Below are 144,179 nucleotides of genomic sequence, written 5' to 3' on the forward strand. Positions count from 1 at the left end.
AATAATTAGAAAATGGGCTATAAATTATTAGAAATAATGGCAGATGGGCTGTATACTGTTTTCCAAAGATTTGAGGCTTTCCTAAAAAAAGGTTGATGCACAAGCAGTGGCTGTTGGATGGCCATCCAACGGCCGTCATGCTTCTTCAATCTCTGCTCTTCCTGCTCCAGCCGCTCAAACAGGCGCCGGCGGGACTGCCTGCTCCCTCCTCCCCGCGGCCGGCTCTGCTGCCGCGCACGCCTCACCGCCCCACCGTACTCCCATCGCTGGCCTAGCCATCCCTCTACTCACCCACACCTACTGTTATTCTCCGGCGACGGCAGACGAACCAATAAACCCTTGTACAGTCGTACTCCCCTCCGCGTGGGAAACAACTGCCGAGTCTTCCCTGCCTCCATGTCGTTCCCTTCCTAGGCCTCGCCGTCGTCCACCGCCCTGGTGCTCTCGGCGCGGCCTGGTCAATGTGGTCAACGACCGACATGCATCTGAAGTGGACTGTACATGGAGAGGCCGACAGCTGGGTCCACGGCCGCACGCAAGGAAATGCCTCCTTATTACGCGCAAAATACTGATTCCTCCCCTGACATCAGGGACCCACCGAAAGGGCCTCTGTATTTCATGAAAAAAATGTTACCGCCGCTGACAGCTCGGACCCACCAGCTATATCTTCGCACGCAAGGAAGTGCCTCCTTATTACGCTCAAAAAAATGAATACCCCCCTGCTAGCTGGGACCCACCTTGGTGGGAGGCTGACTTGTGGGACTACTAAGTTGACGGGGACGGAGGGCTTTGTCAACTTAGTCAATATGCACGATTCTAGCTCCAGTGACCGTACGATGTCCATCCAACGGCCGTAGTGCTTCTTCAACCTCTGGTCTTCTTGCTCCAGCCGCCCAAACCAGCGTTGGTCATGCCTCGTGCTCCTGCCTCCCGTGGCCGGCTGCGATGCAGCGGAGGCCTCACCGCCCCTACTACTCCCATCGCTGGCCAGGCAATCCCTCTACTCACCCACACCCCCTGTTATTCTGCGGCGACGGTAGCCTCACACTGCAGCGAACTAGTGAACCCTTGTACTCCTCTACACGTGGGCATCCCTGCCGCGTCTTCCCCGGCTCCGCGTCGGCCCCTTCCTAGGCCTCGCCGTCGTCCACCGCCCTGGTGCTCTCGGCGCGGCGTGGTCAACGTGGTCAAGGAACGGCTTCCATCGGACATGGACTGTACGTGGAGAGGCTGACAGCTGGGTCCATGGCCGCAACAAGGAAGTGCCTCCTTATTACGTGCAAAATAATTATTCCTCCACCTGACAGCGGGACCCACCGGACGGGCCACCGTATTTCGGCAAAAAAGCGTTTCCCCCTGACTTCTGGGACCCACCAGTTACATCTTCGCACGCAAGGAAGTGCCTCCGGGCAAAAAAACGATTCGCCTCCTGACTGCTAGGACCGACTAGCTACATCTTCGCAGGCAAGGAAGTGCCTGACAGTCGGGACCCACCTGGTCGAAGCGTAGGTAGCGTTGTCATTCTGGTCGGGAACGTGTACGTTCATACTGGTCGATGTATCCGCAACTACTAAAGATCATTAAGGTAAAACCCAACCATAGCATTAAAGTAACAAGTCCTCTTTATCACATACACAAACAACCTACTTACTCGGGTCTGTGCTTCTGTCACTCACGCCACCCACCATAAGCAAATCATGAACATATTGCAAACCCTATCACTAGTGCAGAACCGGGCAATAGCACCGGTTCGTAAGGCCCTTTAGTGCCGGTTCTAAGGCCCTTTAGTGCCGGTTTAGGAACCGGCACTAAAGTTTCGGCACTAAAGCCCCCCCCCCTTTAGTATCGGTTCAGCACGAACCGGTGCTAAAGGGAAACCACGTGGCACGAGCCAGCTCCGGGGACCGGGAGCCCTTTAGTACCGGTTGGTAACACCAACCGATACTAAATGGTTGTGGGTTTTTGTTTTATTTTGTATTTTTCAATTAAATTTGTGTTATCAATTTAATTTAGGATTGTTTTACGTTATAATGAGTTGTAGTCGTCATCATCATCATCATCATCGCATATTAATAAATAAATAAACTCTAGCTAGTTAAAAATCATCATAGTCGTCTAATTACCACTATTTAATCATCATAGTCATTACCGCTAGCTATCTAATCATCATCAACGCTGGCTAGCTTAATGAGGAAACATTCACTTTGTAACAGAAGCAAAGATATCATCAAGTTCAACATAATCATCACCAACATCGAAGTTCAGGACACGGACATGACACAAGTACTAATTAAGAGCCTGAACTAGTAGCTAGTGATCCTGCTGCTCCCTCTCAGGTAGAATAGCATAGAACATGTATAGCTCTCCTAATTCATCATACTGGAGCATGCAGATGAATCTGTCTCCTAATCTTGGGTTGCGCTTCTCTTTGCTGCCCCCTAGTACTTCTCTACGATCATTAACAATTTTGCTCCAATCTTTCACTATTAAGCATTCTTCGCTTTCAGAAATCTTGAATGCACTCATGTGCAATGTAGGAAATCTTGGTCGTAAGCTAACCATTGACATGCGACCTTTTGTCTCGATCCACTGAGGCACAACTGTCATCGGAAGTCCCTGTTGAAGAACATCGTATAGTAATTAATATACTAAGCAATGAAAGTTTAGCTTCAAAAATAATGTATGCAGAAGATGCACTAATTAAGGACAAATATTTAAAAGCTTACCATCTTTCGATTATAGATGTGACCGTAGTTCAATACAATCACCATTGGTCGCATGTTTTGAGTACTAACATTTCTAAGTTCAGGAAATTTTTTTGTCTTGACAGTATTAAGATCCTCAAGCCATGAAACATAATGACTTATCTCCTCGCAGTTTAGATGAGCCCCGGGGCAGTAGTAGGTCCTGTCTACCAAGCGCCGGACATGTTTGCTTGAACCGAAATAAGCTGACAATACAAATTAGTTGTCAACTATTTTTGAATAAACTGTATCAAAGACATAAACACATATGCATGCATGGTTGAGAAAAACTCACCAAATGGTAGAACTGGAGGCGTTTGCACATTGACCTAGATGTCTATATTACCTTCAATATCATCTTCCAGACGAATATCAAAGGTGATAACCATATCAGGCTCAAATGCATAAGCCTTGCATAGTGCTTGCCAAGTTTTGCATTCAAAATGGGTGTATGTGTCTCCATTATATAATTTGACGTTGAAAGTATACCCATGCTCCGTCTTCAAGTAAACTCTCTTTACCTCCATATCATCTATAGCACTAAAACCTATCTTATCCAAGACAAAAATTCTTGCATGGCAGGGGATGCGCTAGTAGAATAGTGAAAATTTAAAATTATAAGTTGAAACAAATGAAGCATAAGTTTTGCATTCAAATAATAATTGACAAAGTGACTTACTGTATCAACTTCGAATGTCTCATCCAGCTTGATGCTGAAGCGCCTACCATCAACAAGGAAATTTTTGTCGCACAGGCCGCGCTGGTCTTCACAGTGTTCGCACATAATGAAATCTTTTTCGTCGTCAGATGACATTTCCTATGTTCATATAGGTGAAACAGTAAACACCTATATCTAGCCAAATATATATTCATCTAACATCTGACATTAATATATCTAACTATATTCATCTCTAACAATTGACATTACTTTTCTATCTAATTCATCTAACATTCGACAGTAATCTAACATTTATATAAACTCAAATTATATATAAAAAATTAAATAAACAGAAAAACGCATTAACAAATAATATTTTACTTAGATCATCAAATCTCAGATACCTAAATTTTCTTACTAAAAATAAACTAGTTATATTAATTATTGAACTAGTTCAAATATCATATACCTAAATATACTAGTTCGACAATTTTCTTACTAAAAATAAACTAGTTATATTAATTATTCAACTAGTTCAAATCTCATATACCTAAATAAACTAGTTCGACAATTTTCTTACTAAAAATAAACTAGTTATATTAATTATTCAACTAGTTCAAATCTCTAGTTCGACAATTTTCTATCTATAGCTAATTCATCTAACATTCGATCATCTAATTAACTTTTCTAAAAAACAGAAAATAAGTAAAAAAATGTGTGTGTGTATGTGTGTGTACGTATGTATGTGTGTACGTATGTGTGTGTGTGTGTGTGTGTATGTGTGCATGTACGTGTACGTATATATGTGTGTGTATATGTGTGTGTGCCCCCGTACGCCGCCGCACCATACGTACGAGCGGGGGCGCTGACGTACAGGGCGGGGGCGGGTACGTACGGGCGGGGGCGTACGGGGCGGCGGCGTACGTGTGCGACGACGATGGTCGACGGCGGCGGGGAGAGCGCGAGACACGTACCGCGAACGACGACGGACGGTGGCACGAGATGGCGACGATGATGGGCGGCGGCGGGGACGACGACGGACGACGGGCGCGCGCGAGAGGTTGAGACGAAAGAAGTGGAGATCTAACTGAATTTTTGCAAGTGTTGTATATATAGGAGATGCCTTTAGTACCGGTTGGAGCCACCAACCGGTACTAAAGGCCAACTTTGGCCAGGCAAAGAGGCGGGAAGAGCAGGCCTTTAGTACCGGTTGGTGGCTCCAACCGGTACTAAAGGGTAGTCTTTAGTACCGGTTGGAGCCACCAACCGGTACTAAAGGCCTCGCGCTGCCACCCCAAAATTTAGTCCCACCTCGCCCGGCGAAGGGCAGCCGCACTGGTTTATAAACCCAGCCGCGGCTACCTCTTCGAACTCCTCTATATAGCAGGCTTCTGGGCCTAATTAATTAGGGCGCGCTGCCCTGTGAGTCTGCTGGCCCTTCTGGGCCTGCATTTGCACACCCTAGGTCTGGCAGGCCCACTGGGTAGCGCGCCAATAAATTTTTTATATAGTTTTTTCTTTTCTGCATTACTTATTTTCTTCTATTTATTTTTGAGTAGTTTTTTATATAATTTTTTCTTTTCTGCATTATTTATTTTCTTCTGTTTATTTTTGAGTAATTTTTTTGTATAGTTTTTTTATTTTCTGCATTATTTATTTTCTTCTGGAAATTGAATGCTGCATACTGAACAATTAGGTAAATGACCGAAAAACAAAAAATGATGTCAGAACATGTTGGAAATTGATGACATCGCTTTAAATGCTGCATACTGAACACAAAAGAAGTCCGGAGTTCAAATAAGTTTAAAAAACATTGAAGTGGCCATGTAACAGATGAGTTCTCGTCGGAAACCCTGATACTCCGAAAGAGTTTGTCCAGTTTGTACACGAAGTGCGTCCAGTTTTTGCCGTGACCCTCTCTACTCTTTCGCGCATGCTATGCGGGTGATATGATGATACCATGCCAAGTTTCAACATTTTCAGGATTCATTTTGTAGTGATTTTCAATTTCACGGTCATTTAGCTCTCTAAACAATTAGGTAAATGACCGAAAAACAACAAATGATGTCAGAACATGTTGGAAATTGATGACGTCGCTTTAAATGCTGCATACTGAACACAAAAGAAGTCCGGAGTTCAAATAAGTTTAAAAAACATTGAAGTGGCCATGTAACAGATGAGTTCTCGTCCGAAACCCTGATACTCCGAAAGAGTTTGTCCAGTTTGTACACGAAGTGCGTCCAGTTTTTGCCGTGACCCTCTCTACTCTTTCGCGCATGCTATCGGGTGATATGATGATACCATGCCAAGTTTCAACATTTTCAGGATTCATTTTGTAGTGATTTTCAATTTCACGGTCATTTAGCTCTCTAAACAATTAGGTAAATGACCGAAAAATAACAAATGATGTCAGAACATGTTGGAAATTGATGAAGTCGCTTTAAATGCTGCATACTGAACACAAAAGAAGTCCGGAGTTCAAATAAGTTTAAAAAACATTGAAGTGGCCATGTAACAGATGAGTTCTCGTCCGAAACCCTGATACTCGGAAAGAGTTTGTCCAGTTTGTACACGAAGTGCGTCCAGGTTTTGCCATGACCCTCTCTACTCTTTCGCGCATGCTATGTGGGTGATATGATGATACCATGCCAAGTTTCAACATTTTCAGGATTCATTTTGTAGTGATTTTCAATTTCACGGTCATTTAGCTCTCTAAACAATTAGGTAAATGACCGAAAAACAACAAATGATGTCAGAACATGTTGGAAATTGATGATGTCGCTTTGAATGCTGCATACTGAACACAAAAGAAGTCCGGAGTTTAAATAAGTTATTAAAAATAAAAAAGAGGTGCAATGCTGGTTAATTTGCTTCAAGCCATTCGGAATAGTCAGATGAGTTCTCGTCCGAAACCCTGATACTCGGAAAGAGTTTGTCCAGTTTGTACACGAAGTGCGTCCAGTTTTTGCTGTGACCCTCTCTACTCTTTCGCGCATGCTATGCGGGTGATATGATGATACCATGCCAAGTTTCAACATTTTCAGGATTCATTTTGTAGTGATTTTCAATTTCACGGTCATTTAGCTCTCTAAACAATTAGGTAAATGACTGAAAAACAACAAATGATGTCAGAACATGTTGGAAATTGAATGCTGCATACTGAACACAAAAGAAGTCTGGAGTTTAAATAAGTTATTAAAAATAAAAAAGAGGTGCAATGCTGGTTAATTTGCTTCAAGCCATTCGGAATAGTGTAGACTGCACCGCACATAGCTCAGTGCAATCTATGCTATTCCGCAAGGCTTGAAGCTAATCAACATGTAGGTGAGCGTTGCAACTCTTCGTCATTGTCTGTGCACTCACGGCTTATAAACCGCTCATACTGCCTCTCTCTTGGCGAGGTGGGACTAAAAACAGCTTACGTACCGTAACCACATTAGTACCGATTCGTGGTACGAACCGGCACTAAATGGTGATGGTGGGGCCATAGCCTGACCACAGGCTGACACAGCCTCTTTAGTACCGGTTCGTGGCATGAACCGGTACTAAAGGTTCGCCACGAACCGGTACTATTGATCGCCGCCAAGAACCGGCACTAATGTACACATTAGTGCCGGCTCTAATTCAAACCGGCACTAATGTGCTTCACGTTTGACCCTTTTTCTACTAGTGTATAGCGAGGATCCCTCACGCTTGCGCGACATGGAGAGCACCATAGGACAACACGAATAATAAAACATGCAACTCAAACCAATCTTGGTCATCAAATAACCCATAGGACAAAACGGATCTACTCAAACATCATAGGATAGCCATACATCATTGGGAAATAACATATAGCGTTGAGCACCATGTTTAAGTAGAGATTACAGCGGGTAAGAGAGAGGTTACACCGCTGCATAGAGAGGGGAAGAGTTGGTGATGATGACGGTGAAGTTGTTGGTGAAGATTGCGGTGATGATGATGGCCACGACAGCATTCCGGCGCCATCGGAAGAGAAGGGGAGAGGGGGCCCCTTCGTCTTCTTCTTCCTTGACCTCCTCCCTAGATGGGAGAAGGGTTTCCCCTCTGGTCCTTGGCCTCCATGGCATGGGAGGGGCGAGAGCCCCTCAGAGATTGGATCTGTCTCTCTCTATTTCTGCGTTCTAGATTTTACCCTTTCACCGTTTTTTATATTCCCGGAGATCCATAACTCCGATTGGGTCTATCCGGATATTAGGTTTCTTGCGGTGAAAAAGGGGCATCAATCACCTTACGGGGTGGCCACGAGGGTCAGGAGCGCGCCCAGGGGGGTGGGGCACGCCCCCCTGCCTCGTGCCTCCCTCGGGCACCGTCTCACGTGGATTTTTCTTCCCAAAAATCATATATATTCCAAAAAAAATCTCCGTTAGTTTTTATCCCGTTTGGACTCTGTTTGATATGGATATTCTGCAAAACAAAAAACATGCAACAAACAGGAACTTGCACTGGGCACTCGATCAATATGTTAGTCCCCAAAATAGCACTAGTAGAAAACAGGGCTTTGGTCCAGGCCGGGTGGCCATTAGTCCTGGTTCAGTCCAGAACCGAGACCAATGAGGGCATTGGTCCCGGTTCGTGAGCCCAGGGGGCCGGCCGGGCCACGTGGGCCATTGGTCCCGGTTCATCTAGACCTTTTGGTCTCGGTTGGTGGGATGAACCGGGACCAATGGGCCTCGCTCCTGGCCCACAACCATTGGTCCTGGTTCGTGCCTCAAACTAGGACTAAAGATTAGACCTTTAGTCCCGGTTTGAGGCACGAACCGGGACTAATGGGGTTGAGACCTTTAGTCCCGGTTCGTGCCACGAACCGGTACTAAAGATCCAATTTTCAAACTCTACCCCCCCTCCCCCGTGGATCGCTTTTTCAGTTTAAAAAAAAAGAAAATGATGGAAATGTCAAAAAAATAAAAGAAAATAAGTTTCCCATGTGATATGTGGTCTAGTTGTTGGGAAAATTCACAAATGTGAATTTTGACTTTATTTGCAAAATCTCTCTGAAATTTGTAAAAATGGGCATAACTTTTGCATACTAAATCGGATGAAAAAGTTTTTTATATGAAAAATCATCTACTCGAAAAGTTACATCCGAATTTCAAAATCATCAAAAACATTTTCAAAATCCTCAAAAACCTAATAGAAAAAAGTTACGGGACTTTTAAGATCTAGAGTGAAAAGAATCAAAAAAAATTCAAACAGTGGGCAAACTGTGGTCAAACAATGGTCAAACTAATTATTCTAGAATATTAGTGTTACTAAATAATTATTTCTGTTATTTCAATTTTGGTCAAATCTAGTCAAACAATGGTCAAACTGTGGTCAAACAATGGTCAAACTAATTATTCTAGAATATTAGTGTTACTAAATAATTATTTCTGTTATTTCAATTTTGGTCAAATCTAGTCAAACTATGGTCAAACTGTGGTCAAACAATGGTCAAACTAATTATTCAAGAAATATTAGTGTTACTAAATAATTTTTTTTAAAACAATAGTTTCAAAATAAAACTATGAAATGTGTCACTTCATGCTCAAGCAAAATTCCTGAAGGTTAATAGGATTGACATCTTAGTATTGTCAGGAAAACAACAAGTACAGACTTGGAGCGAGGGAGAATAGAACCCGGAAGTTAAGCGTGCTCATGCTGGGGGAGTGGGAGGATGGGTGACCGTTCGGGAAGTTAGATGATTTGAAATGATGAGGGGTGATTAGAGGATAAATTGAGAAGTGATGAGGGGTGGTGATTACAGACTAGAGGTTAAAATAATTCAGAAATTTGAAAATAAAAAAAAATTCAAAAAAAAATTCAAAAAAAAAATCATAAATTTTCCTTTAGTCCCGGTTGGTGTTACCAACCGGGACTAAAGGTGGAGATCCACGTGGCCGCGCCCTTTAGTCCCGGTTCTGGATTGAACCGGGACTAAAGGGATAGGCATTAGTACTAACCCTTTAGTCCCGGTTCCAGAACCGGGACTAAAGGCCCTTATGAACCAGGACTGAAGGCCCTTTTTCTACTAGTGTAGTATAAAAAGTTGCCAAAAGTATATGAAAGTTGTAGAATATTGGCATGGAACAATAAAAAATTATAGATACAACGGAGACGTATCAGCATCCCCAAGCTTAATTCTTGCTCGTCCTCGAGTAGGTAAATGATAAAAAAAGATAATTTTTGATGTGGAATGCTACCTTGCATAATCTTGATCATATATCTAATCATGGCATGAATGTTTAGACACGAGTGATTCAAAGCAATAGTCTATCATTTGACATTAAAAACAATAATACTTCAAGCCTACTAATAAAGCAATCATGTCTTTTCAAAATAACATGGCCAAAGAAAGTTATCCCTACAAAATCATATAGTCTGGCTATGCTCCCTCTTCACCACACAAAATATTCACATCATGCACAACCCCGGTGACAAGCCGAGCAATTGGTTCATACATTTTAACGCGCTTCAGCTTTTTCAACCCTCATGCAATACATGAGCATGAGCCATGGACATAGCACTATAGGTGGAATAGAATAGGATGGTGGAGGTTGTGTGGAGAAGACAAAAGGGAGAAAGTCTCACATCGACGCGGCTAATCAACGGGCTGTGGAGATGCCCATCAATTGATGTCAATTGAGGAGTTGAGATTGCCATGCAACGGATGCACTAGAGATATAAGTGTATGAAAGCTCAAACTGAAACTAAGTGGGTGTGCATCCAACTTGCTTGCTCATGAAGACCTCGGGCATTTGAGGAAGCCCATCATCGGAATGTACAAGCCAAGTTCTATAATGAAAATTTCCACTAGTATATGAAAGTGATAACTCAAGAGACTCTCTATATGAAGAACACACTACTAGGAAAAGGGCTATAGATGGAATTGACACTAATGGCGCATCAGACATGTGGTGCGCCAGTACTATATACTAATGGCACACCATGTGTTGGTGCGTCATTATTGTCCAAATACTAATGGCGCACCATATCCACGGTGTGCCATTAGTAACAAGATTTTTTTTTTCAAAACTAGTAATGGCGCACCAGGGGATAGTGCGTCATTACTAGTTAAACTAGTAATAGCGCACCACATCCACGATGCGCCATTAGTAATTTTTTTTCATTTTTTTCATTTTTTTCAAAACTAGTAATGGCGCACCAGGGGATAGTGCGCCATTACTAGTTAAACTAGTAATGGCGCACCACATCCACGATGCGCCATTAGTAAATTTTTTCATTTTTTTTCAAATTTTTTTTCAAAACTAGTAATGGCGCACCAAGGGATAGTGCGCCATTACTAGTCACCACATCCATGGTGCGCCACTAGTAATTTTTTTTTCAATTTTTTTTAATATTTTTTGAAAACTAGTAATGGCGCACCGTGGGAGTGGTGCGTCATTACTAGTTCAAACTAGTAATGGCGCACCACTCCCACGGTGCACCATCACTAACTTGGCCCAAAAATTCCCTCGCATGCACCCCCCTCCTGTGGACCGCCTTTTCAGTTTAAAAAAATTAAAAGAAAATGATGAAAATGTCAAAAAAATAAAAGAAAATAAGGTTTCCCATGTGATATGTGGTCTAGTTGTTGGGAAAATTTACAAATATGAATTTCGACTTTATTTGCAAAATCTCTGTGCAATTTGTAAAATGGGCATAACTTTTGCATACGAACTCGGATTAAAAAGTTTTCTATATGAAAAATCATCTACTCGAAAAGTTATACCCTGTTAAACACTTTCAAAATCCTCAAAAACCTAACAGAAAAAAGTGACGGGGCTTTTAATATCTGGAGGCAAAAAAAATTTCAAACTTACTAGTGGCGCACCGTATGCTAGGTGCGCCACTAGTAACAGAAAAAAAATAATTTCGATTTTTTTGGGATTTTTTTTCAAAATATGATATGTAATATGAACAGAAGTTTGAAATATTTTTTCTAAATTTCATCACACTCATGAACATGAACAAAGTCCTAAACATCAAGAAGGTTTAATAGGATTGATATGCTAGATATATCAACATGTGCCTGTGAAGTGAGCTGGTGCTGGGGTTGGATAGAACTCTGAAGTTAAGTGTGCTTGGGCTGGAGTAGTGTGAGGATGGATGACCTTTCGGGAAGTTTGACCACGGAGTGCGATTTGACTTGAGATTAAGCATATTGACCCGAGATTAAGCCATAGTGACCTGAGATTAAGAAAAAAATTATTAAAAAGAAATTTTGAATTTTTTTTTGAAAAAAATATTACTAATGGCGCACTTCTATGTGGTGCACCTCTAGGCATACTAATGACGCACTACAGGTGCACCATTAGTATCTGGTATACTAATGTACTGGTGCGCCATTAGTAAAATATACTAGTGGCGTGGTACTAGTGGCGCACTAGTAGTGCGTCATTAGTAGGCAAAACTGGTGCGCCACTAGTAGGCCTTTTCCTAGTAGTGACATGGTGCTACTTTGAAGCACAAGTGTGGTAAAAGGATAATAACATTGCCCCATTTTTTCTTTTTTTTTTCTGGGCTTCTTTGGCCCCCTTTTTTTATTTAGGCTTCTTTGGCCTCTTTTTTTAGCGGGCAATACTCTAATAATGATGATCATCACATTTTTATTTACTTACAACTCAATATTACAACTCAATAGTAGAACAAAGATATGACTCTATATGAATGCCTCCGGCGATGTACCGGGATGTGCAATGATCTAGCGTAGCATTGACATCAAAAAACGGACAAGCCATGAAAACATCATGCTAGCTATCTTACGATCATGCAAAGCAATATGACAATGAATGCTCAAGTCATGTATATGATGATGATGGAAGTTGCATGGCAATATATCTCGGAATGGCTATGGAAATGCCATAATAGGTAGGTATGGTGGCTGTTTTGAGGAAGATATAAGGAGGCTTATGTGTGACAGAGCGTATCATATCACGGGGTTTGGATGCACCGGCGAAGTTTGCACCAACTCTCGATGTGAGAAAGGGCAATGCACGGTACCGAAGAGCCTAGAATGATGGAAGGGTGACAGTGCGTATAATCCATGGACTCAACATTAGTCATAAAGAACTCACATACTTATTGCAAAAGTTTATTAGCCCTCTAAGCAAAGTACTACTACGCATGCCCCTAGGGGGATACATTGGTAGGAAAAGACCACCACTAGTCCCCGACCGCCACTCATAAGGAAGGCAATCAATAAATAAATCATGCTCCGACTTTGTTACATAACGGTTCACCTTACCTGCATGCTTCGGGAATCACAAACCTCAACACAAGTATTTCTACTAATCCACAACTACCCACTAGCATGACTCTAATATCACCATCTTTATATCGCAAAAATATTGCAAGGAATCAAACATATCATATTCAGTGATCTACAAGTTTTATGTAGGATTTTACGACTAACCATGTGAATGACCAGTTCCTGTCATCTCTCTAAATATATATAAGTGAAGCAAGAGAGTTTAAATCTTTCTACAAAAGATATGCCCACGCTCTAACAAATATAAGTGAAGCAAAAGAGCATTCTACAAATGGCGGTTTTCTATGTAAAGAGAAACATGCTATCCAAACTTCAAATGATATAAGCGAAGCACATGAAGCATTCTATAAAGCCATACTCAAAAGATATAAGTGAAGTGCAATGAGCATTCTATAAATCAACCAAGGAATATCTCATACCAGCATGGTGCATAAAAGAAAAATGAAAACTAAATGCAAAAGACGCTCCAAGATTTCACATATCACATGAACGAAACGAATCCAAAAACATACTAATACTTGTTGAAGAAAGAGGGGATGCCTTCCGGGGCATCCCCAAGCTTAGACGCTTGAGTCTCCTTGAATATTTACTTGGGGTGCCTCGGGCATCCCCAAGCTTGAGCTCTTGCCTCTCTTCCTTCTTCTCACATCGAGACCTTCTCGATCATCGAACACTTCATCCACACAAAACTTCAACAGAAAAGTTGGTAAGATCCGTTAGTATAATAAAGCAAATCACTACTCTGAGTACTCTTGAAAAACCAATTCATATTTTGTTTTTGCATTTTTTCTACTGTAATATAGCTTTTTCATGGCTTAATCCACTGATATAAATCGATAGTTTCATCAAAACAAGCAAACTATGCATCAAAAACAGAATCTGTCTAAAACAGAACAGTCTGTAATAATCTGAACATTCAACATACTTCTGGTACTTGAACAATTCTGCCAAAATTATGAGAAATAAAAAATTTGCATAGAAATACAGTGCAAAAGGAATCAGAACCATTTGACGTTCCAGTAAAAAATGTAAAATCGTGCACTACAGCCAAAGTTTCTATCCTGCACCGTACGAACCAACAAGCAATGTAAACATCCTAAAGGCAAACCTTGGCACATTATTTTTGTAATACAATGGAATTGTACAAGGGGATAATTATTTTTATTGAAAAGTTTATGTATTCAAGATCCACAAAGTTTTCGTGAGCATGAACAAAGTTCAAGGCTATCTCCCACTTCAACAATGCTCGTCTTTCTCACTTTCGCTTTCCTTTTTGAAAAAGTTTTGGGTTCCCCTCTTTATTTTTTTGTTTTTAAACTTTATAAAAGCACTCAACAGAAATAAAGACTCTCTAAAACTTCCAGGTTGTCTCCCTGGCAGCGCTTTCTTTAAAGCCATTAAGCTAGGCATATAGTGCTCAAGTAATGAATCCACCCAGATCCCAAGGTATATCAAAGCCAATTTTAATTAATAATGATTTATAATTTAGTAGTGATCACAAAGTAACATATATCATGTAACAACGAAGTCTAACTCTCTTCCTATGCATCGGCATGTCATAAAAGAACAATTCATGCACACAAAGTAAAGGCCAATGCATAGTAGAAACAATTTCTTGCAATTTTATCGTGTGGGAAACATAGAGAGGTGGAGATATAGTTCCTCTCTCACAATAATTGCAAGTAGGAGCAGCAAGCACATGCATATTATATCTATCAAAATCATCATGTGTAATAGTAAAACGCAACCCGTCAATATAATCCTTAATAAGGCTAAACTTCTCCGATATAGTGTAGTTTGGAGAATTCAAAAAGATAATAGGACTATCATGTGTGGGTGCAATAGCAACAATTTCATGTTTAACATAAGGAACCATAGCAAGTTCATCTCCATAAGCATACTTCATATTGGCATCTTGGCCACAAGCATAGCAAGCATCATCAAAAAGGGATATTTCAAAAGAATCAACATGATCATAGCAATTATCATAGCATTCATCCTTCGGTAAGCACGAAGGGAAATTAAACAATGTATGAGTTGAAGAGTTACTCTCATAAGAAGGTGGGCACGGTTAAACAAAACAATGGAAAAGAAAAGTTGATCATTAGATTAATCAGAACATTGGAAAGGAAAATGTGTTTAAACATAAGTATTAGGAGCATATCCTCCACAAGAACAAGCGGAGTAGGATATGCAAGATAGGACAGCATGCAGTTAACCACTATAGTAAAGGGGCGAGGAAATTCATGACGTTACCCATACAATGGTGTTCGGATAATTGATCATGAAACATTTAGCATTGTGCTTGAATGCTCTTGTTCATGATCAGAGTACCATAGTCATGCTTCGGGATAGCATCGACATGGTCATCAGGTAAAGGCCAAACTTTGGATTCACAAAGGGTCCATCGAAAACAACTTATAAATTAAGTCGCACAATTTTAGCAAGAAAAATGATGAGGATAGGGCCCACGGGCTCAATAATAATTCATCGAGGGGGCAAGCATGATATTCCTCATCATGAATTCGATTGATACTGGAAGAGCTCAGAATGTTGATGAGCACAACACAATTGTCGAGAGATTTCAGGAAGATGTAATCGATCGGCGATGACATGAAGTCAAAGGAATGACGAAGCGAAAAGTTATTGCAACCACGGGTACGACACAAACTTGAAAGCAAGCTTGCTGTTCAAGGCGAAATGGTATGACGAGGAAGATCGACATAAGCTTAGCTCATCGTCGAAAATTCTGTTCTGGGAAGAAGGACCATGTAGCACAGTTAAAATTTAGCACGATAGGGATATAGCCAATTAGGCTAGGAATGACTAGAAGGATTATTAAACTCGTAAGCAACGAAAATTAACTTAGAGTTATCGAATCAGGATGCGGAATCGGTTCACTTACCGGTGTTCTCGAGTGAGCAACCACTCAGAACCCAGGGATATTGGAATTGGTGATCAATAGTAGTTCGATGAAGAACTCATAAGAAGTTATGTAGTTCCGGCGATATTCCCAAGATACCAAGGGGTAACACTCAAGGGTAAATCAGAACAGTGGTTGGGCAGGCATATTGGTTTGCAGAAGACAAGTGCTTTAGCTTGTCCGCGAAATGGGATCAAAGAAGAACAATCATGGTCGGGACCACGATTGCAAAGAATCAAAGCAAAATACCTGATGGATTTTAACAAGAGTTTATTATTATTATTTTTACGAGCAGCTTCCATGATAAGTTCTACATCGGGTCCATGGGCATGAACAGAAAGGTTCAAGGTCGACTCCCACTCTTCAATGCATAACCTCTCATTCACTTCTTGCTTTCGATGGAAAAATTCTGCCAAAATTATGAGAAATAAAAAATTTGCATAGAAAGACAGTGCAAAAGGAATCAGAACCGTTCCAGTAAAAAATGTAAAATCGCGCACTACAACCAAAGTTTCTATCCTACACCGTACAAACCAACAAGCAATGTAAACATCCTAAAGGCAAACCTTGGCACATTATTTTTATAATACAATGGAATTGTACAAGGGGATAATTATTTTTATTGAAAAGTTTATGTATTCAAGATCCACAAAGTTTCCGTGAGCATGAACAAAGTTCAAGGCTATCTCCCACTTCAACAATGCTCGTCTTTCTCACTTTCGCTTTCCTTTTTGAAAAAGTTTTGGGTTCCCCTCTTTATTTTTTTGTTTTTAAACTTTATAAAAGCACTCAACAGAAATAAAGACTCTCTAAAACTTCCAGGTTGTCTCCCTGGCAGCGCTTTCTTTAAAGCCATTAAGCTAGGCATATAGTGCTCAAGTAATGAATCCACCCAGATCCCAAGGTATATCAAAGCCAATTTTAATTAATAATGATTTATAATTTAGTAGTGATCACAAAGTAACATATATCATGTAACAACGAAGTCTAACTCTCTTCCTATGCATCGGCATGTCATAAAAGAACAATTCATGCACACAAAGTAAAGGCCAATGCATAGTAGAAACAATTTCTTGCAATTTTATCGTGTGGGAAACATAGAGAGGTGGAGATATAGTTCCTCTCTCACAATAATTGCAAGTAGGAGCAGCAAGCACATGCATATTATATCTATCAAAATCATCATGTGTAATAGTAAAACGCAACCCGTCAATATAATCCTTAATAAGGCTAAACTTCTCCGATATAGTGTAGTTTGGAGAATTCAAAAATATAATAGGACTATCATGTGTGGGTGCAATAGCAACAATTTCATGTTTAACATAAGGAACTATAGCAAGTTCATCTCCATAAGCATAATTCATATTGGCATCTTGGCCACAAGCATAGCAAGCATCATCAAAAAGGGATATTTCAAAAGAATCAACGGGATCATAGCAATTATCATAGCATTGATCCTTCGGTAAGCACGAAGGGAAATTAAACAATGTATGAGTTGAGGAGTTACTCTAATTAGAAGGTGGGCACGGGTGATCAATCCGCTCTTCCTCCTTTTGTTGTTCGCTCTCCTCCTCATCTTTTTCATTGAATGAGTTCATAGTTTCATCAATTTCTACTTCCATTGATTCCTGCAAAATATTAGTCTCTTCTAGGACAAAGGAGACTTTCTCAATAAACGCATCAATATCAGAATTGTATTCATAATTCTCATAACATTATTTAAGGATAGCTAAATTTTCAGGTCTGTAGACAGCATCATAAAGATTTTCATATTCTTTGAACATAGATTCAATCTCATAAGCACTCATAAAAGCAACAAATTCTTCTATTTGTTCCACATCATAGTATTCATATATACCTCTAGCATAAGAAGCCAAAGTTTCATTATCATTAAATTCACATGAAAAGGGAAGGTGTGGAGACTTCATCCTAGAGCAACAAGTATAATCATATCTCAAGCATAGTTGCCTAGCATACCAATACAACATATAAATTTGATCCCATAATAGTTTCCCTTTTTCGGTCAAGCGATAATCCCTAAAGTATTCACGTTGATCCAACGGGTCTCCCATTACCAAATTGAATGGGGTTTTCTTTGGATTATCAAAGTAGTACATAATATCTGTCACATAACGAGCATCGAGGGTTTTAGGAGGTTCCTCATCTCCATGAGCAGCAAGTACACCTAATTTTTTTGGTATTTCGTGTTCCATATCCATAACTATAGATAAAGAACCACTATGAACAGCAAATAAAAATTTACTTAGTGATAAAGCAAACAAGCACACACGAGAATATTCACCCCACGCTATTGCTCCCCGGCAACGGCGCCAGAAAAATGCTTGATAACCCACAAGTATAGGGGATCAATTGTAGCCTCTTTCGATAAGTGAGAGTGTCGAAACCAACAAGGAGCTAAAGGTAGAACAAATATTCCCTCAAGTTCTATCGACCACCGATACAACTCTATACACGCTTGACGTTTGCTTTACCTAGAAAAAGTATGAAACTAGAAGTATTTTGTAGGTGTTGGTGGATAGGTTTGTAAGGTAATAAAGAGCATGTAAATAAAAAGTAGGGGCTGTTTAGATAAAGACACAACTAAGTTAGTTTTAGTAAAGAGCTTGTTGTCACACAAGAAAGTTATTTGTCCCCAGGCAATCGATAACTAGACCGGTAATCATTATTGCAATTTTATTTGAGGGAGAGGCATAAACTAACATACTTTCTCTACTTGAATCATATGCAGTTATGATTGGAACTCTAGCAAGCATCCGCAACTACTAAAGATCATTAAGGTAAAACCCAACCATAGCATTAAAGTATCAAGTCCTCTTTATCCCATACGCAAACAACCTACTTACTCGGGACTGTGCTTCTGTTACTCACGCCACCCACCATAAGAAAATCATGAACATAATGCAAACCCTACAGCGGGGATCCCTCACGCTTGTGCGACACAGAGAGCACCATACGACAGCACCAATAATAAAACATGTAACTCAAACCAATCTTGATCATCAAATAACCCATAGGACAAAACGGATCTACTCAAACATCATAGGATAGCCATACATCATTGGCAAATAATATATAGCATTGAGCACCATGTTTAAGTAGAGATTATAGCGGGTAAGAGAGAGGTTACACCGCTGCATAGAGGGGGGAAGAGTTGGTGATGATGGCGGTGAAGTTGTTGGTGAAGATTGTGGTGATGATGATGGCCACGGCAGCGTTCCGGCGCCACCAGAAGAGAAGGGGAGAGGGGGCCCCTTCGTCTTCTTCTTCCTTGACCTCCTCCCTAGATGGGAGAAGGGTTTCCCCTCTAGTCCTTGGCATCCATGGCGTGGGAGGGGCGAGAGCCCCTCCGAGATTGGATCTGTCTCTCTATCTCTCTCTGTTTCTGCGTTCTAGATTCTACCCTTTCACCGTTTCTTATATTCCCGGAGATCCTTAACTCCGATTGGGCTGAAATTTTAACACGGTCTCTATCCGGATATTAGCTTTCTTGCGGCGAAAGAAGGGCATCAACCTCCTTATGGGGTGGCCACGAGGGTCAGGGGCGCGCCCAGGGGGTGGGGCGCGCCACCTGCCTCGTGCCTCCCTCGGGCACCGTCTCGCGTGGATTTTTCTTCCCAAAAATCATATATATTCCAAAAAATTATCTGTCAATTTTTATCCCGTTTGGACTCGGTTTGATATGGATATTCTGTGAAACAAAAAACATGCAACAAACAGGAACTGGCACTGGATCAATATGTTAGTCCCAAAAATAGTATAAAAAGTTGCCAAAAAATATATTGAAGTTGTAGAATATTGGCATGGAACAATCAAAAATTATAGATACGACGGAGACGTATCACTCCCTCCGACCCTGCCAACATTGTTGCAGTTGCACTCGCAAGCCTTAGCGTAGATGATCATTTACATGATTTGTGTAAAACAAAATATCTGCAAACGAATAGAAGCTAGAACGTACCTTGGCATGCACACACATTGCAAGCATACTAAGCTGATATGTGTTAATAACTTGTACAACATATACAACACTTAAGACAAGTAAAAGCAATTTGATGAATCATGGCCTATCAAAGCAAGCCACATTACTAGTCTAATCCATCTTAACAGGTCACACATGATTACAATCTTGTTTGTGTGCAAGTCAAGCTTGTCTAGTTACAGTAACAACTTGTGGAACATTACAAAATTGATGTTTGCTAATAACTTCTAGAACACTACAACACTTGACATGTATAAGGAATTTGATGAGTCATGGCCTACTAAAGCAAGTTATATTACTACTCTTATCTATCTTAACAGGCCACACAAGATTACAAACTAAGTTCTGTATCAGCCATGCTTATCTAGTTTATGCGTAACAATTTGCAGAACATTACAAACCTAGTTTCGGAAAAATAGGCAATCTAGATTAGTGTTTGAGCTGTAAAGTGAATAAGATGAGTCATGCGTGTTATCACACCTCTTTGGTGGTGGAATGATAGTGAAACAACATGAAACTTTAGTGACTAGTCCAAGAATACACATGTAAGTAGTGCCACCAAACACAACATACCAAATTATGATTTTGGGAAGCATCCAAGCACTTTCCACACAAGAAAATGCCAATTGTGGAAGAGATCATGCCATGGGAGCTATAAAAATCCTTGTAGCATGATCATCATCCTTCCTCACCCATCATTCTCATAAGTAGAGCGCATCATTCAAGCCAAGCAAGCAGTGGTCAATACAAATCCACCATGAAGACCTTTCTCATCCTTGCCCTCCTTGCTATCGTGGCAACCACCGCCACAACTGCAGTTAGAGTTCCAGTGCCACAACCGCAGCCACAAAATCCATCTCAGCCACAGCCACAAGGGCAAGTTCCATTGGTACAACAACAACAATTTCCAGGGAAGCAACAACCATTTCCACCACAACAGCCATATCCGCAGCCGCAACCATTTCCATCACAACAACCATATCTGCAACTGCAACCATTTCCACAACCGCAACCATTTCCGCCACAACTACCATATCCGCAGCCACCACCATTTTCACCACAACAACCATATCCACAACCGCAACCACAGTATCCGCAACCACAACAACCAATTTCATAGCAACAAGCACAACAACAACAACAACAACAACAAATCCTTCAACAAATTTTGCAACAACAACTGATTCCATGTAGGGATGTTGTCTTGCAACAACACAACATAGCGCGTGCAAGATCACAAGTTTTGCAACAAAGCACTTACCAGCCATTGCAACAATTGTGTTGTCAACAGCTGTGGCAGATCCCCGAGCAGTCGCGGTGCCAAGCCATCCACAATGTTGTTCATGCTATTATTCTGCATCAACAACAGCGACAACAACAACCATCGTGTCAGGTCTCCTTCCAACAGCCTCAGCAACAATATCCATCAGGTCAGGGCTCCTTCCAGCCATCTCAGCAAAACCCACAGGCCCAGGGCTCTGTCCAACCCCAACAACTGCCCCAGTTCGAGGAAATAAGGAACCTAGCGCTACAGACACTACCTGGAATGTGCAATGTCTATATCCCTCCATATTGCTCGACCACCATTGCGCCATTTGGCATCTTCGGTACTAACTGAGAAGAGAAACAACATTTTCTTAGTCCCATGGTTTGGTCGTTGTAGCTGTGAAAAAATAAAGTGATATGTTGTCTTTTTCTACTACAAGTGCACTTGTTGGCAAGTTGCATGTGCACGTGTCCGGTTTCATTTTTTTATTGAAAATTATGTTGTACAGCTTTACATTGCCGCTTGAATTATTGTCTTCGTATGTTAATAATTCCTAAATATTGAAATTCAGCATGCACATAACACATTGCTTCCAAGCTTCGTCAGCGACCGCTTGGATTCGTCTGGTATATGCCCGCTGTCTGGTATTGGGCAGGAGAATGTGGATCCATGCGATGCCATGCGTTTCATCTGGACCCATGTCATGCACCGCAACCAATCGGGCCGACATCACTGTTGGGGAACGTAGCAAAATTTTAAAATTTTCTACGCATCACCAAGATCAATCTATGGAGTCATCTAGCAACGAGAGAGAGAGAGAGAGAGGAGTGCATCTACATACCCTTGTAGATCGCGAGAGAAAGCGTTCAAGAGAACAGGGTTGATGGAGTCGTACTCGTCGTGATCCAAATCACGGATGACCGAGCGCCGAACGGACGGCACCTCCGCATTCAACACACGTACGGTTGGGGAAGACGTCTCCTCCTTCTTGATCCAGCAAGGGGGAAGGAGAGGTTGATGGAGATCCAGTAGCACGACGGCGTGGTTTGCTGCCCTCCAAGTCCATTGGGGCGTTGGCAAAGGTGGGGGAAAGAAATCCCATCATTTCCCTTCCCCACTGATTGTTATTCCCCCTTTTTAGGGATCTTGATCTTATCCCTTCCCGGATATGATCTTATTCCTTCTAAGGGGGGATCTTGGTGCACCTTGACCAGGGGTGTGGGGCCTTGCCCCCACTACCCACGTTCATGTGGGTCCCCCATGCAGGTGGGCCCCACTCCGGATCCTTCTAGAACCTTCCCGGTACAATACCGAAAAATCCCAAACATTTTCCGGTGGCCAAAATAGGACTTCCTATATATAAATCTTTACCTCCGGACCATTCCGGAACTCCTCCTGATGTCCAGGATCTCATCCGGGACTCCGAACAACTTTCGGGTTACCGCATACTAATATCTCTACAACCCTAGCGTCACCGAACCTTAAGTGTGTAGACCCTACAGGTTCGGGAGACATGCAAACATGACCGAGACGACTCTCCGGTCAATAACCAACAGCGGGATCTGGATACCCATGTTGGCTCCCACATGTTCCACGACGATCTCATCGGATGAACCATGATGTCGAGGATTCAATCAATCCTGTATTCAATTCCCTTTGTCCAGCGGTATTGTACTTGCCCGAGATTCGATCGTCGGTATCCGATACCTTGTTCAATCTTGTTACCGGCAAGTCTCTTTACTTGTTCCATAACACATCATCGCGTGATCAACTCCTTGGTCACATTGTGCACATTATGATGATGTCCTACCGAGTGGGCCCAGAGATACCTCTCCGTCACACGGAGTGACAAATCCCAGTCTCGATTCGTGCCAACCCAACAGACACTTTTGGAGATACCCGTAGTGCACCTTTATAGCCACCCAGTTACGTTGTGACGTTTGGCACACCCAAAGCATTCCTACGGTATCCGGGAGTTGCACAATCTCATGGTCTGAGGAAATGATACTTGACATTTAGAAAAGCTTTAGCATACGAACTACACGATCTTTTTGCTAGGCTTAGGATTGGGTCTTGTCCATCACATCATTCTCCTAATGATGTGATCCCGTTATCAACGACATCCAATGTCCATGGTCAGGAAACCATAACCATCTATTGATCAACGAGCTAGTTAACTAGAGGCTTACTAGGGACATGGTGTTGTCTATGTATCCACACATGTATCTGAGTTTCCTATCAATACAATTCTAGCATGGATAATAAACGATTATCATGAACAAGGAAATATAATAATAACCAATTTATTATTGTCTCTAGGGCATATTTCCAACAGTCTCCCACTTGCACTAGAGTCAATAATCTAGTTCACATCGCCATGTGATTAACACTCACAGGTCACATCGCCATCTGACCAACATCCAAAGAGTTTACTAGAGTCAATAATCTAGTTCACATCACTATGTGATTAACACTCAATGAGTTCTGGGTTTGATCATGTTATGCTTGTGAGAGAGGTTTTAGTCAACGGGTCTGCAACATTCAGATCCGTATGTACTTCGCAAATCTCTACGCTATATTTGGAGCCATTTCAAATAACTCTTCTACTTGGAGCTATTCTAAATTGTTGCTCCATTATACGTATCCGGTATCTCTACTCAGAGCTATCCGGATAGGTGTTAAGCTTGCATCGATGTAACTCTTTACGTCGTACTCTTTATCACCTCCATAACTGAGAAACATATCCTTATTCCTCTAAGGATAATTTTGACCGCTATCTAGTGATCTACTCCTAGATCACCTTTGTACCCTCTTGCCAGACATGTGGCAAGGCACACATCAGGTGCGGTACTCAGCATGGCATACTGTATAGAGCCTATGACAAAAGCATAGGGGACGACCTTCGTCCTTCCTCTTTCTCCTGCCGTGGTCGAGCTTTAACTTCATAACTTCATACCTTACAACTCAGGCAAGAACTCCTTCTTTGACTGGTCCATCTTGAACACCTTCAAGATCATGTCAAGGTATGTGCTCATTTGAAAGTACCATTAAGCGTTTTGATCTATCCTTATAGATCTTGATGCTCAATGTTCAAGTAGCTTAATCCAGGTTTTCCATTGAAAAACACTTTTCAAATAACCGTATATGCTTTCCAGAAATTCTACATCATTTCTGATCAACAATATGTCAACAACATATACTCATCAAAAATTCTATAGTGCTCCCACTCACTTCTTTGGAAATACAAGTTTCTCATAAACTTTCTATAAACCCAAAAGCTTTGATCATCTCATCAAAGCGTACATTCCAACTCCGAGATGCTTACTCCAGTCCTTAGAAGGATTGCTGGAGCTTTGCATACTTGTTAGCATTTTTCAGGACTGACAAAACCTTCTGGTTGTATCACATACAACCTTTCCTCAAGAAAATCGTCAAGGAAACAATATTTTGACATCGTATCTGCAAGATTTCATAAACAATGCAGTAACTGCTAACATAATTCCAACAGACTCTTAGCATCGCTACGAGTGAGAAAGTCTCATCGTAGTCAACTCCTTGAACTTGTCGGAAAACATCTTAACGACAAGTCGAGCTTTCTTAATGCTGATACTTACCACCATTGTCTGTCTTTCTTTTAAAATCCATATGTACCCAACAGCCTTATGACCATCAAGCAGTTCTTCCAAAGTCTACACTTTGTTTTCATACATGGATCCTCTCTCGGATTTTATGGCCTCGAGCCAATTTTCGGAATCCGGGCCCACCATCGCTTCTCCATAGCTCGTAGGTTCATTGTTGTCTAGCAACATGACTTCCAAGACAGGATTACGTACCACTCTGAAGGTTTGGTAGTGACTTGATCCGAAGTTTCATGATCACTATCATAAGCTTCCACTTCAATTGGTGTAGGTGCCACAGGAACAACTCCCTATGCCCTGCTACACACTGGTTGAAGTGACGGTTCAATAACCTCATCAAGTCTCCACCATCCTCCCACTCAATTCTTTCGAGAGAAACTTTTCCTCGAGAAAGGACCCGATTCTAGAAACAATCCCTATTGCTTTCGGATCTGAGATAGGAGGTACACCCCACTGTTTTGGGTACTCTATGAAGATGCATTTATCCGCTTTGGGTTCGAGCTTATCAGCCTGAAACTTTTTCACATAAGCGTTGCAGCCCCAAACTTTTAAGAAATGACAGCTTAGGTTTCTCTAAACCATAGTTCATACGGTGTCATCTCATCGGAATTACGTGGTGCCCTATTTAAAGTGAATGTGGTTGTCTCTAATGCCTAACCCATAAACTATCGTGGTAATTCGATAAGAGACATCATGGTATGCATCATATCCAATAGGGTGCAGTTATGATGTTCGGACACACCATCACACTATGGTGTTCCAGGCTGTATTAGTTGTGAAACAATTTCCACAATGTCTTAATTTTGTGCCAAACTCGTAATTCAGATATTCATCTCTATGATCATATCATAGATATTTTATCCTCTTATCACAACGATCTTCAACTTCACCCTGAAATTACTTGAACCTTTCAATAATTCAGACTCATGATTCATCAAGTAAATATACTTAGCATCTACTCAAATCATCTGTGAAGTAAGAATATAACGATATCCACTACATGCCTCAGCACTCATTTGACTGCACACATCAAGATGTATTACTTCCAACAAGTTGCTTTCTTGTTCCATCTTACTGAAAACAAGGCCTTTCAGTCATCTTGCTCATGTGGTATGATTTGCATGTCTCAAGTGATTCAAAATCAAGCGAGTCCAAAGATCCATCAACATGGAGCTTCTTCATGTGTTTTATACCATTGTGACTAAAATTGCAGTGCCACAAGTATGTGGTACTATCATTACTATCTTATATCTTTTGGCATGAACATGTGTATCACTATGATCGGGATTCGATAAACCATTCATTTTAGGTGCAAGACCATTGAAGGTATTATTCAAATAAACAGAGTAACCATTATTCTCCTTAAATGAATAACCGTATTGCGATAAACATAATCCAATCATGTCTATGCTCAACGCAAACACCAAATAACACCAATCCCGATGGTAAACGGAGCGTGCGATGCTTGATCACATCAACCTTGGAAACACTTCCAACACATATCATCGTCTCACCTTTGACTAGTCTCCGTTTATTCCGTAGCCTTTCATTTCGAGTTACCAACACTTAGCAACCAAACCGGTATCTAATACCCTGCTGCTACTAGGAGTACCAGTAAAGTACACATTTAATATAATGTATGTCCAATACATACTTCTTTCAACCTTGCCAGCCTTCTCATCTACCAAGTATCTAGGGTGGTTCTGCTTCAGTGACTGTTCCCCTTATTACAGAAGCACTTAGTCTTGGGCTTGGGTTCAACTTTGGGTTTCTTCACTAGAGCAGCAACTGATTTGTCGTTTCATGAAGTATCCCTTTCTTGCCCTTGCCCTTCTTGAAACTAGTGGTTTTACTAACCATCAAAAATTGATGCTCCTATTTGATTTCAACTTTCGCGGTGTCGCGAATAGCTCAAGGATCATCATATCTATCCCTGATATGTTATAGTTCATCACGAAGCTCTAGTAGCTTGGTGGCAGTGACTTTGGAGAACCATCACTATCTCATCTGGAAGATCAACTCCCACTCGATTCAAGCGATTGTAGTACTCATACAATCTGAGCACATGCTCAACGATTGAGCTTTTCTCCTTAGTGTCCAGGCTTAAGAAACTTATCAAAGGTCTCATACCTCTTGACGTGGGCACTAGCCTGAAATCCCAATTTCAGTCCTTGGAACATCTCATATGTTCTGCGATGTTTCAAAAACGTCTTTGGTGCCTCAATTCTAAACCATTTAGCATTACGCACTGAACTATCATGTAGTCATCAAAACGTGTATGTCAGATGTTCGCAACATCCACAACCGATGTTCGAGGTTCAGCTCACTGAGCGGTGCATTAAGGACATAATCCTTCTGCGCAGCAATGAGGACAATCCTCTGTTTACGAACCCAGTCCGCATAATTTCTACTATCAACTTTCAACTAAATTTTCTCTAGGAACATATCTAAAACAGTAGAACTAAAGCGTAAGCTACGACATAATTTGCAAAGTCCTTTTGACTATGTTCATGATAATTAAGTTCATCTGATTATTTAATGACCTCCCACTTAGATAGACATCCCTCTAGTCATCTAAGTGATACATGATCCGAGTCAACTAGGCCGTGTCCGATCATCACGTGAGACGGACTAGTCATCATCGGTGAACATCTTCATGTTGATCGTATCTTCTATACGACTCATGTTCGACCTTTTGGTCTTCCGCGTTCCTAGGCCATGTCTGTACATGCTAGGCTCGTCAAGTCAACCTAAGTGTATTGCGTGTGTAAATCTGGCTTAGACCTGTTGTATTCGAAGGTTAGAATCTATCACACCCGATCATCACGTGGTGCTTCGAAACAATGAACCGTTGCAACGGTGCACAGTTAGGGGGAACACTTTTCTTGAAATTATTGCGAGGGATCATCTTATTTTAGCTACCGTCGTTCTAAGCAAATAAGATGTAAAACATGATAAACATCACATGCAATAAAATAGTGACATGATATGGCCAATATCATTTTTCTCCTTTTGGTCTCCATCTTCGGGGCGCCATGATCATCATCGTCACCGGCATGACAACATGATCTACATCATCGTGTCTTCATGAAGTTGTCTCGTCATCTATTACTTCTACTACTATGGCTAACAGTTTAGCAATAAAGTAAAGTAAATACATGACGTTTATGTTGACATGCAGGTCATAAATAAATTAAGACAACTCCTATGGCTCCTGCCGGTTGTCATACTCATCGACATGCAAGTCATGATTCCTATTACAAGAACATGATCAATCTCATACATCACATATATCAGTCATCACATCCTTTTGGCCATATCACGTCACATGGCATATGCTGCAAAAACAAGTTAGACGTCCTCTAATTGTTGTTGCAAATTTTTACGTGGCTGCTATAGGTTTCTTAGCAAGAACGTTTCTTACCTACGCAAAAACCACAACGTGATATGCCAATTTCTATTTACCCTTCATAAGGACCCTTTTCATCGAATCCGATCCGACTAAAGTGGGAGAGACAGACACCCGCTAGCCACCTTATGCAACTAGTGCATGTCAGTCGGTGGAACCTGTCTCACATAAGTGTACATGTAAGGTCGGTCCGGGCCGCTTCATCCCGCGATGCCGCCGAATCAATATAAGACTAGTAACGGCAAGTAAATTGACAAAATCGACGCCCACAACTACTTTGTGTTCTACTTGTGCATAGAAACTACGCATAGACCTAGATCATGATGCCACTGTTGAGGAACGTAGCAGAATTTTAAAATTTTCTACGCAACACCAAGATCAATCTATGGAGTCATCTAGCAACGAGAGAGAGGAGTGCATCTACATACCCTTGTAGATCGCGAGCGGAAGCGTTCAATAGAACGGGGTTGATGGAGTCGTACTCGTCGTGATCCAAATCACCGATGACCGAGCGCCGAACGGACGGCACCTCCGCGTTCAACACACGTACGGTTGGGGAAGACGTCTCCTCCTTCTTGATCCAGCAAGGGGGAAGGAGAGGTTGATGGAGATCCAGCAGCACGACGGCGTGGTGGTGGAAGCAGCGGGGATCTCGGCAGGGCTTCACCAATCTCAGCGAGAGGGAGAGGTGTTACGAGGGGAGAGGGAGGCGCCAGGGGCTAGGGTGCGGCTCCCATGCGCCTCCCCACTATATATAGGGGTGGAGGGGGCTGGTTTCTTGCCCTCCAAGTCCATTGGGGCGTTGGCAAAGGTGGGGGAAAGAAATTCCATCATTTCCCTTCCCCACCGATTGTTATCCCCCCTTTTTAGGGATCTTGATCTTATCCCTTCGGGATATGATCTTATTCCTTCTAAGGGGGGATCTTGGTGCGCCTTGACCAGGGGTGTGGGGCCTTGCCCCCACTACCCATGTTCATGTGGGTCCCCCCATGCAGGTGGGCCCCACTCTGGATCCTTCTAGAACCTTCCCGGTACAATACCGAAAAATCCCAAACATTTTCCGGTGGCCAAAATAGGACTTCCTATATATAAATCTTTACCTCCAGACCATTCTGGAACTCCTCGTGACGTCTGGGATCTCATTCGGGACTCCGAACAACTTTCGGGTTACCGCATACTAATATCTCTACAACCCTAGCGTCACCCAACCTTAAGTGTGTAGACCCTACGGGTTCGGGAGACATGCAAACATGACCTAGACGACTCTCCGGTCAATAACCAATAGCGGGATCTGGATACCCATGTTCGCTCCCACATGTTCCACGATGATCTCATCGGATGAACCACGATGTCGAGGATTCAATCAATCCCATATTCAATTCCCTTTGTCCAGCGGTATTGTACTTGCCCGAGATTCGATCGTCGGTATCCGATACCTTGTTCAATCTCGTTACCGGCAAGTCTCTTTACTCGTTCCGTAACACATCATCCCGTGATCAACTCCTTGGTCAGATTGTGCACATTATGATGATGTCCTACAGAGTGGGCCTAGAGATACATCTCCGTCACACGGAGTGACAAATCCCAGTCTCGATTCGTGCCAACCCAACAGACACTTTCGGAGATACCCGTAGTGCACCTTTATAGCCACCCAGTTACGTTGTGACATTTGGCACACCCATAGAATTCCTACGGTATCCGGGAGTTGCACAATCTCATGGTCTAAGGAAATGATACTTGACATTTAGAAAAGCTTTAGCATACGAACTACACGATCTTTGTGCTAGGCTTAGGATTGGGTCTTGTCCATCACATCATTCTCCTAATGATGTGATCCCGTTATCAACGACATCCAATGTCCATGGTCAGGAAACCGTAACCATCTATTGATCAACGAGCTAGTTAACTAGAGGCTTACTAGGGACATGGTGTTGTCTATGTATCCACACATGTATCTGAGTTTCCTATCAATACAATTCTAGGATGGATAATAAACGATTATCATGAACAAGGAAATATAAGAATAACCAATTTATTATTGCCTCTAGGGCATATTTCCAACAATCACGTGACACTAGGCTTCTCGATCCTAACCATGCGCTAGTGTCCACCATCGGTAGAGATGCTCAGGTGCACAGGTTTGCTGGCACTAGTGAATGACGTCGTATCTCGGTGTGCAATATGTGTAGTCGCGTGTTGCTTTGACATACCTGGCATGCCGAGGGAAGGGACTCGTGTCGGAGGTCCAACGAACCGAGGTGGGGTCAATAATGCATGGATGGTGTGGGTGAACTTGGCAAATCGTGCACGGTTTGAGTGAAGCTGGCTAGGTGTGCATGGCTGGGGGCTAGATGGCTAATGTATGTGCATGCGTCTTGTGTACATTGTCAAGGTTGACTGGTGAGTGTCTACTTGGCCACGCGTGCATGCATGGTGTGGGTCCAGTTGGCGTGCGGTGCACGGGACGAGCCTTGGTTGCTAGGGTCCGCATCTTGCAGCACGGAGTTCTGAAGCAGATGAAGGGGCAGGCCCCACACACCGTTCATAGGCCAGACTCGTTTCCTCTCAATGGACAATGGCTCCGAGGCGGCCCTTCTCCTTGGTGGCACATGGCCCATATATATGGACCAAAGAGCTTAGCATGTGTTTGTTACCCCATTCCTTGCTATGATTTCATGTGGCCGCGGTATAGATCGTGAATTCCCGATGATACTACCCTAGAAATGCGGCAATTGTCCCGAATATGGCACGCGGGACCCATGAAAGGCCGGGACCTAGCATGCGTGTTTGGATTGTTCTCCGTTGACCCGAGACAAAGCACCGATGAAAATGGAGGAACGGGCCCGCACTCAGTGCGCAAACCGGATGCGTTACCTCAAGGTAGCTAGATCCAAACCATGCACCCCTGCCGTCTAGACTCACGTGGCGCACCACTTACGCAGTAGACCCACACCACTTACACTGGCCCCCAAGCCAAGCATTCCCCCTGAGTAGACTCATATGTCGCACACCACAAAATAGAATTAGCATAAGACTTTCACCCCGATTCACTAGGTTACTACCTTGTGCACCCCTAGCCAGCATGATACACTGCATTCACCTAGAGCCACCTGGGCCCACAACATGCACCACTACACGTACGTGTCCACAAAACGAACTAACCCGTAATCAACTTTTTTTTGCCAAAACAATTTAGTTATTTTTATAATGGCTAGAAAATAGCAAGGTTTATATTAAATAATAATTTCCTTAATTACAATAAGGTCCATTTTGTAACCACACAAAATTCCTACCTTCCCTCGAAAAAAATATTCTTCTCTCACGATCGCGATAGCCTCACCCTATAATCTAGGAGTCGATCCAATCTCCCCACAGGGGCCAAGTTGCACGCAGTAGATATTTTTGGTTGGTTGCAAATTTCCCTCCAAACGGTTTATTATGAGAAAATCACCTTATATTTTTTTACTTCCATAGACATGTGGCGACAAAAGCATGGAACAAAATCGTAGGAGGCACGGTTGGATACGTGCACAAGCTGTCTTTTTCAATTTATCTTCAAAATTATGTTGTACACATTTACATAGGCGATCGAATTGTTGTTTTCATATGTTAATAATCCCTAAATATTTACCACGTGACACATGTGGTAAGCAATCCAAACAATTCAACAAAAATCCCTAAATATTGAATTTAAGCATGCTCCTAGAAATTATCAGTCATAGAACCAACATCTCTTTCGTAGAGATTAATGTACTTCCACATTAAATCTAATACAATAAATTCAAAGGATCAACTTAATACATTAACAGCACATAGGGATGTAGCCCAGGAATCCAACGAGTAGAGAGAAAAGGAGGAACAAAAGCTGGAAGAAGAAGGATTAGCCAGCAGCAGCGCCATCGGCCTCCTAGCCTCACAACTCCAGGTCTCTAGCCTTGTGAGGTCCAGTTTTTTTCCTGCGAAACATGAATGGCAAAGTTGCTGTTACAGGTTAGCACTAATTAGTGAAAATTATAGTTATGTTGAAACAGTTATGATGACAAACAATGTTGACATGATGGTTACAACAAGCAAACAAAACCAAGCTCACAAGTGCAACTTACTTTTAGCATGAAACAATTATATTAACATGGCCATTTTAGAGCAAGATTTTACCATGCAACATAAACTTGTCATAGCAACAAAAGGCATGGCATGAAAGTATTGACAACACAATGCAAATAAATTTGAGGAAGCATTATATTTTTAGTGGCAATCTTCAAGCAAAGTTGCATAGTTTTATAACAGAAAGGGCTGCTATTATTGTTAGAGGCACACTGAGGTTGGCTAGCCATCGAGGATGACCAGTGGGCCAGGGGCCACATGACTGGGAGCATTTGTGTGTGCGTGACTGCCGTGGGACCCGGATGTCAGTGGCTTACTTTGAAAACAAAAGGGGGGTTTATAGTTTAGTGGGAACCATCAAGCAAATTCGCAAAGTTTTATAGCTGACAGATTTGTACTTGCTGAGATGCACAAAGTAAAATGATGGCATGTTGGAGGCAATAAATGAATATGCCACATGTCTTGTCATGGCATCTAATTGCACAGAATGCGTGTACCAATCATGGAGAACAAGACATACAACATGAGCATCTCCATAAGAGCTAGTAGCTCTACGAAAAAAGCAATCAACAACTCAAAAAAAGGTTCAAATATAGTATCAAGCACTTAATAATAGAAAGACACATAACAAATTTTTGGAGTAGAAGTGCGGGTGAACGTCAAATACTACAACTACAATAGTACAAATTTAGCCTAGGGTGCATATACATCATAATCCAGCCCCCAAAAGCATGTACTCAATCACTACCACCACAAGTGTAAGCACGAGCAGTAGGAAGATTAGGAGTGGGTAAGCTTACTCTAAACAATGGTACCACCGCCATTCAGACAAGGGGAGCAGCGAGGGAAGCATGGAGAACGGCGGGGAAGCGATGTTGGGACCACTGTCCTCCTCTTGCGCTTTGGAAGCATCTCCGACTCGGTTGCAGGCTCCACAATCTGCAACAGCACCTCGTGCACCGTGGGTTCTTGATCCAGTGGATGCTCTGCCCTGGATCTGGACGCCCACCACCTCCGCTTGGTCCACGGGCTGGACGAATCGGCCTACTCCATCGCCCAAAGGAGGATCTCGATCTTGTTCTTTGGTTGTGCGGGCGGGGGGAAAAGCTTTGCCTTCTCCATCTTTGACATATCCTTTTAAGTGGCCATTGCCATCTAGTTCGTCTGCCTTATATTGTGAAACCAAGAACGGATCTCCAATAACCTAGCCATCTTGACCTGGTCGCCACCGGTGATCTCCACGAAGTCGGCGTTCTCACCGCCGGCGATCTGCTCCTCCATCGAGGTTCTTGCATGGATGGAAGAAGGGGGTAGGATGTGGAAGAGTAGAGGAGCAAAGTTAGCACCATATACAATGTGAAGAATCTTTTCGCATACTTCTTGCTAAGTACGTAGTTCATGTATAAACATCGACACGAAAAAGCTAGTCGACAACTATTCGCACGACTAGTCAAGACTAGTGGTTAGACTCGTAATCATTGGCAGACATAACCAATTAGGATATTTCAAGGTTACAATTTTGTGAGCTGGACAAGAAAACTTGGTAACCAACCAATTAGTAGCCACGTAAAAATGAACCATGATTGACTGCTCTCATCGAGCAATATGTGAAACTATAACTGATCTGCCTTTGATCACTGCAAATTTCCTGATGGGCTGTTGTGTGGTACCATTAGGTAATAAATATAAAGTCTTTATATTGTCCCAACAAAACAAATAATGCATTTGCTGCTGTACATAACATTTTTAGAGGTAGCTGTGGAGGTTAATTTTCCAATTTCCAGTGAGAATGAGGACATGATAGAATCTCTCAAGCAAGATGACAGCATAGTGAAGGCTATGAGAACGAGCAATGTATGCGGACCAATAGTCACCCTTTTGTATACTTGCTATTTATTTACTCATTACTACCCATACCAACAAGTAAAATCATGATTATGAAGTATAATGGCGGAAAATCCAACAGTGAGGAATTTGTTGAATGTGTACTACTAGCTCACAGGAAATTTTCATTGACCCCAACAAGCCCATACCATATCTTGGAGATAGGCTGACATAATTCAAGTAAGCAGTAACAACAATCAGCAAAAATATGCACCAACCAAAAATATTACATATGTGCACATATCATCAAAAAACATGCACCAATCAAGAGTAGTCTATACTAGACAAATCCTTCAAAATATGCACTAATCATCATACTACCATCGAGTAATACATGAAACTATAACTGATCCTCATTCCATCATTACAAATTTCCTCATGGACTTCTTCTGTGCTCGCCTTTTTAATTTTTAATAACTAAGCATCAGCAAATACATATACACAGTCTTCAAACTATGCCTACAAACCAAAACATGTGTATGCTCGTGTGAATATACTTTTTCTATATCTAGCAGTGGAGGGCCATTTTCCAGGGGAATAAGTACTTGATAGCATCTGTCAAGCAAGATGATAGCATAGTGAAGGCTATGTCGACGAGCAAGGTATGCTGGCCAACACCCACCTTTTTCTCTTACTTGCACGAAAGTGTTTACCCATTACTACCCATACGAACAAGTAAAACTATGATTACGCAGTACATTGTCAGATTATCTTGATGTAAAATTACTTGTTGCAATATGACCTACTAGTTGACAGTAAATCTGCGAATGCCCAAAACATGCACACAAGCAAGTGTCAGATTTTAACATGGGCGGTGCTGCTAGATTGGAAAATTAAGCTCAGATCGACATTCGAAGGGCAGGGAAGATCAATCTTACCTGCGAAGTGGTACCAGATGCGGCTGGAGTAGACTTGTTTGAAACATGCACACAAGCAAGCGTCAGATTTTAAAAATAGCATGCTTATTTTAAAAATATAATGCTCTTTTCAGTATGCTACTTTTAAAATAGCATGCTGATTTCAAAAATAGCATGCTGATTTAAAAAAATCATGTTCTTTTGAATATGTTGTTTTGAAAAATAGAATACTGATTTCAAAATAACAGCCTCATTCTAAAAATATAACACTGTTTAAAAAAATATAATGCTGTTTTTAAAAATATAACGCTGTTTTGAAACTGATTTCAAAAATTACATGCTTTTTTAAATATGCTGTTTTGAAAGCAGCGTGCTGATTTTGAAAACATCATTTTTTTAATTACGCTTTTTAAAAGATAGCATGTTTTTTAGTATATGCTATTTTTCAAATAAAATAAACATCATTTTGAAAATAGCATGCCATCTCGAAAGTAACAGAAACATCATTTTTTGCATTGCATTTCGACCTGCAAGTTTTTGTTTTGCATTGCATTTTTTTGTGCGACACACATAGAAACCACATTTTCAAAATAACTCATACTAGCAAACACAAAAACCTTGTTCAAAAATGAAAGAAGTGTCTAATCCATTTGAAACCCGGTTAGATTTGATTCTAAAAATACTAGCATCACTATGGTAAAAAAAGGAAATATAATTACAGTCCATAAAGGTAATTATATCAAGGAGGGTACCAGGGTGCGTTATATATATAGACTTGCATAGCAAGTACATTACGCCACATAGGGTTCATACTACCACCAAGTTACTGCCAAGTTCCACTTACTGGACGATCTTCATATCCAGTCAGACCCAAAAGTTAAACCACCAAAGTACTAGTTACTACCAAGTACCAATTATTACTAAGTTGCACTTACTAGACCCAAAAGCTGATACTACCAACTTGCAGTTACTGGCTAGTACATACAGATTATAAAACTAGCGTGAAACTACTGCCATGGGTCAACGAATCCTCATGCCACTAACCATGTTCACCCTAAGCCCACCTCCACTCCATTCCATGAACCTGAAGATAGCCATTTAATCTTCTTTCATTCTGGCGCCCTGAACGACTTCTCTCTAGTTCTGCGTCATGATCGCACACCCGTCCTTCTTGCCCATATTGAACAAGACCTTTTTATTACCTTCAAAATGTTCGTTGGTGACACGCACAACCATGGGCTTTCGCAGATAATCTTTGAGGTAGGCCTGACTGTAATACTTTGAGAAGCACCAATTGCACATGGAAATAAATAATGTTACATAAAAATGAAGTATGATTTGCACAAAAAAAAGTAAGTATGATTTGCACAACCACACCCGTCCTCCTCTCTGTCTCTACATGATGGCATTTTCACTAGTGAAATATGATTTGCAAAGAGAAAAGACCAAGTGTTTACCATCTTGCTCTTCCCTCTGATGACTGTCGAGTGAGTGACGGTGCTGACATCGTATGGTATGGGAGGTTGGCACTGCTTTATTATGGATTTGAGACAGTCCCACCGATCCTCGTTTAGCGATACATGGTTGCCGTAGAAGATGCGATCCTCGAAAGTTCCTTTTCTCATAAGGTATCCCGGACTTGTATCAAAAAAGTTAAGATGACAGAGTAGTAAATAATTTCATACGTAAGATCTAGAACATCAGCACTGGGTTAATGATCAATGCCTACTCCAATGATCAAGAAATGAAGGACATAGATAACCCAATCACATCCACCTAGCAATATCCCATAGAAACATGGGCAAATTGAATATTTGATTTATTTAAACTAACAACTAAACACTGCTCTATGTAAGCTCTAGTTCAGTCAATGTTGATTTGGAAAGTCATCTAGAACCCAAACAAAGTAATGTGTGGTAATCAAGTGTCACTCAAACATCAACTTTAGATATTTCACGGTTTATTTAATATCTGACCAGCCAAATAGAACTTTACCCCGTAGTGCCAAGATAGGATTGTGGTCCACATTTCCATCTCCATCAGAACTATCATCAGTGTCATAGTCGCTAGAGGTGTCGTCATCACCGCTATAGTCGTCACTCCTACGTGAAGTGCCATCTGAAGCATCATCTGAGGTGGTCCGGTGATCACTCTCTTAACTGCTAATGAGGATGGTTTCCCTTGCCATTCAAACCTGTTGCATGCATTGCAATGAACAAATGTTAGTTATTGATATATGAAATCAGTCTTCCATTAGGACTTGCTAGCACCAAATACAATGTGAATAATCTTTTCGCATACTTCTTGCTAAGTACGTAGTTCATGTATAAACATCTACACGAAAAAGCTAGTCGACAACTATTCACATGACTAGTCAAGACTAGTGGTTACACTCATAATCATTGGGCAGACATAACCAATTAGGATATTTCAAGGTTACAATTTTGTGAGCTGGACAAGAAAACTTGGTAACCAACCAATTTATAGCCATGTACAAATGAACCATGATTGACTCCTCTCATCGAGCAATACGTGAAACTATAACTAATCTGCCTTTGATCACTTCAAATTTCCTGATGGGCTGTTGTGTGGTACCATCAGGTAATAAATATAAAGTCTTTAAATTGTCCCAACGTAACAAATAATGCATTTCCTGCTGTACATAACATTTTTAGAGGTAGCTGTGGAGGTTAATTTTCCAATTTCCAGTGAGAATAAGGACATGATAGAATTTCTCAAGCAAGATGACAGCATAGTGAAGGCTATGAGAACGAGCAAGGTATGCGGACCAATAGTCACCCTTTTGTATACTTGCTATTTATTTACTCATTGCTACCCATACCAACAAGTAAAATCGTGATTATGAAGTATAATGGCAGAAAATCCAACAGTGAGGAATTTGTTGAATGTGTACTACTAGCTCACAGGAAATTTTCATTGACCCCAACAAGCCCATACCATATCTTGGAGATTGGATGACATAATTCAAGTAAGCAGTAACAACAATCAGCAAAAATATGCACCAACAAAAATATTACATGTGTGCACATATCATCAAAAACATGCACCAATTAAGAGCAGTCTATACTTGACGAATCCTTCAAAATATGCACTAATCATCATACTACCATCGAGTAATACATGAAACTATAATTGATCCTCATTCCATCATTAAAATTTCGTCATGGACTGCTTCTATGCACGCCTTTTTAGTTTCTAATAACTAAGCATTAGCAAATACATATACACAGTCTTCAAACTATCCCAACAAACCAAAACATGTGTATGCTCGTGTGAATATACTTTTTCTATATCTAGCAGTGGAGGGCCATTTTCCAGGGGAATAAGTACTTGATAGCATCTGTCAAGAAAGATGATAGCATAGTGAAGGCTATGTCGACGAGCAAGGTATGCTGGCCAACACCCACCTTTTTCTCTTACTTGCACGAAAGTGTTTACCCATTACTACACATACGAACAAGTAAAACCATGATTACGCAGTACATTGTCAGATTATCTTGCTATATAATTACTTGTTGCAATATGACCTACTAGTTGACAGTAAATCTGTGAATACTCGAAACATGCACACAAGCAATTGTCAGATTTTAACTTGGGCGGTGCTGCTAGATCGCAAAATTAAGGTCAGATCGACATTCGAAGGGCAGGGAAGATCAATCTTACCTACGAAGTGGTACCAGATGGGGCTGGAGTAGACTTGTTCGGAGCTGGCACCACTGGAGCTTCGGGCGGCGCGACCAGGATTGGGGAGAAGAGGTGCCGTTGTCGGACCTTGCTAATACGAAGCAGTGGAGAATCGTGGCCGGAGCAGGGGGGAGTGGGTGGCCTCGTGGGTCCGGCCGATTTGGCGATGACGGGGGCGGCCAAGGTGACGTCTTGGCAAACCCTAGTCGTCGCCCTCTGCGTCGCTTCTATGTTTCTGCAAAGAACGAAGTGTGGTGGGATTGGGAATGGGGGTGGGGTTGGGGTTGGGGCCATCGCTCGCTTTTCTCTCTGCCTCCCACTTGTGTAGGCCCACAAAAGGAACAAAGTGTTGGGCCGGACCAATTGTGGCCAAACAGAAAAGATCAGCATGACCACAGGTGTTCTTTTGAAGAAACCCTAAAAATACATTGTTGTTCATATTGCATGTGGATGAGTCTTTCAGTACACCAATTGATCTTGAAAATTTTTATGCACTCCACAGTATATATATATATATATGAAAATAATGGTTAACCAATAAAATGGTAAACTATTAGATGCAATGTTACAAATATTTGAAAAAATCAATAATTGAATTGTATGCATTTTTTTGATTAAATTTAATAAATGTAACATTTTTGCAAAAACTATGATAATTAAAATATTCATTGGTATTTAAAAAACCCACAAATGACTACTTATGCCAACCAGAACTTCTTTAGGGTTTCGTTTATTCATCTATTATTTAGAATGCTGGTTCTCATAATGCCTTCTTCGGACCATCTCTTTGTCCGACAAATTCCTGAGATATTGGGCTAGCGCCTTGTGTTTCGCCCCCACACCATGCTTCATTTGGTATCCTTTGGCAACTCCTTCAGCGTGCTCAAGAATACTAACGAAAGCCGGGTCCAGATATTTGTCACAGAACGTGCAACGATACGCCATACACTTAAGCACATTGCACTGTCCATTCTGCAATTCTTCAAGGGTTTTCTGAGTGTGTGCATCCATCTCTCCTTCGGAAATGTCCGCATAATCATGAGAATAAGGCTGCAAGTTTAAATTATGTATGATATAAGCTGCACCATTGTTTACAGTACCTAATATTCTCTAAGTTTCATACTGTAGTGCCTATAAATTATTTTTAAAGTAAATATTTATTAACTTTGAAAATTTAAGGAGAAAAAAGCAATATCAAATCCATATGAAAGCATAAATCGTATGATGTACTTTTAAAAAAATTGTCAATAAACATGCACAACCTTTATGATGTCTGACTTTTAGCATAAAACCAAAACGCACTAAATTGTGGAGTGGATGAACCATTAATTTCTCAAAGATTGATTGAATAAATAATGATCATTACATACTGATGATCAACATTATATTTAGAGCTAGATTCCATTATGCCAATTCAACAATGTATTGATGGTTTAATGGTTAACCTCTGACCTTAAACTTGAAGACAGATCTAGGGTTAAAAAAATTAAAATTACCGTAACAGAATTCCAGTCCATGCCGTGCATGTGCTGCTGCTTGTGATCGACGACGAGTACTGCACCTCGTTGACACGATGCTTCTCTGGGTCGGACACAAAGTAGTCCAAAGCTTTCTCGTGGGGATCCTGATCCATGCGATGGACGACGACGTTGGTGGTTAGCCCCACAAGTCGACGATCTGTCACGACGGCGTCCATGACAGGCCCCTCACGTCCATGTTCACGATCTGTCACGACGTCCAATCGACCTCCACGAGTGGATTTCATATCCGACAGAAGGGAGGCGGGCATGTGAGCGGCGGTGATGGTTTTAGAGCGCACCCTAGGGGGAGAGATGCGGGGAGTAATTGGTAGTTACCTACTATAGCGGAAATACTTATGAGAAAAATTGATTGGTCAGCATTGGGCACCTTCAATGCAGCGGCGCTTATTTAGGCGCTTAATTAGAATCCTGGAAAAAAATCACAAGCGTAGGCGCTTGGGGCAGGAGCTAGGAACTGGATTTTGTACATCTACGTGATGCAATCCAAAGATCGTGTCCGGGGTGGATGGGTTGGGGATTGAAAATTGTGTACATAAACCCTAATTCTCAAGACTTGTGAAAACATCAGATCAATTTGTCATCAAGTGATCTAGTATTACTTGGATCGACTTGTGATCATCATGTAGCCATGCCACAAACACGATGGTTCTAGTATTACTTGGATCAACACCTTAGGCAGCAAACTAGTGCATTTCCTTTTTGAGTCACCATCTTCCTTCTTGAAAACCACATGTACACACTCATCATGTATACCATAACACATCAGAATCTATTAACGAGCGCTCACAAGCTTAACTAGCTTCAAACAAACCTAGCCAATCAGGGTTTTATGCTACTTAATCTAAATGAGCTAATGATTAATGAGCACGAGTTTAACAAGCAGAGATGCCAAACCACACACCAATTAACATAGTTCTACCTTAGTTCAACGCTTCCATATATACAAAATCAAGCACCACTTACTAGTACTGGTGCACATAGTTCGACCATAAACGTTCACCAACAAAGTATAGCATAGGGTAGTACCTAGCATAGTTAAAACCAAAAGAGGATCAGTTCTAGCTACGAGGGTGCACACTTCCCTAAAGCCTCAAAGAAGCCTCATCAAGTACTCGGCATACGCGGCGTGCTTCACCCTGAAAGCATAGCCTTTCTTGATGCTACCTTGGGATGCTCCGACAACATGGTTGATGGTACTTCTCAAGTCGCCTTTCATCAGCTTGTTGCAGTAAGGGCATCCGTAGCCCCCCTTTCCGATTCTTGGGCTGACACGTTTCTCGAGAACACCACTGTCTAGCTCCCTCACCTTCTGCCTCCTGTAGATCCTCTGGGTTTCTTGGTCACTGTCGACGTCGTCACTTAGGACCTACATGTAGTACCAAATGTTGCGTAAGTATATCTAATATGAGAATTCAGCAGGCACAGAGTCTATGAAACATAATGTAATTGATGACAGCATAAAATATCTTCAAATTATGTTGAAAAAATAAATGCATAACTTATTAGTTGCTACATAAGCAACTAAATGGGATAGTACCATATAGTAAAAAAATGAAGGATCAACCATACATGTCGAGGAGAGCACTAGCATCGCCACATTTTGCCACACATTTTTCCCAAGCTTGCCTAAGGTTAGTTCATCAAAATGAGAGCCACAAGTTCACAAGCCTAAGGGAACCTTGCCACACTTTTTGTGTGTATGCCATGTGGGACCCAAGTGTGGCTTGCCTAAGGTGTGGCTGGAACCAAACACTCACTTAAGTTGGTCAAACTTGCCTAACCTTAGGTATGGCAATCTTTGGCAAAGTTAGTCACAAACCAAACAGCCCTTTAGTGCAACAAAATTCACTTGTTACGTAAAAATGCATGAACAGATGATGTAACATGGCAGAGCATCATACAGATGTACTAACGCAAAAAAAGACTTATAACTTACATGCATGACTAGATAAAATAACTCGTGAGCTGTATCTATTTAGGGTTAGAATTTTGTGTTCTTATGATGATGGATATTGAAAGTCCACATGTTATCGTCATGGAAGTTGCCCCTGTTGATCGATACCCCACCCATCAATGTTCCTGAAGCATTCAACGTTCTAGGTAAAGTAGTTAATTATTATGAATTATGGCAACAAGTGATCCCAAATGTTGTACTTTCAAAAAAGTGTTTTTATCATTTATGCCACCAGTTATGTCCCACAACTAAGTATCACCACTAGGAATTTCTACTGCTAAAAAAGCCATTGCTTCATTAGACACATGCTCAAAAATGCCACTGCACATCATTATTGTGATACCAAATCTATCTTGACATGCTATAATGGCATCAATACCTATGGACCAACATGCCAGCTCTCCCTCTATCTCACTACAATGAAGTGTGAGCCCACTTGATCCCAACATCGTTCTTATTTTCATGTAAAATTATTCGCTTACTTACTCCTCACAAGTGGGGCCACACTTATCATTGTGAGATAGAGAGAACTGAAATGTGGGCCTGGGCTTTTTTTGTCATATTGGATGGTCAACAAGTTTTACATGAAAATAACAATGTCTAATGGCATTATTGAGCAAACATCTAACGGAACGATGGCATTTTTGATACATCTAATGGGATTTTTGAGTAAGCATCTCACGAATCGATGGCATTTTTGAGCGGCTGTAACTTCTAAGGGAAAAACTGAGTAGTGGGATACAACTGGTGGCATAAATGATAAAAAACTCAAGTAAAACATTGATGATATCCAATTTCTTTCTAAAATAACCATTGCTTAGAGATAATCAATGTTTAAAATCATTGCCACAACCACTTATGGAACATTTAAACCAAAGATCGATCAAGTGAAACAAAACATGTACTCAACATTTTAATACCTTATTTGCCTTGTACTAACCAGAGAAACCTAGGATATTACAAAATAAATAAATAAATAAATAAAGGGGATAGATGACTAACCTCTTCTTCATTCTTGTCGGCGACGACCACAGGTGGGGGTTGGGGAGGCAACAACCGCGGCTGACGAACACCCAACTGAGGCTCAGGAGCCACCACCTGCTCCGCCAGAGAAGCCAGAGGAGCTACATGTTCCGGATTATTAGTAGAATAATTTATATATGTCAAAAACTGAGATATACATGCCTCAATAAATTTAATCTAGCTACACAGCTGCGGATCCAGGATTTCATACTTGGGTGTTCAAAAATTTATATTACAAACTAAAACCATAACAATATTTTTCAAATGGAGGGAGTAATATCTAAAATTTTCATGTGAAAAGATTCTTAGTCCATCGTAATGACAATACTGACATGAATGACAGAAAATGAAGATTATTTACTTCATGACCATACAATATGACATTTTCATAATCATGGCATGGTGTTGTTATCCTTAAGTTGCAGGAAATATTTTCACAATCACCTACGTAGGCAATTCAATTCCAAGGTCAAGCTATGTATTTGTATTAGCACAGTCACCAAACCTAGGTGGATTTATTGCCTATACATGGATCAACACATGTAACCTAGCTAGTTACCTAACACATCTCACTAGTGCAGAACCGGGCAATAGCACCGGTTCGTAAGGCCCTTTAGTGTTGGTTCGGTAACCGGCACTAAAGTGTAGGCACTAAAGGCCCGGTTCAGCACAAACCGGTGCTAAAGGGCAACTACGTGGCACGAGCCAGCTTCGGGGGCAGGGAGCCCTTTAGTACCGGTTGGTGTCACCAACCGGTATTGAAAGGTTGGGGGTTGGGTTTATGATTTTTTTTCATTTAATTTTGTGTTTTCCATTTAATTCTTTTTCGTTTGCTGTTATTGTATGATACTACATATTGTACACGTTATGCATATATATAAATATAATTTCTAGTAGAACCGATCATAATATATATATATATATATATCATTAATTAATTCACACATATATACACACATGTATATATATACAATTTCTCCTAATTGGTGCCTTCGGAGCACGATAACAATTGGAAGTGGTTCATGGGGGCGGTAGCGGGTAATAGTATTCTCCTTTGGGATCTATGACCTGGTCGAGCAAAAATCCTGCTATTTCCTCTTGAATTGCTTCTATGCGGTCCTCGGTTAGGAGCTTCTCCCGCACCTCTTTGAATTGTTAAGAAGGAGATCAATATGCATGTGTATTAGTTGTGTGACTAGATATCGATAATGGTGTAAAAATTGTGAATAGTGTTCTGTTAAACGTACTCACTCCTATCTTTGAGATCTGCTCCTTTCGGATGCCATCATGCGAATGTTCTCGCAAACGTAGTATGCACACAGATTATTCCCCGGCGCCTGCTTCAGGGCCTTTACGAGAATGGAATTTGATCAGATAATAATTAATCAAGCATGATAATTAAAGAGATGGCAGCTAGCTAGTACTACTTAATTACATACCTGGGGTCGATAACATTTCAGATTTTGTTTCCATGGGCCTGGAGTGGCCCTGATGAACTTTGCCCAAGCCCTGCCCTCGACAAAGAAAATGAATAAACGGGTTATTAAATAGTTGTTCTTAGGAAATGAAGAACTAATTAAATAGGCCGAGATATAGTTAATAATGATTGAAATTACCAGTTGACTATCCCCTTCACGATGGTGTAGTCACTTGCTTTCTTAAGTAGTGAGTCTAGTACTTCAATTGTTCCTTCATCAACTTTAATGATTAACAAGATCCAGTGAAATCTGCATGCACACACGTTTGCATGTCTTAATTAAGCGGGCATATGTAAGCAAAAACATGTAGCTAGCTGCTAGGAAAAAACAGAATTTTTAGTACAAGACAGTGTGACTCACTCGAAGTTGTAAGGAAGTAGTATATCTTCATTGTATTTGAGGTGCTTGAAGAACTCTAGCATGCTTTCCTCTACACTTTTTTCGTAATATGGATCTAATTTCCATGTGTATTCATTAATGGTATTTGGGTCAATGAACCCAATGCCATACCGTCCACCTTTTTTCATTTCATAAATCTTCGTCCTGCATAATACCACAGAAAAGAATATAGTGAGGATAAATACAGGTAATGCTTGATCAAAATGATCACTACAGCTAGCTTGAGATTTAAATTACAGAAAGAAATCGCTTACAGACAATAGCAATTGACGATAGATTTGTCGAGTGCGTCTTGATTGTATAGCTGAAATAGTTCTGAATACTCAACGGTCACAGCTTTCTCAACGTAGTAATGATCCTTCTTGACATTTACCATGAGGGACTCTCAATTGGAAATCTTCGTAATGTCCATGTACCATTGATGCAATTCATACATTCTCATTGGGAGCTTCTTGACCTCGTCTGGCTCGACCAAAGGTTGGCCCCGGACATATTTCCGTTTTATTTCCTCCTCTCTAGTCGGAGACATGGGCTCGATATCGAGGAGTTGTCCAATAGTGATCATGAGCGTTTCAGCCTGTTCAATATGCTCCTTTGTTATTACCACATCGCCCAGCCCGGGAACGTTAATGGTTTGCCCACAATAATATTGGGCGTGCCTACTCTCATGTGTTGTTGGCACAACAAGCGAGGGGATTGATTACGCCGCCTGTTCTCATAGCTGAAGAACGGTTTTACCGCTCCTTCTGCCAGCTGATTTGCTCGAGCTCGAGCTCTCCTCTTTCTGTAGACATGCTCGACTTAACTTCTTGATGTGGCGCTCATAATCTGTGTCAACAGGCTTGGGAGCTGGTGCTCTAGCCATACGAATGAAGTGGTCAATCTTTTCCTCAGGCACTTTCTCCCTTGGCGGCGGTGGCGGTTTTGGTGCAACATGGGCTTCCACCTCAGCCTTCGATATGGCTACGTTTTCCTCCTCGGACTTGCCGTAAGGCCTCTGAGGAAGAGGCGCGAGGATTGGACCATATTGAAATCGCTTGCCTCCACCTGTACCTTCAGTACTACCTCGACTTGTACCGCTACGCACCATAGCTGAGGCGGCTCTCTTCCGTGATTGCTAAGGCGGCGAAGACGGCTGACGTGGCTGAGTTGGAGGAGGAGGAGGAGTGGCCTGAAGCTGTGCCGGACTTGGAGGAGGAGTGGCCTGAAGATGTGCCGGACTTGGAGGAGGAGTGGCCTGACGCTTTGCCGGACTTGGAGGAGGAGGAGTGGCCTGAAGCTATGCGTGACTTGGAGGAGGAGTGGCCTGACGCATTGGTGGACCTGGAGGAGCGGGAGTCTGCTGACTCGGTGGCGGACTTCGACAAGGAGTCAGATGACGCGGTGTCGGTTGCCTTCAAAAGGTGATGCAATCCTTTCTCCATAGGATGATACAATGGTTTGCCTCTCCCAGTGTGTGCTCATCGTCACCTCCAGGAATGTCAAGCTCTAGCCCCGAATATTGGTCCCCCACCTCATCAACCAAGACACGAGCATAGCCCGCTGGAATCAGGTTGCAATGGAAGGTTGCGTCAGGGGGATTTGTAAAAGCAAGGGCATACGCCACCTTCATGGATATGTTCTTCATTTTGAAGTGTAGCTCGCAGTTAGTGTTCTCCATGATGTCATCCACTAGGTAGCTATCCAGCAATGCGTTGCCCGGTGCGGAACCCACGCTGCTTCTCGGCATGGATGGGACGGTGCTATCCAATGCTGGATCATCCGCTAGCTGCTGCAGCTGCTGAGACCCCCTTTGCTGGCTAAGTGAGTCGATCTGCTCCTGCTGCCGCTGGAATTTGACTGCCAAGTCTGCGTGTGCTGATTCTAGGCCTTGAAGGCGTTCATAGTCTAGCTTCCTCTGCTCCTCCTCCATCTTCCTCTTCTTCTCCTCCGCAATCTTCTTTCTCGCACGGGTTCTGTAGTCGGCGTTCTAGTCCGAAAACCCCTCATACCACGGAATAGCGCCCATGCCTCGTGTTCTTCCTGGGTGTTCAGGATTTCCCAGGGCACACGTAAGCTCGTCGTTCTCTCTGTTGGGCTGGAACACCCCCGATCGAGCCTCTTCTATTGCAACAAGTAGCTTATCTTCGGCTCCGTCTAGACATGCCTTCTTCGAAACTTTGCTTGCCTTCGGGTCCAACTACCCCCCTACCCATGCGCATAGAACCAAGTCCTGCACCTGGGGGGCCAGCTCAATGTTTCTGGAGTGACACCTGCATCCTCCATCTCTTTCTCAGACTTATCCCACTTAGGCATTCCCACCGCATAGCCACCTGGCCCCAGCTTACGGAACTTATCCTTTTTTGCGGCATTGGCCTTGTTTATTCTCGACCGTTCCTTAGATAATTCCGAATCCTTGAATTTCACGAAATCGTCCCAATGAGCACTTTGCTTCTCTAGTGTTCCCTCGAAAACTGGAGTCTTCCTTCCTCCCTTGACGTACTTGGCCCATTCACGATTCTTGTGGTTTTTGAATGCAACCACCATCTTCCTAAGAGTAGCGTCCTTGACTTTCTCTACATCTGCATCTGTGAAATGATCTGGTAGGGTGAAATGTTCCATGAGCGTTTCCCAAAGCAGAAGTTTTTGTCTGTCATCGACAAAAATAACTCCTGGACGTGGCTTTGCTGGCTCCCTCCATTCTTGAAGGGAGATCGGGAGTTGGTCCTTCACAAGAACTCCGCACTAACGAATGAACTTGTCCGCAATCTTCTTAGGCGCTAATGGTTCTCCATTAGGTTTGATGGCCTCGATATTGTACTTTACGCCCTCCTTCAACTTTTTGTTCGGGCCTCGTTTCCTATTGCCTGAAGATTTGCTCGATCCGGATGGCTGAAAGAAGAAAGATCGATTCGTTAATATATCTTCAAGTCATTTAAAACATGTGATGATCACCAGATGCCTGCTTATATAAATATATATATACCTCGCCAGTCTTTGTTGTTTCAAGATCAACATTTTCTTCCTCATGTTCATAGTTCATGACTTCATCAATTCGGTCGTCGCGATCGAATATCATATCACCCTCCCCGTTGTTGTTTAGATATTCGGAGCCGTCATAATCTTCTTTATTCTGATCATCATCTGGCCCGTGAGGATTGTGTATGATATTGAACAGGGCCTCTTCTCCCTCTCTGCCGGTATTGTCCGCCATAGGTTTTGTTTAACTAATCCAAAAGAAGTATATTCAAATTACAATGCATGGACGCAATCAATTAATAAGGAAAAACTGAATCAATCATAGTACATAATAAGCATCATCGAATATAATCTCGAATACGTCGTCTCGAATAATAGACATAATCTCGAATACATCATCTCGAATAATATATATAATCTCGAATAAATCGTCTCGAATATTATATATCGAATACATCACTAGCTAGCTAGCTAATAAAGATCGAATACTAGAGAGTAATCTAGGCGGTGGACAACCAAAGTGAAGGAACCATCACTGGATCGTAGCTCGGGTGATCTCCCCAAAGAACCTGCCAGGTGTTGGAGAACCTGACGTCCATAGCAGCCATGTAGGGATGGACGTGCTCGTCCTCCTCCCTGACACGGCGACGTACCACCTCCGGCGGGGCCGGCTCCCTCCGCACCGAAAGTGGCCCACGCGAACGCCACCAAAGGAGATGAGGGTCGACGACGGGACCCAGAGCCGGGTTCCTCACCAAGCATCGCGCCCCTGAAGGTAGCACCTCCCAGTGCCAGCCCGGCGGAGCCCAGTCCCGGACATGGATCCTCTAAAGCAGGACATTGTCGCGAACGGGTCAACGGCGAGGATGTGGGCCGGGCATCGTCGACAACAAATACTATATGCCGCAAAAGTAAAGTAACATTTTTTAAATGATGGATTGTGATTTCATATATGCAAATTCTAAATTTTATAACTAAAACTAACATTTCTAATATTTCTATAACTAAAACTAACATTTCTTATATTTCTATAACTAACTAACATTTCTATATAACTAACATTTCTAATATTTCTATATAACTAACATTTGTATAACTAAAACTAACATTTCTAATAATTCTATAACTAAAAAACAGAAAGATTGCTAACAATTCTATAACAATGTGTGTGTGTGTGTGTGGTTGGCGGCCGGGGCAGGAGCTCACCAATGAGGCGCGACAACGGGGGGCGGCGACGGGGACGGAGACGGAGACGGTGACAGGGACGGGGCGGCAACGACGGGGACGGGGCCGGGCCGGGTGGGGACAACGGGAGGACGGGGCGGGGCGCGGTGATGGGGATGGGGACAGGGACGGCGACGGCGACGGCGACGGACGGCGACGGGGGCGGCGACGAGGGGCGGCGGCGACGGGGCAGAGGGAGAGATGAGAAACTGACAAAGTTTTTGAAGTGTTTTCTTATATAGAACCCACCTTTAGTACCGGTTGGAGCCACCAACCAGTACTAAAGGCCTGTTTTGGCCAGGCGAAGCGGCGGGAACTACACCCCCTTTAGTACTGGGTCGTGGCACCAACCTGTACTAAAGGCCCCCCCTTTAGTACCGGTTAGAGCCACGACCCGGTACTAAAGGGTGTGCGCTGCCAGGCGAGGGGCGCAGAAGTTTAATTAGTCCCACCTCGCTAGCCGAGGGGCAGTCGCACCTGCTTATAAGCCCCGCCAGCGCTGCTGTCTTGAGCTCCTCTCTTAAGCAGGCCTTCTGGGCCTACCTCTGCTGCGATGCCCTGTCAGGCCTACTGGTCTAGCGGGCCTGCATCCTGGCCCAACTAGAATTTGGGTTTCTAGTCGTATGCAGGCCGCTGTGGCCCAGTAGGTGGGCTTTTTTTTCTTATTTTTTTGCTTTATTTATTTTTGTTTTATTTATTTCTGAGTTGTTTTTTGTTGTATTTAGAGTTTCTTTGTGAATATTTTTGCTTTAGGTACAAAAAATTACAAACTTTCTGTTAGTACCGGTAGTTTACAAATTTGAATAGTTTAAATTTTGAATTATTTGAAATTTGTGTGAATCACTAGTTTGTGAATAACTTAACTTTGAAAATAGATTTTTCAGTGATTCTTTTTTCTTATGTTTAATATTAGTGTGTTATATCATTATATTCAATTTGGTAATGCTTAGGTTATTTGAAAATGAAATGCCTTTGTAACGGATGAGTTTTTGTCCGAAACCGTGATACTTCGAAAGAGATTGTCCAATTTGTACACGAAGTGCATCCAGATTTTGCGGTAACCCTCTCTACTTTTTTGCACATGCTATGTGGCTGAAATTATGATACCATGCCAACTTTCAACCATTTCTGAGTTCATTTGAAATGCTTTTCAATTTCAGGGTCAATTAGCTGAAAAAATCAGTAAATGCATGAAAGAATTTGCTTGCACATAAAATTTCTTCGCGTTTCAAATGCCAAAACACATAACTAGCTACCCTAACTATTATAAAGATTCCATCCTGGGTGTGAAACATAGAAGATAGTGATGACAGTGAAGGCGATCACATCCCAGATCTTTGGGTGTCAAACTTTTTCTTCGCCTGTGTCCCTTTGCGCCGTAGCCATGGAAAATCTTCATCATTTAACTGGATGCTTGGGTCAATATTCACTGTGAGTGGAGCAATTTCATCAAACTTTTCATAATCTCCTGACATGTCTGTCTTGTCATCCACTCCCATGATGTTTCTCTTCCCAGAAAGAACTATGTGCCGCTTTGGCTCATCGTATGATGCATTCGCTTCCTTATCTTTTCTTTTTCTCGGCTTGGTAGACATGTCCTTCACATAGAAAACCTGTGCCACATCATTGGCTAGGACGAATGGTTCGTCTGCATACGCAAGATTGTTGAGATCCACTGTTGTCATTCCATACTACGGGTCATCCGTTACCCCGCCTCGTGTCATATTGACCCATTTGCACCGAAACAAAGGGACCTTCAAACCACGTCGATAGTCAAGTTCCCATATGTCCTGTATATAACCATAATATGTTTCCTTTCCCGTCTTGGTTTCTGCATCAAAGCGGACACCACTGTTTTGGTTGGTGCTCTTCTTATATTGGGCGATCGTGTAAAATGTATTACCATTTATCTCGTACCCTTTGAAAGTCATTATATTCGAAGATGGTAACTGGGATAGCAAGTACAGGTCATCTTCAATAGAGGCGTCATGCATGGTACATGTCTGCAACCAGCTGGCGAAACTCCTGGTTTGTTCATGTGTAATCCAGTCATCAGACCGCTCCGGGTGTTTGGAGCGTAGCAAATTCTTGTGTTCATCCATATACGGAGCCACCAAGGCGGAATTCTGTAGAACTGTGTAGTGTGCTTCAGTGAGAGAATGTCCGTCCATACATATTATTTGTTCCCCTCCTAGCGTGCCTTTTCCATTTAGTCTGCCCTTATGCCACGATTCAGGAACACCAATCGGCTTAAGGTCAGGAATAAAGTCAATACAAAACTCAATGACCTCCTCATTTTCATGGCCCTTGGAGATGCTTCCTTCTGGCCTAGCACGATTATGAACATATTTCTTTAAGACTCCCATGAACCTCTCAAAGGGGAACATATTGTGTAGAAATACAGGACCCAAAACATTAATCTCTTCACATAGGTAAACTAGGACGTGCGTCATGATGTTGAAGAAGGATGGTGGGAACACCAACTCGAAACTGACAAGACATTGCACCAAATCATTCTCTAACCTTGGTATGATTTCTGCATCGATTACCTTCTTAGAGATTGCATTGAGGAATGCACATAGCTTCACAATGGCTAATCGAACGTTTTCCGGTAGAAGCCCCCTCAATGCAACCTGAAGCAGTTGCGTCATAATCACGTGGCAGTCATGAGACTTTAGGTTCTGGAACTTTTTCTCTGCCATGTTTATTATTCCCTTTATATTCAACGAGAAGCCAGACGGTACCTTAATATTGAGCAGGCATTCAAAGAAGATTTCCTTCTCTTCTTTGCTAAGAGTGTAGCTTGCATGACCTTGATGTATGCCGTCTTTTCCGTGCATGCGTTGCTGGTCCTCCCGTGCCTCAGGTGTATCTTTTGTCTTCCCATACACGCCCAAGAAGCCAAGCAGGGTCACACAAAGATTCTTTGTCAGATGCATCACGTCGATTGCGGAGCGGACCTCTAGGTCTTTCCAATAGGGCAGGTCCCAAAATATAGATTTGTTCTTCCACATGGGTGCGCGTCCGTCAGCGTCATTCGGAACAGGTTGTCCACCAGGACCCTTTCCAAAAACCACCTTCAAATCCTTGACCATATCATGTACATCACACCAGTACGGTGGCGAGGCTTCGTCCGGTGATCCGCCTCACCTTTGAAATGCTTGCTTTTCTTTCTTACGGGATGCCTGCTCGGAAGAAATCGACGATGTCCCAGGTACACATTCTTCTTACAATTAGCCAAATATATACTGTCGGTATCGTCCAAACAGTGCATGCATGCGCGGTATCCCTTGTTTGTCTATCCTGAAATGTTACTGAGAGCAGGAAAATCATTGATGGTCACGAACAGCAGCGCCTTTAGGTCAAATTCTTCCCCCATGTGCTCATCCCATGCACGTACACTTGGTCCATTCCACAGTTGTAAGAGTTCTTCAACTAATGGCCTTAGGTACACATCAATGTCGTTGCCGGGTTGCTTAGGGCCTTGGATGAGCACTGGCATCATAATGAACTTCCGCTTCATGCACAACCAAGGAGGAAGGTTATATAAACATAGAGTCACAGGCCAGGTGCTATGGTTGCTGCTCTGCTCCCCAAAAGGATTAATGCCGTCTGTGCTTAGACCAAACCATACGTTCATTGCGTCATCTGCAAACTCCTTCCTGTACTTTCTTTCGATTTTTCTCCACTTCGACCCGTCAGCGGGTATTCTCAACTTCCCGTCTTTCTTACGGTCTTCTCTGTGCCATCGCATCGCCTTGGCATGCTCTTTGTTTTGGAACAAATGTTTCAACCCTGGTATTATAGGAGCATACCACGTCACCTTGGCAGGAATCTTCTTCTTGGGGCGCTCGCCCTCGACATCACCAGGGTCATCGCGGCTGATCTTATAGCGCAATGCACCGCATACTGGGCAAGCGTTTAAATCCTTGTACTCACCGCAGTAGAGGATGCAATCATTAGGGCATGCATGTATCTTCTGCACCTCTAACCCTAGAGGGCAGACAACCTTCTTTTCTTCGTACATACTCTCGGGCAATTCGTTGTCCTTTGGAAGAATATTCTTTATCATTACCAGCAACTTTCCAAATCCCTTGTCAGATACACCATTCTCTTCCTTCCATTGTAGCAATTCCAGTGTGGTGCCCAGCTTTTTCTTGTCAACTACGCAATTCAGGTACAACAATTTTTTTGTGATCCTCTAACATGCGCTGCAACTTCTTCTTCTCCAAATCACTTGCGCAGTTTCTCTTTGCATCGGCAATGGCCCGACCTAGATCATCAACGGGCTCATCCGATGCCTCTTCTTCAGCTTCTTCCCGCATTGCCGGCTCTGCTTCTTCCCGCATTACTGGCTCAGCTTCTTCCCTCATTGTTGTATCGTCGTATTCAGGGAACCCATGGCCAGGATAGCTGTCGTCGTCCTCTTCTTCTTCATTGTCTTCCATCATAACCCCTCTTTCTCCATGCTTGGTCCAAACATTATAGTGGGGCATGAAACCGGACTCAAACAGGTGGACGTGAATGGTTCTTGACGTAGAGTAATTGTGACCATTCTTATAGCCAGCACATGGACAAGGCATAAAACCATCCGCCCGCTTGTTTGCCTCGGCCGCATCTAGAAAAGTAAGCACACCATTAATGAATTCGGGAGAGCATCGGTCATCGTACATCCATTGCCGGCTCATCTTCAATACACAGCACCGAAAACACCAAATTAATACAATACATAAAGTTCATACATAAAGATAATACAACACTTAAATGCAACAAACAAATAACTCTCTAGCTAAAGAATTTAAATGCAATAACAAATGCGATCAAGATCGCAACTAAGCTAACAATTGATCCAATAGCATAATGATACCAAGCCTCACTATGAATGGCATATTTTCTAATCTTCAAGCGCATTTTCTCCATCTTAATCTTGTGATCATCGATGACATCGGCAACATGCAACTCCAATTCCATCTTCTCCCCCTCAATTCTTTTCAATTTTTCCTTCAAATCCTTGTTTTCTCTTTCAACTAAATTTAACCTCTCGACAATAGGGTCGGTTGGAATTTCTGGTTCAACTACCTCCTACATACAAATATCTATGTCAACTTGATGGGCATAATTTGTCATAAACACGAAATGCAATGAATAGTTTTAAAAGAGAATATACCACATCCAAATCATAACCCGGACGAGGGCCGACGGGGACGGATATCAAAACCATGGCACTATGTATAAGAAACAACGTATGGGTAAGATAATTATACGAGTAATTATATATCCAAATCACACAAACATCAATTTTTTATACAAAACTTCATGAACAAGAGGCTCACCACAAGGTGGTGCCGGCGACGGGACGTTGCGAGCGATCGACGATGGTTATGACGGAGATTTAGAAGGTACTAAGTAAACCACACCTACATATGCAAACTAAGTGTTATTTTTGACCTCAAATTGCATAGAAATCAAATACTAGCACACACATATATAATTCCTCCCAAATTACTAAACTCAAAAATCAATCACTATATAAAGCATTGCACGAGCTAATCTAGCAATGAGATATGAAAGGACAAAGTTGCTAACCTTTGTGATCATTTAAATGGATGGGGGCCTTCAAATCATGACAAATTTTGGGCAAAATGTGTGATGAGCTTGAGAGGAAGAGGGAAAAGAATAGAGAGGAGAGGGGAAAGGGGAAGAACAGAGCAAGCTCGGGTGGACGAAGGGTCTATGTAGGACGACCTTTAGTACCGGTTCGTGATACGACCCTGTACTAAAGGTGCTGGAGGGGCCCCGGACTGACAACATCCTGCCACCACTCACTTTAGTACCGGTTCGTGGCACGAACCGATGCTAAAGGTGAAGGAAATATGCCCTAGAGGCAATAATAAAGTTATTATTTATTTCCTTATATCATGATAAATGTTTACTATTCATGCTAGAATTGTATTAATCGGAAACATAATACATGTGTGAATACATAGACAAACAGTGTCACTAGTATGCCTCTACTTGACTAGCTCGTTAATCAAAGATGGTTATGTTTCCTAAGCATGGACAAATAGTTGTTCTTTGATTAACGGGATCACATCATTAGTTGAATGATCTGATTGACATGACCCATTCCATTAGCTTAGCACCCGATCGTTTAGTATGTTGCTATTGCTTTCTTTATGACTTATACATGTTCCTATGACTATGAGATTATGCAACTCCCGTGTGCCGGAGGAACACTTTGTGTGCTACCAAACGTCACAACGTAACTGGGTGATTATAAAGGTGCTCTACAGGTGTCTCCAAAGGTACATGTTGGGTCGACGTATTTCGAGATTAGGATTTGTCACTCCGATCGTCGGAGAGGTATCTCTGGGACCTCTCGGTAATGCACATCATTTAAGCCTTGCAAGCATTGCAACTAATGAGTTGGTTGCGGGATGATGTATTACAGAACGAGTAAAGAGACTTGCCGGTAACGAGATTGAACTAGGTGTTGGATACCGACGATCGAATCTCGGGCAAGTAACATACCGATGACAAAGGGAACAACGTATGTTGTTATGCGGTCTGACCGATAAAGATCTTCGTAGAATATGTAGGAGCCAATATGGGCATCCAGGTCCCGCTATTGGTTATTGACCGGAGATATGTCTCGGTCATGTCTACATCGTTCTCGAACCCGTAGGGTCCGCACGCTTAAGGTTTCGATGACAGTTATATTATGAGTGTATACGTTTTGATGTATTGAAGGTTGTTCTGAGTCCCGAATGTGATCACGAACATGACGAGGAGTCTCGAAATGGTCGAGACATAAATATTGATATATTCGACGGCTATATTCGGACACCTGAAGTGTTCCGGGTGATTTCGGAGAAAACCGGAAAGCCGGAGGGTTACCGGAACCCCCCGGGAGAAGTAATGGGCCATATGGGCCTTAGTGGAGAGAGAGAGGGGCAGCCAAAGGTGGGCCGCGCGCCTCCTCCCCCCTGGTCCGAATTGGACTAGGAGAGGGAGGGCGGCGCCCCCGTTTCCTTCTCCCTCCCCACTTATTTCCCCCTCCTAGTAGGAGTCCTACTCCTACTAGGAGGAGGACTTCTCCCTGGCGCGCCATAGGGGCCGGTCGGCCTCCTCCTGTCTTGATCCTTTATATACGGAGGCAGGGGTACCCCAGAAACACAGAAGTTGATCCACGTGATCATATTCTTAGCTGTGTGCAGCGCCCCCTGCCACCATAGTCCTCGATAATATTGTAGCGGTGCTTAGGCGAAGCCCTGCGACAGTAGTACATCAAGATCGTCACCACGCCGTCGTGCTGACGGAACTCTTCGCCGACACTTTGCTGGATCGGGGTCCGGGGATCGTCATCGAGCTAAACGTGTGCTAAAACTCGGAGGTGCCATAGTTTCGGTGCTTGATCGGTCGGGCCGTGAAGATGTATGACTACATCAACCGCGTTGTCATAACGCTTCCGCTATCGATCTACAGGGGTACGTAGATCATACTCTCCCCTCTCATTGCTATGCATCACCATGATCTTGCGTGTGCGTAGGAAATTTTTTGAAATTACTGCGTTCCCCAACAGTGGCATCCGAGCCTAGGTTTTATGTGTTGATGTTATATGCACAAGTAGAACACAAGTGAGTTGTGGGCGATATAAGTCATACTGCTTACCAGCATGTCATACTTTGGTTCGGCGGTATTGTTGGATGAAGCGGCCCGGACCGACATTACGCGTGCTTTGCACATAGGTGGCTTGCGGGTGACAGTTTCTCCAACTTTAGTTGAACCGAGTGTGGCTACGCCCGGTCCTTGCGAAGGTTAAAACAGCACCAACTTGACAAACTATCGTTGTGGTTTTGATGCGTAGGTGAGATTGGTTCTTGCTTAAGCCCGTAGCAGCCACGTAAAACTTGCAACAACAAAGTAGAGGACGTCTAACTTGTTTTTGCAGGGCATGTTGTGATGTGATATGGTCAAGACATGATGCTGAATTTTATTGTATGAGATGATCGTGTTTTGTAACCGAGTTATCGGCAACTGGCAGGAGCCATATGGTTGTCGCTTTATTGTATGCAATGCAACCGCACTGTAATGCTTTACTTTATCACTAAGCGGTAGCGATAGTCATGGAAGCATAAGATTGGCGAGACGACAACGATGCTACGATGGAGATCAAGGTGTCGCGCCCGTGACGATGGTGATCATGACGGTGCTTCGGAGATGGAGATCACAGGCACAAGATGATGATGGCCATATCATATCACTTATATTGATTGCATGTGATGTTTATCTTTTATGCATCTTATCTTGCTTTGATTGACGATAGCATTATAAGATGATCTCTCACTAAATTATCAAGAAGTGTTCTCCCTGAGTATGCACCATTGCGAAAGTTCTTCGTGCTGAGACACCACGTGATGATCGGGTGTGATTGGCTCTACGTTCAAATACAACGGGTGCAAAACAGTTGCACACGCGGAATACTCAGGTTATACTTGATGAGCCAAGCATATACAGATATGGCCTCGGAACACAGAGACCGAAAGGTCGAGCGTGAATCATATAGTAGATATGATCAACATAGTGATGTTCACCAATGAAACTACTCCATCTCACATGATGATCGGACATGGTTTAGTTGATTTGGATCACGTGATCACTTAGAGGATTAGAGGGATGTCTATCTAAGTGGGAGTTCTTAAGTAATATGATTAAACTGAACTTAAATTTATCATGAACTTAGTCCTGGTAGTATTTTGCAAATTATGTTGTAGATCAATAGCTCGCGTTGTTGCTTCCCTGTGTTTATTTTGATATGTTCCTAGAGAAAATTGTGTTGAAAGATGTTAGTAGCAATGATGCGGATTGGATCCGTGATCTAAGGTTTATCCTCATTGCTGCATAGAAGAATTATGTCCTTGATGCACCGCTAGGTGACGGGCCTATTGCAGGAGCAGATGCAGACGTTATGAACGTTTGGCTAGCTCAATATGATGACTACTTGATAGTTTAGTGCACCATGCTTAACAGCTTAGAATCGGGACTTCAAAGACATTTTGAACATCATGGACCATATGAGATGTTCTAGGAGTTGAAGTTAATATTTCAAGCAAATACCCGAGTTGAGAGATATGAAGTCTCCAACAAGTTCTATAGCTAAAATATGGAGGAGAATCGCTCAACTAGTGAGCATGTGCTCAGATTGTCTGGGTACTACAATCGCTTGAATCAAGTGGGAGTTAATCTTCCAGATAAAATAGTGATTGACAGAATTCTCTAGTCACCATCACCAAGTTAGTAGAACTTCGTGATGAACTATAATATGCAAGGGATGACAAAAGTAATTCCCAAGCTCTTCGTGATGCTAAAATCGACGAAGGTAGAAATCAAGAAAACATCAAGTGTTGATGGTTAACAAGACCACTAGTTTCAAGAAAAGAGCAAAGGGAAGAAGGGGAACTTCAAGAAGAACAGCAAGCAAGTTGCTGCTCAAGTGAAGAAGCCCAAGTCTGGTCCTAAGCCTGAGACTAAGTGCTTCTACTGCAAAGGGACTGGTCACTGGAAGCAGTACTGCCCCAAGTATTTGGCGGATAAGAAGGATGGCAAAGTAAACATAAGTATATTTGATATACATGTTATTGATGTGTACTTTACTAGTGTTATAGCAACCCCTCAGTATTTGATACTAGTTCAGTTGCTAAGATTAGTAACTTGAAATGGGAGTTGCAGAATAAACAGAGACAAGTTAAGGGTGAAGTGACGATGTGTGTTGGAAGTGGTTCCAAGATTGATATGATCATCATCGCACACTCCCTATAATTTCGGGATTAGTGTTGAACCTAAATAAGTGTTATTTGGTGTTTGCGTTCAGCATGAATATGATTTGATCATGTTTATTGTATTACAGTTATTCATTTAAGTAAGAGAATAATTTGTTGTTCTGTTTACATGAAACCTTATATGGTTACACACCAAATGAAAATAGTTCGTTGGATCTCGATCATAGTGATACACATAATCATAATATTGAAACCAAAAGATGCAAAGTTAATAATGACAGTGCAACTTATTTGTGGCACTGCCGTTTAGGTCATATTGGTGTAAAGCGCATGAAGAAACTCCATACTGATGGACTTTTGGAATCACTTGATTATGAATCAGTTGATGCTTGCGAGCCATGCCTCATGGGCAAGATGACTAAGACTCTGTTCTCCGGAACAATGAAGCAAGCAACAGATTTGTAGGAAATCATACATACTGATGTATGTGGTCCGATGAATATTAAGGCTTGCAGCAGGTATCATTATTTTCTGACCTTCACAGATGATTTGAGCAGATATGGGGATATCTACTTGATGAAACATAAATCTGAAACATTTGAACAGTTCAAAGAATTTCAGAGTGAAGTGGAAAATCATCGTGACAAGAAAATAAAAAAGTTTCTACGATATAATCGCAGAGGTAAAATATTTGAGTTACGAGTTTGGCCTTCAATTAAAACAATGTGAAATAGTTTCACTACTCACGCCACCTGGAACACCATAGTGTAATGGTGTGTCCGAACGTCATAACCGTACTTTATTAGATACAGTGCGATCTATGACGTCTCTTACCGATCTACCACTATCGTTTTGGGGTTATGCATTAGAGACAGCTGCATTCACGTTAAATAGGGCACCATCTAAATCCGTTGAGACGACACCGTGTGAACTATGGTTTGGCAAGAAACCTAAGCTATCGTTTCTTAAAGTTTGGAGTTGCGATGCTTATGTAAAAAAGTTTCATCTCGATAAGCTCAAACTCAAATCGGAGAAATATATGTCTTCATAGGATACCCAAAGGAGACAGTTGGGTACACCTTCTATCACAGATCCGAAGGCAAGACATTCGTTGCTAAGAATGGATCCTTTCTAGAGAAAGAGTTTCTCTTGAAAGAAGTGAGTGGGAGGAAAGTAGAAAACTTGATAAGGTAATTGTACCTTCTCCCTTATTGGAAAATAGTTCATCATAGAAATCTGTTCCTGTGACTACTACACCAATTAGTGAGGAAGCTAATGATGATGATCATGTAACTTCAGATCAAGTTACTACCGAATCTCGTTGGTATACCAGAGTGAGATCCGCATCAGAGTGGTACGGTAATCCTATTCTGGAGGTCATGTTACTTCACCATGACGAACCTACTAACTATGAGGAAGCGATGATGAGCCCAGAATCCGTGAAATGGTTTGAGGCCATGAAATCTGAGATATGATCCATGTATGAGAACAAAGTATGGACTTTGATGAATTTGCCCGATGATCGGCAAGCCATAGAAAATAAATGGATCTTCAAGAGGAAGACGGACATTGATAGTAGTGTTACTATCTACAAAGCTAGAATTGTCGCAAAAGGTTTTCGACAAGTTCAAGGTGTTGACTACGATGAGTGTTTGTCTCTCGTATCTATGCTTAAGTCTGTCCGAATCATGTTAGCAATTGCCGCATTTTATGAAATCTGGCAAATGGATAAACAAAACTGCATTCCTTAATGAATTTATTAAAGAAGAGTTGTATATGATGCAACCAGAAGGTTTTGTCAATCCTAAAGGTGCTAAGAAAATATGAAAACTCCAGCGATCCATCTATGGACTGGTTCAAGCATCTCGGAGTTGGAATATACATTTTGATAAGTTGATCAAAGCATATAGTTTTATACAGACTTGCAGTGAAGCCTGTATTTACAAGAAAGTGAGTGGGAGCACTACAACATTTCTGATAAGTATATGTGAAAGACATATTGTTGATCGGAGATAATGTAGAATTATTCTGCAAAGCATAAAGGAATATTTGAAAGTAGTTTTTCAAAGAAAGACCTCAGTGAAGCTGCTTACATATTGAGCATCAAGATCTATAGAGATAGATCAAGACGCTTGATAAGTTTTTTCAACAAGTACATACCTTGACAAGATTTTGAAGTAGTTCAAAATGGAACAGTCAAAGAAGGAGTTCTTCCCTGTGTTGCAAGGTGTGAAGTTGAGTAAGACTGAAAACCCGACCACGACAGAAGATAGAGAGAGAATGAAAGTCATTCCCTATGCCTCAGCCATAGGCTCTATAAAGTATGCCATGCTGTGTACCAGATCTATTGTATACCCTACACTGATTTTGGCAAGGGAAGTACAATAATGATCTAGAAGTAGATCACTGGACAATAGTCAAAATTATCCTTAGTGGAATAAGGATATGTTTCTCGATTATGGAGGTGACAAAAAAGGTTCGCCGTAAAGGGTTACGTCGATGCAAGTTTTGACACTGATCTGGATGACTCTAAGTCTCAATCTAGATACATATTGAAAGTGGGAGCAATTAGTTAGAGTAGCTCCGTGCAGAGCAATGTTGACATAGAAATTTGCAAAATACTTACTGATCTGAATGTGACAGACCCGTTGACTAAAATTATCTCACAAGAAAAACATGATCACACCTTAGTACTCTTTGGGTGTTAATCACATAGTGATGTGAACTAGATTACTGACTCTAGTAAACCCTTTGGGTATTGATCACATATCGATGTGAACTATGGGTGTTAATCACATGGTGATGTGAACTATTAAATCACATGGCGATGTGAACTAGATTATTGACTCTAGTGCAAGTGGGAGACTGAAGGAAATATGCCCTAGAGGCAATAATAAAGTTATTATTTATTTCCTTATATCATGATAAATGTTTATTATTCATGCTAGAATTGTATTAACCGGAAACATAATACATGTGTGAATACATAGACAAACAGAGTGTCACTAGTATGCCTCTACTTGACTAGCTCGTTAATCAAAGATGGTTATGTTTCCTAACCATGGACAAATAGTTGTTATTTGAATGATCTGATTGACATGACCCATTCCATTAGCTTAGCACCCGATCGTTTAGTATGTTGCTATTGCTTTCTTCATGACTTATACATGTTCCTATGACTATGAGATTATGCAACTCCTGTGTGCCGGAGGAACACTTTGTGTGCTACCAAACGTCACAACGTAACTGGGTGATTATAAAGGTGTTCTACAGGTGTCTCCAAAGGTACATGTTGGGTTGACGTATTTCGAGATTAGGATTTGTCACTCTGATCGTCGGAGAGGTACCTCTGGGCCCTCTCGGTAATGCACATCACTTAAGCCTTGCAAGCATTGCAACTAATGAGTTGGTTGCGCGATGATGTATTACAGAACGAGTAAAGAGACTTGCCGGTAACGAGATTGAACTAGGTATTGGATACCGACGATCGAATCTCGGGCAAGTAACATACCGATGACAAAGGGAACAACGTATGTTGTTATGCGGTCTGACCGATAAAGATCTTCGTAGAATATGTAGGAGCCAATATGGGCATCCAGGTCCCGCTATTGGTTATTGACCGGAGACTTGTCTCGGTCATGTCTACATCGTTCTCGAACCCGTAGGGTCCGCACTCTTAAGGTTTCGATGACAGTTATATTATGAGTTTATACATTTTGATGTACCGAAGGTTGTTCGGAGTCCCGGATGTGATCACGGACATGATGAGGAGTCTCGAAATGGTCGAGACATAAAGGTTGATATATTGGATGGCTATATTCGGACACCGGAAGTGTTCCGGGTGATTTCGGAGAAAACCGGAAAGCCGGAGGGTTACTGGAACCCCCCCGGGAGAAGGAATGGGCCATATGGGCCTTAGTGGAGAGAGAGAGGGGCAGCCAAAGGTGGGCCGCGCGCCTCCTCCCCCCTGGTCCAAATTGGACTAGGGGAGGGAGGGCGGCGCCCCCCTTTCCTTCTCCCTCCCCACTTCTTTCCCCCTCCTAGTAGGAGTCCTACTCCTACTAGGAGGAGGACTCCTCCTTGGCGCGCCATAGGGGCCGACCGGCCTCCTCCTCTCTTGAACCTTTATATACGGAGGCAGGGGCACCCCAGAAACACAGAAGTTGATCCACGTGATCATATTCTTAGCCGTGTGCGGCGTCCCCTGCCACCATAGTCCTCGATAATATTGTAGTGGTGCTGATGGAACTCTTCCCCGACACTTTGCTGGATCGGAGTCCGGGGATCGTCATCGAGCTGAACGTGTGCTAAAATTGGGAGGTGCCGTAGTTTCGGTGCTTGATCGGTCGGGTCGTGAAGACGTACGACTACATCAACCGCGTTGTCATAACGCTTCCGCTATCGATCTACAAGGGTACGTAGATCATACTCTCCCCTCTCGTTGTTATGCATCACCATGATCTTGCATGTGCGTAGGAATTTTTTTGAAATTACTACGTTCCCCAACAAAAGGTTCGCCATGAACTGGTACTAATGAGAGCGGCCGGCTAGCCGTTGGAACCGGCACTAATGCACACATTAGTGCTGGCTCAAATTCAAACCGGCACTAATGTGCTTCACATTTGACCCTTTTTCTACTAGTGTCTACAAAATTTTGATATGGAGTCCATCGATCAAAGATAAAAAGAAACCCTGGCCTTCCCCAAATATAGACAAAAGGACTGACGAGATAGATGACTAACGTCTTCGTTGTTGACATCACCGGCGACCTGGTCCCACATAAATAGCAGAATATTTTATATAGATCAAAAAATGGCATATACATGCCTAAACTAAGGCAACCTAGCAACACTGCTTTGGATCCAGGATTTCAAAGTTGGGTGTTCAAAAATTTATATTGCAAACCAAAACCACAACAATATTTTTCAAACGACTGAGATCAAGTTGGCTTTTGAGTCCAGAAGGCATTCTTCTCACTTTGCTGCTGTTACTCAAGAAATTAAAGAGTTAGGAGTAATATCTAAAATTTTCATGTGAAAATATTATTTTTCCATCATACTGACAGTACAGACATGAATGACAGAAAATGAAGATTATTTAGTACGACATTTTCATAAACAAGGCATGGTGTTGTTATCCTTTACTTGCAGAAAATATTATGCTGAAAATAAGAAACCAAACAATATATTTCAAGTAGGGATGATAACAAGTCTAAAATATTACAGCCTATGGTAATTGGACTCCAGGAATCAAGCAATTGGTGTTGAGCAAATTGAACGACAAAAAATGTGTCTGCTAGATTAAGCGTGAGAGGCTACTTTTATACAAATTGACATGAAGTTTAGTGCATAAACTACACCACTTTTAGTCCATTTAGCAATAAAAGGACCATATATAAGAAATTTCAAGAAAAATAATTCGGGTGGTTGGTAGATCTATCTTAAAATTTGGCATCAACACATTTTGGATGCACGAGAGACATGGATTAGAGTGGTTGGTAGATCTTAAAAACAAGATAACCTATACAATGAGGAGCCGACCCCCACACCCATGCACCCATGTGGATCCGCCCTTGAAACCTACCGGACCTAATGAATCTAGGTACGGATTTCATAGATGGAAGAAAAGTAGAAACCCTAGCCATGCCCAAAAATAGATAAGGGACTGAACAAGGAAACCTAGGATATTTCCTAAAATAGGACTGACCTCTCTGTCGGTGTCAAAACCGGCGGATCTCGGGTAGGGGGTCCCGAACTGTGCGTCTAGGCCGGATGGTAACAGGAGGCAAGGAACACGATGTTTTACCCAGGTTCGGGCCCTCTTGATGGAGGTAAAACCCTACGTCCTGCTTGATTAATATTGATGATATGGGTAGTACAAGAGTAGATCTACCACGATATCAAGGAGGCTAAACCCTAGAAGCTAGCCTATGGTATGATTGTTGTATGATGAAGTTGTCCTACGGACTAAAACCCTCCGGTTTATATAGACACCGGAGAGGGTTAGGTTACACAAAGTCGGTTACAATGGTAGGAGATCTTGAATATCCGCATCGCCAAGCTTGCCTTCCACGCCAAGGAAAGTCCCATTCGGACACGGGACGAAGTCTTCAATCTTATATCTTCATAGTCCTGGAGTCCGGCTGAAGGTATAGTCCTGGAGTCTGGCTGAAGGTATAGTCCGGCTACCCGAACACCCCCTAATCCAGGACTCCCTCAGTAGCCCCCGAACCAGGTTTCAATGACGACGAGTCCGGCACGCAGATTGTCTTCGGCATTGCAAGGCGGGTTATTCTCCAAATTCCGTGTACCTGCTGAATAACGTCCGATTTTTGTAATGTAGCGCACCTTGGCTTCCACGCCCAATAATGGCCGTCTTCCACGTGTCAAACGAATGCGAAAAGTCAGGGTGTTTTTACATTAACACCCCTAGCCGCATAAACGAGCCGCCTATTTAATGGGATGGGGATTCAGATCCAAACCACACCTTCTCCTCCCCGCGAGTAATCATCAGAGCGCCTCCAGCAAAGGTCCATTCCAACATGGCCAGCCGTCACAGCTCCTCTCGCCCTTCCAGTCCTAAACCTGGAGACTGGGAGAGTTGCTCCATCCCGCACAGCAAGCTAGTGTCGCTTCAGGCCAAGGGATTTCTCCCTCGGGCCTATATGGTCCCGGTCCGAGCCGGACTCGCCACCTATAATGGTGGAGAGCAAGCGGAGAGCACCCCCAATCCCTCCAAAGGAGAGCGGGTGTGCCTCGTCCCTTATCTAAAAAGAGGACTTGGATTTCCAATTCATCCATTTCTCTGTGGGCTTCTGGAGTTCTACGGCCTCCAGCTGCACAATCTCACGCCCACCTCTATATTGTATATCGCGAGCTTCGTCGCCCTTTGCGAGCGATTCTTGGGTGTTGAGGCTCATTTCGCGCTGTGGAAGAGGTTACTCTACTTGGTGCCCCGCTCTCAAGAGGGGTCTATATATCAAGTGGGCGGAGCCGAAGTGTAGCGTATCGCCGGGACCGGATATCTATCCGGAACCCCAAAGAAGGCATCCGAGGACTGGCCTTCGGAATGGTTTTATATAGATGATGTCCCGCTGCCGGATCCTATCCGGGTCGGTCTCCCCGAATTCAACAGTGCTCCCTTAAGGAAACGCCTAAGCTAGCATCCGCGGAGCTCCCAGAGAGAAAGCGACATGGACGTCCTTTACCTGATGGGTCGGATAAGACTATTGGCTCATTCCGGACTAACCATGATTGGAGTCATGGCCGCATGCATTATGCGGGGGGTGCAGCCGCTTCAATATAGAGGCCACCCCATGTGGGATTTTAACGGGGAGGATGACGCCACCCGTTACGGTCGTAAGGGGCCAGCCTCAGCTGCCGCTCTAATAAAGACCTTATCCTCCTTGTACAAGGGAGAAGAGGAGGAATTCCTCCGCGTCAACCCGCAGGGCGGATTTACTATGTACAACCCTCCGAGTTGGGTAAGTGGACAATTGTGCTTACCCATCCGTTTTATATTCCCATGATTAAATATGTAGTCTAATGATTTCAACGCAGGATTGCGTCAGGAAGTAAAGGATATAAACAGCCGTCCCCCACAGCCTGAGGATCCAGAATGGTCCCTCGATCCGGACTCTGAAGAGGATCTGGACATATCGGTGGAGCTGATTGACGGGGTGTTTCATCAGCTAAGCAAGGACAATACCTTGGTGGCTATCACGGCTGATTACCCAGGGTTAATCCCGGCCTCCCAGGTAACAGAGAGCGGAGTCTCATCCCCTTGAGATGGAATCCATTCTCACGCATTTCAGTTTTCCTGACAACGACCGTGTTTTGCAGGGGAGGTTTCTGAGGCGGGAGGGCGAACCCGTGGTGGCTAGCCAACGAGGGGCCGCAGGGCCCCGGGGGGTAAAAAGGTATGTAGTCCGGACTGAGACGCCGGCGCAAAGGTATAGCGCACCCTCTTTTTCCCTGGTGTTGTTCCTTCAGGGCATATTAACGTTCGTGCTATCTTCAGGATGAAGAGACCTCGCCGGACTATATCCGGAGAGGTTGCCAATCGCGCCTCCACTAGCCAGGCTCCAACGCCTGGCCCGGAAGCGGAAGCGAACACAAGGCGCGCACCGGACGCTCCTCCGACAGAGGATGCGGACAGGCTGTTTGCCACCAATTCCGAGGTGGAGAGTGCCATGAACCACAGGCGTCGCCGGACAGTTCTTCGCGACGCTTGTTTCTCCCAAGAGGCATTAGATGCCTTCAATTCGGGAGATGCGTACCTCCGTGCCGCTCAAAATGGTTTAGCGAGAGCCACGGAGCAATATGTAAAAGACATACGGGTAAGAAAATTTTGGTAAATATATATATACCAGTAGCCCCCGAGACTTGAAACAGTTAGAGTAACTGATTTAAGGATCATTTGTTATGCATGTTCTTACAAAGAAGAATACCGTACTGTCCCAGGAGCTGGAAGAGTGAAAAGCCCAACTGGAGGCCGCACTAGTCGCGGCAGGGGAGCCCAAAGTGACCCCCTCTGGTAAGATACACTTCGAAAGATTAGTATTTTGCGAAGTGCGGCGTGGGTGTAAATCTGACAAATCATATTGCAGATGGCGCCAGACTGGATCTTGAGAGGCAACAACTCTTACGCCGTCTAAAGGCCGGTGAGAGTATGCTGACAAGGGTGAGGCGGGAGAAGAATGATCTTCAGGATGCCAACACCAAGCTGGATGTTGAACTTAAAGATGCTCGTGGCCAGCTGTCGGACTCTACTAAGGAGAATTAGCGGCTTCGACGCGGCATATTTAGTAAGTGCTTAAGCGAATCTTTGAAATAAAAGAGTTCGGCGAGGAAGTCAACTAACAGAGTAATGTCTGTAGGTATGCTAATGGGTCGTCCTGCAGAGGAGATGCCCGGTTCTACGGGTGACCTTCTTCCCGAGCTCTCGCAACTGCACGGGCGAGTTCGGCAGGCGATGCGAGGCGTTGCCCAAGCCTTATGGCCTTCCCACTCCAAGCCCGAGGGCCTTGGAGAGCTTTCGGAGAAGCTTAAGGGAGCTCGGTGGCGCTTCCGGTTGTGGAAGATATCGGCCTGCCGACAAGGCGCTAGGGAGGCCTAGGCCATGGTGAAGACGCGGTACACGAAGTCTGACCCAAACCACATGGCCGAGGTCGGACCTGTGGGGCCTGACGGGAAGGAGATCCCTGTAAGCTTAGTGTATGGCCAAGTAGAATTGACTGCAAAGTATTCCCAGCAGGACTGTAAGTTAGAAAGCCTGTTAGACGGTATTGAAGAGGAATACAATCAGTCAGAGTGACTATGTAATTTTAATTGACATGTGTAATGCCTTCTAGCCGGATTGTAGATCGTTTGTCGTTTCCGACCTTTTTGCTTCAACCTCAGGACCTGACGGTCCGAAGTGTGTCCGGATACCCTACCGGTTATGTAAGAACCGGGGTATGCGTGGAGACCAGGCGTAGGGGTCATTAGTGCTTTATCAGACAAGTGCCCAACTAGTTATGTTATATTACATGGTTAGTAAGAAACATCTTCCAGAGAGAATAGTTTTGTTAGGGGTTCCTTTATCTGGGAGGCATGCCCTAAAGTGCATGTCCGGACTGCAAACGCAGGAAAATCATCTGGGGGCATATATATAAATAAGTAAAAAAAAGGTCATCTTTTAGTTCACCGACTGAATATTCCCTTAAGAACGCTAGCTTTCGGCTTCACCCAGTCTGAGGTACACATCCGGCTGATCCGGCAGTAACAATCGCAGAGGTGCTCCCTTTACCACCTAGCCGAACAATCGGGAACGTAGGGGTAAGCACAGGAGCCAGGCAACCCAGCTTGGCCAAAACTTAAGTCATATCGATGCATATAATGGTGAAGAAAAGGTACATGCGGAAGTTTGACACATGTGGTGGGCGTGAAGCCAGTGTAAATAGGCTTCTGTTAAAGAAGCCCCCAGGTTTAATGAGCGCGTGTAGCACGTCACTTGAGGAGCCTTTAAGGGCTATAAAAGAAAAAAGGGGAAGGAGAGAAATGTAAGACAGAAAATGTAAAAAATGGACAAAGGAAGGAGACAAACACAGAGTCCGGCGCTAGGCATAGAATCTTCGGAGACGGGCTGCGTTCCATGGGTTCGGCTCGAGTCGGTTATCCGATGCATCTCGCAGGCGGTATGCTCCACCAGTCAGGACTTGGTCGATTATGAAGGGACCTTCCCACTTGGGCTTCAGCTTGTCCTTTTTCTTGTCCGGCAGGCGTAGAACTAATTCGCCAACGTTGTAGTTTTTGGCCCGCACTTCTCTGCTTTGATATCTTCGAGCCTGCTGTTGATAGAATGCGGAACGGGCTTTTGCCACATCACGCTCCTCCTCTAAGGCGTCCAAACTGTCCTGCCGATCGAGCTCGGCTTCCCTTTCTTTGTACATGCGCACTCGAGGTGAGTCATGAATTATGTCACAGGCAAGACTGCCTCTGCGCCGTACACCATAAAAAATGGTGTGTATCCGGTGGTGCGATTCGGCGTGGTCCACAGCCCCAGAGTACAGAGTCGAGCTCCTCTACCCAGTGCGTGTTAGATTCCTTGAGGGACCGCACTAATCTGGGTTTGATGCCGCTCATGATGAGACCATTTGCACGTTCGACCTGACCGTTAGTTTGTGGGTGATAGATGGAAGCATAATCGAGCTTGATGCCCATGTTTTTGCACCAGAGTTTTACCTCATCGGCCGTAAAGTTCGTGCCGTTATCGGTGATGATGCTGTGGGGGACGCCATAACGGTGTACGACCCCGGATATAAAGTCTATCACAGGTCTGGATTCGGCCGTCTTAACTGGCTTGGCTTCTATCCATTTGGTGAACTTATCCACCATGACCAGTAAGTATTTTTTCTTGTGGGTTCCGCCTTTAAGGGGTCCCACCATGTCAAGCCACCAGACCGCGAAAGGCCAAGTGATGGGGATAGTTTGGAGGGTGGTGGGTGGCATATGGCTTTGGTTTGCAAAAAGCTGGCAACCGACGCATCATTGGACAAGGTCCTGAGCGTCCGCCCGGGCCGTCGGCCAATAAAAGCCTGTACGGAAGGCCTTGCTTACAAGGGACCGGGCTGCGGCGTGATGGCCACCGAGTCCGGCATGAATTTCAGCCAGCAGGTTCCGCCCTTCCTCTTCGGAGATGCACCTTTGAAGGACTCTGGTAGTGCGTTTCTTATAAAGTTCTCCCTCATGGACTTTATAGGCTTTAGATCACCGCACTATACAGCATGCCTCGTTTTGGTCCTCTGGGAGTTCCTGCCTAGTAAGGTAGGTTAGGAATGGTTCTGTCCATGGGGCGATAACGGCCATTAGTACGTGGGCTGAGGTTGTGATTTCATTGGCAGAGCCTCCGATTATGTCAGATTGTTCGGCGTCGGACAGTGTGGTTGGGTCCGGGCTAATATTGCCATGTTCCCCTTCCCATACTATGGATGGCTTGAACAGCCTTTCCAGGAAGATGTTGGGGGGGACCGCATCGCGTTTTGCGCCGATGCGTGCCAGGACGTCTGCCGCCTGATTGTTTTCTCGGGCTATATGGTGAAATTCGAGCCCTTCAAACCGAGATGACATTTTGAGGACGGCGTTGCGGTAAGCTGCCATTTTCGGATCCTTGGCATCGAAGCTCCATTTATTTGGGATATCGCGAGGTTAGAATACCCGCGCACCTCTAGGCGTTGAATGCCCATGGATACTGCCATCCGGAGACCATGTAAAAGGGCCTCATATTCGGCTGCATTGTTGGAGTCCGTGTACATAATCTGGAGTACATATTGAACTGAGTCTCCTGTGGGGGACGTCAAAACAACATCAGCCCCTAGTCCGGCCAACATTTTGGAACCGTCGAAGTGCATGATCCAGTTTGAATATGTGCCGTACTCTTTAGGGAGTTCGGCCTCCGTCCATTCTGCGACGAAGTCGGCCAAAACTTGCGAATTGATAGCTCGCCGTGGCCTATAAGTTATGTCAAATGGGAGGAGCTCAATGGCCCATTTTGCAATCCGCCCCGTTGCGTCACGGCTGTTTATAATATCATTTAGTGGTACTTCCGATGCTACTGTGATGGAACACTCTTGAAATTAGTGTCGTAGCTTCCGGGATGCCATGAATACCGCATATGCAATCTTTTGATAATGTGGGTACCGTGATTTGCATGGGGTGAGGACAGTGGACACGTAGTAAACCGGCTTTTGAAGGGGGAATTTGTGTCCGTCCATTTCCCGCTCGACGACGAGTACTGCGCTAACAACTTGATGGGTTGCTGCAATGTACAATAGCATTGGTTCGCCGATGTTTGGCGCGGCCACGACAGGGTTTGTTGCCAATATGGCTTTTATTTCCTCGAGTCCGGCCGTGGCGGCATCCGTCCACTCAAAGTGTTCGGTGCACCGACGGAGGCGATAGAGGGGTAGTGCCTTTTCTCCCAAACGGGAGATAAAGCGGCTTAGAGCCGCCACACATCCGGTTAATTTTTGTATTTGTTTGAGGTCCTTTGGGATATCCAATTGTGACAAAGCTCGGATCTTGGCTGGATTTGCTTCGATTCCTCTACCGGATACAATGAAGCCCAAGAGCATTTCGGCTGGAACATTAAACACTTACTAGTTCTATTAATTCAACTAAATAAACTAGTTCTATTAATTCAACTAAGCATTTACTAAAAATAAACTAGTTCCATTAATTTCTTACTAAAATAAAGTAGGTAGTTCTATATATTAATATTTTGATTAGATCATCAAATCTCATATACCTAAATTTTCTTACTAAAAATAAACTTGTTCTATTAATTTTCATACTAAAAATAAACTATTTATATTAATTCAACTAGTTCAAATGTCATATATATACCTAATTAATATCTAGCTATACTAATTCAACTAGTTCAACTTGTTGTAATTCATGTAAAATATATTTGACATTAACATTAACATTCTAACATTATTATCTACGTAATTCATCTAACATTAACATTCTAACATTATTATCTACGTAATTTATCTAACATTAATCTGAACAACAGAAAATAGAAAATACGTAAAAACAATGTGTGTGTGTATGTGTGTGTGTGTTGTGTGTGTGTGTGTGTGGTGTGTGTGTGTGTCTCTGTGTGTGTGAGTGTGTGTGTTTGTGTGTACGACCGAGGGGCGGCGGCATACGGGCGGCGGCGGGCGACGACGGGGGGACGGGCGCGTCGGGCGAGAGGCGGCGGCGACGTACTGGCGCGGCGGGGGCAACGGGCCGGGCGGTGACGGCGACGACGGGTGGCGGGGGCGACGGCGGTGACGGCGACGACGGGTGGCGTGGGCGACGGCGGGGACGGCGACGACAGGCGGTGGGGGCGGCGAGGGAGGCCCGTGATGGGGTGACGGGCGCGGCGAAGATGTTTGGATCGAGAAGAACTACTAGTGGTCGATGAAACTAATTTTTTCGTAGGTTCCATATATATAGGAGGGGTCTTTAGTGCTGGTTGGAGCCACCAACCGGTACTAAAGGCCAATTTTCGCTAGGTCAAGGGGCGGGAAACAGTTGGAGCTACCAACCGGTACTAAAGGTTGTGCCCTGCCACCGGCGGTGCACAATGTTTAGTCCCACCTCGCTGAGCGAAGGGCAGCCGCACTGGTTTATAAACCCTGCCGCGGCTGCTCCTTTGAGCTTCTCTATAAAACAGGCTTCTGGCCCTAATTAACTAGGGTGCGCTGCCCTGTGAGCCTGCTGGCCCTTCTAGGCCTGCATTTGCACACCCTAGGTCTAGCAGGCCCACTGGGCAGCGCGCCAACAAATTTTTTATACAGTTCTTTCTTTTCTGCATTATTTATTTTCTTTTATTTATTTTGAGTAGTTTTTTATATAGTTATTTTCTTTTGTACATTATTTATTTTCTTCTATTTATCTTTGAGTAAATTTTTTGTATAGTTTTTTATTTTCTGCATTATTTCTTTTCTTCTATTTATTTTCTTCTGGAAATTGAATGCTGCATACTGAACACAAAAGAAGTCCGGAGTTCAAATAAGTTTAAAAAACATTGAAGTGGCCGTGTAACAGATGAGTTCTCGTCCGAAACCCTGATACTCCGAAAGAGTTTGTCCAGTTTGTACACGAAGTGCGTCCAGTTTTTGCCATGACCCTCTCTACTCTTTCGCGCATGCTATGCGGGTGATATGATGATACCATGCCAAGTTTCAACATTTTCAGGATTCATTTTGTAGTGATTTTCAATTTCACGGTCATTTAGCTCTCTAAACAATTAGGTAAATGACCGAAAAACAACAAATGATGTCAGAACATGTTGGAAATTGATGACGTCGCTTTGAATGCTGCATACTGAACACAAAAGAAGTCCGGAGTTCAAATAACTTTAAAAAACATTGAAGTGGCCGTGTAACAGATGAGTTCTCGTCCGAAATCCTGATACTCCGAAAGAGTTTGTCCAGTTTGTACACGAAGTGCATCCAGTTTTTGCCGTGACCCTCTCTACTCTTTCGCGCATGCTATGCGGGTGATATGATGATACCATGCCAAGTTTCAACATTTTCAGGATTCATTTTATAGTGATTTTCAATTTCACGGTCATTTAGCTCTCTAAACAATTAGGTAAATGACCGAAAAACAACAAATGATGTCAGAACATGTTGGAAATTGATGACGTCGCTTTGAATGCTGCATACTGAACACAAAAGAAGTCCGGAGTTTAAATAAGTTTAAAAAACATTGAAGTGGCCGTGTAACAGATGAGTTCTCGTCCGAAACCCTGATACTCCGAAAGAGTTTGTCCAGTTTGTACACGAAGTGCGTCCTATTTTTGCCGTGACCCTCTCTACTCTTTCGCGCATGTTATGCGGGTGATATGATGATACCATGCCAAGTTTCAACATTTTCAGGATTCATTTTGTAGTGATTTTCAATTTCATGGTCATTTAGCTCTCTAAACAATTAGGTAAATGACCGAAAAACAACAAATGATGTCAGAACATGTTGGAAATTGATGACGTCACTTTGAATGCTGCATACTGAACACAAAAGAAGTCCGGAGTTCGAATAAGTTATTATAAATAAAAAAGAGGTGCAATGCTGGTTAATTTTCTTCAAGACATTCGGAATTGTGTAGACTGCACTACACATAGCTCAGTGCAATCTATGCTATTCCGCAAGGCTTGAAGCTAATCAACATGTAGGTGAGCATTGCAACTCTTTGTCACTGTCCGTGCACTCACGGCTTAGAAACCGCTCATACTGCCTCTCTCTCGGCGAGGTGGGACTAAAAATCAGCTTACAAAGAAACTCTAGTACCGGTTCATGGCATGTACCGGTCCTAAAGGTCTTCGTGGGGGCCCCAGCCTGACCATAGCCTAACACAGCCTCATTAGTACCGGTTCATGGCATGAACCGGTACTAAAAGTTGCCCACGAACCGGTACTAATGATGCCCGCCCGCCTAGCCATTGGAACCGGCACTAATGGTCACATTAGTGCCGGCTCAAATTCAAACCGGCACTAATGTGCTTCACATTTGACCCTTTTTCTACTAGTGTTAATCTATAGCTCCAAATGAAATAATTTATATATGAAAAATTATCAGAAAAATCTAAAGAATCTGTTTATGGCATTTTCATGCATATTTGAACAAGTTAACCTCAATGAATAGGACAATTCATGATTATGGAATAAATGGTAATTAGTTTTGGAGTTGGAATTTGCTATAGGTTTGGATTCCACTTCAATGAATATGACTAACCATTGCACTAGGTCAATTCAACACTTTAATATGACATATCATTCATATGAATGTGCATTGCATTGATTGTGGTTCCTTTTGTTCCCTCTTAGTAGACGATGTTTCCGACGACGTGATCGATGACACCAATGAAGAGATATACTATTTTCAAAAGTGCCAGGCAAGCAAAACCCCCTTGTTCATTCCGATACAATCCCACTCTCTCACTCCATTAGGACAACAACGATTCAACTGTTACATGTGGCGGTAGTTGAACCCCTTTCCTTGCATGACCTGTCATTGCCACAGTAAATAGATGAAACCCACTAGCATGAGTAGGAGTTGTTTGAGCCCTGGTGTGCCTACTCATTCATGATTGATTGTCATGCCTGCTACTGCCTAGAGTTGAGTCAGGTCTGATTCATCGGGGATGAATTGGAATGTGGTGAACATGTCCTACCGTTGAGAGCTAAGTGTGTGAACACGATTTGGTAAAGGTAGCGGTGAGAGGCCATGTAGGAGTACATGGCGGGTTGTCTCATTGCAGCCGTTCTTAGGAACTGAGTTCTGTGTTTGTGATCCATGAACAGTTACTACCACACATTGGGTTCCGGTAACTCGACCCCTCTCGACTTATTAATCCACTCGATCTCTTTCCAGGAGTTGCAACTAGTTTCCGGTGTTTGTAGGTAGTGTTAGTAGTCTACCAAGTGGCACCTGGTACAGGTGGGCTTGGGACAGACTAGGCACAATGGCCCGGTGTACCAAGTGGCACCCGGATGGTGGGCTTGGGAACCCTGTACACATCGTTTGGGGCCGTGAGCGACACTCCAGCCGGATCTCCTTGCGGATGGAACCCGAATAGGCGATAAACCTGGACGAGAGACTTGTGTGATTAGTCAGGTCATGGCCGACTCCCTCACCAGGCTTCCGCTTGAAGGTTGCCGAGATACACGACGTGTACATGGTGGTAAGTGGCGAGAGCGTGTGTGAAGAAGTACACCCCTAGAGGGTTATCATTATTTATTCGAATAGCCGGATTCCTCGGATATTGGAACTTGGACCCCTTGCATAGTTCATAGACAAGTGAAAGTGGATACTCTAAAATGCGCACGATAAGCGTGAGTGCTATGGATGACGTTCTCGTAGGGAGACGGGAGCGGATCCGTAGTGGTGTATTGATATGGTGAATATGTGGACTCGTGTGCGCCACCTCAAAAGAGTTACTTGCAGTCGTAGTTCAGGTTAGCCACTGAGTCAAAGCTGGCTTGCTGCAGTCAAAATCCACCACCCCCCTTTGTTGATACTGATGCGTATGTAGCTAGTACTGATGTAAGTCTTGTTGGGTACATTTGTACTCATGTTTGGCTATTCTATGTTTTGCAGAGAGACGTCAGTCTCGCTAGTAGTTACGTGTTGACTTCGACGTTTAGCTTGATACCTCAGCTACGATCTTGTGCCTCAGTAGGATCTGGTAGATAGTCAGGCTTCTCGGCCTTTTTCATTTGTAGATGTCTGTACTCAGACAAGTTAAGCTTCTGCATGTGCTTGTTGCTTGTATGCTATGTATGTTGGGTCATGAGACCCATGTTTGTAATTTCTGGCTCTTCGGAATCTAATAAATAAATACTTTGAGTCGTAGAGTTTTGTTGTGATGCCATGTTGTATTTACACATAACGAGCATATTGTGTGTATGATTGAAATGCTTGGTATGTGTGGGACCCGACAAGCTAGTTGTTTATCCATGGTAGCCTCTCTTATGGGGAAACGTAGTCTTGTGCTTCCATGAGCCATAGTAGTCCGCTACAGCCCGGTTCACCGGAGTCCTGCTAGCCCAGCACTACTGCTCCGGAACACTTGACTGGCCAGCATGTGATTCACTTCGTTCCTGTGTCTGTCCCTTCGGGGAAATGTCACGTGGTGACATCCGGAGTCCTGCCTAGCCTGCTACAGCCCGGTTCACCGGAGTCCTGTTAGCCCAGTGCTACAACCCGGATTCACACGCTGCTGACCGACATGCTTGATGTTGATTCATGTATGCCTGTCCCCGTAAGTTAGTGCCACTTTGGGTTCACGACTAGTCATGTCAGCCGGGTTCTCTGTCATATGGATGCTAGCGACACTATCATATACGTGAGCCAAAAGGCGCAAACGGTCCCGGGCCATGGTAAGGCGACACCCATGGGAATACCATGCATGAGGCCGCAAAGTGATATGAGGTGTTACCGGCTAGATCGATGTGACTTGGAATCGGGGTACTGACATTCCCGCCCTGAAAGGCCTCCCATGAAGTAGGTTCGGAATGACAATGAATTTTTCCAGGATGTAAGTCCATTGAGATCAACACTTGATCATGCTGGCCAATGTGGGACTGACCGTCGAAGAAGATAAAGATTGATACTTGTTCATGTGGGCCCATATGTTTTTATATTTGGTGTCGATATAACACAAAAAACAGACATGACTATATGCTTTTAGGTCTTCACCCTCCCCAATTTGTTCGCCAACTCAGCAGGTTTTGCCTTAAGATGCCACCTCTTTCTGTAAGCTGCAATTTCTATGGTTTTGGAATGCTGGTTCTCTTTCCTGCAGAACGGGCATTTATAGAGACCGTTACGCCGGTACATAATCTTTGCAGCCATGAGCCACACTAGTAGAAAACAGAGCTTTAGCGCCGGTTCGTAAGGGCCTTTAGTGCCGGTTCCATAACCGACACTAAAGGGTGGGCACTAAAGCCCCACCCCCTTTAGTACCGGTTCGGCACGAACCGGCGCTAAAGTGCCACCACGTGGCGTGAGCTCGCGCCCTGGTATGGCGGACCTTTAGTACCGGTTGGTGTTACCAACCGGTACTAAAGGTTTTTTTTGAATTTTTTTTTGAAAATTTTGGATTTTTTTTGATTTTTTTGAATTATTTGATGATTTAGTCTCTAATCACCTCTCTTAACTGCTCAAGTGTGGATCACTCATTCCAAATCATCTAACTTCCTGATCGGTCACCCATCCCTCTCACTACTCCAGCCCGAGCACGCTTAACTTTCGGGTTCTATTCTCTTTCGTTTCCAAGTCTGCACTTGTTGTTTTCCTGACAATAGTAAGATGTCAATCCTATTAACCCTCAGGAGTTTAGCTTGAGCATGAAGTCACACATTTCACCGTTTGAGTTTGAAACTATTATTCTAAAAAACAGTAATTATTTAGTAACGCTAATATTTCTTGAATAAGTTTGACCATAGTTTGACCATAGTTTGACCATAGTTTGACCAGATTTGACCAAAATTCCAAAAATTGAAACAATTATTTAGTAACACTAATATTCTTGAATCAGTAGTTTGACCAGATTTAACCAAATTTTTTTAAACAAACTGAAATTTGACCATATCTTTTTTTCCTTTTGGAATTTGAGGATTCTAAAAAATTCCAAATAGGCCATAGGCCGTCTCCATCGGATGCGGATTTTCGTGCTGAATTTTTTGATATATTATACGTTTTTTTCCGACATCGTACGCAAAAGTTATAGCCGTTTTACATTTTCCCTACACTTTTTGCAAAACATGTCCAAATTGTAGTTTTTAAATTTTCCTAACTAGTAGATGTAGTAATATAACTACCTCTCGAAGGATTTTATTTTTTGAAGTTTTTATCATTTTCTTTTGATTTTTTAGAACTAAAATGGCGACACACGGGACACACGGGCGGGGGGGGGGGGGGGGGGTAGAGTTTGAAAATTTCCCTATAGTGCCGGTTTGTGTCACAAACCGGTACTATAGGTCAGACCCCTTTAGTACCGGTTCATGGCACGAACTGGTACTAAAGGTGATCGTGGGGCCCCGGCCTGACGCCAGCCTGCCACCACCCCTTTAGTACCGGTTCGTGCCACGAACCTGTACTAAAGTTTCAACACGAACCGGCATTAATGCAAATCCGTTCGAACCGGCACTAATGGTACCATTAGTACCGGGCCAAAATCAAACCAGCACTTATGTGCTTCATGTTTGACCCTTTTTCTACTAGTGCCACTTGAAGATTTTCATTCTGAAAGCTTCCCTCAGCTGTAGGTAGTTCTCCCATTCTTCCAAATCTGCAATCTGGTGTTAGAAGTAAGAAATCTCATGCCAGTGAATTGGACATTATATCAAAGGCAAGCATAAATGGATTGTTTTTTCTTCGTATTGATTTCCTAAAACTTTGTTATATGAAAGACAGGCATAAAATGGAATACAAATGATCCATTCATCTAAATTTGCAAATCCTAGGACTAATAACCATACGATTAATCAAAAAAATGCGAACAGTACGATTGTCTATACGAATAGCAAGGAATAACAAGAGAGCTATTTCTAGGGTTAACCTCGAGATGGAAAATTCTAGGGTTAATATATGCAGTCACTAACCGATTCATCTTCGTTGGTGCTTTGGACCAGCTGCGGCTATGAATCGGCGGCGGCGACGTCCTTGTCGACCAGTTCCTTCATGGAGCCCACATCCACCGCATGGAGCACACCAGCCATGCAACCTCCCCCGACAGGCAGGATCATCCTTGCCGGCAAGAATGTGGGCTTTTTGGCGGCGGCGAGTAGTGGGTGGCGACGAAGACGTGGGTGGATAGGTAGATGCGATCCAATGCTGGAGGCGGGAGCGAGATTTGGGGAGTGAAAATTCAATTTGTTTGGGAGAGAGAGGTCAAGGCCACGCACAATTCGTCACTTTTGAAATTTAGGTAGAAACATGCACGTATACGGCATTGTGCACACCCAGAGATTTGCCCGAACCAACCAATCAACCAACCAAGTAAAAGAAAAAGTGCACAATGTCGGTCCACAAACGTGGCAACATAAACTGAACACCAAAATAGTGTGTTTCAAAAACAGCAAAATAGGTGGGACTTTTTTTTTGTTTTGTGCAGTACTACTAAATACTAGAAGGGAGAACTACTGAAAAATAAATACTAGACGGGACAGTTGGCACATTTAATTTCACATGGCATCTACTAGCTTTTTTTTCATCGCTAGCTATGTTGTAACGATTAGGTAAAATGAATGGATAATTATTAAACCCTAGCTATTGTCAAGGTTTGTCGGTGTGTGTCTACGTGGACAAGTGTGCTTGCACAGTGTGGGTCCAGGTGAGTGTGATGCACGGGACGGGGCTTTGTGGTTAGGGCCCACTTGAAGCGGCACCGAATTTTGAGGAAAGTTAAGGAATGAGCCCCACACACCGTCCGCATGCCGGACTTGTTCCCTCCCATTGGCTAGATCCAACATGCGATATGGCCTCGTTTACACTTACCCCGTGTGAGGGTTTATGCATGCCCCTCTCGGTGTTTGACCATACCCTTCATGGGTCATATGATGAGACCACGGCAGGCACCGGGATGCACCGCCTAGGAACAAACCGGGCACGTTACCTCTCGGTAGGAAGATCCAAACCATGCACCCCCGCTGTTTAGACCCAAGTGGAGTAGCACCTAGGCACATGACCCGCGACACTTGTTGTCGGTGTCAAAACCGGCGGATCTCGGGTAGGGGGTCCCGAACTGTGCGTCTAGGCCGGATGGTAACAGGAGGCCAGGAACACGATGTTTTAGCCAGGTTTGGGCCCTCTTGATGGAGGTAAAACCCTACGTCCTGCTTGATTAATATTGATGATATGGGTAGTACAAGAGTAGATCTACCACGAGATCAAGGAGGCTAAACCCTACAAGCTAGCCTATGGTATGATTGTTGTATGATGAAGTTGTCCTACGGACTAAAACCCTCCGGTTTATATAGACACCGAAGAGGGTTAGGATTACAAAAGTCGGTTACAATGGTATGAGATCTTGAATATCCGCATCGCCAAGCTTGCCTTCCACGCCAAGGAAAGTCCCATCCGGACACGGGACGAAGTCTTCAATCTTGTATCTTCATAGTCCTGGAGTCCGGCTGAAGGTATAGTCCGGCTACCCGAACACCCCCTAATCCAGGACTCCCTGAGTAGCCCCTGAACCAGGCTTCAATGACGACGAGTCCGGCGCGTAGATTGTCTTCGGCATTGCAAGGCGGGTTCCTCCTCCAATTTCTTCATAAAAGTTTGTAAACACCAAGAGAAGTGTCCGGCTCTGCAAAATAAGTTTCCATGTATTGCCATAGAGAGAATAATATTAACACAAATCTAATCTGCTGACGTATCCCGTAGCGTGACATCACACTACGGCCAAGCCTTTATTCGAATCGTTTTCACTTTTCCACCTCAGCGTGTTTTGCTAGGCAGTTTCCTTGGCACGTCTTGTCAAAGCAGAGATCGTGTCCCCCATTTATGGGATTCTCATCAATACAGATGTGGGTAACCCAGCCGCGCTATTTATCACGGCGCTTGGGAGGCAAGCGAGTTTTACTAGGCTGGTGGGGACGCATAGTCGCATCCGCCCATATAAGGGGATAAGGATCCACCTTTTTACCTACTCCTTCTTCCTCCTTTGCCTATCCATCTTCTGCGCACCCGAGCTCCAGCGCCCAAGCCCGCACTTCCTACCTCAACCTTCTCCAACAATGTCCGGAGCGAGAGGCAAGTGGATGCTCTCCTCCGTCATGGAGGGCCATGTCAAAAGGCTAAGGAAGGCTGGATACTTGTCCAAAGACATCGCGCACCGGCTTCCTGAGGAGGGGCAACTTCTCCCCACCCCAAGGCCCCATGAGAGGGTAGTATTTCTTCCCCACTTCCTCCACGGACTGGGTTTTCCTCTCCACCCATTCGTCCACGGGCTCATGTTCTACTATGGCCTAGATTTCCACGATCTGGCCCCGAACTTCATCCTCAACATCTCGGTGTTTATCGTCCTGTGCGAGGCTTTCCTCTGCATCCGTCCCCATTTCAGCCTCTGGCTCAAGACCTTCAACGTCAAGCTAAAGGTGGTGCGCGGCAACCAGGTGGAGTGCGGAGGTGCCATGGCGGGCAAAATAGCCAACGTCCTATGGCTCGAGGGCTCCTTTGTGGAGACCTTGAAGGGGTGGCAGTCAGGGTGGTTTTACATCACCGAGCCACGTGATCCGGAGTGGATCGCAGCCCCTGAATTCCAATCCGGACCCCCTACGCGGCTCAGTCCTGGAAGGAGACGGGCTTGTCGTGGGGCGACGAAGAAGAGGTGACCGGACTACAAAAATGCATCCAGTCCCTGGTGAACAAGCAGATCAAGCTTGTCAACGTAGTCTAGGTCATGCTCGTCCGCCGGATCCTTCCGTGTCAAGAACGGGACTTCAATTTGTGGGAGTTCAACCCGGCGCAGCACCGAACTCTGAGCAGGCTCCTCGACAGGACGTGCGAAGATGTCTGGAGGGGGCTAACCAAAGGCGCCAAGGCTCCCACATCCGCCTCCGAAGATCGTGGATTCAGCTCGCAGCGTCCTGCTGGCGAGGTAAAATATTTTAATCTTTTACAGGATGTTAAGTTTTCTTCATAGTTTGACTCTATGCGGGATCTAAACTCCCACACCTTTGAGAGGATTGGCAGGCGAAGTCCGGACTGATTAACTGTCCGGCTCCCTTGCCCGAAGACCCAGCCCCTGCTCTCCTAGTGAAGCTGCTGGTTCCGGCACCTTATGTGGTGCCGGAGAAGAAGGCAAAGAAGAAGGCCACGGGGACTCAAAAGAGTTCCCGGCATATGGTGGTGTCGGACTCGTCGTCCGACGAGTCTGAGACGCACTCCTCCCGCAAAGACGAGGAGGAGGAAGAAGAGACCTCTCCCCCTCCAGCGGGGGGAGGAAAGAAGAGGAAGGTTGCCCCAGTAGGGGAGGCCGAAGGGTCCAAGAAGAGGAAAACCCCTCCGCCGGACTACGCCCCCGACGCCGACGAGGACGAAGAGGAGTGGCCAGACAGGGCCAAGCGTCCGGCGAAATCGTGAGTGTTCGGATACCAGAGTAACTCATGATATTCCTTTCGTTGCACAGCTTTCCCTAATGTCGAGGGGCTCCCTGGATTCATCGGACGTGAATTAAGTTCCTCCCGCTGCCTCCCCCTGTGCTGTAGATGACACCGAAGTGGCGTCGCGACAAGCTCCAGGGCAAGAGGAGGTGGTCCAGGAGGAACCGCGAGGCGACCTCCCGGACTCCAGGAGTAAAGGGGACCAGACCCCCCAGGGCTCCAAGTCCGGCTTTAAGCCGGACACCGCGCCGGAATCATCAACGGTTCCGGACCGCGGCAGGCGAACTCCTGCCAAGAGGAGCAAGCCTATTGAGCCGGCGTCCTCCGTCCAATCGGAGACGCCGGACAATCTGCTGGAGGTGCTTAAGGGCGCCTCTATCGACGAGGAGCACCGTACCATCATGGGTACGGTGGTCCAGAAGGTTCGGTCCGCCAAAAGCGGACTAACTGAAGCTTGTGCTAGCCTTCTAACAGGCTTCGAGGTAAGTAAAAAATATGTAAAAATATTACCGCATATACAGTAGCCCCTGATGCTCTGTTTGGCATTCGGAAAGAAAAGCCGAATAGAGGATCTATTAAATATCGCGGGAGTCTAACTAAAAAAGGAGTCAATATACGTATGCAGGCTTCGCTGCTGGCCACCACCGCATTGACTGTGGAGGTGGGTGCCCTGAAGCAGGGCCTCGAGCGGACCGAGCAAGAGCTCGGCCTTGCCAAACGGCAGCTCGAGCAGAAAGAAGGTAAGAGATACCTTATAGAGAAAATGCCTATAAGAAGACACAATTGCAAAAAATGACAGGAGTACACTGCTTATTGTAGGGGCCACAACTGAGGTGGCGACCCTCAAGCAGGCACTGTCCGAGGCCGAGAATAAAGCGGCCACGGAGCGCACCGAGCGGGAGAAATTTGAGGCGCAGGTCGGCGAGGTGCAGCAAGAGCTTCAGGCTCTCATGAAAAAACTTGAGAGTTTGGAGCTCGACTCGAAGACACGAGCGTCCGAGCTTGCTGCGGCCCTTAAAACTGCCAAATCTGCCAAGGTTGAAGCCCAGAAGGCCCTCCAGGAATTGGATGCGGTGAAAAATATAGCGGCGGGTAAGGCATTCTCTATGCAAAGCAGACATATAAAAGTAAACTACTTGTTACTTACCCGAATTCGGAGCTCTCCAGGGGCATTCTCAGATCTTCCCCGCAGCGTATCCGATGCCGCCGCATTCTACCGAGCCGAGGAAGGCAGCTCGACGGAGAAGGTGTTCTGGTCTCAGTACGCTGAGGCCGGACACCCTATGTCCTTGAGCGACCAGCTGAAGCAGCTGGTCGAGCTCCACAAGGCGGCCGAACAAGCTCTGAAGGGCTTCAAAGTTCGGCTGTGGCCTGGAGAGGCCCTGCCTGGGAGCTACTTCAGACTGGTGCGGCGGCTGGTGGAGGCTTGTCCAAGGCTCGAGGTCATCAAGCGCTCCGTCTGCATCGAAGGTGCCCGTAGGGCCCTTGCCCGTGCAAAGGTGCACTGGGGTAAGCTGGACGGTGAGAAGCTTGTGAGGGACGGGCCGCCACAGGGGAAGGAGCATCGCAAGCCCGAGAACTATTACAAGGATGTTCTGGCTGGTGCCTGCCTTACGGCGGATGAATGTACCAAGGATGTGATTTTTGAATGAACTCGCTCGTGTTATCCTGTGCGCTGAAAACTTGTTCATATGCGCTAAGCAATGCTTGTTGAATTTAAAATATTACTTTCTGTGCGGCCGTTTAAAAAAAATTGAGAGATGGCCAGTCATCGGCTTCTGCCCCCATGCCACTAGTGTTGGGGTGTTCGGGATAAACCTGAGCGCTCTTTTTCCCATGATTGGGTCCGTTGAGGGAGGAGCTCAGCACAACGAACAAGGCAATCAGACTATAAAGCTTGAACACTCTCACTTAGCCATAGAACTCTATATTTTTAAATTTCGGCGAAGCCCCTAGTATTCGGAAGACCGAGTTCGGGGCGCTATCCACGCCTTGGCAGGACAAAGCCGGTTCCTCGCTCGAAGCGGCATAAGTCTTTAACGACTCGAAAAAACCTCTCGAACAGCGACCGGTCTCTCGCCTCATCATGACAGTCAGTTTTAGCTTTCTCCACTGAGGTGCTCGGCCCAGCTCAACTGGGCACAATCGCAGTGGTTCTCCTAGTGCTACCTTAGCCGATATAGCGGAACGTAAGGCACCAAAACATAGGAGCCGGACAAACCCAACTATTGACCCAAATCATGATTCAGAGCCGATGCATATAGTGCTATAAGTTCGGGGTGCCGCACTTGTGAAAGTGTACGGACTTCTCACGCCATATTGATGGGTACTGAAGCCCCAGGCATATTTTTGCCGTACCATAGTGTACGGATGCAAAATGTTATTAATAAACATATGTATAAAAAGAGGATAATGCAAAAAATAGACAAAAAGCTATGCATTGTTTATAGAAAGGCTGCTATGAAAGCGGAACGATACAAATAGTGCGATAAGCAAAAGAAATTGGACTATTTAACATGTCCTGGCCAGGGGCAGGCCGCGGAATTGTATTAAAAAACAGGTATACTGCTCGCAATAGAGACCACCTGGGAGTTCCATAATGCGGCGTGGCTTGTCTGCTTTCCTGGATCTTGCATCGTTTGTGCGGCAGTTGAATTGCCGAACGGGTCGTCCGAAATATGGAGTCCTGAGAGTAAGAGAAAAAAAAGGAATCCGGCAGCCCCTGGTGCGGTTTAAGCCGTATTTTGAGCGTGCCGTGATAGTGCCCCTTCCCCTGTGCCCATGGAATTTCAAGAGCGTAGTTATGTACGCGAAGCACTGGTTTCGCTATATCGCGAGGGCTAGGGTTGGGGCCGCATTGCTACGCTAGCTCAGAACGTGCCAGGTGGTCTTGTTGTAGGGTACTCCGGGCGCGCTTGACAGTGTCCGGATTTTTGATGGCCGAACTGGAGAACTGCCTAGAGAGGCTGCTTTGTACTTCTGCTGCGAGTGCTGCCGTGTGCTCCTCCGTTCGGAGGGAGCGTTTAGTGTTCCCATTGACCGTATTACTCCTCTAGGGCCTGGCATCTTGAGCTTGAGGTATGCATAGTGTGGTACCGCATTGAATTTTGCGAATGCGGTTCGCCCGAGCAGTGCGTGATAGCCACTACGGAACGGGACTATGTCGAAGATTAACTCCTCGCTTCGGAAGTTATCCAGAGATTCGAAGACCACTTCTAGTGTGACTGAGCCTGTACAGTTGGCTTCTACACCTGGTATGACGCCTTTAAAGGTTGTTTTGGTGGGCTTGATCCTCGAGGGATCTATGCCCATTTTTCGCAGTGTATCCTGGTAAAGCAGGTTCAGGCTGCTGCCGCCGTCCATGAGGACTCTTGTGAGATGAAATCCATCAACGATTGGGTCTAGAACCAATGCGGCGAAGCTGCTGTGACGGATGCTAGTGGGGTGGTCCCTTCGATCAAAGGTGATCGGGCAGGAGGACCATGGGTTGAACTTTGGGGCGACTGGCTCCATCGCATATACGTCCCGTAATGCACGCTTCCGCTCCCTCTTGGGGATGTGGGTTGCGTATATCATGTTCACCGTCCGCACTTGTGGGGGAAATCCCTTCTGTCCACTGTTGTTCAGCGGCCTAGGCTCCTCCTCGTTGTTGCTATGCAGCCCCTTGTCTTTGTTTTCGGCTCTTAACTTGCCTGCCTGCTTGAACACCCAACAATCCCCGTTGGAGTGATTGGCTGGATTTTCGGGGGTGCCATGTATCTGGCACAAGAGGTCGAGTATTTGGTCCAAACAGGACGGGCCCTGAGTATTTCTTTTGAATGGCTTTTTCCGTTGACCAGATATCTAGCCTCGGAATCCGGCATTAACTGCCGTATCCTCGTTGCTGTCGCTGTTAACGCGGCGCTTTTGTTTGTTCCGACGCGACCTGTCGCTTTTGTCCCTGGTATTCGAATTACCAGGGTTCTTGGTTAAATTGTTGCTGCGAGCTAGCCAGCTGTCTTCTCCCGCGCAAAAGCGGGTCATGAGTGTCGTGAGGGCTGCCATAGATTTCGGCTTTTCCTGTCCCAGGTGCCTTGCAAGCCACTCGTCACGGATATTATGCTTGAAGGCCGCTAAGGCCTCTGCGTCTGGACAGTCAACGATCTGGTTTTTCTTTGTTAGGAACCATGTCCAGAATTGCCTGGCCGATTCCTCTGGCTGCTGAATTATGTGGCTTAGGTCATCGGCGTCTGGTGGTCGCACATAAGTGCCCTGGAAGTTGTCAAGGAATGCGGCTTCCAGGTCCTCCCAAGAACCGATTGAGTCTGCTGGCAAGCTGTTAAGCCAATGCCAGGCCGGTCCCTTAAGTTTGAGTGGGAGGTATTTGATGGCATGTAGAACATCACCGCGGGCCATGTGGATATGAAGGAGATAATCCTCGATCCATACCGCAGGATCTGTTGTGCCATCGTACGATTCGATGTTTACGGGTTTGAAGCCCTCAGGGATTTTATGATCCATTACTTCGTCTGTGAAGCATAGTGGGTGTGCGGCGCCTCTGTATTGGGCTATATCACGACGCAGCTCGAAGGAGCTTTGTCTGTTGAGTTCGGCCCGGCCAGATTTATTGCATCCGGAGTGACGATCACCGTCACGTGCCGTGGGGCGCATGCACGATCCGTAGATCGATCTCGTTTGCCTTGCCTTGTCCTCTAGTATGTCGCGCAGGTCGGGCGCATTTTCCCGTGCCTTAGTATGCTTAACGCGGCGTCGGGGCATGGCTTGAGTGAGGGGCCAAGAGGCCTCTCTGTCACGGCCACCAGGTAGCCGGTCAGCCATGTCATGCGCTGGTGATGTAGGTGCTTGCTCCTCTAGTCGGGGTAGCAGCCTGCGCTTTGGGTAACTCTTGGAGGGGCGTTCGAGTTCATACTCTTCGGCCGCAAGGACTTCAGTCCATCTGTCAGCTAGCAAATCCTGATCAGCTCTAAGCTGTTGCTGCTTTTTCTTGAGGCTGCTTGCCGTGGCCATAAGCCTGCATTTAAAACACTCTCGTTCGGCGAGATCCTCTGGCACGACGAACTCGTCGTCATCGAGGCTTGCCTCGTCTTCGGAGGGAGGCGTATAATTATTGTCCTCAACCTCTTGGTCCGCCGCCCTCTCGTGAGGGTTGGCTTCTCTGTCCTCCTGTGCTGAATCTTGCTGGAGGGGGTGTTCCTCGGTGCTATCCGGAGTAGTATTATCTCCCGTGCCGGAATCACCGTTTTTGCTTTGGCGGGATTTAGAGCGGCGTCGCTGATGCCGGCGCTTGGGCTGTTTCTTAGAGTTATCGTCCCCCGCTGTTCCATCGCCATCTCCATCCTTTGGAGTGTCCACCATATATATGTCATATGACGAGCTGGCCTTCCAGCGCCCTACAGGTGCTGGTTCTTGTTCGTCTCCTGCATCGTCGTCCATGCCGTAGATGTCTTCGGAGTCGAAGTCAAGCATGTCGGTTAAGTCGTCGACGGTAGCTACGAAGTGGGTGGTGGGTGGGTTTTGAATTTCTTCATCGTCCGTATCCCAACCTTGCTGACCGTAGTCCGGCCAGGGCTCTCCTGATAAAGAGAGAGACTTTAGAGAATTCAGGATGTCGCCGAAGAGCGAGTGCTGAAAGATGTCCGCGGCAGTGAACTCCATTATCGGCGCCCAATCGGATTCGATCGGCAGGGGCGCGGGGGGCTCAGAGTTAGGAGAGGAATCCGGCTCCTCGGAGTCACGGGCCATGCGGAGTGCGGGGCTGGAGTTCGGCTCGATCGCCTCTGAGAACGCAGCCCCTGAGGCAGCATCCAACCACTGATCCTCGATCGGTGCAGTAGGCTCCGAATCAATGGTCGGAACCGATGCTTGTGCGGCCTCCAAGGCGCTGTTCAGCGGTAGAGCTATATCATGCCCATCGAGACAGTGCGGCGCGCTTGGCTGTGGCTCGAATCCTTCGAAGATCAAGTCCCCGCGGATGTCAGCCGTGTAGTTTAAGCTTCCAAACCTGACCTGATGGCCAGGGGCATAGCTTTCGATCTGCTCAAGGTGGCCAAGCGAATTGGCCCGCAGTGCGAAGCCGCCGAAGACGAAGATCTGTCCGGGGAGAAAAGTCCCACCTTGGACTACATCATTGTTGATGATCGAAGGAGCCATCGGGCCCAAAAGCGACGACACAGAGGAGCTCTCAATGAAAGCACCAATGTCGGTGTCAAAACCGGCGGATCTCGGGTAGGGGGTCCCGAACTGTGCGTCTAGGCCGGATGGTAACAGGAGGCAAGGAACACGATGTTTTACCCAGGTTCGGGCCCTCTTGATGGAGGTAAAACCCTACGTCCTGCTTGATTAATATTGATGATATGGGTAGTACAAGAGTAGATCTACCACGAGATCAAGGTGGCTAAACCCTAGAAGCTAGCCTATGGTATGATTGTTGTATGATGAAGTTGTCCTACGGACTAAAACCCTCCGGTTTATATAGACACCGGAGAGGGTTAGGGTTACACAAAGTCGGTTACAATGGTAGGAGATCTTGAATATCCGCATCGCCAAGCTTGCCTTCCACGCCAAGGAAAGTCCCATCCGGACACGGGACGAAGTCTTCAATCTTGTATCTTCATAGTCTTGGAGTCCGGCTGAAGGTATAGTCCGGTGTCGGGGGACTAATCCACGAACACCTATGGGACCGGCGGACCGAGTCCCTTTCGGTTCGGCGGGGGCGGAGGTCGTGCAAAGAGCAGATCGAGGCGAAGCACACGAGCAGTTTACCCAGGTTCGGGCCGCACGGATGCGTAAAACCCTACTCCTGCTTTGTGGTTTGTATTGATTTCTTGCTTGGGAGCGCGAAGTGCTACAGTACACTCTAGCAGCTAACGAGACCGAGCGTGAGTGTTCGAACCAGCTAACCCCCTTCTATGTTGCGCATGGGCCTCCTTTTATATGCTCAAGGGGTCACCGACAGGTGGCAACGTAGACAAGGGAAAAAAAGGAAAGGTGCTGCGGTTGGTACAGCTACCTGCTACAGTGTATCATACCTAACCCTGACGGCAGGGGACAAGGGCCTTAAATGCCCGTCTGCGTCACCTAAACAGTGTAAAAGGGGCCGTCAGGGACGCCACCGCTCGCCACGGCGGCAATCTTGTCAGCGCCGCTTGCCACCGCTCACCGCTGGCTGCACAGCCTCCCGCCACGTACGCTGGGAAGGGTCCCAGAGCGACACGTTGGTGGATGTGCTGGAGCACGGGCACGGAGTGGTGGCTTGCCGCGGCAAGCGCCTTGCCGCGGTCGTTGTCTTGTCGCGTCCGGGAGCTTGTCGCTCACCGGGCCTTGTCGGGACGCGTGGCGCGCCGCGGCAAGTTCCTTAAGATGCGTTGGGCGGCCTTCCCGGCAAGCTCCTCTTGCCGGGGTCTTGAAGTGCCTTAGTTGGCCTCCCGGCAAGCTCCTCTTGCCGGGGTCTTGACTTGGATACTTTGTTCTTGAACGGCTCCAAAGGAACCACGGAGGACCTTGGCGGTCACCCGGCAATCCTTGCCGCGGGATGCTGCTACTGCCCGTGCACAAGTTCGGGATACTAGGGTAACCCTACTCTAGTACACCGACAGGAGCCCCCGGGCCTGGGCCATACACGGTGCCGAGCGCTGTTGGGCCAGGCCCAAAACAGGGCACGGGCACGCGCGGCCTAGGTTACGCCGTATCTTTCTCCGTATCCACCGCGCCCTCCCCGAACGGCACGCGTTGAATGCGGCGTCGTGGGAGAGATCGTGGGTGGTTATTTTATTCGGAAATGCGGAACATCCGCCCCTCCCTCTTTATAAGCAGGGGAAACGGGGGCAGTTCGCACATTCGCCCGTTGCTGCTTCCAATCTTAGAAATCTCCGCCGCTCCCTCGTCTTCCCAAAGCCGAAAGAGAGCAGCGCTCCTCCCCCCATCGCCACCAGCGCCACCAACGCCATCAATCTCCTCCACCACTTCCTCCATGGCTCCAAAAGCTGACAAGGGGAAGGTCGTGAAGTCGACCGAGGCGCAGCGGCTCACGGCGCTGCGGAAGGAGCGCGCAGTTTCCCCCCCCCCCCAAGCTTGCCGTGAAGGAGCTGAGGGAGAACTACTACCTCTTCTGGTCGGCGGACACGCGAGCGCATCCACGCACAAAGGTACTCCCCGCCGCCGCTTGGAAGAAGGCCCCAAATGGATACCCCTTCTTCGCTCTGTTCTTCTACTGCGGGCTCTGCCCGCCTTTCTCTGAATTTTTCTGCGACATCATGAATACCTATGGATTCCACCTCCTTGACTTCACCCCCAATGTCGTTCTGACCATGGCAGTTTTCGCACATCTCTGTGAAAACTTTGTCGGAGTCCATCCCAACGTAGCCCTCTTTCGCCACTTCTTCATACCCAGAGTAGAGAGAGGAGAGCCTCTATCCGGCGGAATCACCTGGATCTCAAGGGCCGGCAAGAAGGAAACTTATCTGGAGGGAGAGTTCCGCGGCAAGTGGGAGGAGTGGAGAGCAGATTGGTGCTGGATTGACGAGGAGAATCCGCAGCCATTCACCACCCGGTGCCAAACCCTAGTAGCACGCGGCAGCGATTGGAGTGACGTGGCCCCGGAAGACGACAGGCTGAAGATTGCCGTCACCAGGATCCTGCGCCTCAGGCTTGCCGGACTCACCGTAGGCGCTGTTGGCGCGGACTTTCTTCGCCGCCGCATCGCCCCCCTGCAGGAACGGGGGAGACCCACTTGGGAGTTCAAGAACGTGGCGGACATCATGAGGCTGCGGCCGGGCCTCAACTACAACTTCATAGTGCTGGAGCTCAACGCGATGTTGCAGGAGCTCTTCAAGTATGACCACCAACATCCCGAAGTTTTCAGGTTGCCGGGGGGCGTCGTTCCGTTGTGCAACAATTCTTCGCTCGACCGCATCCGTGCAATGATGCCGGAGTGCGACTCGCATGGAATTGTGCCAACTTGGCAGGAGCCTGCAGACGACGTCGTGCAGCAGTTCTTCGATGACTTGGTAGAAGTGGCGATCCGCGCCGACGAGAAGGACGGCCTCACCCATGACACCACCGATGCGGAGATGGCACTTATCGCCACTAGGCTGGAGGAGGCGGCGGCAGTCGCGGCCGCGGGCGAGTTTGGATTCACCGTGGAGGAGGCAGATGCAGCAGAGGCGGGAAGCCGTGCCAAGCGACAGGAGCCTGCTGGCGAGAAAGAGCTTGCCGGGCAGAACGTTGAGTCGAGCAAGCCCGCCAAGGATACGAGCGGCTCGCTGGAGATCAACTCGTCTTCCACTTCGTCTTGGGCAGCTCGCCGCAAGCAGAGCCTCCATCCCCACCAAGAAAGCGTCTCCACAAGGCCGGTGACGTAGCGGAGCGGCAGGCGGGTCAACAGTCGCCGCGCCGCGTGACACGCTCCACCGCGGCAAACACCGTTGCCGCGGGAGCGCCTCATGCTGCGACGACAGCTAGAGCAGGGCCCTCCCGGACCACCGCTTCTGCTCCTGCCGCTTCTCACGCCGCGACGACAGCTGGAGCGGGGTCGTCTCAGACCGCCACTGCTGCTCCCGCCAAGCGGCCAAGGGAAGCTTCTCCTCCACCTCCTCGCACCGGGCGCGCACCGTACTTCGACTTCTCCGCGTTCAGCTCCGACGAGGAAGAAGAGGAAGAGTAAGCTTCTCTTGTTGTACTTGTTGTTCTTCAATCCTTGCTGTTTGTCTTGTATCTCATCTGCTTTGCTCTGAACTTGTTCGTTTTCAGGACTCTGGCTCAGAGAGCAGCAAAGAGAGCCAAGGTCCCGGTGACCGTCATCGAGGACGAGCCTACTGCGACAGCAGGAGGTGCGCCCGAGACAACCTTACCGGACACGGCAACTTTTCTCCAGAGCAGCCCCCAACGTAAGTATATGGTTTGCTTTCCGCTGTGAGGTGCGCATGGATACTCTGTTTTTGCTAATATCTAACTGCTGGTTTGTGTAGGAGCAGAGCAGCCCCACCAGGAGCCAAGGGAGAATCCCCCGACAAGGGAGAATTCTCCGGCAAGGGAGGGCTTTCCAGTAAGGGAGAGGTCTCCGGCAAGGGAAGGTTCTCCGGCAAGGGACAACACCAGCAGCCACCCGATGGCGGAGACCACGACTACAGAACCCGGTACAGGTAATCCTTTTGCTGAAAAACATTCCCTTGGGTTTTTCTTCTCTTGATCTTCTTTTTGTTGGATTTTCGCTTGACTCTTCTCCCCTTCCCGGCTGTCAGACCCATCAGCTACAGAGCCGATGGAGACCAAGGTTGCTGCCGAAGAAGTGGCCGGTGCTGGCGATCCCGCCAGCGCAGAGGCCACCAAGGCTGCCGCCGCAGCGGCTGGCGAGGGGTCTGGCGATCGCACTGACGGCCCTGAGGCCGCAGGAGCGCCAGGCGCTACACCGACCACCGACCCGTCCGCCGCTGCCGCTGCGCCAGGCTCCGGAGAGCCCCAGCCAGGCGTCTACCTGAAGGTCGGCGAAGGTATCTTCATCAACCTCCCCTGGGCGTCGAGCTCCAGGGCGCCGGTCGAGGGAGAGATCTTCGACGGGGAAGTGCTCGCCTCCGCCGGGCTGACGCTAGTGGACACGCCAAGCAGCAGTAGCAATGAGCCCGAAGAAGAGCAGCTGCTGCGGAAGTTGATGTCGCTCTACCGCGCGCGGCAAGCCAAGCTGGAATCCCGTGAGGCGCTTGTCGCGAAGGTGGGAGCAGATATCGAGAAGCGTGCGGAAGAGCTCGGGGGTTTCCACCGGGAAGCCCTCCGATCCCTGGCGGAGGAGCGGGAGCATCTTGCCGAAGCGCAGAAGGCCTTCCTCCTCAGGAAGGCTGAAGTCGAAGAGCAACAACGGCTTGCCGCTATGAAGCTATCCGCGGAGGAGGGCGAGTCAATCTTGACGCCCACGAGGAGGAGCTTGCCGCGCGTGAGGAAAGACTTGGCGGAGCCCTCAAGCAAGCAGGGGACGCTGCCACTGCCGCCGAGGCCGCCAAGAAGGAGTTGGAGACTTGACGAAGGTGGCGCAGCTAGAAGCTGATCTTGCCGAGAAGGGCAAAGGGCTCAGCGCCGCCAAGGACTCCAACGCGAATCTTGAGTCGAAGCTGACCACTTTAACCAGGATGCTGGATGGCGCCAAGAAGCAGGAGGCGGCTTTGAAGGAGGAGATCAAGGCCGACAAGGCGCTGCTAGAGAGTGTTGCCGCCACCCAAAACGCCTTCAGGGAGACTGTGGAGCATTGGACGGAGAGTCTTGTGGTTGCCGCCACAGACATTGACAAGGAGTTGGCGCAGCTGGGGATGGAGGATCTCGGATATCCCTCCGACGAGAACCTCCAACCCAGCGCCAAACTCGTCTTGTTCTTCAAGGGCGTGGCGACGGCCCTCCAGCGACTCCGGGAGAGGATCCCGAAGCAGCTGGCCGACGAGTCGCGCAAGATCTGCGCGGGAGCTCTTCAGAAAGTGTTGGTGAAGGTGGCCTTCCGCAATCCGGGCCTCAACTTCACCAACGTCCTCAAGACCCTGCCGCCGGATGCCGATCTGGAGGCGCTCAAGGCCCTTGTCGCACCCATTGTGGACAAGGTGAGCGGGATCAAGAGGATCGAGGGCGATCGCATAGATTAGGCCGCCCATTTCTTCTTTCCTTGTCGCTGTTTATCATGTTATGAAAACAACCTATTAGAGCTGCGACAAGCTATCTTTGTAATATAACTTTATTCTGGGAAGTGATTGCAATGTTATTCCCTTTACTTGATTCCTCCCTTTGTATGTCTTTTTACCCTACGCTTTTAGGGAACTTGCCGGTGCAGGCACCTGAGCCGCGAGCGCTGAGTGCGGGACGTCAGCAGCCTGCTGGCGGTGCCGCTACCGACAAGAAACCTTGTCGCAACTAGTTGCAGCTCACTTAAGTTGTTGAGCGGACTCGAAACAAAGTAAGGGCGCAACTAGCTACGAGTTGGTTCCTCCGCGCACAGGTTTTCCATACAAGGTGCGGTCGTTCAAGGGAGATAACTTAAAATTTTAAAAAATCTGATTGCTCAAACTTTGGCAACTTAGCTTTTCTGTTGTTTGCTTCCCGGCAAGGCGAAATTTTATTGAACGACGCCTGGTCCGTACCATTATCTTCTCCTTTCCCCCCCGGCAAACTTGTGGGCGAGGGAACCTTCCTTTCCTTGAGAAAAAAGAAAGAAGCGAAAATAAAGATATGGAGCCTTACGGCTCGTTATTGCTTACCGGGGAGTAGGTGCTGCACAAAGTGTCAGATAACACATGCAAAAAATAGAAAGCATGAAATTGACAAGATGTGCGAAGCACATGAGCTTTACTTATGCACGGGGTCTGCGCCTGGCTTTGTACAAAGGATTACATGCAACAGCGGCAAGACTTGTACAAAAGGTGGTTGCCGGAACAGGTTCCGGCAACCGCACCTTACGGGTAAAACTTATGAAGATGCTCAATGTTCCAGGAGTTGCTCACCGGAAAGCCATCTTCGGTCTCAAGGTGGACAGCGCCAGGCCTAGTGACTCGTTTCACCCGGTAAGGGCCTTCCCACTTCGTCGTCAACTTGTTGGAATTCTTGGCGGACTGAACACGCCGAAGAACAAGGTCGCCTTCCTCGAGACTTCTGGCGTTAACTTTGCAGCTATGGTAGCGGCGCAAAGCTTGCTGGTAGCGAGCAGCTCGCACAGCAGCCTGAAGACGGCCTTCCTCAAGGAGCAGCGCGTCATCTTGTCGTAGCTGCTCTTGCTCGAGCTCATCATAAGCGAGCACTCGAGGTGACCCGTATACGAGTTCCGTGGGGATAACTGCCTATGCTCCATAGACTAGAGCGAAAGGTGTCTGTCCAGTGGCTCGATTTGGCGTCGTTCTGATCGACCAAAGAACCACTGGCAGCTCCTCGGTCCAGTTTCTTCCGCACTTGTGCAGCCTGTCGAAAGTCCTGGTCTTGAGCCCGCGCAGCACTTCAGCATTTGCCCTCTCCGCTTGACCATTGCTTCTCGGGTGAGCAACAGAAGCGAAGCAGACCTTGGCGCCAAGATCTTGGACGTATTTCATGAAGGTGCGGCTCGTGAATTGCGTGCCGTTATCGGTGATTATCCTGTTAGCGATCCCGAAGCGGCAAACAATCGACCTGAAGAACTTGACTGCTGACTGTGCTGTCACCTTCCTCACTGGTTCCACTTCCGGCCACTTTGTGAACTTGTCGACTGCTACGTACAAGTACTCAAAGCCCCCGACTGCTCGGGGAAAGGGGCCGAGGATGTCGAGCCCCCAGACCAAAAATGGCCAGGATAAAGGGATCGTCTGGAGAGATTGAGCTGGTTGGTGTATCTTCTTGGAATGGAACTGGCACGCTTCACATTTGGTTACTTGTGCAGTTGCATCCTGGAGGGCTGTCGGCCAAAAGAAACCTTGCCGGAACGCTTTGCCGACAAGTGCTCTTGCGCCAATGTGGTGACCACATATGCCTCCATGTATCTCTGCCAACAGCTTTTGTCCGTCTTCCCGGTGAATACACTTCAATTTCACACCGTTGAGTCTTCTTCTGTACAGTGTCTTGTCAACAAACTGGTACATACTTGACTGCCGGGCTACTCTCTCCGCTTCTTCTTGTTCTTCGGGAAGTTATCCTGTCTGAAGGAAACGGACAATCTGCTGTGCCCATGCTGGAGCTTGTGGTTCGACAACAAGGACTAAAGGCAAATCTGCTACTGCGGGAACATCCGCTTCTACGGCAAGAACCTGCGGCTCTGCCGGAGCTTGACGTTCCCTGACAAGCTTGCCGGAGCAAAACTTGTCGGGAGCTTCTGCTTCAACGGAACAAACCCTAGGGCTTGCCGGAGCATCTTGCTCCTCAGCGCTCTTGGTGTTGGTCTCAGCTGCTGCGGGAACATCCGCTTCAATGGCGAGAAGCTGCGTCTCTGCCGGAGCTTGACGTTCCCCGACAAGCTTGCCGGAGCAAAACTTGTCGGGAGCCTCTGCTTCAACGGAACAAACCCTAGGGCTTGCCGGAGCAGACTACTCCTCAGCGTTATTGGCGTTGATCTTAGTGACCTTCTTGGCGGCGGCTTCGGGAAGCTCTGCCGGCAAGTAGTCACCAGAAATCAACTTCCTCTTCTTGCTCTGTCCAGTTGATGGCGTTACAGACGGTTGAGTCAGCTTGAGCACAAAGATCCCTGGTTCCACAGGTAATTTAAGTGCGGCGCACATTGACAGGCCATCAGCAATGGCGTTCTGAGCTCTTGGAACGTGCTCCATTTGTAGGCCGTCAAAGTGCTCTTCTAGCTTTCTCACTTCGTCAACGTAGGCTTCCATCAACGGACTCTGATAGCTCTTGTTTACTTGGCGGACGACAAGCTGTGAGTCACCCCTGACAATGAGCTTCTTGATCCCAAGGTCTGCTGCGATCCTGAGACCGGCAAGCAAACCTTCATATTCTGCAGTATTGTTTGTTGCTTGCTCCTTGGGAAAGTGCATCTGGACTACGTACTTGAGGTGCTCTCTGGTGGGTGCGACAAGCAGCACGCCAGCGCCGGCGCCTTGCAGCGAAAAGGCACCATGAAAGTACATCAGCCAGTCTTTGCTTGCTTCCTTGACGGGGATGCTCGTTTCTGGAATTTCTTCATCTGGTGTTGGCGTCCATTCTGCTACAAATTCTGCCAATGCTCTCCTCTGGATAGTTGAAGTACTCTCAAACTTGAGGCCAAAGCTTGACAGTTCCAGTGCCCACTCAACAATCCTGCCTGTCACTTCTGGATTTTGTAGTATCCTCTTCAGCGGAAAGCGAGTGACAACTGTGATCTCATGTGCTTGGAAGTAATGGCGTAGCTTTCTCGAGGCCATGAGAAGGCCGAAAAGTAATTTCTGCACACCAGAGTATCTTGACCTAGCCCCCTGCAGAAGGGAACTGACAAAGTAAACTGGGCGTTGCACCATTTTCTTCTGTGTCTCCTCGTGCATCTGCGCAGATCCATCTTTGTCGGGACCAGAGCTTGCCGGGGAAGCCCCTTGCTTGTCACTGGATGCGCTTGCCGTGGTTGCTGGCTCGTCATCTGCCTCCCTCTCTGCCACTAACGCAGCACTAACCACTTGATTGGTTACCGCTATGTACAGCAGCAACTTCTCTTGTGGCTTAGGTGCGACAAGTATTGGAGGGGAGGATAGGTATCTCTTCAAGTCTTGCAGCGCAGCCTCCGCTTCTGGAGTCCATTTCATTGGACCTGCCTTTTTCAAAAATTTGAAAAATGGCAGGGCGCGCTCAGCAGACCTAGAGATAAACTTGCTGAGAGCAGCCACGCAACCGGCAAGTCTTTGTACATCCTTGACGCGCTTTGGTCCTTCAATTTGCTCAATGGCCTTGATCTTGTCGGGATTGGCTTCAATTCCCCGCTGAGACACGAAAAACCCGAGAAGCTTGCCGGAGGGGACTCCAAACACACACTTCTCGGGGTTGAGCTTGAGGTTGATCTTGTGCAGATTTGCAAAGGTCTCGTCTAAATCTTGGATCAGAGTTGCTTTGTCTTTGCTCTTGACCACCATGTCATCCATGTAGGCTTCCACATTTCTGTGTATTTGTGGCTCCAGAGCGACATGGATTACTCTTGCAAATGTTGAACCAGCATTTTTTAAACCAAAAGGCATCCGTACGAAACAGTACGTGCCACATGGAGTAATAAATGTGGTCTTCTCCTCATCCTCTTCTGCCATGAAGATCTGATGGTATCCTGAGTATGCGTCAAGAAATGAAAGCAATTCACATCCGGCCGTGGAGTCAACAATCTGGTCAATGCGCGGCAAAGGAAATGGGTCTTTGGGACAAGCTTTGTTAACATCGGTAAAATCGATACAAAGTCTCCATTTCCCATTTGCCTTGCGCACGACTACAGGGTTGGCCAACCACGTAGGATGGAGCACTCCTCTGACAAGGCCTGCTGCTTCCAATTTCTTGATTTCTCCTGCAATAAATTCTTGGCGCTCCACTGCTTGCTTCCTGACCTTCTGCTTGACGGGCCGCGCATGAGGACAAACGGCAAGGTGGTGCTCAATTACTTTCCTGGGAACACCAGGGATGTCAGACGGTTGCCACGCAAACACGTCGACATTCGCCCGCAGGAAAGCAATGAGCGCGCTTTCCTATTTAGGGTCGACAGTGGCACTGATGGTGAAGGTACCACCAGTGCCGTCCTCTTTGGCGGACACCTTCTTCGTCTCTGGCGGAGCTGCCATTGTCTTCTTACACTTGCCGGTGCAGCTCGGTGGCGCGCCCTCGACGGTAGCGCAGCACTCCGAAGAGGTGCGCTTGCCGGAGTGGGCATCAGAACTCTTGCCGGACTTGGTCTTCTTCTTCCCCCCGGGAGCTTCAGCGGCAAGTGACTTGCGGTCTGTTGCGGCTGCAGCTTCCCGGTAGATCTTGTCGGCGCAGATAAGAGCATCCTTCTTGTCGCCAGGGACAGAGATGACGCTTATCGGGCCTGGCATCTTGAGCATGTTGTATGCGTAGTGAGAGGCTGCCATGAACTTGGTGAGTGCTGGACGGCCAAGTATCCCATTGTAAGGCAATGGAATATCGGCAACGTCAAAAGTGACCCTCTCAGTTCTGAAGTTCAGCTCGCTGCCAAATGTTACTAGCAACGTGACCTTCCCCTTCGGCTTGCTCCTTCCCGGGTTGATTCCTTGGAATGTGCCGGTCTCTTCGAGCTCGCTGTCAGGGATCTGGAGTTTCTAGAGTACAGCGGAGGAGATCAAGTTCAAGCCGGCCCCGATGTCAACTAGCATCTTAGTGACCTTGAGGTTGCGGATAGTTGGTGAAACCAACATCGGCAAGCACCCGACCGCAGTTGTGCGATCAGGGTGGTCCTCAATATCAAAGATGATAGGCGTGCTGGACCATTTCAGAAGCTTGCGTGACTCGACAGGTGGTTCTGCTGCATTGACTTCCTGCACCCACTGCTTGAGTTGGCGGTGTGAAGTATGCAGAGAAGCACCGCCGTCAACACACAAGACCTCTGTGGCTTTCTGGAACTCCTGCTCACTGGTCTCAACATCATCCATGTCTTCGTCGTCGTCGTCGTCTTCACCCTTGTCGCGGCCGCGGGGAGGTCTGTCTCCTTGCCGCTGCTTGGCCTTGCCGCGACGTCCTCCCTGGCCGGCGCGCTTCTTGCCAGATTCTCCAGCGCCTCCTTGGGCCCTCTCCTTGTCGCGTCGCTCATACTCAGCCTTTTGCTGCTGGACAAGCTGCTCGACCTTCTTGCAGCTCTGGAGGTCATGGCCCTTGGTGCGGTGAATCTTGCAGTATTGCTTGTCGGTGCCGTCCTGCTTGTCGGCGACCGCCACAGCCTGGCAGTTGGTGCATGCGGCAATCTCCTTGCCGGAGCTACCAACTTTGGCTTTCTGGGCGCCACCTTCTTTGCCGGACTGCTCAACGACTAGCACATCTTTGCCTTTCTTCTTCCTGTTCCGCCGCCGGTTTTTCTTTGCCGGGGCAGCATCCTCACTGTCAGATCCTCCTGCTCCTATATTCTCTCCGGGGAGTTTCCTCCCTTCTTCAGCACGTGCACACTTGTCGGCCAGGGCATATAGCTCACTGACGTCTCTGATCTTGCACATCTCCATCTCCTCCCGCATCCTGCGGTTACACACGTTCTGATGGAACGCGCTGATGACCGCGGCAGGGTGGACATCTGGGATGTTGTGCTGTACACGGCTGAATCTCTGAATATACTTGCACAGGGGTTCTCCTTCCTTCTGGGCGAGTAGATGAAGGTCACTCTCTTGGCCATGAGGTTTGTGGCCGCCTATAAAGGCGCCGACAAACTGATGGCATAGGTCTGCCCAGGAGGATATGGAGTTGTCCGGCAAGTGCATGAGCCAGGACCTGACGTTGGGCTTGAGCACCAGCGGGAAGTAGTTGGCAAGGATCTTGTCGTCCCGTCCCCCGGCAGCCTGCACCGTGATGGTGTAGATGCTGAGGAACTCCGACGGATGCGACTTGCCGTCGTACTTCTCCGGTACGTCTGGTTTGAAATTCTTCATACTGGGCCACTGGACTTGCCGCAGCTCACGGGTGAACGCAGGGCAACCTACCGCGTACGGCAAGTCGCCTGGTTCCCCTGGCGCATGCATGTCGACAGAGGGCCGAGCGCGCTGGTCTGATTGACGTCGCACTTCTCTTCGGCGCTCGATGCGAGTACGAGCGTCTTCTTGCTGTCGTTCGTGAAGAACTTGGCGCTGATCGTGGCGAGCTCGTGGATCTGACGACGCGGTGGAGTCGCTGTTGAGGTGGATCCGGTGAGTCAGCGATCTTGGCCTTCGGGGTGGAGAGTGCACAGTGGTTGCACCCCCACCGGTCTTGTCGCCACCGGCTCGTGCCTGGCTGACTTGCCGCGGCTACGACGTGCTCGGCTGCCGCTGAGTGTCGCTGTTGGCAAAGCCGATGAGACTCTGAATGGTGGCCCTCCAGTCGTCGATCTTGTCTGCTGTTGGAGGGTAGTCTAGGAGCAGTTGAGCTCGCGCCAAAGCTTCTACGGCAGTGGCGGGTGGTGGTGGCGAACGGTGCGAGGAGCGGGATATGCTCGGACTCCTAACTATGTTAGAAGGAGCAGTATCTCGTCCAGGCGACCGTGCCTCGCTCGTGCCAGCATGTTGGTGTGCATGCTGGTCTGGAGCACTCCGAGACCCACCAGCTCGATCTTGGTCCAGCAAACGCATCGTACTATGAGCACTGTGACGCTGCCGGTCCCGCGCCTCATGAGATGGGCGCGGTGCATGTACGGACGCCGAGGCCTTGGAGTGCGCCCGGTCGTTGTGGGAGCCGGCTACGCCGCCGATGGGCAGCGCAGCCTTGTCCTTGGACCAGGCAGCACCGTGAGCTCCCTCGTCGACGCCCGTTCTTCCGCCGATGTCCGCCCCATCAGCCGTTTGCTCCGGTGGTAGCGGGGCGGACGGAGCAGCCGCCTCCGAAGCCTTCTTCTTTGGCGGCATGTCGATGAAGATGATGAAGATCTAGCTCGCGTGAACGCCGGATCTGGTTCACACAACTTCGACGCCCCCTACCTGGCGCGCCAAAGATGTGGGGGGACTAATCCACGAACACCTATGGGACCGGCGGACCGAGTCCCTTTCGGTTCGGCGGGGGCGGAGGTCGTGCAAAGAGCGGATCAAGGCGAAGCACGCGAGCAGTTTACCCAGGTTCAGGCCGCACGGATGCGTAAAACCCTACTCCTGCTTTGTGGTTTGTATTGATTTCTTGCTCGGGAGCGCGAAGTGCTACAGTACACTCCAGCAGCTAACGAGACCGAGCGTGAGTGTTCGAACCAGCTGACCCCCTTCTATGTTGCGCATGGGCCTCCTTTTATATGCTCAAGGGGTCACCGACAGGTGGCAACGTAGACAAGGGCAAAAAAGGAAAGGTGCTGCGGTTGGTACAGCTACCTGCTACAGTGTATAATACCTAACCCTAACGGCAGGGGACAAGGGCCTTAAATGCCCGTCTGCGTCGCATAAACAGTGTAAAAGGGGCCGCCAGGGACGCCACCGCTCGCCACGGCGGCAATCTTGTCAGCGCCGCTTGCCCCCGCTCACCGCTGGCTGCATAGCCTCCCGCCACGTACGCTGGGAAGGGTTCCAGAGCGACACGTTGGTGGATGTGCTGGAGCGCGGGCACAGAGTGGTGGCTTGCCGCGGCAAGCGCCTTGCCGCGGTCGTTGTCTTGTCGCGTACGGGAGCTTGTCGCTCACCGGGCCTTGTCGGGACGCGTGGCGCGCCGCGGCAAGTTCCTTAAGATGCCTTGGGCGGCCTTCCCGGCAAGCTCCTCTTGCCGGGGTCTTGAAGTGCCTTAGTTGGCCTCCCGGCAAGCTCCTCTTGCCGGGGTCTTGACTTGGATACTTTGTTCTTGAACGGCTCCAAAGGAACCACGGAGGACCTTGGCGGTCACCTGGCAAGCCTTGCCGCGGGATGCTGCTACTGCCCGTGCACAAGTTCGGGATACTAGGGTACCCCTACTCTAGTACACCGACAGGCTGGCAAGCTCCTCTTGCCGGGGTCTTGACTTGGATACTTTGTTCTTGAACGGCTCCAAAGGAACCACGGAGGACCTTGGCGGTCACCCGGCAAGCCTTGCCGCGGGATGCTGCTACTGCCCGTGCACAAGTTCGGGATACTAGGGTACCCCTACTCTAGTACACCGACATCCGGCTACCCGAACACCCCCTAATCCAGGACTCCCTCACATGTGCCAGCCCCCGAACCATGCATCCCCGCCGTGTAGACTCATATGTGGCCATGTGTGCATGCATGTTGTCGTTCCAGCTGAGTGCGATGCACGGGACAGTCCTTGGTTACTAGGTCTAACATCACGTGGCAACAAGATTTGAGGCAAATGAAGGAACAGGCCCCGCACTCCCTTCACAGGACGGACACATTCCACTCTATGGCTTGATCCAGCATGGGATATGGCCCCAGTTGCCCACAGCCTACGTGAGGGCCTACGCAGGCCGCTCTTGATGTTTTACCACACCCTCTAGGGGTCGTATGATTACACTTGCGCTAGGTCCCGTGAATTTTCGGCCCCTCGATAATTTGATTGGACTATAACGGCAGCTGATGAGCATCATAGCCTAGAGAACAGCGTCGAGGCCACCCCTCCCTTTGGTAGCATATGGTGCATATATGGACCAAAGAGCTTAACAAGGGGCTTTCATCCCAATGCTTGCTATGATTTCATGTGGCCGCCGTAGATCTTGAAGTTTCGATGTTAGAACCCTAGAAATGCGGTAAATGTCTCGAATATGGGAGGGAGGGGGGTTGAAAGGCCACACAATAAACGATCCCCATAATTTTATGTTTGTTTTATCTAGCAAGACAAACAAGTTTTCTAAAATAAGGATTTTTAGCATGTTTTAATAAGGATTTTATAATTTCACATTATGAGGTGCTTATTTTTTCCTAAAAAATGTGTTGTAAATGCACAAAGCTCCACATCGAGCCTCTCACCATCACGTTCACGTTGAACTCACCCTAAAATGAAGGAGAGGTAGACCGAATCTCCCCACGGGGGGCAACCTCCACCTAGTAGCTAAATATGGTTAGTTGAGAATTTCTCCCCAAGTAGTTTTTTGAGGCAAAATCACATTCTTTTTTTCCTCCAATATTGTGGCGAAATACATGGAAGAAAAATCGTGGGAGGCACGGTGGAACGAGTGCACCTGTTTTTCCCCTCCAAAAGTGCACTAGTTGCCATATTGCATGTGAACGTGTCACCTGTACAAACAATTGAATTGTTGTTTTTATTTTGTTAACAATTCCTAAATATTGAATTTCAGCATGCACGTACCCCATGTCATTTAGGTCAAATTTGTTTTATCCAAGCTCCGCCAGCGACCATGCAGATTCTTGTACCATGCACATCACTACTAGGAAAAGGCCTACTAATGGCGCACCACCGGTGCGCCATTAGTACCACGCCACTAGTATTTATTACTAATGGCGCACCAATGGTGCGCCATTAGTATCTGGTATACTAATGGCGCACCAGGCAGTGCGCCATTAGTATAGGCCACGGTGCGCCATTAGTATAGGCCACTGGTGCGCCATTAGTATAGGCCACTGGTGTGCCATTAGTATTTTTGAATTTTGAAGGCGGGAAAATAGTAGTGGCGCACCATCTAACCCCCACCGTGCGCCATTGCTATTTTTGAATTTTGAATCTGGATCTGGATCGTGATTTTTTGCCCATTTTTTGCTCGTTTTTTTTGCTCGTTTTTTGGCACGACATTATTTCAAATGTTGTTCCTGTTTTTGGATCTTGTACGTTCTTTTGCCGTGTTCTTTTGCCGGAGAGGAGTTCGCCGGAGAGGAGGAGGAGGAGGTCACCGGAGAGGCGCTCGCCTACATCGCCGGAGAGGAGGAGGAGGAGGTCCCCGGAGAGGAGTTCACCGGAGCATCGGAGAGGAGGAAGGAGAAACGATGAGGGGATGGGAGGAGAGGAGGGAGGAGGAGCTCACCGGAGAGGAGGGAGAAGAAACCGTGAGGGGAGGGGAGGAGAGGAGGGAGGAGGAGGTCGCCGGAGAGGAGGAGGAGGAGGTCGCCGGAGAGGAGGAGGGTAGTATGGTGGAGGAGAGAAGGGAAGATGGAGTGGAGGAGAGGAGGAGATGGAGTGTAGGAGTGGTGGAATGAAGAGATAAGGAGGAGAGGACCACGGCCAGCCATATATACGGCATAGTAATGGCGCACCGCGGGCAGGTGCGCCATTACTAACTTTTTTTCTATTTTTTGATTTATTTCGAATTTTGAAGAAGGGAAGATACTAATGGCGCACCATGGGCAGGTGCGCCATTAGTAACTTTTTATTTTTTATTTTTTTGACTTATTTTGAATTTTGAAGGCGGGAAGATAGTAATGGCGCACCATGGGTAGGTGCGCCATTAGTAAGTTTGAATTTTTTTGCCTCTCCAGATCTTAAAAGCCCCTTATATTTTTATCTGTTAGGTTTTTGAGGATTTTGAAAATGTTTAACGGGGTTCCCATTAACTTTTCGAGTAGATGATTTTTCATATAAAAAACTTTTTCATCCGAGTTAGTATGCAAAAGTTATGCCCATTTTTACAAATTCTAGAGAGATTTTGCAAATGAAGTCGAAATTCACATTTGCAAATTTTCCCAACAACTAGACCACATATCACATGGGAAACTTATTTTCTTTTATTTTTTTGACATTTTCATCATTTTCTTTTATTTTTTTAAAACTGAAAAGGCGATCCACGGGGGGGGGGGGGTGCATTCGGTGGAAGTGGTGGCCAAGTTACTAATGGCGCACCGTGGCATGTTGTGCCATTACTAGTTGAACTAGTAATGGCGCACCACTCCCACGGTGCGCCATTAGTAGTTTTGAAAAAAAATTGAAAAAATTAAAAAAAAATTTACTAATGGCGAACCGTGGATGTGGTGCGCCATTACTAGTTCAACTAGTAATGGCGCACCACTCCCATGGTGCGCCATTAGTAGTTTTGAAAAAATTTTAAAAAAAAATTATTACTAATGGCGCATCCGCGGATGTGGTGCGCCATTGGTATTTGGACACTAATGGCGTACCAACACATGGTGCGCCATTAGTATATAGTAATGGCGCACCACATGTCTGGTGCGCCATTAGTGTCAATTCCATCTATAGCACTTTTCCTAGTAGTGCGTGCTGCTCCGGGCATCTAGCATCCGGTACCTGCTACCTCTTGAGCACTGCGTTGGATTTCCTTGAAGAGGAAAGGAGATGCAGCAAAGTAGTGTAAGTATTTCCCTCAGTTTTTGAGAACCAAGGTATCAATCCAGTAGGAGGCTACGCGCGAGTCCCTCGTACCTACACAAAACAAATAACTCCTCGCAACCAACGCGATAAGGGGTTGTCAATCCCTTCATGGTCACTTACGAGAGTGAGATCTGATAGATATGATAAGATAATATTTTTGGTATTTTTGTGATAAAGATGCAAAGTAAAATAAAAGCAAAGTAAAAGGCAAAGGAAATTGCTAAGTATTGGAAGATTAATATGATGAAGATAGACCCCGGGGCCATAGGTTTCCCTAGTGGCTTCTCTCAAGAGCATAAGTATTTTACGGTGGGTGAACGAATTACTGTTGAGCAATTGACAGAATTGAGCATAGTTATGAGAATATCTAGGTATGATCATGTATATAGGCATCACATCCGAGACAAGTAGACAGACTCCTGCCTGCATCTACTACTATAACTCCACTCATCGACCGCTACCCAGCATGCATCTATAGTATTAAGTTCATGAAAACAGAGTAACGCCTTAAGCAAGATGACATGATGTAGAGGGATAAATTCATGCAATATGATGAAAACCCCATCTTGTTATCCTTGATGGCAAAAATACAATGCGTGCCTTGCTGCCCCTACTGTCACTTAGAAAGGACACCGCAAGATTGAACCCAAAGCTAAGCACTTCTCCCATTGCAAGAAAGATCAATCTAGTAGGCCAAACCAAAATGATAATTTGAAGAGACTTGCAAAGATAACCAATCATACATAAAAGAATTCAGAGGAGATTCAAATATTGTTCATAGATAATCTTGATCATAAACCCACAATTCATCAGTCTCAACAAACACACCGCATAAAGAAGATTACATCGAATACATCTCCACAAGAGAGGGGGGACTTTGTATTGAGATCCAAAAAGAGAGAGGAAGCCATCTAGCTAATAACTCTGGACCCGAAGGTCTGAAGTAAACTACTCACACTTCATCGGAGAGGCTATGGTGTTGATGTAGAAGCCCTCCGTGATGGATGCCCCCTCCGGCGGAGCTCCAGAACATGCCCACGATGGGATCTCGTGGATACAAAAAGTTGCGGCGGTGGAATTAGGGGTTTGGCTCCGTATCTGATCATTTGGGGGTACGTAGGTATATATAGGAGGAAGGAGTACGTCGATGGAGCAACAGGGGGCCCATGAGGGTGGAGGGCGCGCCCCTACCTCGTGGCCTCCTCCTTTGTTTCTTGACGTAGGGTCCAAGTCTCCTGGATCATGTTCGGTGAGAAAATCACGTTCCCGAAGGTTTCATTCCGTTTGGACTCCGTTTGATATCCCTTTTCTTCGAAACCCTAAAATAGGCAAAAAAACAACAATTCTGAGCTCGGCCTTCGGTTAATAGGTATAACACCCTTGATGTGACTATATCTCACACGTGTCGAGGCACGACTTAGAGGCATAATCGCATTGAAGGCATATGTCACAAGTTAGGCAATCTTCACAACATCCCATGTAATATATAGATAATAAGAGGGGATAAAACATAGTTGGCTTACACTCGCCACGTCAATCAAGTACATAAAATAGCATTCACTACAAGGATTCGGGTCTATTGCAACAAAATTCTTCGTCGCAATACATGTCGATTTGTGGCGATAAATACCTATTGCCACGAAACAACATTCGTTGGCAGCCGTTGCGAGTGGACGCATGGTAATAGGTTATTGCCACAAAAAAGCAACTGTGGCAATAAATTGTGCTATTGCAACAGCCATGTGGGAAGTCGCCACATGTTTTCCCGTGGCAACACTCATCTGATGCCACAATTTGCTTTGTGGAGATAGCTCTAGTGCGACATGTAATGAATCATGGCGACTGATAGCTCATGGCAATAGACATTTGTGGCAACAACCTATGCCAACGACTCTCATTTCGTGGTGCATATTGTTATGTGGCAATAGCCAATTGTGGCAATAAACTATGGCAACAATCCTTGTTTTTGTGGCATTAGGCATATTGCCACGAACCGCTACACTTGTGGCATTAAGTTATGGCAACAAATATTCCAGTCATCGTGAGAGAGAATTGCAACATACTAGTTTTGGTGGTGATAAATATGTATCACAACAGGTGAAATGTTTGTAGCGAGAAACTATTGCGACAATTTAAATTTTCGTGGTGCTAACATGTGGAAACCAAAAGTGGGTTGTGGCAATAGCCTATTGCGACCTAAAAAAATACAAGCATTCAATTACAATATTCAAAACCATACGTAAAATATGTAGATTCTTAAAATTCATAATTATCATAGCAAATATAATTTAGCAATCCTAATTAAGTGATAAATTGTCCGCAATCTAGAATCCAGTCGAGCTAGTTTTTGGATCCTGCAACAAAGAAATAAAAAATATATAGTTCTAGTTAATGACTCCAACATAACATACGTCATACAATTATTTCAGCCCCATTGTTAAAAAGAACTATCGTCGGACTGGAGTGATACTGTGTTAGCAAGCATGTAACTAGGGGATCAAAACAGTTTTACAAGTGTAAATGTCTAAAGCATAAACACAAGTACATGTACTAAAATCTTCCACTATTGATATAAGTTGTGGCTCAATCTATAGTTTCAGTTAAGTTCAGGTCCCTAGCTAGCACATACTCATTTTATAAGTTGTCACTCGATGCAGCAACAATGCATGGTGAAAGAGAAGAAGCAGCTAGCTAATTATGAAGGCCAATGACATGCTCACTTGAAAATGGACCATGAGTTTTAGTTTCTTTGTTTTCAACATCTTAGATGTGATTTGTCCTAAAAACGGAAAGAACAATTATAGGTGCGGCAACCACTGTCAATTGCTTTGGATTCAATGCAAAAAAAGTCTGGGAAAACATAGAACCACACCTCATGATGAAAAGTAAACATATTGCATGTCAAAAGACAAAGTTGTACTAGAGGAGCGTGAATTAATTTGGATCAGAGGGAGCACATTGAATGTTACCTTGAACTTATCCGCAGAACCAGCTTCTGCATAAGCCTCGACAGCTTTGGAGGCAAGTTCTTGTAGACCAAGGACTGGGCAACGAGAGTCGTCCGCACCTGCATGGTAATCGATAAATGAAGCTCCAGCAGCATGAAAAATGCTCAATTAACATTAATCTTTAAAAGAAGGGTTAAAAATAGTTCTGGCTCAACCATAAAATCATAAAAAAAATGAAGACTGGAAGCCCAGCCCTGACAAGTGCTCCTTGAACTCATAGAAGAGAAGTGTGAGACTTTTGAATATATTGGGTCATGCAAACTATTGGACGAACCAGAAGCACTCAATAAGAAATATGATTGGTTTTACCATTCAGGAGGAGGAGTGGACGTGGTGCAATCAGAGGAACTGAGTAGGGAGCATCAAACTGTGAAGCCGTAGCAGGTGCTATCTTGTCCCAAACCTGGTAAAAATATGTCAATACACGATCGTGAAACAGTTACAATGGAACAATCAGAAATAAATGTCAAATAAATCAGATAGTCACCTTTTTCACAACCTCTGCATCTATTTCACTCTTCCCTGAATCAATTCTTGCTTCTACAGGAAAGACAAAACGACACAAATACTTACATGTAAATGTTCTGAACTGATACAATATATTTCAGCTGTGATCTATATTTTTCAATGGTGTGTGCCCAATCTTAAAAAGGATGCATGGCATCTAACCTTCAAATAAATGCTTAATGCTATCAACTCTAGCTTGCCACATGTCATTATCTATTGCCCATTGAAATCCCTGTAGCCACCACAAAGAGCATTGCTTTACTTACATGGGACAAATCACAAAACTATGTGCACCCATATCGATAAATTACTGTTGTGTGTACCTGAACACCAATTATTGGAACAACAACACTGTATCGTGTATCCACAAAAGAAGCAAACCATGCATGCATGTGTTCCTGTATTCAGCTCAAAATGAACAGGATAAATTTTCTAAAAGTGAAGTCTGTATTAATTCAGTATCATGATGCAATCATGATCTATAATACCTCCGAGTGATTCACCAATAATCCCTATCCTAGAGGGATCGACATCATCCCTTGCAGTAAGATAATCTCCAAGCTTTATCAAGTCCCACACCTGCACATGTTCCTCACTGAGTATCGCAAAAAAACAGGCCCAGCATGTTTTGAAGTATCGCAAAATATGATTGGTCATACAGTAGAAGACAATCATAAGGAGAGAACCAGACCAAAAGAATAAATCCAGAATTCAACTGAAGTGTCAACCCAGATAGTGTAGTTATGGTACCAGTACAGCTGGACTAACACCAACAACAATGGTAATCCAGAGCTAATACTTAATCAGAAATAATTCCAATGCAATCCCTTGTTAACATGCCCAAGCTGCCTCCGCAAGGCCACTCTGTAACTCTTCAAGATATCACCACCACTATGTGCTAGCTTTGCTCCCTTTTGGAGGATTCAAGAACAGATTCACATACATCTCTCATCATTTAAGTGTAGCTGGCTTATCAGTCACATTATTAAAGCCTAACTTCTCAATGAGCTGCTACAAAGACAACACACTGGCAATAGTAGATATTCTTCATACCATTGTTGCTTCACAAAAAAAAATTGTTAGTTTTTGGTTTGATTAGTACTCATACACATACAATTGCAGAATTATGTAGAGCAAATGTGAATACTAACATCGCATATTGAACTCCTTATGGCCTTCTAGCTCTGGGTGTCACCATCACGATCACCCATCGTCTTAATTATCCGACATCTTCACAATAAAACCAGAGTAAGAAACATTGTAGTCATGAACTACATTATGCGAAATTATCAAAAACAAGAGATTATACATTAGCAGTGCATGGCTCCTCCACGTAAGGAGGAAAGCCAGAATTCTATATTAACGCCAGGGGGAGGGGAGCCAGGAGAGGCCCGCTGGCTTGACTTCACCGAACGTAGGCGCCGCCAAGGGAGGGCGCACCGTCCGGGGTTCGCGGCGGGCAGCACGGGGGCCGGGGCGCTGCTGAGGGATGTCGCCCTGTGACGCAGTGGACGAGGCGAGCGGGCGTGGCGGCGCTCGCGAGTATCGGGCAGCGGGCGGTAAGACCGGGAGGCCGGGTGAGCGGGCGGGGTCGCGCGGGTGTCAGGGAGCCGACGGGGCGTGCGGCGACGAGCGGGCATGGCCGAGGACACGGAGACGCGGCCAGCGTCGGCGGGCGCGGAGGAGAGGGAGAAGGGCGAGATCGAGGACGACGACTCCTCCTCGGCAGCACCGCGGGGCGCACTGGGCAACCGCCTCACCCGCTGGACGACGCTAGGATTTCTGGACGTTCTAGGATGCATAAGGATGGGAGGAGATCGGGAGAAAGAACAACCTGAACAAGGGATGAGAGCTCCAGATCTAATCGCCGGTGAAGACGTCGCGTGATTTGGTTTAGAATAGTAATCGTGGGTAGTTATGAAGGATCTTTAGCGGCAAGATAAGTAGACTCTTTTTTTTGGTGGGAACACAAAATATTTGGCGCAAACTACAGTAAACCAAAATTATGTGGTGGGAAAGTAATTCTTTTTGGAGGGAATGTTTATAATAATGAAATAAATTGGAAAAGTAATTTTTCAAAGCAATATGAGATATATATGCTGCCAAATCGTCTCACGACCGCCATCTTCCGTCCGAACCAGATCGGGAGATTCCCTATGAAATTGTCCCACGTCCGTCATCTTCCCTAAGTCCGGCAGTAAGCGGCGTGTGGGAAGCTCGCATCCATGGCCGGTGGAGAGGCTCGAACTCACGGACGAAGGTCGGGAAGAGGGACAACAGAACTGCTTTTCACCACCGAGGATGGAGGAAGCGGGCGACAGGAGCCATGGCCGACCAGGAGCGGCGTGCAAGGTCAGAGGGGCGGCTCGCAGCCGGGGCTTGCCGCCCGGTCAGGACGACACGAGCTGCAGCCTGGCAGGGGTGGCCATTGCGTGAAAGTAGGGGTCACGACCGGCGCTAGCTTGTTGTCGTCGGACGACCCGGTTGTAGGTACATACAACCAGGTTTGCACTATAATTTCAAAAATCATTTCAGAAAGCAGCAAAAACTTGGCTTGTTTTAAACTACAGCTCACATAAACCTTATGTGGCCCTCACTTTAAAACTACTAGGTTATACTCTTGCCTTGGAACACAAGTACAAATGGGATGGATTGATGAGACGGTCGATCTATGTCAGTCTCGATCTCACTTTTTGATCTTGAGATTGGATGATCTCAACATCTTTCATCTTACCGAACAGTCTATAGAGGGTTCCTCCACGCCAGAGTAGGTCCAACATAATCATGTCATTTTTGATTCAATGAAAACCATAAAGATTCAACTATGTAAATTAACAACCAAACCAATTTCGTTTTGAGATCTGTTGTGTTAGCAACGTGTTGTTTCATCACAGACCTACAATTGTGTATCCTTGTTTACTCCCTTGTTGCCATGACAAAATTGAAACTTGGGATATATGTCAAATATTTGTGGCCTTGCCCGTTAGAACCGTCCTGCATCGGATCCACGCACGAGGGGGTGAAGGAGCCCTGTCGCCGCGGCCGCTGGCCAGGCTTCACCCGATCACGCCCTCTGGCAGCGACAGGGAAGGGGAGGAGCAGCCGGCAGGGCATTGGGAGGTGTCTAGGGATCCCTCCCGTCGTCGTCCGCAGCTCGCGCCACCTAGTGCTTGCGGATCCGGTGAGATCGCCGCCGCCACCAAGACCCAGCATACCCCATCACCGGAGGCCACATCCGCGTCACCCGCCTCCCAACGTCGCCCCTAGGAAGCCGGATCGCACTGCCGCGACCCTCCGCATCGCGACCCCCTTGTCCGTCAGATCCGTCCCGCATCGGATCCACGCGCGAGGGAGCGAAGGAGCCTTGCCGGAGCCGTCCTTGTTTGCATATCATGGTTTAGTTGCTATATCCTTTTCTACTGGTATAATTGATGATACTGTTGTAGTTTAATTTTAAAAAATCATCAAATTTGAAAATAGTTCTTCGAATTAAAGAAAAGTTCATTCGTTTTGAAAACAATTCATCAAATTCGGAAAGAAGTTCATTGATTTTTTAAAAAGCTCAGAAATTATAAAAAAATCATCAATTCTGAAAAAAGATTCACGAATTTGAGTAAAAGTTCATGGATTTCGAAAAAAAAGCTTCATCGGTTTTAAAAAAAGTTCATGAATTTGAAAGAAATCCACGCATTTCAGAAAGAGGATAAAGAAAGAAAAAAAACAGAAAAATATAATAAAAACGGCAAGAGAAAAAACCACAAAATGACAGAACAAATAAAAGAAGTAAAAAAGTATTTATATCACATCCAATGGGATAGCCTAGTGGTTTGTGTTCTTCCCTTTCATACGGAGATATCATCGGATTGATCTTGTCAACTGCACTTTTTTGTGAGTTTGACGAAAAGAAATACAAAAGTATACAACTATGACCGGATTGCAGCTACACTTTTTTTCGTGAGTTTGAAAGTATACAAAAGTATAATACCATTTAAATATATATACACTGTATATTTACGTGTATATGTGTATATGTGTGTGTGTGTGTGTGTGTGTCTAGATTCACGTGTATACACATATATACAGTTTATGGACAACACACAAAATTGTATATTTACGTGTATTATATATGTAGGACCCTCCTTCATAGACTCGTAACATTGAACATTGAACATTCAATATACGTAGGACCCTTCTTCGTAGAATCGGAACAACACGCAAAATTGTATAATATACATAAGACCCTGTTTCAATACTTTCAACATTTTTCCAATTTACAGTGAACTTTTTAGTATGTGATATTTTTTGTAAATACACACTGAACATTGAATATTGTTTTAATATACAATGATCAAAAAAGTTCATCGTATATATATTGAACATTCTTTTAATATACCATATATATATGATACACACAGTGCATACAATCCGAAAAATACACGAGATCTGAAAAAAAGGATAAAAGAAATAAGAAAATAACAGATACAAAATAACGCAACAGACCAAAGTACACAAAGATATACGTCTGCTATTTTGAACAAATGGCGGAATGGAGCAGCGGCGACGAGCGCTCATGGCGGAGGTTCTTGCGGGAGCTCCTAAGTGGCGCCTTCAGCGCCACTTGAGGAACGGGCGCATTCTGCGTTTCTGCCCTGGGCCGGCCCATGTAAGGTGAGCCCTTCCTCAACGGTTGACTTTTCCAAAAACAAGAAAAAAAAAGAGAAAAATCTGCAAAAAAATAAAAAATAGTGATTTAAAAAAGTTCACGGTTTTTTTAAATGTTTACAAACTTAAGAAACGTTCACGAAATTAAAAAAAATCATTGATTTGAAAAAAAGGTTCCCCGAAATTGAAAAATGTTCATCGAAATAGAAAAAAGTTCATCAAATTTGAACAAAATTTCATTGAATTATAAAAAGTTCATTGAATTTTAAAAAGAACTTCATTGATTTCCAGAAAAGTTCATCGAATTAAAAAAATTCATTTATGAAAAAAAGTTCATCAATTTGGAAAAAAGTTCACAAAAAATGAAAAAAGTTCATCAAGTTTTAAAAAGTTCGTTTTTTTGAAAAAATAAACAATAAAATTAAAGAAAAGAAAAAGGAAATAAAAACCAAACTAGAAAGAATCGAAAAAAAATCCGGCTTCAGCGAACTGAATAAAAAATATGAGGTCCAAAACACGGAATATTGACACAAGTGGTGAAGTAGTCCAACTTTTTTTTTTACGCTTGTGAAGTAGTCCAACTTTTTTTTTGACGCGTGTGAAGTAGTCCAGCTGGTTGCTCTGGTAGTAGTGGAAGAGAGAAGTCTCGAGTTCGAATCTTCATGTCGTACTTTTTTGGGAAATTAACAGAAAAAGACGTAAACATGTACAAACGGTCTGGCCCATGAAGGAGGGAGGGGTGTGCGCCGTTTAGTGCGGGTGCGCGCCTTTATTTCTCCAAAGTTTTGCAAACTTATGGTATACAAGAGTATATGTCTTCCGTAAGAACTAACTCATGCAGTGGTGCAACGGTCAGAGTGTTCGCGCAGTAAGCGGCCACGCGTGTTTGATTTTGTAAATTTTCTTCTCTGAGAAGACCCTTTTTCACAAACAGGAGAAATACACGTTATTAAATAGTACTCCCTCCGTAAAGTAATATAAGTGCGTTTAGATCACTACTAAACTAACATAAGAGATCTCTCTTATATTAGTTTACTAATGATCTAAATGCTCTTATTAAAAACTTAGGGTTATTTTTTAGCAAAATAACATGCCACATCAGCATCTAACAGGGCGGGCCCCCATGGTCAAATACATTGTCAATACGCAATTATACACAGTTTAGATCATTTCGTAACAGACTGCCCCGAACATGGTACTGACATGTAAAAATTACTAAAAGTGCTACGAATCTGCACGTATTGCCTCAATTGCGGTACTTCCATGCAAATAACTCATTTTCGATTTCCATACAAGTCCCTCTTTTGGCAGAAAACACCCTAGTTTTAAAATGGCAACAACTTAGCCATTTCAAATCCAAATTTAACAAACTAAATATATATTCCTATCAAGAAAGTGTGTCATATCCATTCATAATTTTTTTCCATTGTTTTGGTTAATTGAAATTGGTGCAATTAAAATATATTTTAATAACTCCTTAAAGCTTGCAAAAATCATAACTTAATATCTATAAATTTGAATAATGTATTTTCCCACTTTTTTACTTGTAACTAATGCAACGTCAAACTAATGTTGCAACATATTTCCGAATATTACCACAAATAGTTATTCTGTTGAAATACCTAGTCTCCATTACAACAAAATGCCTGCCTCGCGCAACGAAATTTGTTTGTCGCAATATCGCTACCATATTGCAACGCTGATGCAGTTTGTTGCAATAGTTAGCCACTTTTTTGCATTAGTATTTCTAACTAATGCAACGTCATGCCGATGTTGCAATATCTTTTTGAATATTGCCACGAATAGTTATTCTATTGAAATACCTAGTCTCTATTCCAACAAAATGACTGCCCTCACGCAACGGAATTTGTTTGTCGCAATACCACTACCATATTGCAACATCGATACAGTTTGTTGCAATATGAGGCCTGTATTGCAACAAAGTTAGTATTTATAGCGACGAAACTAAGTTATGGCAATATGCGCGGCCTATTACCACAACTAGAGAATTTTTGGTAATATTGCGTTTTATTGCAACAAAACGTAGTCATGGCAATAAATTTTGTTGCAATAGACCAGAATCCTTGTAGTGATTACATCATCCAAACACTCATGGCCCGGCTATGGCGCCAAAATAAAAGATAACCCAACATGCGACACGGTCCCGATCACCCCCAACTGGGCACCACTACTAATCATCTGGGAAAGACATGTAGTAACGTTGAGAGTCCTCGTCGAACTCCCACTTGAGCTCGAGCGTGTCACCTGGAGTGGAATCATCAGGCCCTGCATCTGGTGTAATAGTAATCTGTGAGCCACAGGGACTCAGCAATCTCGCACCCTCGCGATCAAGACTATTTAAGCTTAATAGGTAAGGCAAGGTAAATAAGGTGGAGCTGCAGCAAGCGACTAGCATATATGGTGGCTATCCTGTTCGCAAAAGAGAGCGAGAAGAGGAGGCAAAGCACGAGCGAGAAACTAGAGGACAACCTGCGCAAGCATTACTCCAACACCGTGTTCACTTCCCGGACTCCGCCGAGAAGAGGCCATCACGGTAACTCACACAGTTGATTCATTTTAATTAAATTAAGGTTCAAGTTATCTACAACCGGACATTAACAAATTCCCATCTGCGCATAACCGCGGGCACGGCTTTTGAAAGTTCAAATCCCTGTAGGGGAGTCCCAACTTAGCCCATGACAAGCTCTCACGGTCAACGAAGGAATAGACCTCCTCCCTAGACATTCCGATCAGACTCGGAACCTTGGTTTTTCAAGACGCTTCGACAGGTTAAAACAAATCCAGCAACACCTCCCGAATGTGCCGACAAATCCTGATAGGAGCTGCACATATCTCTTTCTCAGGGCACACTCAGATTGTCTTAGGTACGGGTAGGCTAGCCCAGAGTTGCCCCTGGTGGCCACCGGCGGCTGACAGGTGGACCAGCACTCAGAGGAGCACTGGCCCGGGGGGGGGGGGGGGGGTTTAAAATAAGATGACCCTCGGGCTCTGGAAACCCAAGGGAAAAAGAGGCTAGGTGGAAAATGGTAAAACCAAGGTTGGGCATTGCTGGGAAAGCTTTAATCAAGGCGAACTATCAAGGGGTTCCCATTATAACCCAACCGCGTAAGGAACGCAAAATCCGGGAACATAACACCGATATGACGGAAACTAGGGCGGCAAGAGTGGAACAAAACACTAGGCGAGAGGCCGAGCCTTCCACCCTTTACCAAGTATATAGATGCATTAAGATAACATGGCAATATAATGATATCCCAACAAGTAAATAATGTTCCAACAAGGAACGGCCTCCAATCTTCACCTGCAACTAGCAACGCTATAAGAGGGGCGGAGCAAAGCGGTAACATAGCCAATCAACGGTTTGCTAGGACATGGTGGGTTAGAGGTTTGACATGGCAATTTGGGAGGCTTGAAAGCAAATGGTAGGCATCATAGCATTGGCATAGCAAAAGAGCGAGCATCTAGCAAAGCAAAGATAGTAGTGATTTCGAGGGTATGATCATCTTGCCTGCAAAGTTGTCAGAGTTGACTGGATCCTCGAAAGCAAACTCAACGGGCTCCTCGTTAGCGAACTCGTCCCCCGGCTCTACCCAATAAGATAAACAAGCAACAAGGACACAATCAACCACGTGCAAGGATCAAACAATATGATGCAAAGATGATATGCTATGCGGGATGCATATGCATGATTTGACAAGGAATGCATGAACCTGGCCTCAACTTGGGAATCCAAGTGTGCCACTGGAAAGATGAGATGAAAACGCTTAAAAACGATATAAAGAATGCCGGAATCGGAGTTACGGTTTGGAAATGGCAAGCAATTCAAATATGACCACGTTCTGCGATTTACAGCAAGTAGCCATCTAAATGCAAGGAGATGAACATGCTACAACGTTCAAACATGGCATCAAAATACATGGAAGAGATGCATTCAAGATTCTTAACAAAAGTCTAGCACTCAGCTACGGCCAATTAATCCATTAACAGGTTCAAACAAGCATGGCAAAAATGCATATGGTAAACAGATTTCAGACTTAGTGACCTTGAACCAAAAGGGATCAGAAAATACAATTGCAAGCATGTGAACATGGCAAAAACATAATCAGCTCTCAGACTTGGTGAAAACTGGAGCATGCTGAAAACAGATATCAAGTAGGCATGTTTACGAGCTCGATGCACTCACTACAGAGCAAGTCATGACAAACTAAGCATACACCCATCAAGAATACACAAAATGCAAGCTAGACATGGCAAGAACAATAGCATAGCATGCACGGATCAACTACAACACCCTCAGCAAAATCGCTAACAAGTAGACAATCTGCCCAGATTCACGAAGTAGCAAAAGTAGAGCTTGATTTACTCAAGCTAGGTTGCTCCATAATTGCAAACAAAGACATGGATGGATAGAGCACTACAAGATTAACAAAACATCCTTACTAATCATCCTCAAAAGAGGCACGGATCACTAGGAAACAGCATGAACATATGGCCATATGAGATAAACAGCTCAAGGACTTAGTGGAAATGCTAAGTCCCAAGTGCCTCACTTTGCAAGCTTGTGCTAGTCACCATAGACATCACAAAAATACATGGGTTGCACCTCTGGAAATATGGAAAAACCCTTAACAAAACACATGTAGAGCTTATGGGCATATCATGCACACATTAATCATGGCAAAAATGACAAATATCCAAATGGAGCAGCAGATCTGACAATTAACTCAAGTAGCACTCTTCTAACAGCATTTTGGGCATCAAGATGAACTCAAATGAAAATGATGCAATGGAATGAAATGATGTACTCTCTGAGACAAACATTTTGATATGATATATGCCCAAAATGGAGACCTTGAAGGGGTGGTAGTCAGGATGGTTTTACATCACCGAGCCACGCGATCCGGAGTGGATTGCAGCCCCTGAATTCCGATCCGGACCCCCTACGCGGCTCACGTCCTGGAAGGAGACGGGCTTGTCGTGGGGCGACGAAGAAGAGGTGACCGGACTGCAAAAATGCATCCAGTCCCTGGTGAACAAGCAGCTCAAGCTTGTCAACGTAGTCCAGGTCATGCTCGTCCGCCGGATCCTTCCGTGTCAAGAACGGGACTTCAATTTGTGGGAGTTCAACCCGGCGCAGCACCGAACTCTGAGCAGGCTCTTCGACACGACGTACGAAGATGTCTGGAGGGGGCTAACCAAAGGCGCCGAGGCTCCCACATCCGCCTCCGAAGACCATGGATTCAGCTCACAGCGTCCTGCTGGCGAGGTAAAATATTTTCATCTTTTACAGGATGTTAAGTTTTCTTCATAGTTTGACTCTATGCGGGATCTAAACTCCCACACCTTTGAGAGGATTGGCAGGCGAAGTCCGGACTGATTAACTGTCCGGCTCCCTTGCCCGAAGACCTAGCCCCTGCTCTCCTAGTGAAGCTGCTGGTTCCGGCACCTTATGTGGTGCCGGAGAAGATGGCAAAGAAGAAGGCCACGGGGACTCAAAAGAGTTCCCGGCATATGGTGGTGTCGGACTCGTCGTCCGACGAGTCTGAGACGCACTCCTCCCGCGAAGACGAGGAGGAGGAAGAAGAGACCTCTCCCCCTCCAGCGGGGGGAGGAAAGAAGAGGAAGGTTGCCCCAGTAGGGGAGGCCGAAGGGTCCAAGAAGAGGAAAACCCCTCCGCCGGACTACGCCCCCGACGCCGACGAGGACGAAGAGGAGTGGCCAGACAGGGCCAAGCGTCCGGCGAAATCGTGAGTGTTCGGATACCAGAGTAACTCATGATATTCCTTTTGTTGCACAGCTTTCCCTAATGTCAAATATAATCATGCAGCCCGCCCAAGGACGGGCTCGACGAGTCATCGAGCAGCTCCCTGGATTCATCGGACGTGAATTAAGTTCCGCCCGCTGCCTCCCCCTATGCTGCGGATGACGCCGAAGTGGCGCCGCGACAAGCTCCGGGGCAAGAGGAGGTGGTCCAGGAGGAACCGCGAGGCGACCTCCCGGACTCCAGGAGTAAAGGGGACCAGACCCCCCAGGGCTCCAAGTCCGGCTTTAAGCCGGACACCGCGCTGGAATCATCAACGGTTCCGGACCGCGGCAGGCGAACTCCTGCCAAGAGGAGCAAGCCTATTGAGCTGGCGTCCTCCATCCAACCGGAGACGCCGGACAATCTGCTGGAGGTGCTTAAGGGCGCCTGTATCGACAAGGAACACCGTACCATCATGGGTACGGTGGTCCAGAAGGTTCGGTCTGCCAAAAGCGGACTGACTGAAGCTTGTGCTAGCCTTCTAACGGCAGCTCGAGGAGAAAGAAGGTAAGAGATACCTTATAGAAAAAATGTCAATAAGAAGACGCAATTGCAAAAAATGACAGGAGTACACTGCTTATTGTAGGGGCCACAACTGAGGTGGCGACCCTCAAGCAGGCGCTGTCTGAGGCCGAGAATAAAGCGGCCACGGAGCGCACCGAGCGGGAGAAATTTGAGGCGCAGGTCGGCGAGGTGGAGCAAGAGCTTCAGGCTCTCATGAAAAAACATGAGAGTTTGGAGCTCGACTCGAAGACGCGAGCTTCCGAGCTTGCTGCGGCCCTTTAAACTGCCAAATCTACCAAGGCCGAAGCCTAGAAGGCCCTCCAGGAATTGGATGCGGTGAAAAAGATAGCGGCGGGTAAGGCATTCTCTATGCAAAGCAGACATATAAAAGTAAACTACTTGTTACTTACCGAATCCGGAGCTCTCCAAGGGAATTCTCAGATCTTCCCCGCAGCGTATCCGATGCCGCCGCATTCTACCGAGCCGAGGAAGGAAACTCGACGGAGAAGGTGTTCTGGTCTCAGTACGCTGAGGCCGGACACCCTGTGTCCTTGAGCGACCAGCTGAAGCAGCTGGTTGAGCTCCACAAGGCGGCCGAACAAGCTCTGAAGGGATTCATAGTTTGGCCGTGGCCTGGAGAGGCCCTGCCTGGGAGCTAGTTCGGACTGGTGCGGCGGCTGGTGGAGACTTGTCCAAGGCTCGAGGTCATCAAGCGCTCCGTCTGCATCGAAGGTGCCCGTAGGGCCCTTGCCCGTGCAAAGGTGCACGGGGGTAAGCTGGACGGTGAGAAGCTTGTGAGGGACGGGCCGCCACAGGGGAAGGAGCATCGCAAGCCCGAGAACTATTATAAGGATGTTCTGGCTGGTGCCTGCCTTATGGCGGATGAATGTACCAAGGATGTGATTTTTGAATGAACTCGCTCGTGTTATCCTGTGCGCTGAAAACTTGTTCATATGCACTAAGCAATGCTTGTTGAATTTAAAATATTACTTTTTGTGCGGCCGTTTAAAAAAATTGAGAGATGGCCAGTCGTCGGCTTCTGCCCCCATGCCACTAGTGCTGGGGTGTTCGGGATAAACCTGAGCGCTCTTTTTCCCATGATTGGGTCCGTCGAGGGTGGAGCTCAGCACAACGAACAAGGCAATCAGACTATAATGCTTGAACACTCTCACTTAGCCATAGAACTCTATAATTTTAAATTTTGGCGAAGCCCCTAGTATTCGGAAGACCGAGTTCGGGGCGCTATCCACGCCTTGGCCGGACAAAGCCGGTTCCTCGCTCGAAGCGGCATAAGTCTTTAAGGACTCGAAAAACCTCTCGAACAGCGACCGGTCTCTCGCCTCATCATGACAGTCAGTTTTAGCTTTCTCCACTGAGGTGCTCGGCCCAGCTCAACTGGGCACAATCGCAGTGGTTCTCCTAGTGCTACCTTAGCCGATGTAGCGGAACGTAAGGCACCAAAACATAGGAGCCGGGCAAACCCAACTATTGACCCAAATCATGATTCGGAGCCGATGCATATAGTGCTATAAGTTCGGGGTGCCCCACTTGTGAAAGTGTACGGACTTCTCACGCCATATTGATGCGTACTGAAGCCCCTGGCATATTTTTGCCGTACCACAGTGTACGGATGCAAAATGTTATTAATAAACATTTGTATAAAAAGAGGATAATGCAAAAAATAGACAAAAAGCTATGCATTGTTTATAGAAAGGCTGCTATGAAAGCGGAACGATACAAATAGTGCGATAAGCAAAAGAAATTGGACTATTTAACATGTCCTGGCCAGGGGCAGGCCACGGAATTGTATTAAAAAACAGGTATACTGCTCGCAATAGAGACCACGTGGGAGTTCCATAATGCGGCGTGGCTTGTCTGCTTTCCTGGATCTTGCATCGTTTGTGCGGCAGTTGAATTGCCGAACGGGTCGTCCGAAATATGGAGTCCTGAGAGTAAGAGAAAAAAAAAGGAATCCGGCAGCCCCTGGTGCGGTTTAAGCCGTATTTTGAGCGTGCCGTGATAGTGCCCCTTCCCCTGTGCCCATGGAATTTCAAGAGCGTAGTTATGTACGCGAAGCACTGGTTTCGCTATATCGCGAGGGCTAGGGTTGGGGCCGCATTGCTATGCTAGCTCAAAATGTGCCAGGCGGTCTTATTGTAGGGTACTCCGGGCGCGCTTGACAGTGTCCGGCTTTTTGAAGGCCGAACTGGAGAACTGCCTAGAGAGGCTGCTTTGTACTTCTACTGCGAGTGCTGCTGTGTGCTCCTCCGTTCGGAGGGAGCGTTCAGTGTTCCCATTGACCGTGATTACTCCCCTAGGGCCTGGCATCTTGAGCTTGAGGTATGCATAGTGCGGTACCGCATTGAATTTTGCGAATGCGGTTCGCCCGAGCAGTGCGTGATAGCCACTACGGAACGGGACTATGTCGAAGATTAACTCCTTGCTTCGGAAGTTATCCAGAGATCCGAAGACCACTTCCAGTGTGACTGAGCCTGTACAGTTGGCTTCTACACCTGGTATGACGCCTTTAAAGGTCGTTTTGGTGGGCTTGATCGTCGAGGGATCTATGCCCATTTTTCGCAGTGTATCCTGGTAAAGCAGGTTCAGGCTGCTGCCGCCGTCCATGAGGACTCTTGTGAGATGAAATCCGTCAATGATTGGGTCTAGAACCAATGCGGCGAAGCTGCCGTGACGGATGCTAGTGGGGTGGTCCCTTCGATATAAGGTGATCGGGCAGGAGGACCATGGGTTGAACTTCGGGGCGACTGGCTCCATCGCATATACGTCCCGTAATGCACGCTTCCGCTCCCTCTTGGGGATGTGGGTTGCGTATTACATGTTCACTATCCGCACTTGCGGGGGAAATCCCTTCTATCCACTGTTGTTCGGCGGCCTAGGCTCCTCCTCGTTGTTGCTATGCAGCCCCTTGTCTTTGTTTTCGGCTCTTAACTTGCCTGCCTGCTTGAACACCCAAGAATCCCTGTTGGTGTGATTGGCTGGCTTTTCGGGGGTGCCATGTATCTGGCACAAGAGGTAGAGTATTTGGTCCAAACAGGATGGGCCCTGAGTATTTCTTTTGAATGGCTTTTTCCGTTGACCAGATTTGTAGCCTCGGAATCCGGCATTAACTGCCGTATCCTCGTTGCTGTCACTGTTAACGCGGCGCTTTTGTTTGTTCCGACGCGACCTGTCACTTTTGTCCTTGGTATTCGAATTACCAGGGTTCTTGGATAAATTGTTGCTGCGAGCTAGCCAGCTGTCTTCTCCCGCGCAAAAGCGGGTCATGAGTGTCGTGAGGGCTGCCATAGATTTTGGCTTTTCCTGTCCCAGGTGCCGTGCAAGCCACTCGTCACGGATATTATGCTTGAAGGCCGCTAAGGCCTCTGCGTCCGGACAGTCAACGATCTGGTTTTTCTTTGTTAGGAACCGTGTCCAGAATTGCCTGGCCGATTCCTTTGGCTGCTGAATTATGTGGCTTAGGTCATCGGCGTCTGGTGGTCGCACATAAGTGCCCTGGAAGTTGTCAAGGAATGCGGCTTCCAGGTCCTCCCAAGAACCGATTGAGTCTGCTGGCAAGCTGTTAAGCCAATGCCGGGCCGGTCCCTTAAGTTGGAGTGGGAGGTATTTGATGGCGTGTAGATCATCACCGCGGGCCATGTGGATATGAAGATGATAATCCTCGATCCATACCGCAGGATCTGTTGTGCCATCGTATGATTCGATGTTTACGGGTTTGAAGCCCTCAGGGATTTTATGATCCATTACTTCGTCTGTGAAGCATAGTGGGTGTGCGGCGCCTCTGTATTGGGCTATAACACGACGCAGCTCGAAGGAGCTTTGTCTGTTGAGTTCGGCCCGGCCGGATTTATTGCATCCGGAGTGACGATCACCGTCACGTGCCGTGGGGCGCCTGCGCGATCCGTAGATCGATCTTGTTTGCCTTGCCTTGTCCTCCAGTATGTCGCGCAGGTCGGGCGCATTTTCCCGTGCCTTAGTATGCTTAACGCGGCGTCGGGGCATGGCTTGAGTGAGGGGCCAAGAGGCCTCTCTGTCGCGGCCACCAGGTGGCCGGTCGGCCATGTCATGCGCTGGTGATGTAGGTGCTTGCTCCTCTAGTCGGGGTAGCAGCCTGCGCTTTGGGTAACTCTTGGAGGGGCGTTCGAGTTCATACTCTTCGGCCGCAAGGACTTCAGTCCATCTGTCAGCTAGCAAATCCTGATCAGCTCTAAGCTGTTGCTGCTTTTTCTTGAGGCTGCTTGCCGTGGCCATAAGCCTGCGTTTAAAACACTCTTGTTCGGCGAGATCCTCTGGCACGACGAACTCGTCGTCGTCGAGGCTTGCCTCGTCTTCGGAGGGAGGCGTATAATTATTGTCCTCAACCTCTTGGTCCGCCGCCCTCTCGTGAGGGTTGGCTTCTCTGTCCTCCTGTGCTGAATATTGCTAGAGGGGGTGTTCTTCGGCGCTATCCGGAGTAGTATTATCTCCCGTGCCGGAATCACCGTTTTTGCTTTGGCGGGATTTAGAGCGGCGCCACTGACGCCGGCGCTTGGGCTGTTTCTTAGAGTTATCGTCCCCCGCTATTCCATCGCCATCTCCATCCTTTGGAGTGTCCACCATATATATGTCATATGACGAGCTGGCCTTCCAGCGCCCTACAGGTACTGGTTCTTGTTCGTCTCCTGCATCGTCGTCCATGCCGTAGATGTCTTCGGAGTCGAAGTCAAGCATGTCGGTTAAGTCGTCGATAGTGGCTACGAAGTGGGTGGTGGGTGGGTTTTGAATTTCTTCATCGTCCGTATCCCAACCTTGCTGGCCGTAGTCCGGTCAGGGCTCTCCTAATAAAGAGAGAGACTTTAGAGAATTCAGGATGTCGCCGAAGTGCGAGTGCTGAAAGATGTCCGCGGCAGTGAACTCCATTATCGGCGCAAAATCGGACTCGATCGGCAGGGGCACGGGGGGCTCGGAGTTCGGAGAGGAATCCGGCTCCTCGGGGTCACGGGCCATGCGGAGTGCGAGGCTGGAGTTCGGCTGAATCGCCTCTGAGATCGCAGCCCCTGAGGCAGCATCCAACCGCTGATCCTCGATCGGCGCAGTAGGCTCCGAATCAATGGTCGGAACTGATGCGTGTACGACCTCCAAGGCGCTGTTCGGCGGCAGAGCTATATCATTCCCATCGAGACAGTGCGGCGCGCTTGGCTGTGGCTCGAATCCGTCGAAGATCAAGTCCCCGTGGATGTCAGCTGTGTAGTTTAAGCTTCCAAACCTGACCTGATTGCCAGGGGCATAGCTTTCGATCTGCTCAAGGTGGCCAAGCGAATTGGCCCACAGTGCGAAGCCGCCGAAGACGAAGATCTGTCCGGGGAGAAAAGTCCCACCCTAGACTGCATCATTGTTGATGATCGAAGGAGCCATCGGGCCCAAAAGCGACGACACATAGGAGCTCTCAATGAAAGCACCAATGTTGGTGTCAAAACTGGCGGATCTCGGGTAGGGGGTCCCGAACTGTGCGTCTAGGCCGGATGGTAACAGGAGGCAAGGAACACGATGTTTTACCCAGGTTCGGGCCCTCTTGATGGAGGTAAAACCCTACGTCCTGCTTGATTAATATTGATGATATGGGTAGTACAAGAGTAGATCTACCACGAGATCAAGGTGGCTAAACCCTAGAAGCTAGCCTATGGTATGATTGCTGTATGATGAAGTTGTCCTACGGACTAAAACCCTCCGGTTTATATAGACACCGGAGAGGGTTAGGGTTACACAAAGTCGGTTACAATGGTAGGAGATCTTGAATATCCACATCGCCAAGCTTGCCTTCCACGCCAAGGAAAGTCCCATCCGGACACGGGACGAAGTCTTCAATCTTGTATCTTCATAGTCTTGGAGTCCGGCTGAAGGTATAGTCCGGCTACCCGAACACCCCCTAATCCAGGACTCCCTCACATGTGCCATCCCCTAAACCATGCATCCCTGCCGTGTAGACTCATATGTGGCCATGTGTGCATGCATGTTGTCATTCCAGCTGAGTGCGATGCACGGGAAGGTCCTTGGTTACTAGGTCTAACATCACGCGGCAACAAGATTTGAGGCAAATGAAGGAACAGGCCCTGCACTCCCTTCACAGGACGGACACATTCCACTCTATGGCTTGATCCAGCATGGGATATGGCCCCAGTTGCCCACAGCCTACGTGAGGGCCTACGCATGCCGCTCTTGATGTTTTACCACACCCTCTAGGGGTCGTATGATTACACTTGCGCTAGGTCCCGTGAATTTTCGGCCCCTCGATAATTTGATTGGATTATAACGGCAGCTAATGAGCATCATAGCCTAGAGAACAGCGTCGAGGCCACCCCTCCCTTTGGTAGCATATGGTGCATATATGGACCAAAGAGCTTAACAAGGGGCTTTCATCCCAATCCTGGCAATGATTTCATGTGGCCGCCGTAGATCTTGAAGTTTCGATGTTAGAACCCTAGAAATGTGGTAAATGTCTCGAATATGGGAGGGAGGGGGGAGAAAGGCCACGCAATAAACGATCCCCATAATTTTATGTTTGTTTTATCTGGCAAGACAAACAAGTTTTTTAAAATAAGGATTTTTAGCATGTTTTAATAAGGATTTTATAATTTCACATTATAAGGTGCTTATTTTTTCCTAAAAAAATGTGTTGTAATTGCACAAAGCTCCACATCGAGCCTCTCACCATCATGTTCATGTGAACTCACCCTAAAATGAAGGAGAGGTAGACCGAATCTCCCCACGGGGGGGAATCTCCACCTAGTAGCTAAATATGGTTAGTTGAGAATTTCTCCCCAAGTAGTTTTTTGAGGCAAAATCACATTCTTTTTTTCCTCCAATATTGTGGCGAAATACATGGAAGAAAAATCGTGGGAGGCACAGTGGAATGAGTGCACCTGTTTTTCCCCTCTAAAAGTGCACTAGTTGCCATATTGCATGTGAACGTGTCACCTGTACAAACAATTGAATTGTTGTTTTTATTTTGTTAACAATTCCTAAATATTGAATTTCAGCATGCACCTACCCCATGTCATTTAGGTCAAATTTGTTTTATCCAAGCTCCGCCAGCGACCATGCCGATTCTTGTACCATGCACGTGCTGCTCCGGGCATCTAGCATCCGGTACCTGCTACCTCTTGAGCACTGCGTTGGATTTCCTTGAAGAGGAAAGGAGATGCAGCAAAGTAGTGTAAGTATTTCCCTCAGTTTTTGAGAACCAAGGTATCAATCCAGTAGGAGGCTACGCGTGAGTCCCTCATACCTACACAAAACAAATAACTCCTTGCAACCAACGCGATAAGGGGTTGTCAATCCCTTCATGGTCACTTACGAGAGTGAGATCTGATAGATATGATAAGATAATAGTTTTGGTATTTTTGTGATAAAGATGCAAAGTAAAATAAAAGCAAAGTAAAAAAGCAAAGGAAATTGGTAAGTATTGGAAGATTAATATGATGAAGATAGACCCGGGGGCCATAGGTTTCCCTAGTGGCTTCTCTCAAGAGCATAAGTATTTTACGGCGGGTGAACGAATTACTGTTGAGCAATTGACAGAATTGAGCATAGTTATGAGAATATCTAGGTATGATCATGTATATAGGCATCACGTCCGAGACAAGTAGACCGACTCCTGCCTGCATCTACTACTATAACTCCACTCATCGACCGCTACCCAGCATGCATCTATAGTATTAAGTTCATCAAAACAGAGTAAAGCCTTAAGCAAGATGACATGATGTAGAGGGATAAATTAATGCAATATGATAAAAACCCCATCTTGTTATCCTTGATGGCAACAATACAATGCGTGCCTTGCTGCCCCTACTATCACTTAGAAAGGACACCGCAAGATTGAACCCAAAGCTAAGCACTTCTCCCATTGCAAGAAAGATCAATCTAGTAGGCCAAACCAAAATGATAATTCGAAGAGACTTGCAAAGATAACCAATCATACATAAAAGAATTCAAAGGAGATTCAAATATTGTTCATAGATAATCTTGATCATAAACCCACAATTCATCAGTCTCAACAAACACACCACATAAAGAAGATTACATCGAATAGATCTACACAAGAGAGGGGGGACTTTGTATTGAGATCCAAAAAGAGAGAGGAAGCCATCTAGCTAATAACTCTGGACCCGAAGGTCTGAAGTAAACTACTCACACTTCATCGGAGAGGCTATGGTGTTGATGTAGAAGCCCTCCGTGATGGATACCCCCTCCGGCGGAGCTCCAGAACATGCCCAAGATGGGATCTCGTGGATACAAAAAGTTGCGACGGTGGAATTAGGGGTTTGGCTCCGTATCTGATCATTTGGGGGTACGTAGGTATATATAGGAGGAAGGAGTACGTCGGTGGAGCAACAGGGTGCCCATGAGGGTGGAGGGCGCGCCCCTACCTCGTGGCCTCCTCCTTTGTTTCTTGACGTAGGGTCCAAGTCTCCTGGATCATGTTCGGTGAGAAAATCACGTTCCCAAAGGTTTCACTCCGTTTGGACTCCGTTTGATATTCCTTTTCTTCAATACCCTAAAATAGGCAAAAAAACAGCAATTCTGAGCTAGGCCTTCGGTTAATAGGTATAACACCCTCGATGCGACTATATCTCGCACGTGTCGAGGCACGACTTAGAGGCATAATCGCATTGAAGGCATATGTCACAAGTTAGGCAATCTTCACAACATCCCATGTAATATATAGATAATAAGAGGGGATAAAACATAGTTGGCTTACACTCGCCACGTCAATCAAGTACATAAAATAGCATTACATCATCCAAACACTCATGGCCCGGCTACGGCGCCAAAATAAAAGATAACCCAACATGCGACACGGTCCCGATCACCCCCAACTGGGCACCACTACTGATCATTAGGGAAAGACACGTAGTAACGTTGAGAGTCCTCGTCGAACTCCCACTTGAGCTCGAGCGCGTCATTTGGAGTGGAATCATCAGGCCCTGCATATGGTGTAATAGTAATCTGTGAGCCACAGGGACTCAGCAATCCCGCACCGTCGCGATCAAGACTATTTAAGCTTAATAGGTAAGGCAAGGTAAATAAGGTGGAGCTGCAGCAAGCGACTAGCATATATGGTGGCTATCCTGTTCGCAAAAGAGAGGGAGAAGAGGAGGCAAAGCACGAGCGAGAAACTACAGGACAACCTGTGCAAGCATTACTCCAACACCGTGTTCACTTCCCGGACTCCGCCGAGAAGAGACCATCACGGTAACTCACACAATTGATTCATTTTAATTAAATTAAGGTTCAAGTTATCTACAACTGGACATTAAAAAATTCCCATCTGCCCATAACCGCGGGCATGGCTTTCGAAAGTTCAAAATGCCTGCAGGGGAGTCCCAACTTAGCCCATGACAAGCTCTCACGGTCGACGAAGGAATAGACCTCCTCCCGAGACATTCCGATCAGACTCGGAACCTCGGTTCTTCAAGACACTTCGACAGGTTAAAACAAATCCAGCAAAACCGCCCGAATGTGCCGACAAATCCCGATAGTAGCTGCACATATCTCTTTCTCAGGGCACACTCAGATTGTCTTAGGTACGGGTAGGCCAGCCCAGAGTTGCCCCTGGTGGCCACAGGCAGCTGACAGGTGGACCAACACTCAGAGGAGCACTGGCCCGGGGGGGTTTAAATTAAGATGACCCTCGGGCTCCGGAAACCCAAGGGAAAAAGAGGCTAGGTGGCAAATGGTAAAACCAAGGTTGGGCATTGCTGGAAAAGCTTTAATCAAGGCGAACTATCAAGGGGTTCCCATTATAACCCAACCGCGTAAGGAACGCAAAATCCGGGAACATAACACCGATATGACGGAAACTAGGGCAGCAAGAGTGGAACAAAACACTAGGCGAGAGGCCGAGCCTTCCACCCTTTACCAAGTATATAGATGCATTAAGATAACATGGCAATATAATGATATCCCAACAAGTAAATAATGTTCCAACAAGGAACGGCCTCCAATCTTCACCTGCAACTAGCAACGCTATAAGAGGGGCGGAGCAAAGCGGTAACATAGCCAATCAACGGTTTGCTAGGACATGGTGGGTTAGAGGTCTGACATGGCAATTTGGGAGGCTTGAAAGCAAATGGAAGGCATCGTAGCATTGGCATAGCAAAAGAGCGAGCATCTAGCAAAGCAAAGATAGTAGTGATTTCGAGGGTATGATCATCTTGCCTGCAAAGTTGTCAGAGTTGACTGGATACTCGAAAGCAAGCTCAACGGGCTCCTCGTTAGTGAACTCGTCTCTCGGCTCTACCCAGCAAGACAAACAAGCAACAAGGACACAATCAACCACGTGCAAGGATCAAACAATATGATGCAAAGATGATATGCTATGCGGGATGCGATGCGGGATGCATATGTAAGATTTGACAAGGAATGCATGAACCTGGCCTCAACTTGGGAATCCAAGTGTGCCACTGGAAAGATGAGATGAAAACACTTGAAAACGATATAAAGAACGCCGGAATCGGAGTTACGGTTTGGAAATGGCAAGCAATTCAAATATGACCACGTTCTACGATTTACAGCAAGTAGCCATCTAAATGCAAGGAGATGAACATGCTACAGCATTCAAACATGGCATCAAAATACATGGCAGAGATGCATTCAAGATGCTTAACAAAAGTCTGGCACTGAGCTACGGCAATTCATCAATTAACAGGTTCAAACAAGCATGGCAAAAATGCATATGGTAAACTGATTTCTGACTTAGTAAAATTAACACTTGTCTGGAATTTCAGATCAGGTAGCACTCTTCGGAGCAACAAAAATATATGCTACAGGACCTGAACCTGGCAAAGTAAAGCATGGCATGGAGCTACTCAAAGAGATTAACAAAAGTCCCTTAGTGAGCTTGAGCCAAAAGGGATCAGAAAATACAATTGCAAGAATGTGAACATGGCAAAAACATAATCAGTTCTCAGACTTAGTGAAAACTGGAGCATGCTGAAAACAGATATCAAGTAGGCATGTTTACGAGCTCGATGCACTCACTACAGAGCAAGTCATGACAAACTAAGTATACACCCATCAAGAATACACAAAATTCAAGCTAGACATGGCAAGAACAATAGCATAGCATGCACAGATCAACTACAACATTCTCGGCAAAATCACTAACAAGTAGACAATCTGTCCAGATTCACGAAGTAGCAAAAGTAGAGCTCGATTGACTCAAGATAGGGTGCTCCATAATTGCAAACAAAGACATGGATGGATAGACCACTACAAGATTAACAAAACATCCTTACTAATCATCCTCAAAAGAGGCACGGATCACTAGGAAACAGCATGAACATATGGCCATATGAGATAAACAGCTCAAGGACTTAGTGGAAATGCTAAGTCCCTGAAATCAGCATTACCAAGTGCCTCACTTTGCAAGATTGTGCTAGTCACCACACACATCACAAAAATACATGGGTTGCACCTCTGGAAAGATGGAAAAACCCTCAACAAAACACATGTAGAGCTCATGGGCATATCATGCACACATTAATCATGGCAAAAATGACAAATATCTAAATGGAGCAGCAGATCTGACAATTAACTCAAGTAGCACTCTTCTAACAGCATTTCGGGCATCAAGATGAACCCAAATGAAAATGATGCAATGGAATGAAATGATGTACTCTCTGAGACGAACATTTTGATATGCCATATTCCCAAAACGAAGCTACGGATGCAAAGTTACGACATGATGAACATGGCAAAATGAACTAGGGTTCCGGGCAAAAAGTCAACCGTCCCAATTTCCAGATCTGGATCTGACACGGATTTCGAAGCAGCCCGCCGGAGTTACTGTTCATCGATGGAGATGAAGCTCGCCGGAGGTCAGAGTTGAGGAAGGAGAGGCCAGATCCGGTGGTGGAGCTCGCTGGGGCGACGCGGGAGAGGAGGGCGGCGGCGCCTGGCGCGGTCGCCGGCGGCAAGGGCGCGCGGGGCGATGCCGGAGATGCGGCCGGCCGGAGCGGGCGGCGGTGGCCGTCGTCGACGCCGGCGAGGGGCGCGGTGGCCAGCGGAGAGCGGCGGGCGCGTAAGAAGACGGGCGCGGGCGGCGCGATGGGCTCGGGAGGGCCCGAATCGGGCTCCTCCGGGCCGGCGGTGGGAGGAGGCGGCGGTGACACTTGGCGGCGCGTGATTGGGCGGCAGTGGCGGCGGACGTCGTCCGGCGCGGGCCGGACATGTCCGGTGCGCGGAGGAGGGAAAAATTAGGGTTTAGGGAGAGGGGATCCACGAATTTAGAGGAGGGGGTCTATTTATAGAGGTAGAGGGAGCTAGGACAGTCCAAATGAGGTGCGGTTTTCGGCCGCACGATCGTGATTGAATGCTCTAGATGATGGAGAGGGCTTAGGTGGGTTTTGGGCCAACATAGCGGGGTGTTGGGCTGCAAAACACACGAGGCCTTTTCGGTCCCTCAGTTAACCGTTGGAGTATCAAACGGAGTCCAAATGATACAAAACTTGACAGGCGGTCTACCGGTAGTAAACCAAGGCCGCTTGGCAAGTCTCGGTCCAATCCGAAAATGTTTAATCTCCACACACGAAAGAAAGGTAGAAATGACCACCGGAGGAGAACGAAGCGCCAGAATGCAAAACGGACAATGGGGAAATTGCTCGAATGCATGAGATGAACACGTATGCAAATGCAATGCACATGATGACATGATATGAGATGCATGACAATGATAACAACACACGGAGACAAAAACCCGAACCCGAGAAAATAAAATAACTTAACGCCGGAAACGACAAGAGATGGAGTACATATTGGGTAAATCACTTCCGGGGTGTTACAATAGGTTAGTCCCAAAAATAATATAAAAGTGGACAATAAAGCCCAATAATGTCCAAAACAGTAGATAATATAGCTTGGAGCAATAAAAAATTATAGGTACGTTGGTGATGTATCAAGCATCCCCAAGCTTAATTCCTGCTTGTCCTCGAGTAGGTAAATGATAAAAAGATAATTTTTGATGTGGAGTGCTACTTGGCATAATTTTAATGTAATTATTCTTAATTGTGGCATGAATATTCAGATTTGAAAGATTCAAGATAAAAGTTCATATTGAGATAAAAAATAAAAATACTTCAAGCATACTAACTAAGCAATTATGTCTTCTCAAAATAACATGGCCAAAGAAAGTTCATCCCTACAAAATCATATAGTTTAGTCATGCTCCATTTTCGTCACACAAGAATGCTCTCATCATGCACAACCCCGATGACAAGCCAAGCAATTGTTTCATACTTTAGTAATCTCAAACCTATAAACTTTCACGCAATATATGAGCGTGAGCCATGGATATAGCACTATGGGTGGAATAAAATATGATGGGGGTTATGTGGAGAAGACAAAAAGGAGAAAGTCTCACATCAATGAGGCTAATCAATGGGCTATGGAGATGCCCATCGATTGATGTTAGTGCAAGGAGTAGGGATTGCCATGCAACGAATGCTTAGAGCTACAAATGTATGGAAGCTAAACAAAAGAAACTAAGTGGGTGTGCATCCAACTTGCTTGCTCACGAAGACCTAGGGCACTTCAGGAGGCCCATTGTTTAAATATACAAGCCAAGTTCTATAATGAAAAATTCCCACTAGTATATGAAAGTGACAAAACAAAAGACTCTCTATCATGAAGATTATGGTGCTACTTTGAAGCACAAGTGTGGCAAAGGACAGTAACATTGTCCCTTCTCTCTTTTTCTCTCATTTTTTTTGGCCTTCTCCTTTTTTTATGGCCTTTCTCCTTTTTTTATTTCCTCACTTGGGACAATGCTCTAAAAAATGATGACCATCACACTTCTATTTATTTACAACTCAATGATTACAACTCGATACTTAGAACAAGATATGACTCTATTTGAATGCCTCCGGCGGTGTACCGGGATATGCAATGAACCAAGAGTGACATGTATGAAAGAATTATGAATGGTGGCTTTGCCACAAATACTATGTCAACTACATGATTACGCTAAGAAATATGACAATGATGAATGTGTCATGATGAACGGTATGGTAGAAAGTTGCATGGCAATATATCTCGGAATGGCTATGGAAATGCCATAATCACTACAACAAAAACACACATATAGCAACGCCTATGTAGCAACGGTGTGCCAACATGTGTTGGTGGGCCGTGGGATCAACCTCTCCCACCTCCCCACGAATAGCAAATTCCTCCATCGACTGAAAAAAAGCTAGCCTCCTCCACGTACCCACCTCCTCCTCATCTTCCTCTCTTTCTCCTCAATTATCTGCGGTCTTCCTCCTTTCCACCCTCAAAACTTGGAGGGGCCAATGTCTTCCCAGAAATAACTGGAGGGGTCGCTACTGCTGGGGTCTACAGAGGGTGGATTCATGGCCTTACTACCTGGTTGTGACACCGGTCGCCACAATCTGGGGCGGCGGCGAGGAGCTCAGCCGAAATGTCTAAGTTACAGATCTGGGTTTGATTCGCATCGGAGCCGCACAACCGCGTGTACTCCGGCGAGTACGCTGGCCGCGACGTCGCCATCCCGAGCAGGACGCCACTCAGTTCCAGCAGCAGTTCGCGTACTAGGTCGGCTTCCGCCTCTACCACACAACTACATCTCCGTAATCGTACGTTCTACAATCGTTTGTTTCTCCCACCATCTCATCCCCTTGGTCGATCTTACCTGATCCACCACCAGAGGCACTAGCATAGTGACAAATCCATGTTTTTGCGCTGGATCCTCTGCTTCTAACTATATGTCCTATTATTACTTCAACATCTGCACTCTGCAATAGGTACCCACCATGGTGTTGTAGATCACAGCAGGCTGAACCACCCGCTTCTCCGTTCTAGGTATTTCAATTTTATATGTGTCCATAAATTTTATATTCAGTTCACCATCTGCAAGATGTGCTAGTGAGATTTATTAATTTTGATATATCTACTGTGTTAATTCGAGCGGAATATTTGCATCCTCTTGTTCAAACAAATTGTTTCTTAGGACGCATTAGTTTATTTTATTTATTTTATTGCTTCTAGTAAGTGGATAATTAATCAAGATTAGAATGTGAAGTTGATCATCACACACTCATTCAACTGGCTGTCGTTTTATCTAAAATATATATCCTAGTTGTGGCCTTGTCATCAAAGAGCAATGCGTACAGGATCCTTGAAAATACACTAGAAGTTAGTACGTATAGGGAGATACACTGTAGGAACTGATCAGCACTACTATGGTATCATGACTACTTCAAGTATAGGAAAAAAATCCCCTAATTACTCTTAGGGCATGTCCAATGCCAAGACTCTTAACTAGGCGCTTAAATACTGCCACCTAACTAAGCACCTATACAGGAGGCTAGCTTGTGCCCAACCAGGCGCTTATTCCATCACAAAAATTCCCTAAGGGTCCGGCTCCAAGTGTGGCATCGGGCGCCCAAGAATTTGGTCGGTGTCGTGAAAATAGCTGGGATTTTAATCCCTAGTGCCTATTTAAGCACCCCCATTGTAGACGCCCTTATGGATCCTTACCTTTTTCCATTTTAGCTACCCTCGGAGTTCTGTAAATGTCAAAGGTAACAAACCATCTTATTTACCATTGCTACCTATGTATTGCTGAAAGGGGTTCGTGTTGTACCAAGCTGTTTGATGGAGAATAAGCAGTACCAAATTTTCCTGTACATTGGAAATGAGCTCTTTGCTATACACGTGCAGGTAGACAAGTTTATCTTATTAAAATATTTTCCTTTCCCTGGATGATTGTGTTACAATTCAACTTTTTATGATGACAAGGGTATTTATTTATAGTGAACGACCATGACATATATAGCTAGGGAAGCTTCTGCAGAAAGAGGTGGAAACTGCATGATTCTGCTTTGACATAGCCTCACAAAGCAGAGATTTGGGTTACTGATTTTCCCTATTCTGTACAATTTCTCCTGGTTTTATATAAATAAATATAAGCCATATTTTCCCTGTACTCACTTATTATAGAACTTAGTTAATTTAGTAAATGAGCATGTGTTGGTTTATGCAGATTCTTATTTAGGTAAGCGATGGATATTCAGGACTTGTGTAGGGCAATTAGGAGAAATATAATGCCATCATCCTGGTGTTCATTATTTTCTTTGAAGTGTTTTTAAATTGTTGAAATCTTCCATCTACTTGTATTTTCTGGACCACAACAAATTTTCTTAGGAAACGAAGGACGTATGGTATGTCAGCAAATGATTTTATTCAAAAGAGGTAACTTGTTTCTTACTTAGTCTGTTATTTTAAAGGTTTGACATATAGCAAGTTTGTTCATAAGAAAACACAATGATCAAAGTGGTTATCAAATGTAGGCTCTTTTGCGTATAGAGCTACTGATGTCATCTTCATCCTTTGTAAGGTGCTCCTCCTTTAAATTTTACTACTGATGTGTTGACCTGCTTTTCTATACTGTTAGTTGCTCATCTCATTTTTTCATTGTTGTAGATTGACAAGATGAATAGCTGATGCATGGCTCAAATGTTGATTCCAAGGTCGGGAGTGGGGCTGCTAATGAACAATTAGAATGTGATTTTTGTGGTCAATGTTTCAGACATTATGTTTTAGAATAGTTGAGAATTAGGCAACTACTAGTAGATAGTTTCACATCTTGGAAACTTTTGACCATATTCTTTGTAATGCAACATATTTGATATAATATAAGATACCTTTTTGTTTGTTATATTGTGTGGTTTTTATGCACTATCAGCATTGACCCAATTATTTTGGAAATACCATTAATTGTTCTTGCTATCTAGAAAGCTTCTGGTTGTTGCAATGATTTGTTATATCCATTTGAAAATCCTTTTGTGTAGGGTAGCCACCAACGCATATGAAGTGTTGTTAAATTGTAATTATATACGTTGCTATCTTACAACGCTTGTACACGATGTTTACCAACGAATCTATATATGTTGTTGTAGACCCTTCCAACACCACCAACGACAACGCATAAAAATCCGTTGGTGTAGACCATAGCAACGCATATAGGAACATACGACAACGCATCGATGCGCTGCTGAAGGGGGTTCCTGTTGTAGTGAATAGGTAGGTATGGTGGCTGTTTTGAGGTTTATGTGTGAAAGAGAGTATCATATCACGGGGTTTGGATGCACCGGCGAAGTTTGCACCAACTCTCAATGTGAGAAAGGGCAATGCACGGTACCGAAGAGGCTAGCAATGATGGAAGGGTGAGAGTGCGTATAATCCATGGAGTCAACATTAGTCATAAAGAACTCACATACTTATTGCAAAAATCTACAAGCCATCAAAAACCAAGCATTATGCGCATGCTCCTAGGGGGATAGATTGGTAGAAAAAGCCATCGCTCGTCCCCGATGCCACTCATAAGGACGACAATCAAATAACACCTCATGTTTAACATTTGTTACATAACGTTTACCATACATACATGCTACGGGACTTGCAAACTTCAACACAAACATTTCTCAAATTCACAACTACTCAACTAGCACGACTTTGATATTATTACCTCCATATCTCAAAACAACCATCAAGCATCAAACTTCTCTTAGTATTCAAAACACTCATAAGAAAAAAAAATTACTAATCTTGAATACCTAGCATATTAGGATTATTTAAGAAAATTACCATTCTATTTAAGACTCTCCACATAATCTAAGTGAAGCATGAGAGATCAATAGTTTCTATAAAACAAATCCACCACCGTGCTCTAAAAGATATAAGTAAAGTACTAGAGCAAAACTATATAACTCAAAATATATAAGTGAAGCACATAGAGTATTCTAACAAATTCCAAATCATGTATGGCTCTCTCAAAAGGTGTGTACGGCAAGGATGATTGTGGTAAACTAAAAAGCAAAGACTCAAATCATACAAGATGCTCCAAGCAAAACACATATCATGTGGTGAATAAAAATATAGCTCCAAGTAAAGTTACCGATAGAAGTAGACGAAAGAGGGGATGCCTTCAGGGGCATCCCCAAGCTTTGGCTTTTAGGTGTCCTTAGATTATCTTGGTAGTGCCATGGGCATCCCCAAGCTTAGGCTCTTGCCACTCTTTGTTCCATAATCCATGAAATCTTTACCCAAAACTTGAAAACTTCACAACACAAAACTTAAAGTAGAAAATCTCGTGAGCTCCGTTAGCGAAAGAAAACAAAAGACCACTTCAAGGTACTGTAAGAACTCATTATTTATTTATACTGGTGTTAAACCTACTGTATTACAACTTCTCTATGGTTTATAAACTATTTTACTAGCCATAGAATCATCAAAATAAGCAAACAACACACGAAAAACAGAATCTGTCAAAAACAGAACAGTCTGTAGTAATCTGTATCTAGCGCAAGTTTTGGAACCTCGATAATTCTAAAATAAATTTCTGGACGTGAGGAATTTATCTATTAATAATATGCAAAAATAATTAACTAAATAGCACTTCCCAAATAAAAACGGCAGCAGTTCTCGTGAGCGCTAAAGTTTCTGGTTTTTACATCAAGATTAACAAGACTTTCCCCAAGTCTTCCCAACGGTTCTACTTGGCACAAACACTAATTAAACACAAAAAACACAACCTAAACAGAGACTAGATAAATTATTTATTAATAAACAGGAGAAAAAAGCAAGGAATAAAAATAAAATTGGGTTGCCTCCCAACAAGCACTATCGTTTAATGCCCCTAGCTAGGCATAAAAAGCAAGGATAGATCTAGGTATTGCCATCTTTGGTAGGCAATCCATAGGTGGCTCTCATAATAGATTCATAAGGTAATTTAATTTTCTTTCTAGGAAAGTTTTCTATGCCTTTCCTTAACGGGAATTGGAATCTAATATTTCCTTCCTTCATATCAATAATTGCACCAATCGTTCTAAGGAAAGGTCTACCAAGAATAATAGGACATGAAGGATTGCAATCTATGTCAAGAACGATAAAATCTACGGGCACATAATTCCTATTTGCAACAATAAGAACATCATTAATTCTTCCCATATGTTTCTTAATAGTGTAATCCGCAAGGTGCAAGTTTAGAGAGCAATCATCAAAATCACGGAAACCTAACAAATGACACAAAGTCTTTGGAATCATGGAAACACTAGCACCCAAATCACACAAAGCATAGCATTCATGATCTTTAATTTTAATTTTAATAGTTGGTTCCCACTCATCATAAAGTTTTCTAGGGATAGAAACTTCCAACTCAAGTTTTTCTTCATAAGATTGCATCAAGGCATCAACGATATGTTTTGTAAACGCTTTATTTTGAATATAAGCATGAGGACAATTTAGCATGGATTGCAACAAGGAAGTACAATCAATCAAAGAGCAATTTTCATAATTAAATTCCTTGAAGTCCAAAATAGTGGGTTTAGCAACATCTAGTGTTTTAGTTTCTTCAATCCCACTTTCATCTAATTTAGAATCAATATCTAAAAACTCTGAATTTTTGGAACGCCTTCTAGGTAAAGGTGGATCATATTCAGTCCCATCATTATCAAGATTCATATTGCAAAAGAAAGATTTAATAAGGGACACATCAATAACTTTTAGATCTTCATCTTTATTTTCATAGGAACTGGAAGAACACGCTCTTATAAAGGCATCTTTGTTAGCACGCATCCTAGCAGTTCTTTCTTTGCACTCATCAATGGAAATTCCCATGGCTTTGAGAGACTCATTGATATCATGCTTAGGAGGAATAGATATGTGTTTCAAAGAATCAACATCAAGAGAAATTCTATCAACGTTCCTAGCCAACTCATCAATCTTAAGCATTTTTTCTTCAATCAAAGCATTAAAATTCTTTTGCAAAGTAATAAAGTCTTTAATATTAGATTCAAAATCGGAGGGCATCTTATTATAATTTCCATAAGAATTGTTGTAGGAATTACCATAATTATTAGAGGGATTACTAGGATAAGGACTAGGATTAAAATTTCCTCTATACCCGTTGTTACCAAAATTGTTCCTACCAACAAAATTCACATCCATAGATTCATTATTATTCTCAATCAAAGAAGACAAGGGCATATCATTAGGATCAGAAGAAACACTCTTACTAGCAAATAATTTCATAAGCTCATCCATCTTTCCACTCAAAACATTAATTTCTTCTATCGCATGCACATTTTTATTAGTAGATCTTTCAGTATGCCACTGAGAATAATTAACAATGATATTATCTAGGAGTTTAGTAGCTTATCCTAAAGTGATTTCCATAAAAGTTCCTCCCGCGGCCGAATCTAAAAGATTTCTATAAGCAAAATTCAATCCGGCATAAATTTTTTGTATAATCATCCACAAATTCAACCCATGAGTAGGGCAATTACGTATCATTAATTTCACCCTCTCCCAAGCTTGTGCAACATGTTCATGATCAAGTTGCTTAAAATTCATAATATCGTTTCTAAGAGAGATGATCTTAGTGGGAGGAAAATAGTTAGAGATAAAAGCATCTTTGCACTTGTTCCAAGAATCAATACTATTTTTAGGCAAAGACAAAAACCAAGATTTAGCACGATCTCTAAGCGAAAAAGGAAATAACTTCAATTCAACAATATCATTATCCACATCTTTCTTCTTTTGCATATCACATAGATCAACGAAGCTATTTAGATGGGTAGCGGCATCTTCACTAGGAAGGCCGGAAAACTGATCTTTCATAACAAGATTCAGCAAGGCAACATTAATTTCACAAGATTCAGCATCGGTAAGAGGATCAATCGGAGTGTTAATAAAATCATTGTTGTTGGTATTGGTAAAGTCACACAATTTAGTGTTATCTTGAGCCATCGTGACAAGCAAGCAATCCAACACACAAGCAAACAAGAAACAAGCGGGCAAAAAGAGGCAAATAGAGGAAGAGAGGGAGGATAGAGATAGAGAGGGCGAATAAAACGGCAAGGGTGAAGTGGGGGAAAGGAAAACGAGAGGCAAATTGCAAATAATGTAATGCAGGAGATAAGTGCATGTAATGGGTACTTGGTATGTTGACTTTTCGAAGACTCCCCGGCAATGATGCCAGAAATGGCTCGTTGTTGGGAGTCAGATCTTGACTTGACTTGCGCGAACCTCCCCGGCAACGGCGCCAGAAATTCTTCTTGCTACCTCTTGAGCACTGCGTTGGATTTCCTTGAAGAGGAAAGGAGATGGAGCAAAGTAGCGTAAGTATTTCCATCAGTTTTTGAGAACCAAGGTATCAATCCAGTAGGAGGCCACGCGCGAGTCCCTCGTACCTGCACAAAACAAATAACTCCTCGCGACCAACGCGATAAGGGGTTGTCAATCCCTTCACGGTCACTTACAAGAGTGAGATCTGATATATATGATAAGATAATTTTTTTGGCATTTTTGTGATAAAGATGCAAAGTAAAATAAAATCAAAGTAAAAAGCAAAGGAAATAACTAAGTATTGGAAGATTAATATGATGAAGATAGTCCCGGGGGCCATAGGTTTCACTAGTGGCTTCTCTCAAGAGCATAAGTATTTTACGGTGGGTGAACGAATTACTGTTGAGCAATTGATAGAATTGAGCATAGTTACGATAATATCTATGTATGATCTTGTATATGGGCATCACGTCCGAGACAAGTAGACCGACTCCTTCCTACATCTACTACTATTACTCCACTCATCGACCGCTATCCATCATGCATCTAGAGTATTAAGTTCATGAAAACAGAGTAATGCCTTAAGCAAGATGACATGATGTAGAGGGATAAATTCATGCAATATGATAAAAACCCCATCTTGTTATCCTCGATGGCAACAATACAACACGTGCCTTGTTGCCCCTACTGTCACTGGGAAAGGACACCGCAATATTGAACCCAAAGCTATGCACTTCTCCCATTGCAAGAAAGATCAATCTAGTAGGCCAAACCAAACTGATAATTCAAAGAGACTTGCAAAGATAACCAATCATACATAAAAGAATTCAGAGGAGATTCAAATATTGTTCACAGATAATCTTGATCATAAACCCACAATTCATCGGTCTCAACAATAGCACACCGCAAAAAGAAGATTACATCGAATAGATCTCCACAAGAGAGGGGAAGAACTTTGTATTGAGATCCAAACAGAGAGAAGAATCCATCTAGCTAATAACTATGTACCCGATGGTCTGAAGTAAACTACTCACACTTCATCGGAGAGGCTATGGTGTTGATGTCGAAGCCCTCCGTGATGGATGCCCCCTCCGTCGGAGCTCTAGAACAGGCCCCAAGATGGGATCTCGTGGATACAGAAAGTTGCGGCGGTGGAATTAGAGTTTTGGCTCCGTATCTGATCGTTTGGGGGTACGTAGGTATATATTGGAGTAAGGAGTACGTCGGTGGAGCAACAGGGGGCCCACGAGGGTGGAGGGCACGCCTAGGGGGGGTAGGTGCGCCCCCTACCTCATGGCCTCCTCCTTTGTTTCTTGACGTAGAGTCCAAGTCTCCTAGATCATGTTTGGTGAGAAAATCACATTCCCGAAGGTTTCATTCCGTTTGGACTCCGTTTGATATTCCTTTTCTTCGAACCCTAAAATAGGCAAAAAAACAGCAGTTCTGGTCTGGGCCTCCGGTTAATAGGTTAGTCCCAAAAATAATATAAAAGTGGATAATAAAGCCCAATAATGTACAAAACAGTAGATAATATAGCATGGAGCAATAAAAAATTATAGATATGTTGGAGACGTATCAGTACTGGACAGGGGAATCTTGCATGCAATACAATTCATGTTGACCCATATCATGCACCCTTAGCCAACCAAGCCGATAACATGCATCGCTAGCCACCTCGATCTAGACCATGCGGTAGTGTCCACGATTGGCAAAGATGCTCAGTTGGACATGTTTTCTAGCACTAGTACATGATGCCCAATCTCGGTGTGCAAGACGGGTAGCCGTGTGTCGCTTTGACATGCTTGGCTTACGGAGGGAGGGACTGGTTGGAGAACTGACGAACTGACATGGGGTCAAGGGTGGATGGATGGTGTGGGTCAACTTGGGTAAAGGGGAACGGTTTGATGCCATTTGAACAATGTATGCCATGGCTATGGTCATGAGCTACCTCACTTGCCTTACCATGAATTTTTTCATAAGGGGACAGTGTAAACCTAAAAATTTTGATTTTTATTTTTGGATATCCTATTTGTTACATTTATGGCATCATGTACAACAAATTTGGGATTATTTTGGAGATGGTCATAAAATCACTTCATTACAAACGGACCGTTTATCTCACTTAAGCGAGTTTTTCTAAGAAGGTGGGTTTTTCGACCATATCCAAATCACCTGAAATTTTGTACACATGATCTTTTCATAAACATAGACAGAATTTGAAAGTTCTCCAATTTTTTTAGAATTTTATATAACTTATAGTGGCTCGGTGAAACTCGGGTACATACCTCTGACTTTACCCTAAGGGGACAATGTAAACTTCATTATTGATAAATTTTCTTTGATATTCATGTTTATTACATGGATGTGACTGTGTAAAAAAATTGGGTGATTTGGAAAAGAAAAGGACTACACCAACTAACAGGAGATATCAAACCTCACGGCCTGCATACGACTAGAAACCCAACCATATGGGCCAGGATGCAGGCCCGTGGGATGTTGCTAGTAGGCCCCACAGGGCATACACAGAAGTGGATAGGGAACATGATGTTTCAGTGAGAGAGGCTCATGCAATTGGTCTCTCAGCCGCGTATATAAGTAGGTGCGTGCACGTCTCGCTTGGCGAGGTGGGACTAAACTCCCACCACCCATCAGTTGCGCCCGGTGCGTCTCAGCGTTGGGCCAAATTTTGTTGGGCTGTCCCAGGCGAACCTCACCCGCGTGCTGGACCACGCGTCCCTGTAGATGGTTGGGCTGGACCATCATGTATGCATATCCTTTTTC

At 45.4% G+C, this 144,179-nt stretch overlaps 1 protein-coding gene and 1 pseudogene across 1 annotated transcript; one reads left to right on the forward strand and one right to left on the reverse strand.

Moving 5' to 3' along the window:
- Window positions 1-20,271: 20,271 nt before the first annotated feature.
- Window positions 20,272-21,376, forward strand: LOC125515938 (alpha/beta-gliadin PW1215-like; annotated as a pseudogene).
- A 19,715-nt stretch (window positions 21,377-41,091) lies between these two features.
- Window positions 41,092-109,659, reverse strand: LOC125527294 (uncharacterized). Its single transcript, XM_087529633.1, has 7 exons — window positions 109,591-109,659; window positions 109,430-109,499; window positions 109,248-109,300; window positions 109,070-109,163; window positions 108,722-108,819; window positions 42,958-43,053; window positions 41,092-41,367 (listed from the first exon to the last, which is right to left on the reverse strand). Exons 1-7 carry the CDS (start codon window positions 109,657-109,659, stop codon window positions 41,092-41,094), a joined length of 756 nt encoding a protein of 251 aa, XP_087385759.1.
- Window positions 109,660-144,179: the final 34,520 nt, after the last annotated feature.

Source organism: Triticum urartu, chromosome 6A, assembly GCF_056163025.1.
Source record: "Triticum urartu cultivar PI428250 chromosome 6A, HENAU_Tu73, whole genome shotgun sequence".
Classification (NCBI taxonomy): Eukaryota; Viridiplantae; Streptophyta; class Magnoliopsida; order Poales; family Poaceae; genus Triticum; species Triticum urartu.

Coding starts and splice junctions, on each gene's coding strand:
- LOC125527294 (XM_087529633.1), bottom strand. CDS start 109,659: ATGCATGCATGGTTTGCTTCTTTTGTGGATACACGATACAGTGTTGTT. Junction 109,301..109,429: donor CATTAAGCATTTATTTGAAG/GTTAGATGCCAT, acceptor TCTTTCCTGTAG/AAGCAAGAATTGATTCAGGG. Junction 41,368..42,957: donor CCGACAAGAATGAAGAAGAG/GTTAGTCATCTA, acceptor TACTACATGTAG/GTCCTAAGTGACGACGTCGA.